The sequence below is a fragment of the Lotus japonicus genome, chromosome 4 (genome assembly GCF_012489685.1).
Source record: "Lotus japonicus ecotype B-129 chromosome 4, LjGifu_v1.2".
In the NCBI taxonomy this organism is placed as follows: domain Eukaryota; kingdom Viridiplantae; phylum Streptophyta; class Magnoliopsida; order Fabales; family Fabaceae; genus Lotus; species Lotus japonicus.
In genome coordinates, this window is record NC_080044.1 from 77,431,791 (window position 1) to 77,567,785 (window position 135,995).

The following is a 135,995-nucleotide window of genomic DNA, read 5'->3' on the forward strand; positions in this document are numbered from 1 at the left end:
GTGATCGATCATTTCACAGAAGAAGACATCTGATATTTTAACTTCAAACCAATAATAACCACATAGTCATTTCCAAATTCAAATACAATCAGCGTGAATAAGACATGCATAATTAGGAAATTTTAAAACTCTATTAAATAACTACAGTGTAAATTTTTTATAGTTATTCTATTGTATATTTTTCCAATTAATCATGTATATTAATTTATATGATCATGTATGATAAAACCAACACATTTATTTTCCAAAACAAAAAAAACACGATCCTCTCTTTTTTTTATTTTTTTTACACTTAAAATTAATTTTTATTAAGAATATTTTTGGGTACACCGGAAAATTAAAAGACAAGGAAAATAAACTACAAGGCTAACACATAGGAAAATCCAAAAGGTTATGATCTAATTTTCTTCTTATTTTTGAATAATGAGTTTGTGGCTCTAGATCATTCTCTGGAAGAGATGAGTTTGTCGTTGTTGGCTGATGTTATGGGTGTCCCCTCTGTGAGACCTTAGTTTTCATTTCTTTTCACGCAATGTACCAAAAAAAAAGTAAGGATTAATTCAAAATCATATTGATTTTCAATCCGTCCAAATTAATTTCCAGAAAATGAAAAAAATTATTATCTATTTGATTGAATTAAAAGAATAATAAATAAAATTTGTTAATTTATTTTTTGCAATTAATTAGTTTGTTTTAGATTTATAAATTAAAATTCTTAAATTTTTGTTTAAATAATTTAGAATCCATGTTCATGGTAAGTTAGAAAAAAAAGTAAGAGTAAAATACACTCACCCCCCTCAAGATTTGCAAGAATGACACTCCACCCCATTCTTTTTAAAAATCTACACTCCACCCCATTTTTTATAAAGGCAAAATTTAGTGACGAAAACAAATTCGTCACTACTAAAAACTAATTACTAATTAGTAAAATTTTAAATAAATTTAATGCATATACACTATCATACATTAATTTATGAAAATAATTTTACTGAATTAAATTTAAAAAAACATCCACTCTGTCTGTTAAGTCCACGTCCCATCTATCTCCAAATCATATTTCTCATCACAAACGGTCACCACCAAGCCTTTACTCCCTTTAACACGGCTCCACTGTCCCACAATGTGAAACCCCACGGCACCACCATGCCTCAAAGTTTTGTTGCAACCTGAACCCCAGAACGTGAATCGCACATCCCTAAAGCCACTTGTTCAACTACTTCTTGTGAATTTCACCTCTTTAAGTTGTGAGCGAACGCTCTGTTGGTCTAAGATATTGTTGGATTTTGTTAAAAACGATGCTCCACCGCCTCGTTGGGCTCTAATAACCTCATATCCACTTCATATTTTCATAATTTTGTTTCTCTATTTTCTTCACCCATTTGTGTTGCTTTTTTGGCCTACAACCCAATTTTGAAAATTGGAGGTATAAAGAGATTATTTTGATTAAAATTGAATTATTACCAAATATGAAAACACAAGCATGTTTCACTATGTTCGAGATATGGTTTGTAAATTGGGCAGGTGTGCTATTGCATAATTTTCATTGTGAATTTACGGAGGAAAAATGCGATTGAGAGAATGAGGAGGATTGTGATGTTTTCATTTTTAAATTTGTTGGATTATATTGAAATTTTTTTTTGAAATTATTGATTAACAATTTAAATAATAACTAATTATTAATGAAGAATATTTTTCGTCACTAAATTTTCCTCTATATAAAATGGGGTGGGATGTAGATTTTAGATAAGAATGGGGTGGAGTGTAATTCTAACAAACCTTAAGGGGGGTGAGTGTACTTTACTCAAAAAGTAATTATATTTTCAAAGAATAACATACTCTAAAAGAAATTTATACAAAATATTTAAAATATAACAAACGTATAATATTTTCTTCACTATATACACATTTTCAAACCTGAATGCAACATGAAGGATAAAATAATGGGTGGGATTGGTAGCTCACCAAATGAAGGGTATTGAAGGATGAAGGGTCAGAGTTCAAACCCTGGTGAAGGGACTAACTTACTAACAATTAACAACTAACATTTGCTAATAAAAAAATGAAGATATAAGAATGTGAGTGTTATCATACATTTTTTACATATGTTTGATATGTTTTATAATATAAAGCATGATAGTATAATGTATGATAGTATCAAACCTAACAATATTAGGCCTAATATAAAATTTATATTATACAATGTTTGGTCATACATTGTATAACATATCATTTTATTTAATATGTTTTTATTTCCTGTTTTGATTTCTGTTTTGTCTCAATCATAACCTCAACATATGAATATGATTGGTTGTTAACCAATTCGTTGCATTCGTGGGATAAAAATTTCGATCCATATATATTACTCTTTAAATTAATATAATCTTATATTTCATAAAATGTTGAATGATGATAGATAATATAAATATGAGAATGATGTTAAAGGGTGGTGAAGACAGAGGTGTTAGTAATAGTAATAGTGGCGGTGACGATGAATATAAAGGTGACAGTGCTGATCAATGCTGAGTGATGACAGCAGTGGAGGAGGTGGTTGTGGCGGTAGCGGTGGTGCATGGCGGCATGGTTGTGTGTCGTGGCGGTAGGTAGTAGTGGTGGTCGCGATGACGATGGCAGTGGCTGTAGAGGGTAATGGTGGTGGAGGGTGGCAGTGGTGGTGGCAGAGGTGGCGGAGGTGGAGGGTGTTGGTGACAGTGGTAGAAGCAACAATCATTGTTAGCAATAGTGATGATGGCAATAGCGGTAGTGACAGTGGTGGTGGAGGCGGCGTTAATGGTGGCGGTGGTGGTCGCGGAGGTGGAGGGTGGTGGTGGTGATGGTGGAGGATGGTGACGGTGGCGGCAGATTAAATATTTTCATGTATTCTATACATCACACTCTTATCATGTCATGTCTATCGTCTATATGGTGGATTAAATAATCTTGCAGTTTAATGAATAAACTTATATAATACAATGTTAGCACCAAACAATGGATGAGATGAAATGATTTTCTTATTGTAGGAAATGCAATAAGGACTATCAAAATGCTACTTAGGATGAGGGCAGCGTTCATGGAGGCGAGGTATATAGTGAACTATGATGAGCTTTGTGCGTGGTAATGGTGGGGATGAAGCTACAATTTTAGTGGGTACGGTTATGCTGGTTGGTGGCCGCATAAGTATGGTTATAACCAACAAGGTCCTCTAGGGTCTTTTCAGTGGCGGAGGTCCGACATATCAGTAGGACAACCACGCAAGAGGTGCTTGTGGACTCTATTGGTGATGGTGTGTAGGTGTTGTCGTTGAGTCACTGTGAAGCATCATCTTCAACGAGTGAGAGGGACGAGTTTGTGAAGGAAACAGAGGCAAATACGCATAAATATGGGGATGTTTCGTGGCCACATTCAGACAGTGAGAGGGATGAGTTTGTGATTAATGAAAGTCCAATTGTAAGGGACAAAAACCAAGCTTTAATGGTGTTTACTAATGTGGATGATTCATTTGAGGGAGAGAACAATATGCATGATATTAAGGAAACAATGACATCTCCTATTAATAAAAGGAGAGGGAGGCCTCCTAAGAAGCATGGAGGGAGTGTGTCGATGGGTGGCTCGAGGAGGGGTCGTCCCAAAGGGAGTAAAAACTAACCAACGACTTCGCGTGTTTCTGAGTTTCATTTTGATCCGATTTAAATTAAAATATCTTACATAAAATTATCATCTAAAGAATTTTTCTCAATTAACATTAACATGTTTTATTTAAAAAAATAGATTTTTTTAAAAAAATACGAATATATAATATGAAAAAAAAAACTTAAAATATATATTTCTAACAACTATTTATACATTTTTTAATTAAAATTAGAAAAAATTTCAAAAATATAATATTACATAAAATTTAAATTTTATATCACAAAAGTCACCCGTGCATTGCACGGGTTACTTCGCTAGTTTATATTAGATAATAACAATAAAAGACCCTTGGTAAGTAGGGAATGTACACAACCCATAAAAAATACAGCAAGCAACATAATGCTTATAAAAAAAAATACCAAATAGGACCAACAACACCCCTAATAAAAAAAAACCGATATCGCTACTCTCCTCTACTAACCTTAACAACTTTCCTAGGAGCCAAGCCTTCTTTGCTCTTGTGAAATACCTCTCGATTGAAGCAACATTAGAAATTTGAGAAGAAAAAAATCATCATGAGGGGTCATAACTTCTTAAGAATCACCTTCAATCATCAAAAAAAGAAAGCCCTCACTCTCACTAAAAAAACAACGAGCGAGGAGAATGACCCCTTTTATTTTTCTTAGGACGACCATGTCCCCTAGGATTTGAAGAAGCTCAAGCGAGGAAGATTCTTCAGCTTCCTTCTATTATCCTAGTTGAAAAAACATCTCTATTACAACACTTGCTTCTTCAGATTGGTCCTTGTCTTTATCTCGTCGTCTGAGGTAAGTCCCTCCCTGAAAAATTTATTGTATTTAGTCCTCGTGTTTGAAAACTTTTTGGAGCGGATCCTCCCCGGAGGGCGGAGCTCCGACGAGTGCTTAAATAACACGCTGACTGGATTAATGAAGTTGATGTGGAATTAAAAAAAATACATCAACCTCCGTGGTCGGCATGCTGGCCTCCGCCGTGGGCTCTGTAATCAGGCATGGTGGTGGGGGTGGAGGAAATGTAAGAAGGGAGAAGGGTGTTTTAGTAAAGCAATATATATTTAACAAATGAATTTTTTTATTGGTAATTGATCTGAACCATTCAAAATAAAAAAAATTAAATCTAACGGTTTAAGAGTGAACTGAATCACCGTGGGACAGTTTTTAACTGTACCACTAAAGACAACACCCTCTTTGAGTTAACTGCGATGTTTTTGGCCTTTAGTACAGATGATAAGTGATAAATGAAAATCAAACTTTTCAATGTAAATGTAAACATATATAAAGTGATCAAATTAGAAGAATGACAAGGTAGTAAGAACATTTTGACATTATCCACTCTCAATTTATTTACTTATTTTTTCATTTTCACGGTTTTCCATGGTCCTCTATCTTCATGTGCCTCCCAGACAAGTGAATTTTCCATCATGGCATAGGCACTAGAGTCCAATCAGAGAGAGTGAGTGGGCCAACCAAGCCCACATTCAACAATCAACACTTCATTTGACAACTTGTTTTCCACAATTCCTTCTTTAATTGCCCCCCACAACATAATCATAGAAATTTGTAAGACCACATAGTCAAATCTTTTTTTTTTTTTGGTTACAGGAAAAAAAGTAACTAAAAGACAGAAAAACTAGCTAATTGCATCTAGATACAAACTATCATAAACAAAAGACGGCGGTCTCGCCCAAACTTGGATCGGTGTATCACTCTTCCCCGCCTCACGAGCTAAACAATCAGCAGTATTGTTCTTCTCCCGCTGGAAATGCAAGACACTGACGCTCTAAAACCTGGCCATCATGCTCCTAATACGAGTAATGTTATCCCTCGCCCAATAAGTACTAGTGTCGCTACCAGATTGTAACATCGTCACCATGTGCAGGCAATCACTATAACACTCTAAAATGCTGATTCTTAAATCCAGGGCATGTTTCAAGCCCAACTCCAACGCTGCAATTTCTGCCAAAAAAGCACTCCCAGGCCCCGCGCTCGTAGAAATAGCGGATTGCCAGTCCCCATTACCAGCCCAAAGAACCGCCGCACATCCCATTTGATTAAGCAGAGGATCCCAGCTTCCATCCGTCGTAAGGCGTACAGTACCAGTAGTAATGCTAGGAGTGGAAGATGTAGCAGAGATGGAATGGTGAGCAGGTTGATGCAACATTACCTTCTTCCAAAGAGCAACATCTCGAAGGATGTTTCGCAGAATCTGATTTAGTGTCCAGTGGTTACCATCAAAGGCTCGATGATTCCGCCACCTCCACATCCACCAAAGCACAGCCACGCCCAATGTGCACTCACGGTGACGCAGCAGACCAAGAAACCAAGCATCAAACGAGATGTGATTATCCAGAGATGGTAAGGATCGGCGAAAGTGTAACCATAGGCTGCGTGAATCCGGGCACTGTCGGAAGATATGATCAACATCTTCCAGGTCCGCATCACACCTAGTACAACTAGCGTTAGCTCTTTGCATTCGTTCCACATAGTCAAATCTAGTAAAGTGAGTTGTCGCAAAATGTAAAAGCAATTTATTTATTACCAAAAAAATCAAACATTACAATAGAAGCTTCAGTTCAGTTCCGGTTTCAGATTTGCTGCCAAACCACCACCACCACCACCGTGAGCCTCTCTCTCTCTCTCTCTCTCTCTCTCTCTCTCTCTCTCTATCTTTCGCTACACGCTTCTCGTTGCTGATTCCAATTCCTACCAAACTTCTCTACCCTTCTTTTTCGCAATAAAAAACCATCTTGTCTTTACTTTACTCTGCAACTTCAATCCATACATCCATCACACAGTGCATACTATTCCTCTTTCTACCTGAGTCTGATTTTGAGTTTTGTTTGTGAGTGTTCTGCTTTTGCTGAAGCTCTCTTTCTTTTGATTTTTGACCAATGTTTGGGCATATAGCTAGGCATTTGTTTTGCTCCTTTCTTTGTGAGTGGTTCTGTGCTTTCTCGATTTTGATTCCTCCCTCATTTTCCTTGATTTTGCTGGCATCTGATTGAAATTTCTGGAATTTTTGTCCTCTCTCTTACTATGTTTGTCGATTGGTTGCTATTGTTTCATCTGTTCCCCATTACAACAGTGTTTTCTGCAGAGAAAGCTTATTTATGAACAGTTTATGTGAAGTTTTCTTGATTTTCATATAGTGAGTTTTTTTATTGTTTGTGAATAAATCATGTACTGTTCTTTAGCTGGGAAATGCTTTGTATGTGGATGGAATCACTCTGTTCTTCTAGAATCAAGGCCTGACACTGTTTTCATGCCATGTTATGTTATGTTATGGACTATTTTATTCTATTTTTAAAATGCATCAAACATTAAATAGACTTCATGTTCTGTCGTGTGGCCATTCTAACATGTCTAACAAAACACTCTTTCTATCTCCTTAAACTGGCTCAACTGCATCTGTATGGTTGATCATAAAGACCTCATATGACTCTAAACATGTTTTCATGGCTCTAGAAGTTTGTTTCATATTGTTTATCCTTATATGAATTTACTGTTATTATTCAATTTTCATAGCTTGATGGTTATGATGATTCTGCACAGTGGCGATGGAGATTGCTCGTATGCTAATTGATTAGCATGTACATTGTGTCAGTAGTTGATGCCAGTAGATATGGAGTTCATATTTGTGCTATTGCTGTTGGGTTGCCTATGTTCTTTTGTGTTGCCTGATGCACAAGGTACTATCCCCTTCTTGTATATCATGTGGAACTCATTCAAAAATATGTAGGCTATGTAACATTTAACGGCTAAATGTACATACATTCATATTCTAATTCTGGGTATAAAACACAGCTACTCAAACTTCCATTTCCAATTCATTTCTGCGGAATACATACAAACATGTGCTTTATATTAACAGAGTTCAATGAATGCCTCATATTTTTTCCAAGATTGCAGTTGAAATATTATGGATTTAGAGCACCCAGACTTTACGGTTTTGTAAAAGTTGCGGTGTTTTTGAACTCCTGGTCTTCGCTCTTTTAGGTGTGTAATGTGTTTTTTTTTTCATTTCAGGAGATGCTCTATATGCATTGAAGTTATCATTGAATGCTTCAGCTCAGCAGCTCACTGACTGGAATCAAAATCAAGTCAACCCTTGTACTTGGTCACAAGTTTACTGTCACCCGAACACCAACATTGTTTTTCAAGTGTAAGATGCTCTGTATTGATTGTTTCTTTTAATTATTTTATTTGCAGAAGCTGTTGACTGACAGTCATTACATTCAGTGTTTGTGGGGAATTATATATTCCCTTTCTATATTTTCCACCATTATATCATGAATTTGTGCATGCCGTGTAACTATGTAAATTGCTTCATTGCAGTTCATTAGAGACGATGGGATTCACAGGATACTTGACCCCAAGAATAGGAGCTCTCAAAGATCTTACAACTCTGTGAGTATTTATATTACGAAATATCCACATGATTTCAGCCAAATCTATAATGCTAAAAATATTTTTGGCATTCCACCTCCTGCTCTTCCGAAGACCTAGCCATGGCAATAACTTTTATAGCACCGGGTTTCCCTTTTTTATTTCACGCCCTCAACTCAGTTTGTTAGTTATTAAAATACAGTTTCTTATGTTTTTCTTGCAGTCCCTATTCCTTTTTTTTTGGGTTTATTGGTTAGTCTCATCATTCTTGGATTGTTGTGTTTTATGTGTTGTGTATACATCTCTGTTATTTTGTTTAGCTTATTTTAAGATTAAGCTTTAGAAAATTGAGTATGCTATTTTCCATGCATCTGATGAACTGTAGTTCGTAGGGTTCATTTAGTCTGTACTGAATGTTTTGATTTTGATGCTTACTGAGTCTTGGTGCTTTAGACATATTTTTATTACCATTGTTTTGGTTATCTCTGAAATTCATTTGATGCCCTTCAGTGAACGTTTTGTTTTGATTCACTTTAATCATTCTTGCTATTTTGCAAATGGTCACTTTCACTTCTATATTTGGGGAGGGGTTTGGACTTTAGATTACAGTAGTTCATGCATTGGTTTCATTACACAATTTTTGGGGATTTTGTTTTCTTGTAAATACTTCAAATTACCAAAGAAGCTAGCAATATTTTAACTTTAGCATTGATGTACGTTATAATTTTATCATGCAGTTCTTTGCAAGGGAATGGAATCACTGGCGACATACCAAAAGAGTTAGGAAACCTGACAAAATTGATCAGGTTGGATTTAGAAAACAACAGATTAAATGGTGAAATACCACCTTCCCTTGGTAATCTTAAAAAGCTCCAATTCTTGTAAGTTTGGCATTTTGTTTGGTAGGTTTTGCAGATATATAATGAGTCTTATCAGGTGTTTCTATCGTGTAATGTTTAAATGTATCTGTTTTTTGTCCTGCTATCAGGACATTGAGTCAAAACAATCTGAGTGGGACTATTCCTGAATCATTTGGCAGTCTCCCAAGCTTGATCAATGTGTATGTGAACTAATGGTTTTTCTGAAAGTTTGCAGGTTATTTCCAAGTATATTTCATTAATTAAGTATCTGATTGATTGTTCAAACTTCTCTTTTGCAGTCTGCTGGATTCAAATAATCTTATTGGCCAAATTCCAGAGCAGTTATTTCAAGTTCCAAAATACAAGTATGAGTAGTTTAGTATTCAATTGATAATTTAAAGCACTATTTAAATGTCTTTCTATCCCTGATCCCAAGGACTACGTGTACCCATGAAATGAAACACTCGTAAAGTGATCACATACAATAAACAAAATGCTTCAGTTATATGCTTTGGTGAAAACCGAGGTTTATAAGCACATTCCATGTGGGACATACATGGGGTGAGACCTTATGCTAACTATGGAGTCCTTGATAGAATATTTGGATTTAGGATGTATAAGATGTTTTCCCTGGCTTTTGACATACACTCACGTGAGCATCCCTACATTCCACTTTTTTAACTGTGCTCCTTTTTGCAGTTTCACTGGAAATAAGTTGAATTGTGGTAAAAATTATATTCAGCCTTGCGCATCTAATAATGAAGATCAAGGTAACGAGTTTGGAATTTTTTGCTCAGCTCTATTGTGTAATTTGTTTTTCTCTGTTCATTATTCCCTTTCCTTTATTATAAGCTGAATACTGACTTTGCTACACTTGGCAGGTTCATCACATAAATCGGAAACTGGCCTCATAGTTGGAATTATTATAGGGTTAGTTGCTATCCTTCTCCTTGGTGGTCTACTGCTCTTTTGGTGCAGGGGTAGACACAAGGGCTACAAGCGTGAAGTTTTTGTAGATGTTGCAGGTTTGAGTTTCTTTTTTAGTCTGCAACATTCTTGTATGAGGCTTCTGTTAAGTGAAATATGGACACTGAAGTTAATATGTTTGCTGTTGTAGCATTTAAAAATATTGATTTGAAACTCTATAAATGCATTCAGTTTCAAAATGATCCAATGCCCTAAATCATGAGATAATACAGCATTGCATTTTAGGGATTATGATCCAAATTCTAGACTGATTTACATAAATGGTATATTGCTCAGCTCATGATGCATAATCAATGCATTGAAATACCACAGTTTCTTGCTGACGGCACCCTCAGATCATCCATATTGGTCAACAACATCTGGCTGTTGTACTATGTTTCCATTCAGGGCATCTAATTACTGTGATGTTCATTTCATTTAGTCTTAGTGCTTGTAGTATCTTGTCGCTTTTATTGCCAATGTATTCTGGTCATGCTTTTCCCTCTTTCATGTCCTTGTGCCCTGTGGCCCATTGAATTGAGTGGCAAGATGTTAGGGATTTAAAACTAATCATCCGTGCCTGATGGTTCTTGAAATTACACATTGAAATCTACTCATCTCCATTTCTCTAAACCTTCTATGTCTAATGAATGGGGGGGGATATGATCAAATTTTGGGGTATTAGAAGAGAATTTACTGGTTGACCGTATTCTAGTAATATTTTTATGTGAATGCTTGTTGAAATAGTGTAATAAGAGATTGATGTGAAACTTTCACCCTTACAATTGATTACGCTAACTTTCTATTTTGTCATTATTCTTTTTTCTTGTTTCACCAGGTGAAGTTGATCGGCGAATTGCTTTTGGTCAACTAAAAAGATTTGCATGGAGAGAACTACAGATAGCTACAGACAACTTCAGTGAGAAAAATGTTTTAGGACAGGGAGGCTTTGGAAAGGTTTATAAAGGTGTTCTTGCTGATAACACAAAAGTTGCGGTCAAAAGGTTAACTGATTATGAAAGCCCTGGGGGAGATGCAGCTTTCCAGCGTGAAGTTGAGATGATAAGTGTAGCTGTGCATAGGAACCTGTTACGGCTGATTGGGTTTTGTACTACTCCAACAGAGCGCCTCCTAGTTTATCCCTTCATGCAGAACTTAAGTGTTGCTTATCGTCTCCGAGGTAGTTGTGATCCACATTGGTATCTCTAGTATGCTAAGCATTCAATTTGTCAATAGTGTTTGCTTGTTTTCTCGTGATATTTTACTTCGTTAATCCTGATGCAGAAATCAAACCTGGGGAGTCTGTTTTGGATTGGCCTACAAGAAAACGGGTGGCTCTGGGAACAGCCCGTGGCCTAGAGTATCTTCACGAGCATTGCAATCCTAAGATTATTCATCGGGATGTGAAGGCGGCTAATGTATTACTTGATGAAGATTTTGAGGCAGTTGTCGGTGACTTTGGTTTGGCAAAGTTAGTAGATATTCGAAAAACTAATGTAACAACTCAAATTCGCGGGACAATGGGCCACATAGCTCCCGAATATTTGTCCACTGGAAAATCTTCTGGAAGGACTGATGTTTTTGGTTATGGGATTATGCTTTTGGAGATTGTTACAGGTCAACGGGCAATTGACTTTTCCCGCTTGGAAGAGGAAGATGATGTGCTATTGCTTGACCATGTAAGACCTTTTTCAATATTATGGCCTTGTTTTTTGCTGTCTCTTTGGTGTTTGTTTCTTGTTTGTGTAGTATGCTTTTAACTCTTGTATGCCTCATGGGTGGTTGGGTGAATGATAATGTCAACTTTGGCATTTTGTCACATAAGAAAGGATCTATCTGCTTGTCATGGGCACTCCACAAAAATTGGGCATTCTAAAACCACTTAGGCTAACACATGGACAGGGAGTATTGGTCGTGGTTAGCCAAGAGAAGTTGATCTAGCTACAATTGTATATCTGCATTTTTATCAAGCTAGAAAAAAGCTGAAATCTGTAGCTTTTGAAATTTTAAAAAACACAATTGTTATGTTGATGGAGGTGAACGGCTGCATTTTGTAGTGTTGGCCTTTGAATTCATGGTGCTTTGTATTTATCATCTTCAAAAATCAAGATCTATGTCATTTATCAGTTTATACTGGTTGCTTACTGTTTCCTATATATTTTTATGCTCTGTAGGTTAAGAAATTAGAGCGGGAGAAAAGACTAGATGCTATTGTTGACCGCAACCTAAATAAAAATTACAACATAGAAGAGGTAGAAATGATGATACAAGTTGCATTACTCTGCACCCAATCGACACCAGAGGACCGTCCAATGATGTCTGAGGTTGTAAGAATGCTCGAAGGGGAAGGGTTGGCTGAAAGGTGGGAGGAATGGCAGCATGTGGAGGTAAATCGGAGGCAAGAATATGAGAGATTGCAAAGAAGATTTGACTGGGGAGAAGATTCGGTTTATAATCAAGATGCCATTGAGTTGTCTGGTGGGAGATGAGAAAATCTATAAATTTGAACCATTTATGTTTTATGCTGTATTTCATTATCCCTTCTTGATAGGTTAGCTTGAATGGATCTATGGAAACTTCACATGATAGTGTCATGTTGAAATTTTGTATACATATCTCTCTTCATATATATTAAATAGGTGGGGCACAATGTTTCACTTGATATTGTAGTGTGACATGAAAGGATCTTAATCCTAGCTTGAATACAGATGGAAGTTGTATTGTTTTTGAACTGTGAGCAGGGAAACAGATTGATAGTTTTAAAATTTGATACTCCATTACAGTGGTTCATTCCAATTACAAAACATAGGGTGGTGTACTGCAAGTCCTCACACAATGATCGATGTGGAAGTGGAAGTGGAACCAATGTAACATCCCCATTCCTTGCAATGGTGTATGATCAATCCTGAGTGTCTTGTTTATGGGTTCCAAATAATGCTAAATAATCTGCACAAAAGTTCCCTTCTCTTAGTGTATGACTAAGCATAACAGTCTGATGATTATTCATAAAATAATTGATACACCAACTTGCAGGAATTATTTTTTCCTATAAGTTATCCTGTGAAAATAAGAGAAAAAGGATGATGCAAACTACTCGAATTTTAATGATGTGTCATGGCTAATATTAAATAAATAAATAAAACATATTTTTCATATCCTTAAAATTTGATTGTTGACTATCTAAATTTTTTACACCGTTAATGCATGAAAATTATTTTGTAAATATAATTCTGCTGTTATTTTGATAGAAGAAGATTGGATCATAGCCACAAATCATAAATTGTGAAGAAATATACGCAAAAATAAAAATTGGATGTATGAAGATGGGTTAAACTAAACATTTGCTATGTTTGGCATGCCATTTCAGCTAGCTTATAGCTTATTTGACTAGCTTAAAACTTATTTGACTAGCTTAAAAGCTCTATAAAAATGTTTGGTGAAGGAGCTTATTTCAGTAGCTTAAAGCTTTAAGCTATAAGCTATCTGAGGTAGCTTATAGCTTATTGAATTTATTGTCATTTTTATTCTTATTATTTTATTAAAATTTCACCATATAGGTATTAATGTTAAAATAAAATAAGTAAAAATTAATATTATATTTTTAAGATGAATTTTTTTTTCCTTCGGAAAACCTATTTTTAAGATGATAAATAAATTGAGTCAAATTAAAATATTTAAAGTTATAATAATTTTAATATTAATATCCTATAGGTATTAATGTGAAAATAAAGTAATGTTAAATATAAAAATAATTATACAAGTATGTCTTTTTATGTCATTTTGCAATTTCAGCTTGTTCAACCGCTAGTTTTACCAAACACTTTTGTTACAATTACGTAGCTTTCAGCTTTGAGCTAGCTTATCAACTTTCAGCTATCAGCTAGCTTTTCAGCTTTCAGCTAGCTTATCAGCTAAACGTGTCAAATATAGCATTATCTATAAGAAGCAAAGTTAGAAAATATTTTGAATAGTGTAAAATATAAATAACGTTAAAAAACAATTTTATAATTTTAAGTTTTTAACAGTGAGTTTTTATATTCCATCTCATATTTCCCAAATTAGTTGAAGAAAAACAAGTAAAGAAAAAAGGGATGAAATCATGAAAATGATAACTTACTACACAAAAATGTAATTTGCTATTATTTTCTTTTTCCCCAAGCAATCACACAACACTATTACTATGAAACGTTGAGGTGCTATTTGGGAGCCCTAACTCTGCTGTGTCTCCGTCGACCCTCTCTCCTACCGTCCGCCACCGCCGTATCGCCGTCTAGGCATCCAGACGCTATATTCGTCGCTCCTGATTTTCAAAGCACCGTCGTAGCTCTCCAACGTACTTCTCGGTAGGCCCTTATCTCTCCACCGTGCTTCAGATTTAAGCTTGTTAGGTTTAAGAACGTTCAATTTAAGCATTCGATTCCCTAATTTTACTCTCTGTTCGATTACGGTGAAGCTCGATTTTCATTGTTTCTGAGCTCAATCGAGCTTTTAATTCGAGCTTGTATTCAATTATAATCTTCTAGGTTTTTTCACAAGAATTTTGGGTTCTTAAGGATTTCTGTTTGTAGTTTGTCAATGATTATCTTGTTTGCTTATACAATTGTAGATCATTCACTACTTTTGTTTTGGTTTGAAACTGGCTTTTGAATTTGTCCCATCTTCCTTTTTGTAGCTCAGGTATTTTGAATTTAAAGCTTGCTGGGTGGAGTATTGTAGTTAGAATTCATTTTTGGTCTTTCAATCAAGGTTTGTTCAGTGGTATAATCATGTTTCAAAATCCTAATGAAGCTCTTTCTGATTCTGATTAACAACTGAAGAAGAAATAAATTTCAAGTGTACTCTGTTTTGCTAATAGTTGATTGAGAGAAAAATAAGAGTTATTGCAGATTTAGGTTAAGAAACAAGGGAAAGAATTTGAGATAGAGAGAAATAGAAGAAACTGAAAAAAGGGGACGTTTGTGTTTAGAGAATAAGTAGTGCTATTAATGGATTGATGGTAAGCCTTTTTTTTCATTATTAATGTTGCTTGCTTTGAGCTTTTCTGGGTCTATATAAAAGTGAATTTATATTGTCATAGTCTCAAATCTCGATTGAGTAGATATGAATTGTCCATTTCCAAGGGATAGGGAATTTTATATTAGTCAAGTTTTAAAGCTAAACTCATCTTGATACATGTTTTATTTAGTGGGTTTAGCAGGGAAAGTAAGTTCTGTGAGTGATTAGAGTTGGATTATATTTTTGGGTTGCATTCTGGGGTATTTAGCAATAGTAGTTCATATGGTGTTAATAAAGCAACAAAAAAAAATCAGTACTTTTTGTGTGGATTGTAAACAAAGTTTATGTTGATACAGTATATGGAATAATGGAAGTATTAGCTAGAGTTGGATGCTGAGACATCCTTTTGTTTTGAGTACTTCAATTCAGTTCCATAAGGATTGATTGGATAAGATAAATTTAAAGAACTTAATCTACTCCTGAGCTGTTGATATACTGGGATGAGTTAGTGTGTTCTAATTGGCTTCAAGTTTTTTTCTTCGGTGGCTTTGCCAAGGTTGATGCTGCCATGACCTCCTTTATTGCACTGTTTGAGCTGATTAGGTATTTGATTCAATAAGTAATTTTAAAAAGTTGTAGTTCATCAGAGTTAATATTTTTCTGTCTATTTTCTTTTCCTGCAGGTCTTGACATGGGTTTGTTCTAAGTTGCTTACAGAGTGTGCACTCTTGATTTTTCTAGAGTGTTAGTTTTTCATGAATCTAGGATCCTGCCTCACTAGAACAAGTTAAATCTGAATTTGTTATCGCTGGTTTTAATGTTATGGTGGATGGTTTAACAGAGTGAATTGTGTGTGATAATAATGTTAAGGTTAATGGTTTAACAGAGTGTACTGTGTGTGAAAATAATGTTCAGTTAAATTGCTTAATGATAATTGTGTTAATGGTGTAACTTGTTTCAGCTATCAGAGAACATGAGCACTCAGACAAGCCAACCTGAAAAGCTGTCTTCATCGGTTGCCACTGTTGCTTCATGTCGAAAGAAGAAGAGTGAAGAAGCCACTTTCTTGGAGGATGTAAAGGATCACATTGACGAGTTTATTAATGCTTCTATGGATGAACACAAAACCTGCTTTAAGAAGACAATTCAGAAGGTTTGTGTACCTAAAATTTCTTGAGAAATTTATCCATTCTTTGTTGTCATTCCTGATATAGTGTGGTTTTGGATCAATTTCAGATGTTTGGTTTGTCCAAGGCAGTTGCAGAAAAGAACTCCAATGCTGTGAAAGAAGTTGAAAGTTCTCTGCCTCTTCAGACAACCGTACAAGATTAAATTTCTTGTTTCTGAATCACTATACGTGTCAATTCAACTGAGTCGTGCGGTAGATATTTAGCTATATTGGACTTTCTAAATAAGGTTCAATAAAACTTTCGAAATGCAGCCATAATCTTTTCATAGCAACTCATCTTATTGTTTTTTCTAACGTCATTTAAGTGGATCACAAAAAAATAGCAATCCTCGTATTTGCTGAACATTGAGAATTTGAAAGGACGTTAAATTATGTGTGAAATCCAAGTGTTCTGGTCAATAGTGGTCACAGGAGCCAAATCCATATTCATCCAAACCATCCAACGATCCTTCAACATTTCATCCCAACAATCACTTTCCTTCCTTCACCCCTTGGCTCCTTTCTTTCCCCCAAATGTCGGCTAATGCCCCTTGAATAGTGTCAGTGCCATGTGTCCAAATAGCTACTCCTTCTTGGGGAATTGAGGTTTTGCACGAGCACTTCCACACTGGCACCCCGCTTTCTCTGGTACTGCTCGCACGAGCTCACACTTATAGAAGTGAGAGTTCTTTGACACCAGCAGAAGTAGCTATGCTACTTTGCGCTCGATGATGTAGTTCATCACATTGGGTTTCAGGTGTCGATGTTGATGATGGCATGGTGAATGGCAGCGAGGATCTCGTTGGAGAGGGTGTTCATGTGTTAGTTGGAGAGGGTGTTCATGTGTTAGTTGGTGAGGAGGATGTTAGTGTAGATGGATTGGGATATGAAGTGTTGGACACTTCATTCGAGTGTTGAGTTGGCAGAGATTGTGAAGTGGAATTCGAAGGGAGTTATTTGGGTCTTCTTCACAGGGACTCTTCAGCATCATGTGCATGGTTAAGTGATTTTGATTGATTAGGGAGCTGAAATTGCAGTGATTATTGGGGTGAGAGTGAGGGAGTCTAATTAATGAGTAAATGTCATCCCCTTAAATATGTTAATGGTTTGTACAAATTTGAAAATATCATGGCACATTGCTATTTTTTTGTACGAGAGCGTGTTCGACACAAATCCTTGCACCTCATAATTGTTGTAAACAATGATTCACGACAAGTCGACAATGATGCCACGCTATAGCTACTATTGACGGAGGACTTAAAAGCTTAACTTTTCTTTTTGCAAAAAGGATTGTTGAACCATGAAATTGTTGACTAAAATAATAATCTGAAAAGGATACTTGCTAATTAATAATCTTTACAACAATTAGGCATCATTGATGTTAATTAAATCAAAATAGTTCACAGAACCTCAGTAACCCAAACACCTATTTCAATTTGCTATTAAGGTTCTATAGTACTATAGTAGAGCCATTACATCACGATTCACGCACATCATGAATCTAAATGGGCTAAAATTCAAATAAAAACAAAACTGAAGTAATGAGAATATAATAAGAGGTGAAGTATCAACATCAACTCAGGTAAGTATCAATATAGATCACCATTTTTTCCTGCAATACCCCATTAGATTCTAATCAAATTTGTAATCCTTGATAACCTGTGCCCCTACGCCAGACTTCCCAACACTCCAACATCTTATCTTCAGTGTTCTACAATCCTAAATAAAAGGTATATACCCTAAAACACATGTTTGATGTTCCTAAGCAAAGCTTGGTCACCCTAAAAATAAATAATTAAAGCACAACTTATTGCAGGATAAGAGGAGAGCACAACTTAGAGCATTGCACAACAAAACTTCCCCAAATTACTATCTTGCGCATATAGTGCATATCATAATGAACTCCAGCTCAAACACAACAGAACAAGTAACATCCAAGCACAGAAACAACCAGAAAGCATTGACCAGATAACTCTTTTGTATGTACTCACTTCCTCTGTAATAATAAACATCAATGAAAGGACCAGAACCATTTGTATCGGCAAAATCATGTGAATCTTAACATCAGAACAATCTGTATACCCAAAATCATGTGAATCTTAACATCAGATTCGGACAAAATAAACATACCTAAGCTTAAGAACCAAATGGCTCTAACCAAAAACAATCAAATTTCCTCCTTCCCATTTTCCGAATTGGATATATCAACAATCCCAATCCTCTCGTCCTCCGGCAAAATTGACCAATTCGGAGACTGCACCGCGCGCAGCCACTTGAAATCATCCACATTGGCCCAATTTCCGGTCTCAGCATCGAGACCAGCACCGCGAAGATCTTCTTCGATCCCCTGGTAGCTCAAACAATACGGCGCGAACCTCACACCATTACTATCCTCGATTATAGGCCTGCTCCTAACCCTAAGGTAGAAATCACTCCCCCTGGCACCGTGAATCCGAATCTGATGCGACGCCAACGCGAACACACAACCCTCAACCCCCTCAATGAGAACCGACCCCGTCACCGGCCCGACGTAAACCCTACAATTCTTCAACCTGTGCACGAAAAGCGCCCTCACGCAACCAATTATCCTCACCTCGCAGGAATCAAGATCTGAAACTGTGAACTCCCCAACCTCTGATCCCCTGAACTCCTCAACCAAAACCCTACCCGTTTCGTTCCTAAACCCCGGCGAATCACGCGGCACGAAGCTCGATTTCACAGAATCGCGATCCGGAGGTGGTGTTTGTTTGGGTTCTGGAACAACGGAATCCTTATCTCTCTTGGCGGTGGCGTTCTTGCTCTTGAACGAGAACTTCTTCTTCGGGATTAGCTCCGATGAGAGGCTGTCGAGGCTGCGTTTGAGATCGGAGACGGTTTTGAGGGAGGACCGGACGTCGTAAGAGGGGAGGAGATACGAGTTTTCAGCGACGAGCTTTTCCAAATCGGAGATCGAGGCGGTGATGTCGTTGAAGTGCGTTTTGAGCTGAGAAGGATCGGAGGAGATGGATTGGGACTCGGCGAGGCGAGAGTCGATGGAGGCTTTGAGATCGGAGAAGCGTGAGAGGAAGGAGGAGGTGGAGTCGAGGGAGGAACCGGAGGTGTCTGAACGCGGTTGTTGTTGGTGGCGTTTGGAGAGACGCTCGAGCATTGATAAGTGCTTTTTCTGTAACGCTGCTTCTGCTTCTCCGTCGTCGGAGACGGTTAGCTTCTCGATCCCGTCGTCGTCCATTGTTTTTGCGGCGAGTTCGGGAGGGGTGGGAAACTGGAAGTGAAAGTGGCGTCAAATGATAATTTGAGTTAACAAACGTTAAAAACTGATTTCACTTTTTCAGAATTTATTTTACTCACCTGATAAGCTAACCATTGGTGTGTTCTCTATAATTGATTTTGAGTCCATAATTCATTATGATAGAAAGCATTTTGCACCATGTTTTGGGCTTCAAAATCAATTATGAAATTGCACACTCCACTCCCAAACACACACTTAGTACTACATGTTGGGTCTTTTTTCTCTAAGGTGTTATTTGGCATGGACGACTAGGTCTCGTATGAGTGACATGATTTACCTCTGGACGAGCTGATTTGTTATGAGCGATATTGTGTAACAGAGCGATGTGGTTCTTTAGGGGGCGACATGATTAAATACTAACTTATTTTAGCATATGTTGTGGTATGAGCTTAAGTATTTTGTTTTGGTGTTTTACTTTGAATGGGTCAATATGCATGACCCCATAATCCGAGCGTGTGGTTGTGTGGTTAGGGCGTGATTACACATTTGCGTAGGGTTTTCATGCATAAAGAAGTAACTCGCCATTAGAGACCTCATGTTCACTTTGAATATAAAAGAGGTTAGGTCTTGATTTTTCTCCTAAGGTTCTTTACTTGGTCTCACACAAGTTCACTATGTGCCAGTTTAGGATTGTTTTTTGTGTTTGTATGCATTCACAATGACTCAAATCCGAGACATCTCCTTAAGTTAAAACAACCTATTATCAGTTGATCTACGCGTTTGGTGGTGATACATTTTTATATGTGTCAATGGTTATCTTTTTTTCTCCAAGAAGCTATTGTTCTTATTTTGTATAAATCAGGGTAATTTTTAAATGAAAGTGCATTTGCACCGTTTCCATGCAAAGCATGAGTCACCTAGTCTTGAACAAATTTGGCTCATTGTGAAGTTTTCTCTTCTTAATCAGAATAAAGGGATTTATAATTCTATCATTTGGTACTTTCACTGAGAGTATTACAGAAACAATTCAATTTGAAAGGGGAAAAGGGATAAAACTTCTGTTCTTAATAGAGAAATGGAAGAATGAAACTTCTCTTCTGAGAATAATATCAAAATACATCATTGAATACTAATACAAAAAATACCTATAAGTATTTAGTGCAATGCCTTGTGCCCTTCAAAAACAAAAGGACACTTGGCATTAATCTTTGATTGACAAACATGTACACTTAGTGACTCAAAAATGTTAGTCAATCGTCCGAAATATTAAAAGCAATTTCAAGAATTTAAAATTCCTAATTCCGCATAAAAAAATATTAACTCATTTAAAGGCTGTGAATTGTGATTTTGAATCTCTGATAACAATGTCTCTTACAAAATACAAGGCATAAAACCTTCATGGCAGGACGAAAGGTAGATTGCAACCAACAAGATATCATACATGATACAACATCCTCTAGGACAAGAAAATTAAGACTACATGATAATTTTGACCGCATAACTCTATAATTTGCATATTAATGTGTTAGATCATGCAGCCTTTTCAGCTTCCGCAGCTTCTGCAGCTGCTTCTTCCTCCTGAAGCTTCTTTAGAGATGGAGGTGGTCTTACAACAATGCTTCTCTTCCATTTTTTATCAAGCTTTCTGGACAACCTCTTACCAATACCCGCCTCGATCTCTCTTTCCCGCTTCACAGTAAGCATGCGAGCAATCTGCATTGATTGATATTAACAGTCATCGTTCATCCAAAAATAACATACCGACAAGGGTAGAGCATTTGTGTTAGATCCCAAATAAGGACCTCACATGTTAAAGGTAATACACTATCAAACTATAAATAAATGAGGCTGGACCATTAGCCATATTGAGAGTTTCTCCTCTTTTTCTGTTGTGTACATATCTTGTTTTCAACATAGAATCAAAAGCATCCTAAATCCTAGAGAACTTCTTTGAAAACTGAATCCTTGCACCACTTCTCGCCAATTCGATATTTTTCTTACTATAGTGAGATATGGGCTCTGATAGAATAACCACATTAGTTCTCACACAATCTCAGTTGGATGAGTGAATGTCAATGATTTAAAAAGATGGAAATGGAAAGTGGCAGGATGATTGGACTTTATTGTGGATTTAAACTTGACATTGGCACATGGTGCCCACAAAAGAAATTGAAAGCGAAAGGCAAGAGAAAGGGTGGTCTATACTCATTTCAATCAACTGCGCATAGAAAATGAAGGTTTCTTGAGGAGACAATGATTTTGATAATAAAAATAGCATTAAAATGATAGCATAAGGGGGACTTAAATACAGAAAAGAATGGAGGTATTAATCATTTACACCTCAATTGAGTCAAACATATAACACAGACAACTGAATGTAAGGACTCTGCAAGGACACCCCCGGGAGCAGGAGTCACATGAAATCATGTCCCAATTACTGAAGTCAAAGACATTGCACACTAGTTTACAATGAAAAATAAAGTATGCTAAACTGCAGTGCATCTAGCAAAACTTAAAAAACATGCAGAAGCTGTAAGAGGATCAACTGATCATGCAAATGAAGAACCTAATCCAAGTATTCCAACAAGTTGTATTTCTCTGTTTGCATGGAATTAATGAATGGGTCCAAGGTCAATTCAATTCACTAATGGTATAGATCTAAGCCTCTTGGATTGATCAATCACCAAAGCAAGAGGGAAACTACTATATGCAAGACTCGCCAACATCAATTCCCTCTCGAAGTTCGGGGACCAGATATAACAGATCAGCAGGATATAGTGGTGCATCCCTTGATATAGCAGCAGATGAATGGGTGGGCCTGAATTACTATAATTGACTCCAGGTCTTGGATTGATTAGATTAGAAAAGTATAACATAAATTGGTTGCGTTAACGGTTAGCACTTAGCAACAATTGGTTCCTAAGTAACCTCTCTCTCTCTCTCTCTCTCTCTGGAGACTAAAGAGTAAAGACATAATGCAATAAGACTATAAGAGATTCAACTTATGACCTTATGTTGGATTTAATCCACATGAATCTACTGCAACTAATTGACTAAAACAACAAATGAGTTATCAAGCAATCATGTTTTTAACCCACAAAAGGGCGAAGATAGTTTAAAATGAATGAACATATATTATAGCATGAAAAAGTTAGTCATTGAATATGATAGAAACCTTGAAAGGAATAGGGTAAAAGAGATGATTTCTATTGATTGAATGACATTTGTATATAAACAAGGAGAATGAGTTCTCCTTCAAGGATTCCCCTTCCACATATGTATTTAATTTTGTACTTTTTCTGAAAATATATGAATGTGCAGTATAAAGTACATATTTTCCCCATCATCTCTAGTATAGAAACCATCCCACTCACTAAAGCCAAGACCTCTCTTCCAATTTTATAAATGGGGTGTGGAACTATTTAGGCTTCTTTTCTTTCTTTTTTCTCTTCATGACCCTTCTAGTATAGTAAGTAGTACTCCCTCCGGTCCTATTTATAAGCATGAAAGAGAAGAAAAATCTTGGTCCTTTTTATAAGAACCAAATGAAAGTTTGAGCTATATTAATTAATTTTTTCCAATGATGCCCTTATTAATTCTAACTTGTAAAATGTGTCTCATTAATTATTCTCTCTCTTTTCCACTTTCCAACACTAATAACAAAGGGTAATTTTGGAAGTTCATTTTAATTTAAGACAAATTTAATGCATTTTATCTAGTTTAACTACATTTCTTAAACTATGTGAATTTTTTTTTTATTGCTTATAAATAGGACCGGAGGGAGTACTCAACATCAGTAAAGCTAATGCTCAAGCTAATCAATAATCATAGTACCTCAGTCATACCATTATCAATGCAGAAAATCAAACTAACCTCACTCACTAAGCCTCAGAACATTTTTAATCTATGAACTAAATCAATAGAAAAATTCCTAAAAATTAAGCAGATTTGAACAAAAAAAAAACGAGGAAATATGAGAGAAGCAAAAAGGCAAGGCAATACCCTCTTGCGCATAGTACCGAAGTCACTGGGTTTGAACTCGTTACGAGCGGATTTCTGAAGGCGAAGCATGAAAAGCTCACCCTTAAGGTCGATAACCTCTTCCTCGATTTGCTCGGTGGTCATCTCTCTGATTGCCTTCAATTCCACTTCTCTTTTTGCCATCATCACCACCGAAACGGTGCGTTTGGTGGCGGGGATGGAGCAGGTGGCAGAGTGACGGAGCTGATTGCCATTGAAGGAGGATTTGAATGGTAAAGGTTTTGGGAGAAAGGAAACGGTGGAAGAAGAAGGAGAAGCAACGGAGAGGCTCAACATTTTCGACCTCAACACCGAACTCAGAGCGTTGCAGATAAGATTACACACCACACGCCCACTTCTGATTTTATTTTACTTGCAAAATGAAATTTTACTTTTTATAAGAGTAAGAATTATATTTTAATGAATGAAAACTATATAAACTGAAATTGAATAAGTAAAGTATATAATAACTTTTTTTATATTATTTTATAAAAATATATATATTCGTGTACACTGGTTTTTCAGACGACATCAGCGACACCTGCAATATATAGTGGTTTATATATACTCTATAGCTGTCACAAACTACAAGTGTCACATGTATCTTTAAAAAATTAGTGCACACGAATCAGTGTTGTTTTCCCTAAACACACCCATGAAATGATAGGGTATAGTGTTTTTTCTGTTACATTAGATGGATTTTTTTTAAGAGAAAAATATATAGTATAGTGTGAAAAATAGAGTTATCCAATTTTTTTTTTCATAAAATAACGTATCAAACAAAAATAATGATCACTTTTACTGAAAATGAGAATATTTATATGTTCAAATTTTAATTTTTTAGGAACTAATAGAAGTGAAAATGTTTAACGAATTAAAATGTGATGATATTTAAGTTTTGGAGGATTTACTCAATATTATATAATTTTTTGAAAGAATTTAAAAGAAATGAAAGTTATGCTCGAAGTTAAGGTAATGTTGGAAGACAAGTCGGAATGGAACATAACATATATTGGTATTATTATGTATTTATTATATTTTAAAAATGTAATGGAAGAGAAACTATATTTACTCTACTGTCAAACGAAACCCTTATTATTTTCTGATGTAAAAAAATAATGAAACCCTTATTTCATATGCAGCTTCACTCTCTTTTCTCTCTCAAACGTAAAGAGAAAAGTGGGAATTTTTTCATATGCAGCTTGGACAAGTGGGAAATTTTTTCAAGCCCATGATAGACCAATCTCTAAACAACACCTCTCAATCTCTCATACTCTCATATTAAGTCACAAATGTAACACCCAATTATTACACTCTGAACCAAAATACAAGCCCAATATCTAAAAACCCAAACCTAGTACTAAGAAGGATACCCAGTTTCAGTTTCAAAAAAAAAAAAAAAAAAAGAAGGATACCCAATAACTATATATATGAGAAATATCAAAAGGAGTAAAAAAAAGAAGCTATCAATGTATGCAATGCTTCCCTAGCTTTCTTTGCCTTGGACGTCGGAAAAAGCCCTCTCTTAGAACCTCCAAGTCACTCAAGCCATCTCCAAGCTTCTAAAAAAAAAAACTCAAGCCATCTCCAACACAAACCTTTGACAAACATGCATCATTTGTAATTAATAAGGTTGAATAACAATTAAAAGAGTACTTTAATTAATTAATTATATGTGTTTGTCGTAAAGTTTTAAATAGATAAAGAGTGTAATAGATATGCATTTTTAGTGTATATTTGTCTTACACTTCTATGTCATTAAGTGATATGTAGTAGTTTTGAGTCTAGTGAAATCTCTATAAGCAGCGAAATTTTCATATCAAATATTTAACGCAGTTGTAGTTATAGGGTTTGGAACCAAAACATGCTTAACCTAGAATAATTTTGTGTTAGTTAATATACATAAGTGGGGTGGTTTTTATGTTAATGTCAGTTAAACGATTCAAATATTAATTACAGAAATAAGAAAAAAAAACTTTTAAATTGAAAAAATCATTCAAAGTCAAACAATAATCTTCTCAACCTTTTTAATGTGCTTAAAACCCAAAACAAATTTATTGAAATACAAGTGCATCATATAATTTTGGCACACACAAGTCACATATATAGATAGATCCATAGACGTACCTATCAATAATATTTTCTAACATAGCCATAAATGCAACTTATTTTGGTCCACTAATATTGTTGTGGAAAAAAAAACAAAATAAAAATGTCAAAGATGCACACAAATTAAAAAGAACCGTTATTTATTATTGATTTTTCTCAAAATTTCCGTCAACGAAACCCTTATTTCATTTCCAGCGATTACATTAGAAAACCCAGAAACCATAGAAGAAGATTCACTCTGCAACTAACCCTAACGATCCAAACAACCATTGAGCATTGAGCATTTCATGCTACGACTCGCTGAGTTGAATCGGATAACAATCTGAGTTTCTGAGTGATCGGTTGACGCACGCACGCACGCGCTCATGGGTGCTACGGGCTCCAAGCTTGAGAAGGCTCTTGGCGATCAATTCCCTGAAGGAGAACGTTACTTCGGCCTTGAGAATTTCGGCAACACTTGTTATTGCAACAGTGTTTTGCAGGTCTTCAATCCAATCCGATTCACTCTTTTCTCGTTTTTCATTTGTTTATTTTTCTGCATCCAATCAATGGGGTGGTTGTCTTTGCTTAATTCTATGGTTTGTTGATTATGGTGAATGTATTTTGTTGTTTTGGATGTTCTGTTGACTTGTTTTGCTGAATTTTGAAGTGCTTGATTATCGAATCGGTATAGGGATTTAGCATCAACGGTTTTTTGTAATAATAATGATTAGTATTAAAGTCTAGAGTTGAAATTGCTGTTCAATCTTTTCTCTGTGGCATTCAATTGTATTATCGGTGATAGGTAAATGCACGTGTCAATTCGTTGCTAGGTATGAGTCATGACCTTGATGAGAAGATGTAGTAAAAGCTATTACCCTGTGGATGATGTCAATGCATTTGACCTCTCTAGTGATAGTGTTTGAGAATGGGTGTGTTTATTATTTTCCGGCAAAATTTTAAGGGTTGGTCACTAACAAGTTATTCAATTTGCCACCTTCCGCAGGCACTATACTTCTGTGTGCCATTTCGGGAACAACTGCTGGAGTATTATGGAAATAACAAAAGCATAGGGGATCCGGAAGAAAATCTTTTGACTTGCTTAGCTGACTTATTTTCACAGGTAATTAGTCTGTACTCGGTAGTCAGGAAACTGCTTGGCATTACATTTTAGTGCCATTAAGCTTTGACATATTTGACTGGCTAAAGCATGATTCTCCATTGGAGAGTATGTATTGTCTTCGCTAACTGTGGCTACGGTGCATTACCCATGCCTCAGGAATGGCTTCAAGCTATTTTCAGTGTGGTTTTGTAAATTTTTCCATTTTGTCTATATCTAATTATCTAAGGAAATTTTGTTCAACTTATTGTTTCAAATGTCCATTTAATGGCACTTACTTGAATAACTCGTACTTATACCCAAGAAATTGGTTCAAGGTATTTGTGGTGTGTTTTATGAGAGTATTTTATGATGAATCAATTTTTCCAAATGTTGCCTTGAAACAGATGTAAGTTTGATGGCACTTACATGCCTATTTCGTTCTTGGTTATGAATTTACGTTCTATTTATTTTTTGGTATAGATAAGTTCCCAGAAGAAGAAAACAGGTGTCATTGCTCCCAAACGATTTGTACAGAGGTTGAAGAAACAGAATGAACTCTTCCGTAGCTATATGCACCAGGTATGTGCTTAAGTCTAGAATGAGCTTCTTGTACAGGTGATATTCCTAAAGTCTGAACATGTACCCTTTAAATATGATTTTTGTTAACTATTATATGCCCTTTGGGAAACATAATCTTTTAAATCAGCTTTTCCATAGGCAGCAATCCCATATCGCTTTGTCATAGTGGGCAATTACTCTATCATGTTTGCTCATACTTTGACTGTATATCTCTGGTATACAAATGGTGATTCTTCTTTTTCTGCGAGGAAATAAAAATAGTGTTTCTGATGATAGATGTTTGTTTAACAAGTGATTTTAACTTAGTTTGTACAATGACAAATTGTTACTTTCAAATGAGATTGTATATCTCAATTGTTTACTTAAAATGTTATTGGACCATGTAAGCTTATTCATTATTATGATACTATCATTGATTGTTTATTGTTGGTTAAACTTAATGTTCTTTGGGTGGACAACGTATGTCTCTTATTTTGTCTTAGTTTTTCGTTAGAAACAACATTTCTCATTATTGGTATTCTCTTTGTGATAGGATGCACATGAGTTCTTGAACTTTTTGCTGAATGAACTTGTCGACATTCTGGAGAAAGAGGCTCAGGCTGCAAAAACTGATCCAGATACATCACCACCTTCTGAAAAGGTTGCCAATGGGTTCAAGAATGGTCATGTTAATGGTGGTCAGAAAGAGCCGTTAGTTACTTGGGTACACAAAAATTTTCAGGTGACCTTGCATTGCCAATTTAATGTTTTCATTTTGCATATTGCTTGCGAAAGAATTTGGAGGGACCAACATTTTGACCTTTGTATCGGATCCAGTCAATTGATGTTCTCCTTTAAGTGCGCATGTCTTTGTAACTACCAGTTTGGGCTTATCCATTCATGTTTGCTTTTACCTGAATTATTATGGAGATCAGCACATTATCTGAGATTCTAATGTGCTTATTTTTTCTTGTTTAATTTTATATTATGAACTTTAGTATCACACTTGATAAAACTAAAGTAATAGTAATTTTGCATTGGTCAGATCTTATATATTGTTTTTTCTTTTGTGAGGAGGTGCTTGACGTTACTCTTTCTCTGTTTTGATCGCAAAAATTAAGATTTATTTCTACTTTGCGGAATTTCATTGTTGGTACTTGTGGTTAGGGAATACTCACCAACGAGACAAGATGCTTGCAATGTGAAACGGTTACAGCCAGAGATGAAACATTTTTTGACTTGAGCCTTGATATTGAGCAAAACAGTTCAATTACAAGCTGCTTGAAAAATTTCAGTTCCACTGAGACATTGAATGCTGAGGACAAATTTTTCTGTGACAAATGCTGCAGGTATATCGCTTTTAGACAATCTTATTTCTATAATTACATGAGTACTTCTTTTCTGTGTTAGCTATTACTTGGTTTCTTTAGTGCTTTGGGAAATGTAGAGACCCTGTTCAGCCATTTTGAATCACTCGTTTGGCTGAACAATGATGCTGTTTGTTGATGTAATAACAACAATCAAGCCTTATCCCTCTGGTTGAAATTGGTTAATGGATTAGTTGATGTCATTAGATTTTATTGAAAACAAATTGTCTGAACTCCATTTAGAGCAAGGTCATTTTGATATTCTCCTCAAGTTTTCTTATATCTTTCTCTTCTGGTCCTTGAAATGTTTGTTAAATTGTTTGTTGTGAAGCTAGCTCTGATATCGAATACCTTGAATATCATGTTTTGTTTACAACAAGCAAGTCATAATATGTGCATTTTTCCATTGATTGACATTGTTCATTCGTTATCTGAACAGGGATTTATGGTCATGTTAGTTTATTGTGTATAAATATATACATGCATTCTCTTCCTTCGTTTTTCATGTCTATTTACCAGCCTTGATAACCAAGATGTGAGCTTTCTTATGATATTAGTTTGCAAGAAGCTCAGAAGAGGATGAAGATAAAGAAACCACCTCACATCTTGGTCATCCATCTTAAGCGGTTTAAATACATGGAACAGCTGGGCCGGTACAAGAAGCTGTCTTACCGAGTTGTTTTCCCGCTTGAGCTGAAGTTGAGCAACACTGTTGAAGATGCAGATATTGAGTATTCTCTATTTGCAGTAGTTGTCCATGTCGGGAGTGGGCCCAACCATGGCCATTATGTCAGCCTCGTGAAGAGTCATAACCACTGGTTATTTTTTGATGACGAAAATGTTGAGATGATTGATGAGTCTGCTGTGCAAACGTTCTTTGGATCAGCACAGGAATATTCTAGCAACACAGACCATGGTTACATTTTGTTCTATGAGACCCTTGGTGACAAGAACTAGACGGAGGAGTTCTGCAAGTTTTAGGTACTTAGATCATGGACTTATCTTTTCTTCCTGGTTTCTGTATTTATTTTCCTTTCTAACATTTCCCCTTTACTCAACCTGTTGGAGTTGTTACATTCTTCAGAGGATACGGGTTGGAGATGTATACTTAGGATGTTGGCATGTACAGTGGATGGTGGTTGCACTGTCCTTTGTTCGTTTTATCCCTTTCTCACAATAAGAGCAGTATATATATTTATATGGGTGGAAATTTCGCCGATAAGAGGTGTATTCATGGTTGCAATTGTTCAACCAACATTAGAAGAACAATGAAGTGGAAATTGCTCGTTACTCATGGTAGATTATTTGTATTTTGTAGTTTGTCAAGATCTCTCAAGTCTAAACTGATTTAACACACTCTGCAAAGAATGTTTTTTAAGCAGTGTGATGTACCACATTATCTAAGTGAAGATAATGGTGCTGAAACTTTAAACTAATTGGGAACATACGATTTTGCACATTACATTATATTTGCATTAAAGCGCGTTGATTTTGCATTATAAGATTGGTTTAAAGGTTTTTTCTGTAAACCTTTAGCAAATAACCCCTAAATTTCCTATCATGCAAGAGAATATGAGTTAAGATTTTACTATAATGATTATAATAAGACAATTCATCAGTTTACTCTGCTGTTAGATGTTAAGCCATACAATGAACAACGAAACAGATGGAAACTAGCTTCTAAGTTGCAGTTGGCATGAAAATATCTTCGTCCAGCAATGCTTCAAGGTCAATGAGGTTATCAAATTCTCTTGTTTCTTCTGAATTGTTAGAAGTCCTCTCGTGCTTTACCTGCAAGAGGCATATAAAAAAGACTAAGCAACCTCTATTGTCAATCACAAAAACAATTGCTCTGGAAGCGTTTTTCAAGGATATAATTTTTCTTTCACAACAAGTAAATTTAAATAACAATGGGTAGCAAACCTGATTTTCTTGGATCTCAGTTACAACATTCAACAGCCTATGGTATTGGTCTCTAGCCTCTGGATACTGAACCATTGACTTAACCCTAGCCAAGGCTATCTGCAACCTTTGCTCTGTTTGTTTCCTTCCTTCCTTTAACAAATCATATTCATCCTCTGTGGAAGATTCACCTTGTACCATATTTCCCTCTGAAACTCCCTCCGATTTAAATCCACGCAAACCACATCCTTTTCGGCGCCAACGTAAAACAACCTTTTCAAGAATTCCAACTGACCAAATTATCTTCCCATGGTTCTTCCTAACCTGGTGACCTCTCACATGAGCCTATAAGACCAACTAAAAATTAGATCTTTAAAGTCTGATTTAATTCGAAGTATGTTAAAACATTGCTAGTAAAATTAAAGGGTACCTGAATTTTTACGATTCTTTGTCGAATCAGCAAAAATTCTTTTCTGCCTTTCCAACCGCGGAACTTGTTCTGGATTCGTGTTGCAGCAACATGAGCAGGCTCATTGCGTTGTCCAGATTTGTGTGGTTTCACATTCTTTGTGACAAGTGAAAGAGCCTGTTCATCAGATATTCCAAATCTGTCCTCACCATGTTCCTTGAGTTGTTTTCTCTGGAAGGATTGCACTCTGAAAACTTGATGAATGCGAGCAGCAGCTTGGGTGGCATTGCACACTGCAGCCAGTGAATCTTTCAATGATAGTTCATATGACAGGCCCTCATAATGATTAACTTGTGCAGTGTTTTGTTCTTGGATTCTGTGAAATACTTTTGCTGCAGAAGTTTCTCCCATATTCCTGTTCAAATCGAGAGATGAGAGCTGTGCATGCAGGAAGGATTGAGCAAGGAACCCTGCAATTCCTTTGTGTCCATTTGCCGAAGCTAGGTCAGCTGGTGTTCTACCAGAAGGGTATGCAAGGCATGGATCGGTCAGTGCTACCGGTGCTGCGCCTAGAGAGATGAGTGAAGCCACTGTTCGCTCCCTGATTAAGTAAGGTGCAATAACATAATGAAAAATGATAAGAAAATGAAGAGAAGCTTAACGCACTAACTATGATGGGTTATTTTCTAGTTAGTATATCCTATGTGTTTTTTTTTCATAACATAAACTTCTGATAAGTACCAATGGTTAGTTAGCTGAGGTAGTTTTAGACTTTTAGTTAGTTTGAGAGAATGTTATAAATAAGAGAGACTTAAAGAGAAATAGCATCTTTGGGCTCATTTTAATTGGGAATTATGTGAGGTGCTGAGACTCTCAAATTACTCAGCAACATTGTAGTTTCTATTCTTGAATAATATCAGTTTTCTTCTTCTTCTTTGGCTGTTCCTATCAACTTCCCAATAGTATATATTTGTAGTCAGTTTACCCAAGGTTAGTGTACTTTCACTGATAGTTTCTTCATTAATGACATTCATCAACCCAATATGAAGTAGATTTTGAGTATCAACTAGTAAGCATTTTGACTGCTTCTATGACCATTTCACATATTTTCTATTCCCACTGAGCTGTTCTTTCTCACACACTATCACTCTTGCAAAGTTGGAATTCCTTTAAAGTTAATCTAGTGGCAGGCATATAATTGTAGATTAATATGATAAACTATGAATTCAGTTTTGATAAAATGCATTTATGTGCTTTGAGGTGCTCACCTGCCACAAAATGCTGCCCAATGAAGAGCAGTCCATCCATGTACATCGCGAAAGTTCACATTCACGCCTGCAACTACTGTGGGTTCTAGAGCCCAGTCATAGCCAAGAGCAGCCGCAAAATGGAGCACGCCTTGACCACCCCCATCTAAGACATTAGGGCCTTTCCCATCGTCAGTAATTTTGTGAAGGAGCCATGCCAATAACTTATCTTTCAGTAGATTTTGAAGCAGCTGCTCCTGTAAAATTTCTGGAGAAAAATCTATCTCTAGAGTAAGTTTCAGCAGCTTATCCCAATCATCATCTTCCCTCCTCAGCAAAGAGCTGATTTCATTTCTCAGTTCAGATTTCTCACTTATACTCTGTGAATCTGAGCTTGAAGGTAAGGCATGCTCGAGGGACAACAGTTCTCCGAATCGTATGTTAAAAATATCAACAATGCTGCCTCTGTTCTCACCTGCAGTGTTGATTTCCGGAGAATAGTTTACCCGGAAATCAAATTCTCGTACTTCACTACATGCTAACCTATTGGAACAAGTTACATAGAAAGGAACTCTTCCAGCCTTGTGTGGGGGAGTATGACAGCAAAGAACACCATTTTCAATTATCTCTGCTGGCACTTCTTTCTCGCCAAACATGCATGACCATTTACATTGTTCTGCTTCATGTTGACTCCTTAAGAATTGCCCTGAAATGAGAACCTGTACAATTTTTTTTTTAATAAACGAAGAAATGCATAATCAGGATTGAGCTAACAAATAAACAGAAAAAAAGCAACATGTTATACAACAAGTCTGTGACAATATGATCAAAGCTGATAGCAAGCACATAATTTTTAAAAAATATACCATAGTTTCTGAGCCTTCAAATGTCCAGCTTGGGGAATAATCAATAATGCTAAAAAGCTGATCATGGGAAACAGATGGATCCAGTACATAGGTGTCCAGGGAAGGAATAGTTGTACTGTCAACTCCATTTTCACTTTCGACTGCATCCCAATAAGCATCAGAAGTTGATTGCTTATTTGATTCTTCCACATCTCCAAGTTCTTTACTCATCCATTGGTTGAAACTATCAAGCTTCTTCAGACCCTCTTGTGTTCCATCTAACAGATTTGTCTTTAGAGAGAGAGACGTGTCTTCTATTCCATCCAGGCTTCTATTGGCCTCTATATCTGAATTTAGGCTGTCTTTTTCTTTCAAAGAATTTTCTTGGGGGTCATTTTGCATAAGAAACTTGTTTTGTTTGTATGGATGTAGAAGACACTGTTCCATGGATTTTTGAAAATCAACTTCATAAACTTCCTGTGCACAGTTGCTATAAATAACCTCACATGTTGAGCCTGAATACAAACCATCTATGGGTGAATTGGACATGCTTAAAGAATTAAACTCAGAAGCCTGTTCACAAGGAAAATTAAGATGTAAGGAATTAAATGAATTTGAAAGGAAAAAGATAAAAAATTAGTAACATGTTAAAAATTACACATGCATAAAGAAAAAGTTCATTCCTTGATTGTTCATTAACTTTAAATAAACATGAAACAAAGAGTTAAGCTATCGGGAATATTTACAACATCAAACCAAAATCAGTTTGCATTAGTTTTGATTTTTGACATAGGTATACCCTGACAAAGCTACTACAGAACAAACTACAGACCTGGCTATCTGTTTTGTTTCAAATATTGTTACTGTATAAAATGAACATTGCAAAACAAACAAGTATCATATGCAGATGAAGTACCAATTTTACCTGTACCATAGTTTCTATCTAAAGTAATTAAGCAGATCAGTATCAGCAATGACAAATTTCTTTACCATATAACTCACTCAATACCTGCCAACTTCCTTCAGGTGTTATGGGACTTCCATTGCCGTGCTGTTCATCAATGCTGATGGTAAAATGTTGCCCCATTATCTCATATGCTTGAGAGGGATCCCTATTGATTCCTTTGTCATTCGATTGTGTTTCCGAAAATGAAGGCTGAAAAGGCACATGATGACTTCCACCATTATTTCCTAAGATATCTTCCCAAGATGAAAAGCCAAGGGACTTTGAGGGTTCATACGTCAATCCAACATTATGAATGTCTTTGATTTTATTGGCTTGACCAAGCGAAGTATAGTTCACTCCAGGAATGACAGGAAACTTTGCTCGGTCATCTGTTATCATTTTAATGCAATTAGTGCGACATGAAGTAATAACTTGCCTGATCAAAAGGCCAGGATCCATGGAAGATGTAAAAGAGGATTTAATTTTGATGCAGTATTTGTCTTTAAATTTTGTATAATATCATTGAATCATAAATTGCTGCGTCATTAAGAAAAGTTTGATTCTTAAAACTAGTCCTCAAAAGTGACGCTCTTTTGATGATATGGCAGTGCCTGATTGGGTGATAATGTTACAAACTCTTCACTGGAATTACATCAAAATTAAAACCATAAAACAATTTTAAATCAAGAACTTACCTTTGAGTGGCAAAGGACAATACGAATCAGCAATTTGAGCTTTACTGTTCTCAACAACAGGGTGTTGAAGCTCAAGGAAAGAGTAGAACTCAGAATTAGCATGGTTATTGAATGCTGCGAACATTAGATCAATTTACAAATTAAAATAGACACAAGAAAAAGTGATACTGAAGGATATATTCTAAATATTCTCTTTATATGAACGTTTATCATTTTAAATTACCAACAGAATGAGGGGATATACACAAGGCAAATACCTGATTCAGCTTCTTCATATTCTGATGTTTGAGCACTGTTCATGCTTGTATCTACAGTTTGTGAAGGAACCTGGTAACCGCGTGGATGAAGAGTGGATGATATAGAAGTCTTCACCTCTGTCTCTGTGTTGGGCATAATTTTGTAAGTTTGTTGAGATGGTAGAGATTCTTCATTTTCTTTAGCCCATCTATAATTTGCTTTGGTTCCCTGATTGTTTCGAGCAAGAGAACGCATATTAAGAATATAACCATTTAAAAGTTGAAAAGGAAAAAACACTCTTACATGAGAATGTTAGCCTGTTTTATTATTAAGAACTAGAGTACAAAGTCAATATCCAAAAGAGGGGAAAAAGATATGCTACCAAGTAACTTTTAGGCAAAAAAGTAAATGCAAGTGTAACATGTTACCTTCACATCCCGATAGTGGACAAAAACAATGTGTGAGAGTTCCCTGTAAAAATTTTGAATAAAGAAAAGTGAGAAGAGGTAGTCCTTCCAGAGATAAGAATCATGTTAAACAAATTAGAAAATTTCTTGGAGCAAGTATAATTAATTTAAAGAAATAAAATGTGATCAACGATTACTGGCTCTGTCTCATTAGTAGAAGGTTAAAGCACACCATCCTCAATCAAGAACAATCATATGAAAGAAAATATAGGTTTCTTCATTCCCTCAGTCTGGACATTACTGTGTGTGCGAGACATAGAGTGATGAAAGGAAGAAAGTATGGACAAGAAGGAGTGAAGAAGACAAGGCCCAGATTGGATTAGTTTCTTCTAGCTGATGAGAGCTTGCGTTTAATTTCTAACTAAGAAAAAGTTCTTATAAGCTTATAGGTGTCTAAGGAAATGTTAGACAAGGGAGCTTCTGAAAAAAATTGAGGGGTAGAAGAAAATTTCATCTTATGTAGAAGTTATTATCTAAAAGACTCATAGTGCAAGATCATTTGAATTTTGCTTTTCCCACAAGTGTTTGTTGAGAAGTTTATTGAAACTGGCTCAAAGAGCAGAATCAAGAAAAAGAAGGTGGAACATTGAATTCAACGGAGAACTTTTATAGTGAGATTTGAAAATATTAAACAAGATAACTTACTCTTCAAGCATCCAGTAAGTGCGTCTTTGAAAATTTTCATGTCCTTCTCCATGGGCATAGTAGCAGTGCAGTACATCCACACTTCCTGCCTGAGAGTATCATCCTTATTCAATGCAATAGTTTATAGAGTAAAAGAAGAAAGATACTCTCAATACATTTTACTTCCGAAAGCAGAACTAATTTCAAAAGAAGAAAGATACTCTCAAAACATTTTTCTTCTTCATTTTAGTGCCAATTCAGATACAGTTGTTACAGCATTTGAGATTGCATAACCTTAATACAATACATACATACCTTAAGTCTCTCATGAGCTTCCCTGACTGTTTTCCCATCTTTTTTCTTCCTCCAGTTATGACCATCCTTTCTAAAGTATCGCATCACCTTCCGATCAAATAGGAAAAGTGAACCACCTGATGTCAAGTAGAAGAACAGAAACAACAAAAGAAACTAATTTTTTATATCCTTTTTCCAAATGAAGGAAAAGGAAGCCATATTCAGAACTTAACCACTGTCAACCAAAAATCATACTTGGTGGCATATATGCAGGCTCTGAAGCAATTCGAAAGTTCCTGTAATTACTGAGAATTTCACAAATTTCTGCTGGACGTAGCCATCGATGCTGTGCTTCCAAAATAATTTGTTCAATATCTGTGTCCATAGCAGTATAGCGATTAGATATTTAAACAGAAAGGTTTAAGAGTTAACATACAATTTTATCTTTGAAAGTATAACAAATAACATTGATCTTTAGTATAAAAATAAAATAAAAATAACATTGATCTTTAAAATCAACGAATTTATAACAAGGTAATCATTCCTTAAATGCTGATATGACAAATCAAGCACACATGAATAAACCTTGTTTACTAGATCGCCTCCATGGAACCTCTTATAGCATGTTTGAATAAGCTTCTCTTTCACCAAAATCAATTCTGGCATCCAGAAGCTACTCACAGAAGCTTCTTCCCAGAATTGATTTTGACTTCAGAATCAATTTTACAAGGATTTCCAAACATGCACTAAGTTAGGCTTAAATAATGCATATGAGACACCCTATGAGGATAATTTAAGACTATTGCTATGTTTCCTTTCACCTTTGTTGCTTTTGCTTTGGGCGCACCAACAATAAACCAAACACACTATATAGTCAACAATGGTCAAAAACAAAAAAAGTACAGTACCACTACTCTAACCTAGGCAAATGAAGAAGGGAGAAATGGGTGAAAAAAACGAGATTTCTCTCAACCGAAGCATATTAACATCTTTGGCTTGAAACATAGTAATGTAAAGTCTAACATGCAGTCACTAACAATCTAACATGCAGTGATCAGCAACATCTCAAAACTTAACACACAAGCCTCTCAAGTCTCATCTGAACTCAGAAGTGAAAATCTAACTATGAAGTGATGAAATTGAAGAATATAGTATTATTTTTAATAAGAAAGAAATCTTTTATTTTAATTTTTGTAATTGCAAAAAATCAAAATAGAAGACTTTGCTGCAGAGTTAGAATTTTGGGGTGTGAATATGATTCTATGGCTTCATGGAAATCAAAGCATGAAAAATAAAATCCAAACATGGAAAACTAAAAAAGAAGTGAATGAAAGCTCACCTAATTGGTTTGGAGGAACATAGCGCGTGGTTTCAGCCATGGAAGAAGTGAGAAGCTCCTCAACTCAAGTGAATGTTTTCAGAGAAATTTGATTTGCTAATAGTGAAGTTGAGACACAGTTTCTGTTTCTAAATCGAAACAAAAAAAATAATAAAGTGAAAGAAAGAGAGAGATAGATTGAGATAATGTAATGTAATATAGCACGTAAGAAAGAAAGTTCAAATGAAATGTGAGTTTACGCGGAGAGAGAGTGTGTTGTTAATGTTGAGGTGAGGAAGAAACAGAGAAAAGTTTTGTACGCGGGAAGGAAGGTCTTGTGTTGTGTTGTGTTGTGTTGTGTTGTGTGTCATGATGGGTGGATACTACTCTATTCTATTCTATTCAATGAATATTGAATTAATTAAACACTTACTACTATACATCAAAGTCAAAGACACTTTGTGATTCCAGTTTGACTACTTGGCATTTTTCCTTTTTCCTCGTAGCTTCTCCAAAATATTTTGGCTTTAAGCTCCATAATATGATGTCATATTATCACTCTTTTGTGTCCTTTACTTCTAATTCCAGCTCACTAGTCACTATCCAATTTGGAATCTCTCTTCTATCTTTAATTTTTTTTTTTTTGATATTACAATGGTTAAATTTTATATTCAATGATAAAAAAACATTTGAAGTATGAGGTAAAATTTGGACGATATGTAAATTTGGCTAACAGCTCAATCCAACTCGGTGTTATCGGCTTGGGTTAGTCAAAACTCAAAACCCACCTCTTGTAAACTGTCAAGCAAATTCACACCGGGTTGAGCTCTGACAAGTCTATTAGCCAAACATCTAGAATGTTTCAGTAATGTTATAACCTTGAAGAGTTGAATTTGCTGGATGCACTGTTTAAATTTTAATTATAACTAGTTTTTTTATCTTAACTAAAGCTGTTTCAAAAAAAAAATCTTAATTAAAGAATCTTCATAAGTGAAAATCATAAAACCAATCACAACAGGTCACACGCAGGTTGATGTGGGCTGGCTCAACTTACTATGACTTGCTATCCAAGATTTAAGTACTTCCACTCAAAATATACCATTTTTTTTTTGACAAAAAAAAAATATATATACCATTTTATGTACTAGATGTCACCATTTTCATGCTCCAACCTAATGACCAAATGCTACAGTGTACTGCATACAAGTCTCAGATATTCCCACGACAGCAACTAAAAAACTAATTCATTCAAGGCTTAGATATCACACAACCCAGAGATCGAACCATAGACTAAATACTCGACCTTCTTGCATGCCTCAACTTTGGATCATAATTGGCACACTTCAGTTTAAGTTATGCAAATTATATAAACAATACATTTTTTCAAATTATATAAACAAAACAATAGATTAGGCGAAATCATGGTGAATTTTTTTAGTATTTTTTTCAAGAGTAGGACAAGAAAGAAGACAAAATCCGAGAAACATATCAGGCCAAACGGTCACGCTTTTTTTCTTTCTTCATATTATTATTAAGTAAACCGTATGAAGTCAGTAACAGATCCAACTGAAAACATCACAAATTATTCGTGTGAGACATCCTTGATTCCCTCCTACATCTAACAACATTCAGTGCCCAAAAATGATGGGTGACAAAGACGAAATGAGAAGAGAATTCTCATCTTCAAAGATCAAACTATGTCTGGCGTTTGAATTTGCTGGAATAATCATCTAAGCTGATTCTACTTTGAGGACTATCTTCATGAACTCGTATACAAAGTAACTAATAGCTGCTGATGGTAACACCTGAAAATCACAATTAAAAACACAATATTTCATGAATCAAATGATAAATGATTACTAGTGCCTAATTACTTGTCATAGATGGACTAATATCAAAACTAATTCTCAAATTGGTGGAACAAAAAGTATAGAAAAATTGTACAGATTCATCCCTTGGAGTGTGGGATGCTTTGGAAAAAATCAACAAATCCTCTCTCAGACACAGATAAGACACAATCATTCATCCATGCTCTCTTATCTTGCCTAGAATGAACTCTGTTTTTTGGATGTCACTTGCGGTCCACGACTGTAATTAGGGCCTTAATATTAAGGTTTAAAAGGTCTCTACTCTCTACAACCAAATCACAGCTGAAATTGTGACCGCATTAGCCGCATTTGATCGCTATTGCCCTCAACATCAAGAATTCTGATGTTATCGCAACCAGAACCGCGTAATCACAACAAAGGAAAGCGCTTATTTCCTAAAAATGGTTAGTAGCTATTGTACTGTGCTGCTATTTGCACATCTACATCTGTAAACCAGCTTAGACATATGACAGTATCAGAGTTTACTCATCTCTGAAAGACTGAAACTATTAGGACATTTACAGCTTCTACAAATGACAGGTATATAGTATATACAGCTTCATAAGAACTCTGTTTAATTTAGAAACCCTAATTAGAAAAGAAACAACGAAAATTTTGTAAGTGCTAACCTTTTTGTTTAATGTGTATTAAAAAAAAGATCTAGCTGACTGGGGCATCTGCTCATATTGTATGAAATAAAAGCTCACTTTATTTCACACTCATTTAACCTGTTTACTGAAATTTAATGTACAACTTTCAAAAATTAAAGTATATATTCCAGAACAGTAGTCATACCTGCAATAAGCTGGGAATTAATCCTGCATAGAAAGCAGGAACACCTCCTTGCTCAACAATCTTGACACATGTTGCCAGGGTATTCAACCTTGTTGCCCGAACTTGCATTTGAAGCTGTCTTCTTACAACTTCAAAGGGATATGTAGCAGCTTCAGCACAACAACCAGCAATAGCACCATATAATAAAGTTCTAACAGGACCCAATTCCAGTTGGTCAAAAGCATTTAGCTCTTCAGTCTCTTCCTTCATATGTTGGATTCTCTTCATTCCCTCAGGTGAATGCAGATATGCTGACTTTAAAATATCATAAACACCATAGAAGACAGCACCTGAAGGTGCCATGCTGACAATGGAGGGTACTAAACCCTTGTAAAGAGAAAAGAAGCCCTCAGTTTTGATCATGTGGCGGAAGGCACCAATTACACCTCCTAAGGCTTCACCACCAGGGGCTACCATTACTGTCCTGATCTGAAAGAAATCACTCTTAGAATGCATCTACAACACGATATTGAAATAGTTTGGTTGAGTGGGCAACATGAGTCCTTGAGAAGGACATTTTGTGCTCCAGAATTTGAAAAACAGGACACAAATGACATAGACTATGAATATAGCCTGTGGTATTCAAATAAAATCTTAAGAATACACTATTTTTTTCATATGATCCAACTTTCAGTTATTGTTGTTTAACAATGATTATAATCAGGAAGGATCCTGGAAAAATATATATTTTAAAGGTAAAATTGCAACACTGATGACCAAACACATTCTTACAACTTCCAAGAGTCTATCAGGAAAATATGAAGCACTGTAAACAACCATAAATGATCACCACCAGATAAGAGTGGGACTAACCAACTAGTGAACTAATTTGAGAGATGCGTATCTAAGAAGAGCAGCTAGCAATCTTCTATAGTTTCGATAACTGAATTAGGATAAAATATAAACAAAATATAATTTCCCCTATTAAGTCGTTGCTGGCAATACAAACACCGCAAAAGAGCATTAATTCATGATCATATATTCTCAGATCATCACAACCCAAAGAACATGTATCTATAATTGAATAGAAGCAATAAAGCTATATACCCATCATATCATAGTGCTCTTCAGAGCATCACAATCCAAATAAACTTAAACACAAAGCAAGAAAAGAAAGTTATCTGAGAGAAAAGATAAGCCTAACAGGGTCATGAATTTCCACTCACAGTATCCATGGGCAAGCAGAGCAAGGTAGCTGTAATCCCCGCAGCAGCACCCGCAACAAACCTCTCCAAATTCGTAGACTCTTCGTTCCCTAACATCCTCGACAATTTATTTCTATACGTGTCATAGGCATAAAAATTGATAGCCTTAAAGGGTGCCGTCCGAAGAATATTTACAAAATTCCCCTTCCAAAAGCCTTTCAACCCTTGAGAAGCTGCAATTGTCTGGATAAGCTCAACAAGGTTCTTCTGCTCACCACGAACTATGTACTCCAGCTTAAGTCTCTCAAGAGGAGCAACAAAAGTCCTGACACCCCAACCAGAACATGCCAAATAAGAAACTATGTACAATCTACCAATAAAATTCTAGTGCACAAGCAAGAAAACAACATGCTTCCCTGGAAATATAGCTTTCAAATTTGTGACCAAACATAACCAAGGGTGTATACAGAAAAATAGTGGGTAGTGAAAATTGTGCAGATCAACTGTTTGTTGTAATGCGTATGAGAACTAGTATGTCTATAGAGATTAAGGAGTGTAGACCTTGAAACCATGGCAGCAACAGCTCCAGCCCAGAGATGTTTGGTCATGTTCATAGCACCCGATCCCTTGACCCGAACATTCTCCTTCACTTGACACACACCTTCTTCTACCTTTTTCTCATGTTGCCCCAGAACTTCTCTCTGATCGGAATCGCTTCCGTTTATGGACAAGCTCAGCGAGGAGAACATGGGTGTTCCTTCTACCCGTAGAACATCGCAACCGACCCTTTTCTTGGGAGTCCATGAAAAACACGGAACCGTGCCAGAATTGGAGGAAGAAGGAGAAGGAAGGAAGGAAATGAAGGAGGTGGGAACTGTGTCAGCGTGAAGGAAGAGACCACCTGGGAAAAACAAATCAGAGGGCTCGGGTTGTTTGATCAAGAAATGGGGCATTGTGAAAAGGATCTGGTTCGTTTTCTTCAGTGTTTCTGTTTCTCACGTTTTACTCATGAGAATGAGAGAGTGTTGAGAATTGAGAAGAGTGAAAGTTACTATGTGAGTGATTTGATTTGAATCAGTGATGATGCATCGGTTCCACCGTCGTAGCTACATCACATTGTTGCGGTGTTGAGGTTGGTGGTGAACTTGGTGGTATCGGGCTTCTTCTTTATTTTATCAAACACGAACTAACCCTATTCTCTTCATTTTTGAATGGAGAAAAACGTTTCTGTTTTACATTCCACTACCCACTTTATACATTCCTTTTTGGTACTTTTTTTAATAAAATTGGGTTATAGTCCAACTTTCCTTTACTATTTGGTAGGGGAGATTTTGTATTTTTCCCATAGAGAGAAATTTTGATTTTGGTTATTATTATTATTGTTATAGCTTTTACTATGGCATATACTTTTGATATTGTGTGGTCTTATCAAAGTTAATTCACACATGTCTCTTCAAATTTCTATTGTGAAAAATGTTAGGCCTTTCTTTTTTGAAAGGAATGTTAGATTAAAGTTAGAGAATAATCTTAATGGCACTTTGCATAGTCATGAGGGATACTTAAACTTTATTTAATGAAAAATTACCCTCATGTTTAATTGGGAATTTCACCCCTCAAGTATAGTTAACCAAAATGAATTAAAATCCTCTCATGGTATATATGACAATGTCAAATAGTAAAGCATTGTGCGTTATTTTTATTTATAGATATTCGAAGTGTCTCATATTAATTACATTTGAATAGGCACAGAATTTAACATAGGAGAATATGAAGAAATATTTGTCCATGAGATATTCTAATCCTTACCTGAACACATAGAATCATGATCTGTACTGTTGGCATTGAAGAGAACAAATTTCAAGTCAAATTTTGTTTTGTTGTTTAACTTAAGCCCTTTTTAAGAGGATCTATCATAGACAATAAATTCTTTTAATTTCTTTAGCAACACCACATTCCTATTTCCTAACCAAGAAGTTTGATATATCCGTCTTTTTCCATTTTAGAAATTTATAGTATACACTTTAATATATTAGACAAGTTACAAAAATTATCGCATGAGTTCTTGGTTGTTTCGATACACTAAACAAGTTCATGATATTGACAATTTTTTTATTGTTTTGATATCGAACAAATCCTATTTCAATTTAAAACAAGTTAAATTTTATCTGTAAACAGCTTTTGGTTTTATTAAATTGCACCCATGTCTCTTTGACTTGTTTAGAAAACACTTTTTTTTTTTGTAAAATGAGACAAAAACCTCTTGTTGACATGAAAATTTCACCCGATACATACTCAATACAATTTCATATCGACAAAAGGTTAAGATAGGACGAATTGTAGTTGAGAAGAATGTTATGAAATTTCACGGTCACCCTACATAGAAAGCAATTCTACTTAAAGATAGGACCATGGGTGCCCCAAAAGTAAGAGGCAGAGTTGAGAGCTATATATATTGCTAGCCTTGTCCGTTCATATGCATTTTTTCAAGGATAACATACACCTAAGACAAACAATTTAGAACGCAGGCTTGTTATTACCTGTATTCTTACATGAAGGGACTAACTGTATAACAAATAAAAAATAACTATCAATTTTTATGCAGTACATCAACAAAACCATCACTGCAATTTGTCCCCCTCCCCAAAAATAAAATAAAGGATCATTGATATGAAAGCGCGCTTCCTCCAGCTTCATCTTTCCATTTAAACAGTCATTTAGTATTATACTCAGTAAACAGAGATCTATTGGCTCTTTCAATATAATCTTCTCTAGCATGAGCAACCTCCTCCTTGCTGCTCTGTCTGGGATGAATTCACCGTCGGTTTTAAATTTACGTCGACCATGTCTTCCTGTTTTGTAGAAGAAAGTGTTTCCATTCCAGGCAACGCAGCAGCAATTTTACGAAACAAAGGCTGCAATTTTACATTGATAGAAATCATTCAGGACGTAAGAACCAGCATGTGAAAGAAGATAGACTTGAGAATATGATAATGAATATGAAGTTTTCTAGAAGGGATATATTCTATGTAAAAGCAAGGAAATTACGCCAGGACTTTTGCATATTTGATATGATCGATCACAGCCATAATAATTCAGGAACATGCTCGAATAAACCACAAAAATTCATTAATTTTCACCTTGATATTGAAGCCTGCTTTTGCACTGGTTTCTATGAACATGATTCCAAACTCACGAGACTTGGCATCTCCTTCCTCTATAGAAACTTGCCTGTTTAAGTATCAAATAGGCCATGTAAATAAAATTCAGATGGCAACATCATAATTCACAATACTCAAATGGCAATTGGCAAACAAGTACAAGCTACCTGGCGTATAGATGGATAACTATGACTTGTACTATTTGTAACCACTAACACAACAATTTCACGCCCTAAAATGATTTTTCTTTTACCATCCTAAAACTACACTTAATCTACCGGACTTCTGCGTTTCTCTCCCAAAATAGAAACTCCAATTGAAGTAGATATAAACTTCACGGAAAATATGGCTTTTGATATGATAATAACAAGAACTAAAGCACCATTTCCATCCCTAAAATATTTGGAGCCAATTACTTTAATCACTAAAGATGAAAATCATAAAAAGTCCCTCAAATGTAACTTTTGCTGGTCTTTTCTTCAGGGACTAGATTGATATTAAGGAAGGACTATAATGACCATAGAATTTCATCTTTTTAGGGACTTTTTCTGTTATCTCTATACTCAAACTAAAGTGACTGACCGCAAACCTTTTAGGGATAAAAATGGTGTTTTACTCAAATAACAGGTTATCAAATTGCAATCAGAATCATGAAACGCTAGGTTACTTTTTGAATTATGATTATGAATCATAAATCATATTCAATCATAACATTCAAAGACAATGAAAAACAGAAAGAAATATATCATATAAATGATGTATAATGCTTAATAAATTATTTTAAATAAGGATTAGGAATTGACACTTGACCATAAGTCTCACGAAACAAAACCATATTAATCAATCAATTAGACTGTTAAGTACTCAATGGCTAGACACCTACTCTACGATAGAAAACATTAAGAACAGATAAATTAGCACTTATTTGTATGTCAAAAATTTGAGTAACTAAACAAGATTCATTGAAACATAATGTGGGAACCCAATGATAATAGACAAAAACTAAGGCATATCCGGTCAGCAAAAAACAGTTACGAGTATAAAACTTTCATGAAAAAAAGACTATATAGACCAAAGTTGGTAAATCAGCACTCACCTTTTATCAACAAGATCAGTTTTGTTTCCAACCAAGACAATAATAACGTCACTGCCGCGCTCTGTACGTACCTCCTCAACCCACTTGTTAGTGTTCAGAAATGATTGCCTGTCTACATTAGAAATTTTGAACAGCGTACTTAGATTAAGAAGTTATAAATTCCAGTTGTATATATTGTTACTAATATGAAAAGTTAACACTATAGCACTTCCAGATCCATATGCAGACATAGTTAAGATATACAGAGTGCAAAAGAGAACAGGAACGCGCACGGAAGTGAGCACACATATTCAGGGACGGAGAGAGTTCGTATTTTTTTAGAGAACTAAGACTCACTCAAACACCTATTACCTTATACAATAAGAATCCATTCACATGCAACACATTTTCCTTTGAATAATATGATCAAATATCTTACATGTAAGCATCCAAAAAATCCTATTACTTAGATAACGAAGGTGATATTAGACAAAACTATAAACAACTTACTAGCTACATCATATACAATAACTGCAACAGAAGAATCTCTTATGTAGCTTGGAATGAGACTTCTAAATCTTTCTTGCCCTGCAGTATCCCTGTGATGTTAAAATATACTAAGCTCAGAAATAGTAAAAAGGACAGATAGAGTAAAAATGTCTACATGGCTATAACAGTACATTACTCTAATTCAACTTATAAACAAATATAAATAGAATGAGCTTGTATATATAGATGATTTGAAGAGGAACCCATCCTACCAAAGCTGCAAGCGAACAGTTCTATCTTCAAGGTACATTGTCTTTGACAAAAAGTCAATACCAATAGTAGCCTGAAATTTTGGTGAAAAAAAGACAAATTGTCAGCAACCTGGCTGGAGATAAGAAAAAAGGTAAACACTAAATCAACATGAACACGCCGTTTATAGAGGCTTGTACAATCGAGAGGCATTATAGGTTTATCATACGTCGGAAACTTCAAATGAACACGCCTTTTAAAAATCAACGCAATTATATCGAGACCTTGAAAAAGATTTCTCAATGACTAGAGCATGCTTTTCTTCCAATTCTAGCATTTCACTTACTAAAGTTGTGGATCCTGATCCTTGAATGGTTAACATGACAACAGGAGTTTCAAACAACTAGTCTAATTCCTAGCTGCCACAATGGTTTTCCCTAAAAATTTGTGAGTGAAAATTGAGGGACGAGTTTCAACAGAAAATTTACAAGAAAAACTCGTCCATCAAACTTTCACCCCCAATTTCATATCTCTCAAAGCACATTGCAACGAATGCAATATCTCCTCATTCATCCTCCTAGACCCTAATCACGTTCGATCATCGACCTTACTAAACATAAATCGCAGCGAAATTCATTCCAATGCTTATACATGTTAACGCAAGTCGTAAATGCTTAATCTAAGATACAAAACAAGAGATCAACGACAGATCAACAACAATACATTGAAGTTTGACTTAATCAGCGTAGAATAGAAACCGAAAACGAAATTGCGAATGAATGAAGGAATGAAAGGAAGGAGGGAGAGAAAACCTGATAGGTTGTGTCGAATTTGTCGTACATGAAGCGGGTGATGATGCTGGTTTTGCCAACCGATTGATCGCCGAGGAAAACGAGCTTGTATTTGGCGAGAGGGGACACCGTCGCCATTGTTTCTCAGAAAATCGTTTTTCTTCTCTCTCGAATGGGGTTTCAGATCTGAATCTGAGAAGAACGAGTTCTCTTCGAGAGAGAGAGAGAGAACGAAGAAAGAGACGAAATTCACGGTGACCAAATGCAGCCCAATTTCGAGCGAAGGGCGTTTATATATATATATTGGAGAAGAATGAAACCGCCAACCACGACGACGACCGCGTCACGCCAATTCTTATTTACCTGTTTCGTCCCTCTTCTTTCTATTTATTGTCACTTGTGTCCTCCTTCCCTTCACATAGAAGTGGACCTCATTTTCTCCATTTTTTATTTGTCCTTGTTGCTTTTTTTAATGTTAGAAAGCCTTCCTTTTTGCTTGACCTAACATTAAATACATCCCTTTGTATTTGGGAAAGGTACTGCGCATGAATTTATACTTGTAAGGAAAAATATTTGATGTACATCCATTTTGGGTGTAGAAAGTAGAAACTCATATCATATTAGGAATTGAGAAAAAATAATATAAGTAATGAAATTGATATTTGTTGGGTTGGCAAACTATTTGCAGATTCTGAATTTAACTTTCACCTATTTATAAGTTGAGGATTCGAATTCTCCTGCATTTAATAAAATCTCAGTTTGTGAGCAACCTACTTGAGGAAGAACTCTTGAGCCTTGGCGTTCCAACATAAGAGTGGGTCGCAACTGGTCTCTCTAGCATGTCATTGACGTCCTACCCAATACTCTGGAGATGTATCCATACAGTTTAGACTCTAATGTCTAGAAAAGCATAATGAACATGTAATAGAATAACAAAGTTAATAGTGAACATAGAAAAAGTTTTGGCTAAAAAAATTGTAGATTTAAATGGTAAATGAGAAGATTTTGGCATGTAGAAAAAACATGTAGATTCATATTCACATACATAAAGGTTGGTTGGCCTCATGTTTCAGGTTTAACTTCATCTTTCCATAGGTTGAGAGTTCAAATATGACTATACCCACTAAAATCTCAGTTGATGGGCAATTCTTCTCAAAGTGATTGCTCAGTGTTCCTACCCAAAAGTGAGTCTCTGCTGGTCTCCCCAACATGACACTAATGCCATATCTGGTAGTCTGGAGGTACCCGCCTCAAACAGGAAAGAGTCCAACAAAAGGAATGTTACCACCTTAGCATTTTTCATTTGAAATTTTGTATCAATTTTCAATGTAGTTTTCTTGAGATATCTAAAACTTCTTCTTTCTATATCCTTATAACAACGAGAATCTGTTTAGAAGCTTTCATATCTCCCATGTTAAATGGCTGGCTCAAGTGCTTCTTCAACAAGTCAAATTTCGAATTTTTCTTCACAATTTTTCGCATGTTTTCATTGAGAATAGCTTATGAGTAGCATTTTTATTGATGCCCTACTCCTATTGTCCAGGTAATGATACACCCAATTGCCCAAACATGTGTTGTTCCATTTAGCCTCACTATACGACTTTGGCATAGCGTGAATATCTTTAATCTCATTTGAAATAAATGACTCACTTTAGAAGGTAATATAAGTCATCACACCATTAATTAAACTATTTTTATTGAATTTTCAAATTAAGTAATCATTATTATTGGTATGACGACTTAATTAGAGAAATCAAATCCCCAACCCCAACGAAAATTATCTCGTGACATCGGTGTCTATTTTTTTGTTTGTGAAAGTCATTTCGTTTTATATGTATGACCATGTAGGTTTCTATCACGTTGGTGTCCATTGCAGTCTTTTATTTTCAAGCGAAGTGCTTTAATTTTTACTAACTAAATAATGAAGAGAAATTGTGGTATCACAAAAAAGAAATGGTGGATCAACTATAAATAGCAGGAGAATCAAATAAAACAAAACTATTTAATTGGTTGGAGTGAAAATAGATTGTGACCCATATGAACTTCTACTTATAATTTCAGTCCAAATCTTGGACTTGCCACTCTAGAGAAAGTTATACCTAACCACCACTCTGCCCCATGGTCATTTCACATCAATGCATGTGGGGGCAAGTAAAAACATAAAACAAAGCCAACTCCAACCAATAAAACCATCTAGCATGTGTGTATACTTGTTGGCCTTACACATTTGCATAATTATAGTTTCTTTATGGAACAGAATTTTAATGAAGTTGATAGCCAAGAAGGAAAGAAACAACCAACCAACCCTCTTAACTACAGCCCTTCACTCACCACAGAATAATTCTTCGACATTAATGTTGACAACTCCTCAGGCCTCTTTATAACATTTAGACTAATCATGAAAAAATGGAGTATGTGTCCTAAATCCTAAGCTTACTGCATTTAGCTAAAGAACACAATGAACTCCCTTCAATTGGTCCAGACACCAGACCCTGGGAGCCAGACTGACAGAAATGATCAAGTTTCAGACAAAAGCATTGTAGTTCCTAAGAAACTTGTCACTGTAGCTGATAGCTTCAAAGGAGAACTTTCATGGTACTGCTAGAAATAGGATCTTTTATATTCTAGGAAGCTAAAAAGTAACTAGCAGTCTATATTTTTGCATGTCTAACCAAGTATGGTTCTCCCCCACCCCTCTTATATTCTCCTCACTTGCCGTACTTTTAACATGTTTGGAAATCTTTCTACAATTGATTCTAAAACTAAAATCAATTCTGGAGAGAATCTTCTGAAAGTGGCTTATGGGTGCCAGAATTGGTTTAGAGAAAAAATAAGCTGATCCAAACATATTAAAATGTCTAACCTCTACCACTTCTTTGTATATGGGTCTGTTTTTTTCTCTTTTATTTTCTGATTTGAGATTGTGCAGGTTCATTGCTCCGCAAATCCCAACAGACTCTTCAATTCAAGTCCAGGAAATCATTTATAATGTACACAAGGTACATATAACATCATAGACATACCTTATTAATGTTGAGAATCATTGACCTTCCCTCGTGATATTGGTTGTCATCAGCAGTCAATATACTAGACATGAAAATGATATCATCATATCCCTTTCTAAGTGTCTAGTAGTAAAATCCCTCATCACACTGTCATCTCAATTAGTGACAAACTGGTGAAGAGAACAATTCTATGATAGGTTGCATAAGATACATTGATTCCTTTTCTTCCTAGAGTGTATATTTGACTATTTGTGTGTGCTGTGCATGTCATGTATCTCATTTCCCCTTTTCAGATATTAAAAAATGAAAAAAAAAAAGTTTCTCAAGAGATAAACAGAACATCAGAGACAGATTAGGAATCCTCTTAAAACAAATAGGAGATAATAACAGGATTTTTTTAATTACATTTTAGTTGATATTTTTCAGTGATAAAAACCTACTATTTTTATTTTGTTTCATGTTTTCAAGATTTGGTGGACAGAGGATCTTGGTCATTGGTGGAATATATATGTATATGTATATATATATATATATATATATATATATATTCACAGTTTCCTTAACAAAATCTTGAAAACAACAAATGGCATAAAAACATGGTCAGCTTGTTGTAATGAAAATACATCAAGTGAATATAAAGATAACAAAGAAACCAAACACCTCACTGAGCAACTTATCTTAAACATTTCATATGTTGGCTATTTTTTCTGTAACAGTACCCCTTGATATCAAAATGTGGCTACATAGGACGACTGGAGGTTCAGCCATTGATATCAAGTTCTAGCAAAGTGCTTAAGCTTGAAAACTTTCCAGGAGGACCTGAAACATTTGAAACAATTCTAAAATTCTGTTATGGTCTCCATGTAGACTTCAAACCAGATAACATAGCTGCAATAAGATGTGCATCAGAATTCCTAGAGATGACTGAGGATCTAGAAGAAGGAAATCTCATTTCCAAGACAGAAGCTTTTCTCACTTTTGTTGTGCTCTCTTCATGGAAAGACACTGTCACTGTTCTAAAATCTTGTGAAAATCTATCTCCATGGGCTGAAAACCTCCAAATTGTAAGAAGATGTTGTGATTCCATTGCTTGGAAGGCTTCTAAAGATGCTCCTACAATTGAGGATGCAGCATCTAATCAAGAAAACTGGTGGTTCAATGATGTTGCCGCCTTCCGCATCGACCATTTTATGCGTATTATTTCAGCAATAAGGGCAAAAGAAACCAAACCAGAGATCATTGGTAAATGTATCATGCAATACGCAAAGAGATGGCTACCGGGAATGGATGAGGAGCTGGAAGGGCTAAGAGGATATGGACATGGAAAAAGTAACCTACACTTCACTGTTTTTAGTGGGAAGGAAAAAGAAAGCAGTGCACACAGCAAGCAGCAAAAGACAATTATTGAAAGCCTAGTAAGCATACTTCCTCCTCAACAAGAAGCTGTCCCATGTAAGTTCTTGTTGCAGATGTTAAAGATGGCCATGATGTATTCTGTATCACCAGCTCTCACTTCGGACCTCGAAAAAAGAGTTGGTGTGGTGTTGGAAGATGCTGAGGTGAATGATCTTTTAATTCCAAGATATCAAAATGGAGATCAAGGAAAAACTGTCAAGTGAGTATCTAACCATTCTTTCATTAATGCAAAAAAATGACTGATGATACTTGCTGAAAAATCCCACATTGATTAGAGACATGGTCAAATAAGTGTTATAAAGGGTAGAGCAATCACCCCATAGCTAGCTTTTGGGGTAGGCAGTAGAGTTAGGCCTAAATTGAAATCTAATAATACTAAATGCAATCCTTTTATTTTCCTATTCATGTGCAGCATGAATAATTCATCTGAAGAGTGCACTATGGAAGACATAGATGTGGTGCAACGAATTGTTGAATACTTCCTGATGCATGAACAACAGCAGATGCAACTGCAACAGAAGACTGCGAAATTCAATATTAGTAGGCTCTTGGACAATTACCTAGCTGAAATTGCAAGAGATCCAAATCTTTCAATCACCAAGTTCCAAGTTCTAGCTGAATTGCTACCAGAAAACACTCGATCGTTTGATGATGGTCTATATAGAGCCATTGACACCTACCTCAAGGTCATCCTTTTAACTCTTATTTTCTTGTGTTTCAGTTTCCTGTTTTGAGTGTTGTAAAAAGGATTTCAAAACAAAGTTTTGATACACTGATATTAACATCTCTCCAGACCCATCCTTCACTGACCGAGCATGATCGTAGAAGACTGTGCAAAACAATGAACTGTGAGAAACTCTCACTTGATGCATGTATGCATGCTGCACAAAACGACCGATTGCCTTTAAGAGCTGTTGTCCAGGTAAAGTTTCAGGCTCTCTGGAACCTAATTTAAAACTAATTTCAGCTTCATACATGATAAATTAGAAGTGGCGAGTTAAGATTTCAAGTTCTTCAGAAAAAAATGATGAAATCATCATGAAACGCAATTCAGATTAGTAGCATCCGTTAACTGAGAAACACAGTAACCCAAGTGAAAACAATGTGGTATCTTTGTAATTAAAATTGACAACAGAAAATGGAAATAGAAAATGAAAACCAAACATGCCCCTAAGTCCAATTTCAATAAGAAATTTAAAATTATGCAAATAGCACTGAGGATCTGGTTCACAAATATAGATCCCATCTAAGAAAGTGTGGGTAGCAAAACAAAAGCAAGAGAAGGAGCCAAATGGTACTTTTAGACCTAATATGACCAAATGGTGATTCAGCTTAAAAGTTGTCACCTGAATGAGAAAGTATACTAGTGCAGGTTTTATTTCAGGAGCAAGTAAAGTTGAGGGCGGCAATGCAAGAGAAGGAGCCAGCACAAAGTGGAATCCAGACTGAACAGGACGAAAATCAGATATCTGCAACTATCGACATAAAAACACTCAAAGCAGAACTTGAGAATGTAAAGTCTAAGATGGTAGAACTGCAGAGTGACTATTTTGAGTTGCAACAAGAGTATGAAAAGTTAAGCAACAACAAGCCAAAGAATTCATCAGCGTGGAGTTTTAATTGGCGGAAGATTAAGAACTCCTTTCATACAAAACCAGCAGGAGTTGAAACTGGAGATGGACAGGATAAGCCCAAGACACCAAACCAGACTCGAAGTAAAGAAACCCCTAGAAGAAGGCAATCCATGTCTTAAAATACTGCAACAGGCTAAATCCTGCAGCAAAGCCATTTTTTATATGAAGCATAACGTCTCAATTTTATATCTACAGATATTGTTGACTCCAAAGAAAGAAAAACGTTCCTTGTTGGCTGTAGCTTCCATATTTCCAAATGCTGCAATTGAAGTAATACATATAAAAACAAGAAAATGGAATTACTTTGTTAATTGACTAGATTAGTGATACATGCTCATGAACTCCAAGAACATACAGTCGATAGAACATCAACTTATAATGCAGATGAAGGGAAAACAAAAACACTCCAGTTTTGCAGAAAAATGAAACCTCAAGCAATAAGAATTAAAATACAGGAAATATGCTGCAAGACTAAAGAATCCACAATCAGATTTTGCCTCCACTGATTTAGCAATTAAAAGTTCCCTCTATTGGCTTAGCATTCAGACATTTCATAGATATAGAACCTTGGAATAATAGTCATAATGTTATTTTCCCTAACATCAAACCATAGAAATTTATTTTCACTAGATTCTTGATGTTTATGATAACCAACAAAGTGAACAAACTGCACATAGCGTTCTAACTTCCACACTCAAATTCCCAGGTCTTACATTAATTTATCATTTTAAATAACAATACTTAATCAAACAGAAAAAATACCAAACATTGGAATAGCTTATAGACAATATATTTGGAGGTAGAGGGCTGTTGACACAATGCATAGCAAGCAATATATAAATGAAGTGCAGGTAAACTTGCTTCTTAGAACAAGCAGCTGTCAGTCAATTTTGCTAAAACAGCATGCCTATGAGCATTTCTAAATAGTAGTAAGAATAGAATTGCTTCACTGCTCTACTGAGATAGGTGATTATGTTGCAATTGGTGCTAACTGCTAAGCAACATCTCAAAAGTACAAATCATATTCATAAAACATATATCAGTAGATTCCAACACATCATTGGATTTTTTCATGCCCAAATGAAACTAAAAGAAAAAGATAAAAACAGAAAAAAGTGAACATTACAGCAGAAAGATCAAACTAACATGTTCGCCAAAAGTCAAAACTAGCTAGCACTGGCTGCCACCATCTTTTTATCGTCCTTGGCGGCATTGGTAGTACGTAAAGGGAAAATGTCCTGGGTGAGGGAAATGGGTTTCTTGAGGGTGACATAGGCCTTCTTGTAATCAGGTTTGGCATACAAAAAGCCAGAACTGTGCTTCTTTTTGCCCTTCATGTTCAATGTTCGCACCTTTTTGACCTCCAAGTCGTAGTAGGATTCAATGACATGCTTGATTTCGAGCTTGGAAGCTGAAGGGAGTGTCTTGAAGGAGATTTCTTTGATGTCGGAGGAAGTCTTGGGCATGATCGGAATCATGGGTAGGTATGCTATGTGTGTCATCCTTGCTTCGTTACAATCAATCTCCCTTGTCTTTCCCTCGTCGCGCCTCCTTAAACCTTTTCCACTACCACCTTGGACCAAGCTATGCCATACCATAAAACATTTGTTTTCATTAAACTAATTTAAAATATTATTTTTTTTAAAAAAAATTTGCTTTATTATTTTCAAATTTTTTAGCTTTCAAAATGGTATATATGTTGAGCAATTCTTTTCATTTGTTTTGTTAACCATAAAATATATTTTTTATTGATGGAATCTTATTCAATCCCAGTGAGAGCTATATCATAACCATGAGTTTGAAACTAGAAAAAAACCAAAATCATATTCAATTGGGACGTGCTAAAGGTCAAAAGTTTCTCCAAGAGTGAGTCTCGCAGGGACGGATCCAAGTACAATGGTACGAGGGCAAATGCCCTCACTTAATTTTAGAAAAAACATTAGAAAAAAAAATTGAGGGTAAAAGTATGTGGTTTTTGTATGGCTCCTTTGATAAAAAAATGTCATCACTTATGTTTCACATTGCTAAATGTCCTCACTTGTGTCCCACATTGCTAAATGCCCTCACTTGAGTAGTAAAAGTATGTGGTTTCTGATGGCCCTTTAGTAAAAAAATGCTCTCACTTGTGTCCCCTTTGATAAAAAATGTCTCACTTCTAATAGTATATGTTAATCTTTTTGTTATGAATTTATGTATATATTTTGCCCTCACTAAATCAAATTTCTGGATCCGTCATTCGTCACTGCTCCTAAGGATCAAATACTCCACTCAAGGATTCAAACAATCACTTTTAACAATTATGACAAACATTCATTGGGTATCATAAAAGGAAAGGAATAACCCGCACAAGGTACACACTCTAAAATCCTTCATTCCATTCTATTGTTTAGGCCACCACTAACTGGAGCATTGGAGTGTTTTTTTGCAAGATCTCCCAACCCCACCCAACAAAATAATCCTGGAGCAACCACAAAACTCATCGGCGCCATTGCTCAAATCCCAAACTTCACCAACCATGCAACGTGTAGAAGCCGTATCTCAATCCATAAACACTCTCCTGAGTGGTAATAATCATAGGAGAATCACAACCAATTTATGTTTTGTGTCATTTGAGTGAATGTGTTTAAGCCAACTTAATGTAAATTTAAACACACTTAAATTTCAATTTTAATTTTTAAGTGTATAGTTAACTTTTTTAAATTAGAACTATCATATCTTAATCAGACAACTAAAGAACCCTAACTACGATGAATCCAGGAAGTCCCGACGAGCAAAGTCATTCCTATCAGCAAAGTCATTCCTATCACTCAACCTCTCCTCGTTGAATTGCAGTAATAGTACCAAAAACTAATGCATTCAGATGCTCTCATGGTCTTGAATAGCATATGGTCTTCTTAGATAGAAATTCTTTTTCAAATGCAATAAGTGGGTATTTGCAGAATTAAGTTTGTCTCTTTTTTATCTCCAACTGGACATATCCTATTACTCAAGAACAAATGGTAATTCAAATCTATAATGTTCGGGTTCATTTGAGAAGAAGTATTAAATAAAATAAATGTTACTGTGCTTAAATTTAATTGTCATCAAAGGTAACAGTCATTATGCTCTACAACATAAATTTCAAATTGAGCCATCTTTGTCTTGTTATCCACACCATGAGGAGACCAAAATAAATGCCTCATTCAAAAGTTCCAGAACATATAAAGAGAAAAGAATGAAAGCTCCGTGTAATATTCTAATTCTATTGAGAACAAGAAGACACTGGAAAGAATGCTTGCCTTCTATAATTTACAAGATGCTTATATATTCTGGATAAAATACAATGCAGTATCATTGGGGAACTAATGAAATAATTTTCCCATACTATAGTGGTCAAATTTCATGATTCCTTCTTCTTAACTCGGTAAGGGTATTTCTGGTATACTGAAATGCTACTGACCACTAATGGAAGAGCCGCAAGGCAGTACAACGAAGGTGGTTTTCCTTCAAAAATGAACTGTAGCAAAGCTGTAACGAGTAAAGCAGAAACAATGACAAAACCCTGCAACCACGTCGAATGAATGCCACCGTAAGTATTAGAAAAAATGAAGAATGTTAAAACCACAAAATTCCCCATAAAATGATTTTGAAAGTTCATCATGTCCGGTGACAATATTGTATAGTCCAGTAGCAAATTTGCAATTACTTGATTAAGCACTAAGTCTGTGAAGTTAGTGCCCCTACAGCTCCACCAATAAAATGCTAAGATAATTTTTACTGATAAACAGCAATTATGCAGAATTTAGATTAACACCCCCCCAAATGAGATGATAAAACACTAAAACTACATCTATTAAAAGCATCAAATGTATAAAATATCTTTCCTCCAAGCAACTATTTCATATATGATGTAGGAACATCACGAACTAACAATCAGGACCAACTACAAACTGATCACCATCACCTAAGAATAGTGCATACAACTAATGCAGTTCATAATAGTGCATACAACTAATGTAGTTCACAAAGTTACACTTACCTTTCGAACACCACCAGCATAGCTGGTAACTAAACCAACAAGAATTCCACCAAGGGCATTGGAAATTACTGGGACCTGAAATGAATGCAAACATAACTTTCTTCAACTGATGTACATCAATACCTATTAAAGGCATGGTCACTCTTGATATGAATAAAAATGGCAAGGATAAGTCACTAAAAAGCCCATATTATCCATCTTAAGTTGAAATACTGGACCAATCCTTGCACTAAATGGTATATTACAGCTCACGGTTTATTGCAGTTGAACTGTGTTCGAACTGATTATACATATATACATACTACAGACAAATGATAAGCATGAAAACAACTAACAGTCCTAAGAATATCTCACAAAAGTCAAATATAAGTAAGAACATTACCAAAGTTAGAGGAGTCCAACCATAAAAAAATCCACGTAGCCTCATAGCTTCCCCATCTGGAGATTTCAAAGTACTGGCCAGCAAACATAGACTTCCAACGATAGACATTTCTATAGTCATCAAGTATGATGAGTGTTTCTTAACCTGATAGAAGGAACCGACAGGACAAATATAAATTAAATAAATCTAGGAAAATTAAGTATGAAGAGAAAATTAAAAGTTCTGGAAACCTGAGAGGCCCATTGACACAGGGAAGAAGCCAGTCCAGAAAGCACCGAAGCAACTAATACAGGAACAATTCCATAGAATAAAATTTGATCAGCATTACTACCCGGAGAACCTTTGCTAGAGCCTTCACCAACACTTAGAAGGACTGCTGCAGCTATTAACAAGAACAAGGCCCCAATTTGCTGAATTGATTGTTTTTGCCTGCATGAACTACTATCAGATGCCTTGTAGTGTATAGTATAGAACATAGAATTTAGGTCTAGGGTTAGGGAAGAAGGAAAAGAGATAAAGATGGCTAACAATTTATGAAATATGACTGTTATACGTAATGTGTTACAAAACCAAACCCAATACTCCTATTTATACGAATAATTAGGTAGAATTCTAGGCTTCTAGAATTACTAGAGTACTAGGCTTTAGCTTGTTATAAGTGGCAGAACCGTACACCTAAAACAAATCATGCATCCAGTTTTAACAGAAGGCTATTACCAATAAGAGAAAAGAATGAAACCATTTACGTAAATAACAGTTTGGCCTCTCTATTTATACATATTTGAAAAAAAAAGGATTCGACAGAAATCGCAGATATTAAAAACTGTAACTGCAGGTGTACCTTAATAGGACATATGTAAAGAATGCAGTGAAAAATATCTTTGTCTGATTCAGCATCGAGAATGTGAGTGAATCGAGATTCCTGTAAGAAATTTGCAACAAACTATTTTGCAGTGCATATATAGCAGCAGGAAGTCCTGATGCCGTCAACGCACCAATCAAAGTCCATTCTTTATACACTCTCCTCAGACTGCCATCTTTTGCCATGATAAACAATGCAAAGATAACCTAAAAGGCAGATTAAAAAGATCCATGAATTTTCAAAATAAATTATAAGAGAAGCAAGTTACAGTACAAGTTTTCTACACATAAAAGTCCAAGAGTTACCTTTGCAATCTCACATGTCAAAACTGATGAAGTCACAATAACATCACGGCTGCGGGAAGAAGAGAAAATGAGTTAACAAGACATGTTGTGAATCTAACTAGAAAACGAAACAACCACATGCAAATTTCTAAAAAGATGAAATCATTGCTTATTTTGATCAACTTCCAAATCTCCCTAGTGATATTTTTTCTTCTATTTATACTTGATCAACTAGATTTCTTCTAGAGTTGACTAGGTCCCGAAAATAGAAAAATCTGTAGTCTTTTCCCCTTTTTCTTATAGGATTGCATATTTGCATATCCTCCATAGTGGCACCATTGCTCTTGGAGAATCGGTATAGTTCAACAACTTAACATAGCTTGTTGAATTATGTCAATCTAGGTAGCATCAGGGTTGTAAAATTGAATTTGAGAAGGGAGAAGAAAGCGAAACCTGATGAAGCGTTTGGCGATCAAAGGTTGAGCACCGTATTGGAAAGCGAGGAGAATGGAGAAGAATAGAATCTTGGAATCGTTCCCCTGAGTGGCCCCTTTGGGTTTAGGGGGTGCCATTCTCCTCGCTTTGCTTTCTGCTTCTTCCAATTTCGATTCTCTGGAAACGACGCTACTGTTATATTTTACTGGTGTTCAACGACGTCGTTGTGCAGGACATTGCGGTTTGGGGTGACAACCCAAATCCGAATCGGTGTTTATTTTATAGGCTTAATCCTCAAATTAGTCCCTGTCTTTGTCTCGCCGTCTGATCTAAGTCCCTCACCGGAAAAATTTGTGGAATACGTCCCCATTTTTGCAAAACGTCTGGAGCTAGTACTCGCCGGAGCCCAGAGCTCCGGCGAGTGATGATTTGGCATGCTGACTGGACTAATAACACTTACGTGGATTTAAAAAAAATAAAAAAATTAACACATCAGAAAATTAAATTAAATTAACAAAAATAAAATAAATTAACAAAATTAACCCTAATCTAATTAACAAACCCCCATTTCAATTTTTTTTTTAACAAACCCAAAATCCTTCATCATCCACCAGTCTATCTTCATCATTCTAACCCAGAAAAATCAAGTCCAGAACCGTCCACTCAAATCCTTTCTTCTTCCCCTCTTTATCATCAACCCATTCATCTTCCTCTTCCCCTTTGTCAAAGTGATAAATCTCAATCAAAATTCAAAACCATTATACCCACCGTCCCAGGAAAATTAAAAACCCAACTTTTTTTTATCAAACCTTTAATCAATAACATGAGTTCATAGAAAGTCCTAGATCCAATTTGTGAAAGCAAACACCAAAATTCAACACACGCCAAACACCAGAAAGCAAGGAATCTACAAGATTGTTCTTGTTAGTTCAAGAACTTGTGAACTTCTTGGTCCCCTCGGAGACGGCAGGCTTGGCCAACTCTCCGGCAGAAAAACCCAACATTTTTGAAATAAAAGAAACAGGTAGAGAAGAGAAAAGAGGGGAAGAAGAAAGGGTTTGAGATTCAAAAAACCTAGAAACAAAAGAGAAAGAGAAAAGATCCAAATCTGAATCATTGAACCCGGCCAGATCCAGATTCATTGAACCTTTGACCCACATGACCGAGATCCAGATCGGAATCATTATCAACCCATTCATCTCCCACTCCCCCCTCCATCAAAGGAACAAATCGAAAACCTAGATCAAAATCATCATCAACCCATTCATCTACAGCGATAGTGCGACGCGAAGATGGAGGTTTGAACTGGTTTGGCGGTGGTGCTGGTTTGCGGGAGATCGTGTGGTGGCTGGGTGCTCCGTGATGGTGGCTCCATGAAGACTCAGAGGTTGATGATGGATGATGTGTGCGGAGGAAGGAAGGAAAGGGAGAAGCAACAACGTTAATTGTTGTTGATGTATCTGAGTTGATGCAATTTGGAATTGGGAATTAGGGTAATTTGGGGGGAATTAGGATAAGTTTGTGGGAGAATTAAGTTTGGTTAATTAAGTTTGGGTTAGATTAAGAAATAAGTTTATTTATGTTAATTAAAACTTAATTATATGATGTGTAAAATATTTTTTATTTTTTTTAAATCTACGTAAGCGTTATTAGTCCAGTCATCATGTCATTTCATCACTCGCCGGAGCTCCGGGCTCCGGCGAGGACTGGCTCCATACGCTTTTCATTCATGAGGACCTTTTCCATAAATTTTTCCGGTCAGGGACCTACCTCAGACGACGACACAAAGACAGGGACTAATATGAGGTTTAAGCCTATTTTATATACAGGTCAATTATGAAATATAAAAATTAATTTAGGTCAGAGAGGGAGGAACTCTAACTATTAGAAAAATATTTAGATAGCATTTTAAGTAGCGTTTATATAATTAAGCAATCAAACATGTATTTATAGAGCACGATGAGACTTATGTGCTCTTTAGATGTTTACCAATTGAGTCAGTTTTATTTCGCCAAACTAACTCTTGGACAAGATAAATATTTACTTGATTGTGAGTTTTTTAGGTTGTTCGGGACGATATTCAGTCGATAGTGGACAACATTATTTCACCTCTCTATCAAGTGATAATGAATTGAAATGCATGCATTTTGATCACTTATTTAAAATTTTAAGAACACTTAAAATGATTCAGTCACGAGAGCATGTTCTAAAGTAATACTCATATCATAGCTGATTTAAATAGTTTAAGCTATAATCATTGTCCTTTTTTATGTCGACAAATTCTTTGTCAAATGGGGCACATTAGAGAATTCTGATCTTGGTAGGGTAGAACAGAGGATCTTACGCATGCATTTGTTGATGAAACTATGTTTCAAAGTGACTGTGAATCCACTACTGCGGCATGCCAATGCATTATGCTTATCCTCTTTATCCCGCTGTCATATCTGGGGAAAATTTTTCAACACTACCTACTCTCCTATAAAGCATCTACTAATTAGGGCCATAATTTTATTTTACCCTTTAAAAAAAATAAATATAAAAGTTAACCTTGTCCTTGTGAGATCAAGTGTCATGATATTAACAGAGAATATATACAACAACACACTGATTTTTATCCTCTCATATTTGGCTTTGGCAATTGTAGGTTTTGGAAGAATTCTGAAATATTTTTCCTTTTTAATATAGCAGTGGGGAATTGCAACACTTAACCCAACAAAAGTTAAGTTAAAGGTGAGAGTTGTTCTATTCTTTATGAGGACTATCTTGGTCATATTTTTAAAACAGTGTGAGATTTTCTTCTTACACACCTCATCACACCAAGACTTGACATCAAAAGTGTGAAATTTGCAGGATTAGAGACATCAAGAGGTGACCCATATGTTAAAAGTGTCCAATAGACAGATCTATGATAAGTTTTGATATTATCTTTGAATTTGTGTTAGACATAACTCTGCCTTAAAAACTTAGAGGTGAGAATTGCTATACCCTTTATAAGAATTATATTAAACATATCACTAGTTAATGTGAGATATCCTTCTAATAGTCTTATAATCACATTTTTTTCTAAACAAACACAAAACATGCCCTAAATGTATTTTCGCATGTTTGGATACAGGTGGAAAATCATAGTGGATAACCGCAAAAGTTGAGGGAAGTTATTTATGTCCATGGTGTATCCGAAGATACACTTCATAAGATATACTTCGTGAGGCTAGCTTTTTATTGTCTGACTTGTTGACATACTTAAACCTTGCAAAAAGCATGTTTGGATCAGTTATATACATTCATTCAAAATCAATTCCCTTAAGTAGAAGGTATACAAACACATAAATTTGCTCCAACTTGTATTCTGTGCAAAATTGGCGATTTTGTAAAGGGTATTAATAAACTGTGTATATACAACCTTGTAAATATTTACAAGCATGTTACATAGTGATAATATGAGTGGATTACATAAAATCTCTGCATCATATTATCAACTGAGCATCCCTCACTAGCAGAAATTCTCAAGCTTATGATTCGGCAAACTTCAAGGCACTTTGACTAACATCTGAAACATGTTTAGAGATATTTACCAGTGACAGAGCCCAAGTGCTTCCTCTTTTCTGCTTAATGCCATTATTTCCTCATACTTTGAAGGATATACAAAGCCCCATAACTGCATGGAACAAAGAGCATTTGCTATTTAACTTTTCCTTTTTAATTCTAAGTCAATGTCCTTTCAATTAATAGATTTAGTGGGAAACTAATCAGCTCCAACAAATAGAGAAAAGAGGATAAAACATTGGGGGAGCTTTATGTGTACCTCTACTTCCTTCACTTCAAACTCTTGAGAGTGTGCAAGGCAAGGATTCCCATACGTTTCTGAGACTGAACTTGATCCATTCAATCTTTGAGTAAATATGTCAAGAAATTGAAACCCAAAAGAAGAAAACACACCCAGGTGAATGATATCATAGAAGGCAGGCTTATGAGTTCAAGGAGAGAAAAAAAAGAGGGGGGGGGGGGGGATAGCATTATGGAAGTAGAGTACTTACAGGTCACCATCCAAATAAAGTGCAAAATGACTACCCCCACCTATCGCTATGAAGTCGGACGTGCAAAGTGTGAAGTAGCGGTTTACTCCTGCAATATTGTAGTTAGTTCAGAGAAGAGAAGCAGAATTTGGAATCCTAAGTCAGATAATCACATTCTGACATCATATGGATCAAATTCTAAGATGTAAGATGAGAGCCACATGTGTGTAATTTTAATTTATGACATTTTGAAACTTGAGTAAAGCCTCTTACTGACGCTGAAACTCACAAAATTAAATCAACAGCTTGAATTTTTATTTTTGGTTGATCAAATGCTTGAAGATTGAATTCAGGCTTCAGTTTTTCAATATTCTGTTTGATGAAACCATAAACATCCCAGGAAATTCATGACTTTTAACAAGACATTCAGATGGAATAGCGCTGAGTTAAAATTCAATCTTGCTGACAAAAAAATATTACATCTGGCAAATGCAAAAAGAAACAATGAGCCTTCCTCAATGGGATTTGGTTCTATATGTTGAAAGATGCAATTCCTCTAGCAGGATGTCATATAGTCTCATGATTATTCACAAACTAAGCCTTTTACAGTCAGATTTGGTGCTCATTTAGTCTCATGTTGGAAATTTCATGGCATATTTCTAAAATGAGCACCACATAATCCACGGGGGACCCATATGTCATTAAATCAATACCAAATAACTTCTCTCTTCACTCCACCAAGCTTTGAGATGGAAAAATTAATTCATTTAATGATAGTCATTCACACTATACAAGTAATGGACAAATAGAACAAGTGAATCACTGACTTCAATAAAAGCAAAAAAGGATAAAGAAAGCACATTCAAACAAAAAAAAGATACCTGTTGGGCGATATATAACAGGACAACCAGAGGTATTTGTGAAAACAAATGAATTGTTTGTTCCCTGTACAAAATTTAATGACAAAATATAGGATAAAAATTTAGCAGTGTTGCAGAATGAAGCAGCCAACAGTAGCAATAGCATAATAGAAAGGACAGAAAGGTGACCTGGTACTTTCTCTTGTTAGACGCTATAAGAGGTGCTTCAACCACGGCACCAAATACTGCTCCTTTACGGTCTCCAACAACCTGGTATTGGAACAGGATAGCTAACATTGAGAACCAATCCATGAATGTAAAGTATAGAAATATGTCTTGCACTCTTGCTGATTAAAGGACACAATAATGCACATAGCTTTGTTAATCCAGAGAAGAATGAGCCAAACCACTAAGTATCAGAATTCTAATATGCACCTTTAGAGCTGGACAGCACAAACTTGTTTAACCAGTAAGCTCACAAAAACACATAATCACCTTAAAGGATTAACCTAGTGCATGCTACTACTTATCACGATGTCAAAACTTCCTATCTGATATACAAACTACCCCATGATCATCAACGAAACTGATTAACTAGAACAGTTGGGATCATCTTCGAATTACGACATGTTTAAAATATATACCTCATGTCTTTCGGCTTAAAATAATCGTTAAACTAACTCAAACTAATTATGACCCGGAACCTATTTGCAATTCAAAGTGCTGCTCAAACTATCAATCAAATAAAGACCAAGGAAACATCAATTTGTCGATTCAAAGGAAAAAATAAAATGTTTGATAGTTAACCTCTATAAAAAAAACTCTAATACAGAAGAGAGAGATAATTCATAAATACATACATAAGATTGGTATGTATGTTCAAGGACAAAGAAACTTTACCAGCAAACTCAGTCCAGGCCAAACCATGCTTCTCCGGTAAAGAGTTGCAAGTGATATACCATGCTTCCAAGTACTGCATAAAATGCAAAGAGACCACAGCAGAATAAACATTTTTCAACAAAATTCTGGAACTTCATCAAAGAATGACAGAATCCACTGCAAGCCAATGAACCTTCACCATTAGGTACCTGTATAGCATTAGCCATTTCCTCCCATGAATAATAGCCGGAAGCGAATCATACACAGCATTTCTTACACTGTCTGAAATAAGCTTCGAAGGTTCAGAAACTTCCGGCGGATGATCATCCACAGGCACAACAGGAATAGGCACTTTGACAGGCTGAAAATGCCTCATCTCAACACCACACCCATCATCAAACTCAGCCTCCGACTCATCCCTGCGATCTTTCGAGCGAAACCCGCCCATTCTGACAGCTTGGTGAATGGCCAGACCAAGTGTCCTGGAAAACAAGCTTCTCTTCACACGAAAATCTTCCTTCATGACAGAATCCAATAAAATACCACCACCAGCAGCAGCTGCAGTTACATCACAGTTTCCCCCAGAATCAGAGGAAGACAAAAAAGAATAGAGGAATGCAGTGAAGGATGAAGTATCAGGCCCATCAACTAAATCATGGGCACCCTCTAATTCACTTTCTTTTGACTCCCCCACTTCTTCTTCCTGAACAAACAAACAATCAAATAAACTTCAGCAGAAAATAACAAATACCCTTTTATCAAAAAACAATCTTTTCATCATTTCAATGAACCCCATCATCTAGTTTACATAGGATTAATTCAATCCAGGAATAATAACACAGTCAAATAATGAAGGGTACCCAATAATCAATTATTTCAGGAACATTAAGAGAAAGAGATAACAACTTACAGAGGAAGGAGGAGAGGGTTTGTTGTTGTTGTTGTTGTTTTTGTTATCAGAGATAGGGTTGAGAAGAAGAGTGGTGAGATCTGAAACAAAGTGGGAAGCTTTACTCCGCAAAGATTGCTTTTCCCCCATTTTCAAATTGCTATTTTAAGGCATTGATGCTATGAATGTTGAATTTCCACCGTCCATGAAAAAAGGGAAAAGGATTAACAATTGGGATTCCTATATTTTCAGCCTCAACATGTGCTATGCTTTGTTCACCGTACGTGAGAATCTCAGTTCCTTTTTTCCCTCCTGCAACTGCAAGCAAGAAGCTCGATTGTTATGGCAAAGAAGAAACAAAGCGGTGGTGAATGTGAGAACTGAGAATGGTTGTTGTTGTTGTTGTTGATGGTGCAGAAGCGCTTTCCGGTGGTTGAGGCACCAAACTTGTTCTATGTGCTGAGGCTTTCACGAGTTGGCGGCGAAAGCAGACAAGGGGACAAGCGTAGCTTTACCTTGAAAGTAAAGTCAAATTGTTAATTCTGGATTTTAACAGTAAATTGACTTCATGGCCCAATGGATAAGGCGCTGGTCTACGGAACCAGAGATTCTGGGTTCGATCCCCAGTGAAGTCGTTTTGGCACTTAGTATTGTTGTGCTCGTTGCTTTTTTTTTGGAATTTTATATTTATTTATGTGCTTAGTATTTTTTTGATAATATATGTGCTTAGTATTGTTCAAATAAACTTAACATGTGTTCGCACCAAAAAAAAAAAAATTAACATGTGTTCATATATTTATTATACTTGTTCGTTCTCTATATGTTGTGGCTTATTACTTCCATCCCCTTTTACGACCAACCTTGGTTAGTGCTTGGGTTTTCCTATTTTTCATGGGCGACCTTGAAAGAAGGATTTATCTTTTATTGTTGATAGATTTGCCAATAGACTTCTTGAAAAGGTAATTTGCTTAATAAATTAGTCTTCATGTGGGAAACATCGGAAGGAAGATTTATCTTTTATTGTTGATAGAGTTGCCAAGAGATTTGCTTCTTGGAAATGTAATTTGTGCCAATATGTGTCACTCTTGCTCGTTCTATCATTATTGTTATCTCGTTATAAAACTTAATTGGGTGCTGACCAGGGGAAGCGACCAAGAACACCCAGGAGTGGGTAGAAGGAGATTGGGAGCGGTGGAACGCCAAACTGAGAAGAGGGGGTGGTGCCAGGAGTTGGAAAGGGGTAGAGGAGTTGAGCCCGGGAGGGGTCATGCAAAGGCACTCTGATGCCTAAGTTAGTTCACGAATTAGCTGAGAAAATCTCTAAGTGTGGGAGAATGAATAACTTGGCTTCTAGTGAATTAAGGAACCCTATCTTACCTTGGTTCCCCGCCGTTGGATCTCTCTGGGGCTTCAACTGTCCTAAGAGATCTGATGGCTAGGGGTTCCTAGTAACCATGGGCTAAGCCTCGAGTCTCGTTCCTAGCCCTCTGCAACCGATGTCTTGGGTCATCGATGAGATGGGTGAGGTGATCCAGATCTTATCCACAGCCGGCGTTTGTCGAGTATGTCGCAATCGGCTGGTGGAGCGATCGGTCTCGAGCCCGATCCTCCCGGGCCAATAATCTGGTCGGGTGGAGAGGGTGGTCGGTCTTCTCGACTCACATAACAATAGTCTCTTAGCTCTGGTCTACAAGGATTGTGGGGCTTGAGCTACAGTAGTAATCGATATTTCCGATCCCCAGAACAGGTGCCTTAATCTATATGTGACCAAATCGATTATATTGCTAAACGGTTCATTTGGAGCAACGACGCTGATTTGGTTCTGTATGGCTCTCGTGTCTTGGAAAAAAATGACAAGGCCGAAGAGGCGTGGTGGACTTAGTCTTCAGAGGGTTATATTGAAACAATGTGGCACTTATTAGGAAGCAACTCTGGAGATTGTTGCATGATGGTGGAAAATTCCACGTTTGGATTATGGGTGTAAGATATAATGCAGGAAGTCATGTCTTGATTGTTTGTCATATTGTGGGATCCCCCTTTTGCCGTTATGTGACACATATTTTTGGTATGTGAATTGATCTGACCTTGGCCCTCTGTGTGAGTTGGTTCATGTTGTTTATGTTCATGATAAAAAACTCACTTTGAAGGACTTATTTTCAATGGTGGTTTTGATCATTTCTCGTTATTCACAGTCCACCCTCATACTATTATCCAATCCGTACCCCCAAATGCGGTTTTTTTTTTATGTTCGATGACAACACCATTGATTGTTCTGCTTGGCATCCTAGGCTAGATGGGATTTACACTACTAGAGAAGGTTATCGTTGTTATTTACTGGATGCGGGTGCTTTTTTTTACGAAGTGTTTGTTGGGGTTTTGGGCTCCCTTCCTATGTGGAGAAAGGCTCAAATATGTAAGCCCACTTTGTCTCACTTAAACAAGTGGAGATGGGCCAGCTAGGGTTGAGAGAGAGGTCTAATTTGGCAAGAGAAGCAAAGAGAAAAGTGAGAGAGAAGAGAAGAAAAAGGATTTTCGCACAAAGTCTGAGCAGCATTTTTAGATCTGTCGCACGCCTTCGTTCACCGTCCGATCGGGCTGAAATTTGGACAGCAGGTTCGTGACTCGTGGTTCTTCAATCTGAACGGTGTGATCGGTGAGATGATTCTTGTGTTGGGAGAAAACTGCGTCGGACAGTAGCTGCAAAATCTGGTTTTTCTGGTTTTCTTGGTTCTCTATTTCATACTTGTTGCTTAGTTGTTTGGCCATTGATGTGCACGAATTGTGCTACGTATTAAGACTCTCTTGTAACCTGATTTGATTATAGTGGATCTCTATTACCGGCTTGGTCCCGTGGATGTTTTCCTTCTCACATTGAGAAGGTTTTTACCACGTTAAAATCTTGGTGACTCTTTGTTTGTGATTTTTTAGTTGCTGCATTATTTGTTGTTGCTCCTCACAAATTCAGCAAGTTGGGAAAATTATTATCCGTTGTGCATTGCTTGTTAGAGTTGTTATTGTTATTTGTGTTGAATTTCCCATCAGTGTTGGGCTTGAGTTTGGTCGTTGTCGATCCCGAAAAAAAATCACTTTTTGTGTGGCAAGTCCTCCACGATGTTGTGCCTACTAGCTCTCTTATATGCCATTGCAAGATCATAGCTTAGGATTTGTGTCCAGCGTGCCACGTTGTTGTAGAGATCTTTTTCCATTATATGTGAATGCAGTTGTGCATATCAGGTTTCGCGGGCTGTTGATATTGTGCATCCACTAGTTTTTCTCAATGCAACATGTCAAGGAATGGTTGCGGTTGTTTGATGGCTTTGCGTTATCGATGGTGCTTGTGTTGTCGTGGTCTATTTGGAAGCACCAATGCTATTTTATTTTTACAGATGAGGGTATGAAGACAACAAGCATTTTACAGGATGCATGGGGCTTACTTTATGTGGTTGCGAAAGTATAACTTGTTGGCAGCTCAATGCAAGTTCAACGATGGGTTACTTGGCAACCACCTCGTTCCAATTTTGTGGCGCTTAATGTTGACCGAAGCTCCTTCAACAACCCGAGACAAGCTAGGTGTGATGGCACGCTTTGCTCTGGACAATACGTGGCTGTTTGGGTTTACTTGTCACATTGGTGTTTCATATTGTCTCCAGGCAGAGTTACTTGCGATGTTTCTTGGTCTGAAACTTTGCTGGCAATTTGAGTTTCGCAAAGTTGATCTCTTCTCAGATTCAGGGTTTGCGTTGGGGCTTGTAAATATGATTCATCTTATTTACCATAATTATTTGGCTGTCATTAGTAGGATTAAAGAATTTTTTCAGCGAGATTGGGAGGTTCACCGTCATCATTTGCTTTGTGAAGGTAAAGCTTCTGCATTGTTGTTGGTGTGGCACTCTCCGTCGGAGGGCATTTCTCCATTGTTGTTGGTTGACTCATCGAGCATGACTTTCCCTAAGTTGTAGTTTTAATTGGTGTTGGCTTCGGTGGTACACTTAAAAACTGTACCACCGTGGTTCAGTTTATTCACAACCATTGGATATATCAATTTTAAATTGACAGGTTGAGATTAAAGTTAGTAGAAATTTAAATTTACTAAAATATCATTGTCATCAACAAACCCTCCTCTCTCTTTTGGGCTCTCTCTCCTTGCGCGTCTCTTTCTCTCTCTTATGTGTTGATCTTCTCACTCAGCCTTAGTAACACTCAATCTGGAAATTTGCCTAAAAAACACTCAAACTGAATGCCAAACTAAAACAAAAAATTGAAACTTTTGCTCAGTTCAGTGCTTTTTTTGGATCTGATTCTTGGGACTCATGGAAGAGGATCTGGGCAGGGGAGGTTTGGGGTGCTTGAAGATGTGGAGAATCAATATATTCAAAGGGTATGCAACTATTTTCTTATCTTTCTTGAAATATGGAGTCAAATTGACATACCCATTTTTTCAAATCCCCTTCTTTTGCTTTATTCATGTTAAAAATCCAATCTTTTTTTCCTTTTTCTCTCATGAAACAGGGTGACCAAGCTTCAATCATTGGGGTGCAATAGATTTTATGAAGGAGTTGGAGCAGTTGGTTCAATCCCTTGAATCACGGAAAATGATGAGAAAAAATAAAGAAGGTTGTTCTTCTTCATCTATGTTTTCTAAGCCACCATCAGATTCATCTCCATCACCTGGTTTTGGAATGAGCTCATCATCATCCACATAAGTTAGAAGGATAAGCTGTTGAGAAAAAGAAACAGATTTTCTCAAATTTGCTAGCACAGTGCAGAGAACCAGTGAAGAAGATGAGGATAATATTGTCCAAGGAGTAAATAAATTGAGGGTATTATTGTCACTACATCTAAAATTTTATGTGTAGCACCGTGAGTCAGTTTTTAACTGACCCACCAAAGACGTCATCGTTTTAATTTATTTCCTTTGCATCGTGTAAAAAGAAGTGAAAAAGAGGAAGAAGGTGTGTCAACTCATAATTAACATAACCTAAACCTTAAAGTTAAAAAGCTACCTAATTAAAAAAATGGTTTTGCAAAGCTAGCTATTGAACAAAGTAAAATTATGAAATGACTATGTGGACCACTCCCACAATACAGCACACTATCCTCTACTGCCATTGGATTAATCATACGGTCCATGTTTGTTCTGCACAGAAGCTTTAGAGAAATGCAGCAGGAGGGTATCCAAATCCAAGAAACTTCTAATCTTAAATGTTCCCTCAGCATCAGCAGTCTTCCTTTAAGTCATGAGTATGATGTATCCATATATGATATATCCATCTAACCATCTTGAATATTAACTTCATTCCACTACAAATGTACCTTCGCTCCCAGAAGCTGTTTAAAATCTAGTGGGTTAATTGAAAAAAAAAAGGTCTAGCGGCAATGAACCGCATTAAATGATCTGTTTTTTTATACCAAGTGACCAAGATATTAATACTAGGCTAAAAAGCATTTTTTGCCCCTGATGTTTTAAGTTTGTACAAATTCTGCCCCTACTCTATTTTTGTCGACGTTTCTACCCCTCATGTTTTCAAACAGTGCACCGTCTACCCCTCTGTCAGTTAGGCTTTCTCAGGAGAAATTCCCGAGTGGATTGGAGAGATGAAGAGGAGTATATGAAGTTGATGATGATCAAGAAAATGATATAAATTAAATTTGTTTGATGTATATATCAATTATGTATGTAACTGAACTGGGTAAATGCATATTTTGTTACTTACAGGTCTTGAGTTTGAATCTCTCATGCCCCTTTTTTTCAATTTCACTTGTAATTTCCACGTGGCATGTCAGAAAAATATTTATAAAAAAAAGTCAAATCAGGTCATATCGTTAGTTTTTTAATGTTTAACTAACGGAGGGGTAGACGGTGCACTGTTTGAAAACATGAGGGGTAGAAACATCGACAAAAATAGAGTTGGGGTAGAATTTGCACAAACTTGAAACATCATGGGCCAAAAGTGCTTTTTAACCTTAATAATACTAATAGATATACATTGTCCTCCTCGTGACCCTGATGTTTGATAGAGTCAAATACAAAGTCTACAGTACTATGAATATTATATCTTCACACCTCATTTTTTCATGTAGACAAGTGGAAGAAAAAACACATAGAAAATAAATATGTAATAGTTAATTTGATTAATAAAGAAAAGAGAAATAAATAAAAAATAAATTAAAGGTGGAAAAATGATGGAAATATATATATATATATCATAACTTTTTTTTTAAATGCAGATCGAGTCTTTTAGGGATGGCAATGGGTCTCGGACCCATAGGGTACCCGCAAAAAATACTCACTATGGGTAGGGTAAAAACCCGCTAGATGGGTATGGAGTTGGGTATGGGTAATTACCCGCAAAAAGTAATGGGTATGGGTGCGGGTATGGGTACTATAGTACCCAACCCGCCCCATACCCGCACACACATATTATTATTATTATTATTATTATTATTATTATTATTATTATTATTATTATTATTATATGAACAAATTAACTTTAGCTTTCAAACTTAATTATTTTAGAAAATAGGTGACTATTTAAAGTATTCATAATCATTGCTAATTTACTCCCACTTATTTTAAAATTAGTAAGTTAATAACCTACAACTTGCTTATTCGTTCTAAAAAAATATATTCTTATTTGAATGATTTTATTTGTTACGTAGATAATCTTTTGTATTTATATTAGTGTTTTTTATTTAAAAAGTTAGTTGTATTTTTTGTTTTCTATTAACAAAAATTAGTGAAAAATATATTTTGGTTAGCTAAATTACGGGTAATGGACACGGGTACGGGCATATAGGTACCCAGAGGGTACGGGATGGGTATTCAAGTTGCTACCCACACGGGTATGGGCACGGGTACGGGTAATTTTTTAAAACGTGGGTATGGGGATGAGTATTATAGTACCCTACCCAAACCCTACCCATTGCCATCCCTAGAGTCTTTATTCTTCTTTAAATGTTGTTGCAACTTAGAGCCTATTGTCTTATTGGAATTTAAATTAACTAATTAATTCTACAGATTAGATTGAAATCTAAAAGAAACTGTCTAATCTTATTCTTAGTTGTTCCTTTAGCACGTTTAGTCTTTCTTCAAATTTAATCATTTTCTCTTTTTTCCTTTTCTTCATCTTTCCTCTCCCACCATTAAACTAGGAGTAATGATATGTACATACCTCATTTTTTAAACACTTCATTTCCACCTATTTTTATTTCTATCTCTCTCCTCTTATCATCTATCACATCTCATACTTTCTTTCTCTTACTTTTTCTTTTCTTCCTATCTTTCTCCTCATTCCACCTCTTTCCACCTCTCTAAGAGGTGTGAAAGAATCATTATTGTTAAACTAGTGGTGTACCCATTGTGGGGGCTCTTGTCCTATTTTAAGCTTGACTTCTAAAGGCCTATAGTGAAAACTGTGGGAGGGAAAGGCATAATTGAGACTTGAGACTTGAGAGTAGGGTAGATAAATTTTGCAAGTTTGTAATTAATGGCTTTGGAACACATTAAAGTGCTTGCTCGGTCTTCGTCTATCAAGAGTTCCATTCACACCCCTTAAATGAGGTGAAAAGAGGTAAAGGAAGAGAGAGATAAGAATAAACGAGAGAGAAAGTAAAGAAAAGAGAGAATAAAGATGTGATGAATGATTTGATTGATAGAGAAAAGAGAAATAGATAAAAATAAATGTGAAAAAGATGTGAGAGGTGTGAATGAATGATAATTTCTTTTTTACTTATTACATCACCTATCACATCTTTTATTTATATTTTTTTTCTTCACTTCTCTTAAGGTGGAGATGAGATATGTGTAAATCAAACTTTGTCGGTGCATAAACGCGGAAGGAGGAGATAGCCAGGATGTAAACTATTCCATAAACCGTACTGGTCAACATCAGCAACCTTGTTCTTCTCCCTTGGAACATGTTGGGCAACCACAATCCCCACTCCCTCCTAAGCAAACAACTTGAGAGAATGACACAGTAATGAAGATGAGTGGAGCTGTCAAGAGCTAAACGTATGAGTGAATGATGTATCCATATCCATCTTGAATATTAATTTCCTTGAATTAGAAAAGTAGCTTCGCTCACAGAAGAAAGTCTAGTGGGCAATGAACAACAATAAATGATCTGATTTTGATGCCAAGTGGCCAAGATATTAGGTAAACAATGTCTTTCTAGTTACCCTGCTGTTTGATTGAGTCAAAGAAGGTGCACTCTCGTTAAATGTAGAGCCTTTAATGTTCTTCTTCAAGTGTTACAACTTAGAGCCCATATATTGGTTCTAGGTGGCATTTCCCTTTTTTTTTTTTATAAGCAATATTGAATTATATTGAATGAAGTACAAGGGGTACTTCAACCCAATACAAATGAGATAAGAGGAGGAAAGAAATTAAGAGTAGTAGCAATACAATTAACATCAAAAGCGAGGACCTCCTACTACTAAAAAACCCACCACCCAGCACCTCCTTAGAGACAGATTAGAGAACACATGCCTTGTTAAAACCTTACCCGGAAAAACCCCCTTGGGAAAACCTGGTGAAGGAAAAAGAGTACATGGATTCAATAATCAAAATGAAGTCTCCAAGAAGGACAATATAGAATATCATAGGGACTAATACAGCACAATTCCTGCATTCTAAACAATAGCCTTCAAAAGTATGAGGCAGGCAGAAAATTCCTTCAAGTTCCTTCAAAATCCTTCTCCAAAACATAAGCCAAGACTACTTAATCCTTCATCATGAGAATATCCACGAGTAGCGTGCAACCATATAAGTCAAGTTTGTCATAAGAACCAAATTAGATTCAACCCTCCAATTGCCATACAGACCAGAGATATAACCTCCACAAACAATGCTTCTTACTTTGATCCAACGCTGTTGTTCCTTTTTTTATGTTGTCTGCATTTTAGCTAATGTATGTGTGTGCCAAGATGTGGGACCAGATGTTGTAACATCGTGCTGTGACATTTGTCCCTGCGGATCTGCTGTGTGTTTGGCTGATTTTTCTAGAAGCTTTGGATGGATTTCGTGATAATCAAGTTAGGGTTATTGAAGAAGCTTCTCTATGCTATCTGGAATATATTATAGTGGAATCAAATCTGTTGAAGAGGATTTGATTTGGTTTAAATTGTGAAAGTTGTTATCTTTTGTTCAAATCTTATTTGATAAGATTTGTTACTGGTTTAAAAGATTTGTTCCAGATCTGTTTTATGGACTCTATTTTCGTGCAAGCCCATTGAAGATCAAGACCAGAAGAACGGCTATTTAAGGAGGCTTAACCCTAGTTGCAAATTGTGCCTTGGGCACCCAAGGATTGGGTTTTTAGGGTTTTGTTTTGTGAGTCCTTGTTCTGTTATTTTGTACACCTCTCTACTGCCTCCATTGATAATCATATGGCTTAGAGTTGGTTTGTTTAGTTGAGTTGTAATCTCTTCAAATTGTTGTTTGATCATGAGATCTATCTTTCAATCTCTTGTAAGGGATCGGTCACTGTGGCAGTGATCATTAGGAGTTAGGGGAAGTTTCCTCATAGCTTAGAGGAGAAGGGCTAAGCTAGATTCACTTATGTAATAGTGGTAGACATTGAAGAGGCTCTATACTAAGGGGGAGTACTTAGGTATAGGAGGGACTTTCATGTGACCTGAGAGCTATTATTTGATAGTGAATTGACTCCTGGATTGGTATCCTCAAGATGTAGGTGATGTTGCACCGAACTGGGTTAACAATTCCCTGTGTTTTTTTCGTTGATTTAATTTATGTACTGTTGTGCAATTGTCGAACCGATTGTCCCAACATCGCGTTCGACATCTGTCCTGTGCACGAACCAGAATTTCAAACGCCATACACTCTGAATTATAAGCCTCTGTACAAATATTCCCACCAACCAACGATGATTTTCAGTGGTCTCAGTTTGCAGTAGGAAACAAAGCCTCCAATGCCACCCACATATATCTGCAATAAAAGAACCCATCCATCAAGGTAGACAAAGCAAAGGATCATTACACCACTCAAAAAAAGAGTATTGAAATTCATGCTGCCTAGCCCTGAGCCAATTCCATGATTTTAATTTTATCCTTTCACTCAAGTCATTAGTATCCACTGTCTCCTCCCTAAAGATGACTGAATTTCTTCCATTCCATAACATCCCCACTGAAGCCAACCACACAGCTGATAATGCATTTCTTTTCAATAAAGAACAGCTTTCCACGAATTGGGCAAAGTGATAGCTCGGTTCATCAGGGAGCACCAGCACCAAATTAAGCCAGCGAAGCAGCAGAGTCCATACCTTCCACGCAAAGCCACACGTGAATAACAGATGAGAAGTAGATTCTGTTTCTGAACCACACCAAGGGCAGGAAAGATTGCCAATTGGGATATTTCTTCGGGCTAAATTTTCCTTTGTCTGTAATCTATTTAAGAGAACACGCCAGCCCAATGCCACCGCATTCGAAGGTGCACACGCCTTCCATAATTTACTGAATATTGTTACACCAGCTGTAGTATCCAAGCCAGAGATAAGATCATAAGCAGACTTTACAGAGTAATGGCCATCGCCTTCCAAAGTCCACACCCATGTATCTTTTTTCCCTTTGATCAGCGAGTAAGAAGAGATTATCTGCTTCATAACACCAAGTTTCAAAGTATCTTCACCAGAAATTCTTTCTTTCCATTTAAGGTCCCAAACCCACCTATTTTCCACCCAATAACCCATCTCCATGATTTTACACTCTTGTTGGTCAGACAACAAATATAAGCTAGCAAAAGTTTCTTTGAACAAACCTTTGCCATGTCAATTATCAGTCCAGAAGCATGTATCATCTCCCTCTCCAATTCGGTGGCTCACAGTATTATCAAACCAAGAGCCCTCCACATCTGTACAAGAAGCTAGCAGGTCCTTCCACCATGTTGAGTGTTTAGAGCACGAACCTGCACCATATTTAGCTGATAAAATACGGTGCCATAACTTATCACGTTCGTGTAGAAGACGCCATCGCCATTTCCCAAGTAGGGCTAGATTAAAGCTCTCCAAGTCTCTTACTCCAAGCCCACCTTCCGCCTTCGGTTTGCAAACCAGATCCCAAGACACCCACGCAATCTTTCGGACTTCATCAGATCCGCCCCACGAGAAACGCAACATGATCTGCTTACAGCGATTGATGATTCCCTTCGGCATCCTAAAAAAGGAGATAAAATATAAAGGCAAAGAAGTTAGTACACTTTTAATTAAACAAATTCGCCCTCCAAAGGATAAGTTTTTGCCTTTCCAACTCGAAAGCCTTTTTTCCAATTTAGTTATTACAGGTGACCATGTAGCCAGTTTCCTCGGATTAGCTCCAATTGGAAGTCCTAAGTAAGTGAAAGGGACCTCCATTGTTTTACAGTTTAGCATCGCTGCGAATCTGTTTGTGGTAGATACAGGAATAGAAACACCCGCAATTTTACTTTTGTGAAAATTGACCTTCATCCCTGAAACTAATTCAAATCCTCTCAACACACTTTTCAAAGTTACCACATTTTCAGCACATGCGTCACCAAAGAATAACGCATCGTCTGCAAACTGCAGCAAATCAACATCCACACCAATCCCCTTACCTACCTTCAAAGGTCGATAATTATTAGTTGCTACCACTTGTTTTAATAGACCATTCAACCCTTCAGCCACCACTAGGAAGAGAAATGGAGCAAGTGGGTCTCCTTGCCTAATTCCCTTCTCCATCTTAAACTCATCAGTTGGGCTGCCGTTAACCAATACGGAAACAGAGGTTGATTGTAAGCATCCATGGATCCATCTCACCCATTTTTCTCCAAAGTTTAGTCTCCTCAACATATATAGCAAGAAATTCCATCTGATCGAATCATAGGCCTTTTCGAAGTCTACTTTGAAAATAAAAGAAGGCAGCTTCGAAGATTTGGCCTCATGGTAAACCTCATTTGCAATTATCACACTATCTAGCATCCCTCTCCTGCCAAGAAATGCAAATTGATTATCATCGATTACCTTAGGTAGAACTTGCTTGATCCTTGCTGCCAATACTTTAGCCACAATTTTGTATCCACAACCCACCAATGAAATTGGCCTAAAATCATTCAGACATTGCGGTGAATCACATTTTGGTATTAAGGTAATAAACGAGCAATTAGTACCTCTAGGCCACATCCCATTTGAGTGAAAATCATCTAGAAGTAACTTAACATCATCTTGCATTATATCCCAAAATTTCTTCAAAAATCTGAAGTTATATCCATCTGGGCCGGGACTTTTATTCCCCTCACACTCCCAAACAGCTGACTTGATTTCCTCCATGCTAAATTCCGCTGTCAACATCTCCACATCCCTCTCCAATAATTGTTTGAAAGGGACACCATCCAAATTTGGAACCTCTCTCTGGTCCTCATGGAATTTAAGAGCAAAGAACTGCCTCACCTCTTCCTTTACCAACACAGGATCTTCCTCCCAGCGGTCATTTATAGTCAGCCCATTTATGGAATTAGTTCGTTGTCGCCATTTAACCATGCCGTGAAAAAACCGTGAGTTGCTATCTCCTTCCTGTAGCCATCTAATTCTGGATTTTTGACAGAGTAGAGATTCAAGAGAATTAGATACACGCCAAAAATCCCCCCATAATTCCTTCCTTTCGAGTACTTCTTCAGATGATAACACATGTTCCTCTGCTTTGCTGTCCAGATTGTTCATTTTCTCAATTACAGACCTCTTTTTTACATTTAGATCACCAAAATCCTCCACATTCCACTGCTTTAATTTAGACTTCAACAGTTTCAACTTCTCCTTAAAAATATATGTTCCTCTACCAAGAACTTCAGCGCTTTTCCAACAATCCTCAACAACGTTTTTCAGTCTATGATCGGTTAGCCAACAGTTAAGGACCCTAAATGGCTTGGGTCCCCAATTCTGGTCCATATGATGCAGCAGCACAGGACAGTGATCGGAGAACTCACGCTCCATAATTCGCTGAACGCTCTTCGGCCATATCTCCAACCATTCCATTGATACCAAAAAGCGATCTAATCTGCTCATAGACGAACCATTAGGCCTTATCCAGGAATATTTTTTACTTGTTACCGGAACATCTACCAATTCAAGTGTCTCAATAAACTCATTAAACACTTCTGAATCCCGTCTAGCTTGACTTGACCCAGCACTACATCCTCTCCTCTCCTCAACCTTTCTGACCGAATTAAAATCTCCCAACATACACCAAAAGCTCCCATCATGCCTCCTCTTCCATTCTACTATTTCCTCCCACAAATAACGTCTGCCATCTGGGCTGCACGGTGCGTAGACATTCATTATCAGACAGTCTGCATCATTTCCCTTCCATTTTCCTTTCACACACACCCATCTTTCCTTGCACCAAATTTCAGTGACAGTAAATGAATCTTTGCGCCACAAGCACAAAAGACCCCCTCCATGGTTAAAAGCTGGTGACTGAGCCCACCCTATCTCCTCATTCCCCCACAACGACTGACACACCTCCTGGGTCACCTCTTCCAATTTAGTTTCCTGAAAGCAGGCAATATCAATTTTTTCCTTCTGTATCAAGCTTCTAATCGACCTTTGCTTCACTCCACTTCCCAGCCCTCTTATATTGTAGCTTAACAGCTTCATGGGTCCACCTGATTAATAGCCCCACCCATCTGTATCAGATTAACTCCAGCTCCAATTTCGTCTCTCTTTTCCATATCAACCAGTCTTTGTATAATTTTCTCCTCATCTCCTTCAAAACATATACCCAATTGCTTCCCTAATTCCCAAAGCATCTTGGCTTCCCTTACTATGTGTCTGATCCAGAATAAACCATTGCAATTCACCAAACCAGAATCTTGAATTGAGTCTCCTGTGGAAGATGTAAATTGATGCACCTCATCTCGTGCTGCTGAACTTCTCTTGCTAACCTTTGAATCTGCAGAAGAGCTCTGACAAGAGTCCCGAGAAATTATCCTTGAGAACGGGCGCCCAGGAGGACCCCTAATTGCCACAGCTAAGCCCTCAGAATTGATTGCAGACATCACCCCCAACTTGCTCTACAGCCATCGCATGAGAGTCCACTGAAGAACCAGAAATTTCTTTTCCTGAGATACTCATTCCATCTCCCAGCGTCGTCGATGGTAATATATGATCTGAAGTACTAGAAAGTTTTCCATCGACAAAGCTTTCCTCAGATTGGAATGAATTAATTTCCCCTTCTTCCAAAGAATTTTCATCCACATCTGATAGCCTTATCGGGTCACCCATGAAGCAAAGCTTAACCGGCTGATGTTGGGTTAATGGGCCACCGGGATTGGTTGGGCCCAACTCTAATGGGTCATTCGCTGGAATAGACAGGTCAACTTCATTTGAAAAAGTATTCCCGTGGGCATTATTTGCATCAGTACCCATATCATTACTACCCATTAATACTCCACATACATTCTCCTCGTGACCACCTTCTATCATCATTGCGGAATAAATGCTAACATCATTTCCCACACATCTATCTTAAAGGGGATTTCGGCTGGGAAAGTGTTTCTCTCACTACCTCTCTCTCCTCCCCATGAAGCCCCGGCTCATCCACTTCCCTCATTCCGCCACCGCTGCTATGGCCTGACGGGCTCGCCGGCGGAGACCCAACCCCAAACATTGACCAGCTGGATGATTCATTGTCCTCTGAAGAGCATGATTGATCCTTTTTACATCCATCACAAGATCCATACGTTGGAAACTCCTCCACCAACCTGACATTAAATACATTTTCCTTGATCTTTACCTTGTAGTGTAAGAAGATTGGTTCCATAGAAGGTGTGCGAATGCAGAGGCGAGCTGCATCAACCTTCTCAAAATTAATAGTATCTCCGTCAACTGCTACGATCTCTCCTACCTCATTAACCAGCTCCTGGAAGAACTTGACCTTCCAAAGGTGCAGAGGGATTCCTTCACATCGGAGCCAAATGATCCTCTGTTCTGGTGTTAAATTGGGACTCCAAGGATACATTTCTTCAAACATATCATTGAGCCAGCCATCTGCCTGCTTCCATATTTCCTTAATCTTCGACCCTTCCACCCCAGTGATCAGCACAAGGTTATCACCCATATACTTTACACGTACACAGTTGATTCCTTCAAGAATAAATAATTCTGGGATTGAATTTAGTAAATCCACCCTTTTTAGCCTTCCTATCCAGCTGTTCTTCAGCCACGGTGCCACTTCCTCTTCAATCTCAATTACTCTCTCTACTTCCTTTGGCTCCACAGGAACCTCCACATACCCTTTCACATTCTCCAAGACCTCCTTATATGATCTACCAGGTCTCTTTTGAGCTTGACATTCCATCTTTTCCCTATCCATTGCTGGCATCTTCTTCTGAATAATCTTTCCACGATCAGCCTTGGTTGCTTGAACATCCATTCGCCCACTCTCCCGATTCGTCTCCTCTTTCTTGAAACGTGGTAGGTTCACATATAACTTATTACAACCAATAATGATATTATCAAGCTTTCTCTCCATCTGTTTTGGATCCATCACATCCCAGAATCTGGCAAAGCCAAATCGTAGGCCCTCCTTATTTCTCTTTGCCGGAATAACCACCTCATCCACATCACCATAAAGTTTGAATACTTCCCACATGGCCTTTGCATCAAAATTCTCTGGAAAATGTGAAAAGAAATAGGAAGTGAGACTTCTCCTTCTCCGACCTTTAACCACCTGCCATTCCCCTTCTTCGATATGTTTCCCTCCTACGCCAGTACCTTTCATTCGTGAGGTGACTCCTCCTCTCCTATCTCCCTCTCTCTCTCTCTCTAGGTTCTCTCTCATCTCATAGGTGGCATTTCCCTTGTAGTACAATGGCACCTTCAAGAGTGATTTCCCTTCTCTGTCTCCTTGGCATGCTCATGGTCTACACCAACGCCCAACCCCAAGTTTTCTGCATGAATAATAATGGCAATTACAAAGAAAACATGTACAGGACCAACCGCGAAATCGTCTTGTCAACTTTAACATCTTTCGGCAAACGAATTAGTGATGGCTTCTACAAATTCGCTAAGGGCCACGACTGCGAGAAAGTTCATGCAATTGGGATGTGTAGAGGAGATGTTAAGACAGACGCATGCCACAGTTGCCTCAAAGACAGACGCATGCCATAAAGGTACCTAGCTACCTATCATGCATGAGCTATTTATATCATGTTTGAAAACACTTAAGTACTCCTTCTATTCTTCTATGCAAGTTATTTTTACTTAATTCTGTTAGATTAAGGACATTAATGTTTAAAACAAAATATCAATTCTCATTTTTTAGAGAAGCTACTGTAAATAACTTCAATAGTATTGATTGTGATGAGAACTCACTTAATACTACTAGGCCTATAATTACCCAGGACAGGAGGGGTAAAACGGGGAATAATCTTTTCCCCACTAGCACCAACTGCCTAGCTGATGTGGTAGTAGTTTAGAATAGATTATTTTTATATGTGTAGTGTAGTTTATACAAATAATTATCAAAATAGTGCAATTAGAGGTGTTTATGGACGGGTTGGGGTGAGTCTAACATGACTTTCACCCAACCCTAAATATTGGTTGGGTTAGTTTTCTAATCTGAAAATCTAATCAATCTATCCTTAGACTTGAAAAAACCCGGTGAGTTGCGGGTAACATAGACCAAGCCATAAAAGAACGAATCTGGGTTGGCAAGAAGGACAAATTTGATTGTCAATTTCGAATTTTACCAAAGAAGTATAAATATGTATCATTGTGTGAAAAAGTAATTTATAGTCATATTAATATATATATATATATATATATATATATATATATATTATGAAAGAAACTAAATAGAACTGAATTTTTTCATAAAAAAAATACTAAACTAGAAAAAAGAATATAAATTGTATTCACTTGAAACTTGATTATTAATGAAAAAACAAAACCATGTTTTGAAGTTAAATATTGGTCGGGTTGGGACTTGACTTCTACCATGCCCTAAATATTAATCGGCTCCAGATTTTTAGAACTCATCCCTAAACCGAAGAAACCCAATGAAAAACAGATTTAAGAGACATGGATCAGGGGATCGGAAGTCAATGGACAGAGTCAGGTCCTCATGTACCCTCCTAGGCCAAAAAGAAGAATGGATTGGGGGAGATTGATTAATAGTGGTGTGGGGGTGTACGTGGTTGCAGTCAGGGGCGGAACTTAGTGGTGACATATGGGAGCCATGGCTCCCTCAAAATTTGAGAAAAATCCTATATAATGAATGGCAATTACGAAATGTTATATATAAATTTCAGTGCACTATACTTAAAAATTTAAACCTCGTTCCAGCGGTCCGTGTCTTTTGATATTTGCATGAGGTAAGGGGTTCAACTCCCACTTACCCATTTTTTGAGTTATATTTCACATAATTATATTTCTTAACTAATTGATATAATCAATGGTAAAAGAATTCTTTTTTTCCAAATGAGAGAATTATAAACAACTACCATCCCATTTTTAATAAGTAACCGAAGTAAAAATAAAAAAATGCTACCTATAAGTAAAAAATATCAAGAATCCAAAAATTGAACAAAATAAAAAGACATATTTCCAAGATTATTATATAACTCAATTAATTTTTATTGTTTTGTAATATATATGTATGTATTTCTATTAAAATATATTTTAATTTATGTATTGAAATATTATATTGGCTCCCTCAATTTTTTCCTTCAAGTTCCGCCACTGGTTGCAGTTGACCAATAAAGAAATTTGTGGAGGAAAAAGTTTCTCTTTTTTATTATTTTAATTCAATAAAATTATTCAACCATGATTTATTTTGGAAGCGAATATTCTATAAGCATATTTAAGAGCAAAGTTTGTTTTAAAAAAAAAAAGAGCACGATAAACTCCGATAAGAAAAAGTGGGAATGAAGTGTATAATTTAAGTAAAAATGAGGTTAAGTGCAACTCTAACAAATTTGAAGAGGTTAGTTAAATTACCAGTTGCGACACCTTTTTACTTTACTTTTTTTTTGTTGCTAATGTTATTTTTCTTTCTTTGATGGAAACAAATCATCATATAATCCTAGCATCTAATATAAAAGGAAGTAGTGACGGAACATGGGGAGAGAAGTATATTCCGCTGCAAATATGGCGATGGAATATTCTTTGCGATAAAGTTTAACTTGTCACAAAATCCTAGTGAATAATATAAAATGAATTAGAAATGAAATCCTGAGAGGAATTTTTTCCTTCGAAAAAAGTTAGCGACGAGATACTGTCTGTGACGAAAAATGTAAGCCACTAACGTAAACAACTATATACTAGTAATAAATAACAGTAAAAAAAAACTGCCCTAAAGACCTGGTCAAACAACTAACAAAATAGTGAAAATACTATAGCTGAACATGTAATTTGCATTAGAAAGTTCTAACCTTTTCCTACATTTCCTTCAAGCTTAACTGAGAATTACCTCAGTTCAAGCAGCCCAGTTCATACTATAGCAATACAATTATCTTTTTTTTCCCCTTCTTTGTTATTCTGGTATACCTACGAATTGTTAGAGAATAAGAAGGTGACTCAAAAATGGTATTAAATTTATCCCTGCACCAAACCAGTGACCACATCTATTTTGGCTAGTGGCTGCATTCAAAATGTTCTCTTTGTGGCTTGTTTTCTTTCCCATCAATCCAAAATGTTCTGGGGTTTCAATTCTTCTATCCATTATAGTTGACATTAAATATTTGAGTGAGTATTTAACATGGTGCTGAGGTTTTTGCAGGAAAGAGCAACTCAACGCGAATTGCTGTTGCAGTAGTAGTGCCAATCGTAGCTATACTGATCATCACTACGTACATCCTCTTAAGACAAAGGAACAAAAGGAGACGTATTGATGATACTATTGATGATACTATTACTGATAGTAAGACAAAGCACTATTTTTTGATTTGCTGTTGTTAATCTTAAATCACCTTTGGAAAACTAAAATTGATTAAGTTCCATTCTGATGTGTAGCTAATAATGACAATGAAATTGAACCTTCTGATACAATGCAATTCAACTTTGAGACCATAAGAAATGCTACAAATAACTTTTCCGACTCAAATATGCTAGGAGAAGGAGGATTTGGACCTGTTTACAAGGTAATAATATGCGCTTAATTACATTTTAGATAAATATTAATCTTTGGATTGAGGTGTTCACTAACTATATATGGACTAGAAGTTGCATTTACATCAAACTGAAATATTTTCAGGGTATACTTTCGAATGGAGTAGAAGTTGCTGTCAAAAGATTGTCAATAAATTCAGGACAAGGAGATACAGAATTCAAGAACGAGGTGCAGTTGGTGGCCAAGCTACAGCACAGAAATTTAGTCAGGCTACTTGGTTTCAGTTTGCACAGAGAAGAGAAGTTACTGGTTTATGAGTTTGTTCCCAATAAAAGCCTTGACTACTTTATTTTTGGTAAGAACTTTTTCTTAATATGATGGCAGTGGCACCTCCACTGATAATTGAGTTCTACTGAATGGTAAGTGCATAATTTCTACAGAGTGGTCTAAAATGTTATATCTTGACATGGGTTTGCAGATCCAATTAAGCGTGCAAGTTTAGATTGGGAAAGGCGGTATAAAATCATAGGAGGCATTGCCAAAGGCCTTCTTTACCTTCATGAGGATTCAAGACTGCGTATTGTTCATCGTGATCTCAAAGCAGGTAACATTCTCTTAGGTGCAGAGATGAATCCTAAGATAGCAGATTTTGGAATGGCACGCTTGTTTGCTGTGGATGAATGTCAAGGAAACACAAGTAGAATTGTTGGAACTTAGTAAGTACCATGATATGCAGGCGTTATTTAATTGCTTTACATAATCCAAAAAACCAAACTACATGCAATAAAATATTGTGCTGATTGAGCTTGATCATGTTGACATGCAGTGGTTACATGGCACCTGAGTATGTAATGGAAGGACTATTCTCACTGAAGTCTGATGTTTTTAGCTTTGGTATACTGGTTCTGGAGATTGTAAGTGGCCAGAAAAATGGTGGCTACCAAAACAGAGAGTATCTAATAAGTCTGGTAAGTCTCTTATCTCCTTTTCAAAGGCTTCATCGTTAGTCTCATTTGCCTCTTGATGTTATGTATAAGTAAAACTGGTCCAGGTTAAATGCCAGAAGTTGAAAATATGTGAACTAACCTTTTACTGCGATTGTGCAAATCCTTTCAGGCCTGGAAAAACTGGAAGGAGGGAACACCAATGAAAATCATGGACCCTGCATTGAATGAAGGCTCTAGAAATGAAATAATGAGATGCATCCACGTTGCTTTACTCTGTGTTCAGGGAAACTTAGCTGACAGACCAACCATGGCTTCTATTGTGATGATGCTCAGCAGTAACTATATCACCCTCCCAGTACCTGCAGAGCCATCATTCTTAGTTAGTACTAAAGGTTCTCAAGATACGCTGTCATGGGAAAGTGGTTCATGGAGTGTAAAACCCAGATAGTTTATGCGATTAATTAAGTAGTTATGTGTTTGTTCAAGCACAATAAACGTTGTTAAGTATAAGTTAATGTGTTTATTGTATTTTGTGTGTTTTATGTAAGAATACTAGATAGTGACCCGTGCGATGCACGGTTGCTATTTTTTAATTACAATCAGTAATTTGTTATGAATATAAATTAAATACTATTTAATACTCCCTCCGTTCCTATATATAAGTCACAAATAACTAATTCTCTTAGATTAAGAAAAGTAGTTATTAGTAATAAATTTGTAAAAAAAATGATTTACTTTCCTAGATTACCCTTATTTACTTTCCTATGATTTTCTCTCTCCAAGTTAATACTTCTAAAGTTTATCATCTCTTTCATATTAAATATGAGGGTGAACTTGGAAAAAATTATTTAATGCTTCCTAGATATTAGAAAGTGACTTATATTTTGTAACAAAATTTTTTCAAAAAATGTGACTTATAATAGGGAACGGAGGGAGTAGTTATATTAAACTATTTTGAAATCTAGTGTATGAAAACATATTTTCCTCAACAATATCTATTTCAAATTTAATTTTCCACAATACATGTGTGTCATAATTGTTTGTTATTTAAAATATGTGATTACAAATTTAGAACTATGTTTTTTAAAAATAAATTCCACTGCTTAATAATGTCTTTACTTTTGTTTGAGTATAATATGAAAATACTATATATGTTTTGTTGTTCAGGATAAAATGGTTAACAATAACGTTTTAAATTGGATTTAGAAAGATGTGATAGCTGGTATTGTATATGGAGTACGTCAACCTCATTGATTCTTATTATAAATACATCAAACTAAATCTGCTACTCCACTATTTCTTAATATGAGTTAAAAAAATAATTTTTAAATATACCATTAATAATTGTCTTAGCTGTTAAACATAATCATTTTATCTCACAAGAAACACAATCATTTCTCTTCTCATCTATGAGTTAGAGATAATGTCAAAACTCCTTTGTTAGTTTGATGAACGAATTCGTCGCACATCATTCTCAATGAAAATGTGGTGATATTGAAAATTTTAAGAATGTTACCAAATTCTTTGTTTCTCTATAATGTCAACTACAATACTAAGTAGAAAGAGCAAACATGAAGCACCAGATATTTATCTCTTCTTCCATATCAATATATCTATAGTCAAAATACTCGAAAGCGTAACAAAAAGAACAACACAACAGATGGGGGAAGGGCTAAATCAGTCCAGCAATATCTGTTATATACTTATATTATAAGGGCTCCATAAACATAAAGATTAACTACCACACGTCTAATAAAACTCATGGCTTTGTGATTCTATATTGCAGACCAAACTTCATAGCCAACAATTCAGTGCACGTAATAAGTCATTCCAATTTACTAACCCCAAAATGACAAGTAGCCTATCTGGAGTCCTATTCATTTGTATGGACTTGGAAAAAGAAATTACAACTTTGCTTTCATTTGTGCAAAGGAAGAAAACCAGTGCACTAAAGTTTTCAAGCTTTCCCATGCAATAGGATTTCTAAATCATTTAGTAATGAAGGAAATGATTTTCAAAGTAATAAAGACAACAATTGGCCAATTAGACAGACATAAGGAGAAGCATCATTAAGATACATCAGTACTTCTTGAAAGAGTATCTCAAAATTCACCAGGGCAAAATGGTAGCACGTCAACCTGCAATACAGAAAGATGAGGCTGAAGTAAAAATTATAGTTTTATGCATGATAAATAAGATTATTTAAGTAGCACTATAGTGGTTGGATATATGCCTGCAACTTGTATGAAAAATTACATTCCTCTGAATCAAATATAATGAATGAAGTCAATGAATCAAATAAACAGAGCATAGAATATAAGAGATAAATTTGAAAGATGTTGTTGAAAAGACTAAGCTTCAAATTGATTTTATAGTTTTATACATATGCAACTATATAAAATGTGTTCAGGAAAGAGGTAAGAGGCAAACCTGATATAAAATGTGCATCCAATTAGCACCTCGAGGACTGACAACATGTTCCAAAACTTTAGCACATTTTTCGAACTTCATTAAAACTAAATTAGTATCACATGGAAAAAAACTGCACATGAAAACCATTTTCAGTACCATGCATATATGAGTACTAACTTTTCTAATATATTTAGCTTATTGACTCCACTTTGACATCTCAAACACAGCTATAAAAAGTTCAAAAGAGTATAGACCATGTCAAAGATGTCCAACAAAACAACATAAATGACATAAATTTATAGTCACATACTCACATAGGCAAACAACAAATAAGCTTGAAACCAATGAGTATATGTGCATTAAAATGCATTTAATTCCTTAAAGTCCTAAATCCAATTAACTTAACTGCTTTCTTAAATTCTTCAGTTCCTTGGTCAGAGTTTTTGACAACCTTGGCCGCAATTTCTTGTTTTTATGCTAATCTGTATTGGTCTAGCCATAATCACTGCCATTAGTCTGGGCATGTTATGTGTGCTTTGTGATTTTGAATTATGATGGCAGCTATAAAAACAACTTGCCCTATGAACAACATATAATTTAAAGACCAAAACTGTTCAATTTCACTCAGATCTCGAGCATCTCTCCAGCTAGAAGACTTTAATGATGTTATTTGAAGAAAATATTAAGTTTTATGACTGTCAAATTACATTAAACATATACTTGGGTTTTTAAGAGATAGGCATACAGAAAGAAAAAGGACTAAAAAACTGTAACATAAAACTGATAAGATTAAAATTATTGTTCACATAGCTTCTTCATAGTTTGTCAGTTGTTAGCTACAGAGTATCGACAATATGGAAAATAACTTAGCAACCACACAATTAAAAAGTTGACTAAACTTGATCAAAGAGACTAAAGTTGAAATTCTGGAATAAAGCTTATGTGATAACATGAGATTATACTGATAATTCGCCTAAACCTTTGAAGTCTATATAATCATTTCACCTCATTGTCATCATTCCATTCTATGCCTATTAATAATTTGCTTTCAGAATGCTCTGGGCTCTAACTCTTTCTTCCTTAGAATATAAATCCAGCCAAGATTCAAAGTTGCTCATTTGCTATCAGTTGGCACTTCCATTGGTAAAATCATACATCTGACTTCTAGTAAAAACTCTATATACCAAAATTGGTTCAATAGTTTATTGGTGTTACTCTTGCACAAATAAGGAAAGGAATAATACCAAGTAAGCATCAAGATGTGGAGGATAGTTGTTGTGTCAAACCAACTCAATACCATATTGAGATAAACTAAAATCTTGAATGTAGCATGTCATAACCCCATAGATAAATGATACAAATTGTGCAAGAGTAAGAATGCCTAGAGAGTTTTTCATGTACCGGTTATCATTACATGCTCCTAAGAAGCACTCACAGAGGCCTGTCATAAAAAAAATCTAAATCTGAGAAGAAAAAAACACCTTTTCTTTAGACAAACATTAAGGAGCATTATGGACTATCATGGTTATTTGCAAACCTGAAGCCAAAGAATAAGGTTTAATAAAATGCAAATATAAGTTGTGTGGCTTTTAAGGATCTCCAAGTTGGCTTTTTTATGGACTATGATGGATATTCCCTAAGATTTTGAAAAAATTTGGTTCAACTTCCAAGTCAGGTGGGCTTCTTTGTTTATTGAATGAACCCCCTGTTCATGCATCTAGAATCAATTCCACATATCACACACATAAATATTAGAACATTGCAAAATTTATAGACAAAAGAACCAAACAAAAACTAAACTAAACAAAAAAGATGGACATAAAGAACCTTCATTCCTATCAACAGGACTGCTTGATCGCCAGTCCATCTTCACCGGTTTAATCCCATTATCCAAGCTGTTATTTTTCCTACACGAAACTGCATTGGCTGGTTCGATTCAGAATCCTGCAACCTTTTCTCTGCCTCCTCAAGCTGCACATCATTCACAATCTTATATTAACCACCCAATAAAATCTACACCTTTAGTAGCTATAAGTATAACACACAACAAAGCTTCACTTGAGAACAAACAAATCTATGATAACAGTGATAAAAAACAACATTCCTGTATACACCACAAGAAAAACCAAGCATGATATTGAAAGGGAAGTAGTAATAGTAGTTGTAGTAGTGAAAAGAGTGACCTGAGATTGGTAATAAGCGATGCGTTTGTGGATGTTTTCGACTTCATGGGTGCGGTGTTCGATTAGAGCGACTACTTCCTCTTCTTGTTCCTCCCTGCCGGTGGTGCTTTCGTATTGTGCCACAAAAAATCTGAATTGGAGGGCCTTATATATGGAGCAATTGGCCAGAAAAGTGATGTAAAGTATACTCCTAACTTGAATTGGTGCAGAAAAGTGAAATTAGATGTCGAAAAGTTTTCACTTACGGGTCTGTGTTCAGAAAAGTAGAAAAAAAGAAGATAAAGGAGGAAAGGGTTTTTAACCTGTCAAAAAACTGGGATTTGCGGCTGTTGAAAAGGGTGTTTGCCGGTTCTCCGGCGAGGTGGGGCGGCGGCTGTTGAAAGGGATGCACGATAGAGAGTGAAGAATAGAGGCAGATTTGGGTTGTATGTGATGGTGGTGCTCGCGGCAGTTGCCAGGTTGAGGATTCCGATGATGGGGGGAGAGAAACGTAGAGGATGTTCAGAAGAGAGGAGAGAGGCTGAGTAACCTACCTTTTTTATTTACTTTATACATAAATAAAAAAGTAATAAATTTGGTGCAATTGTAATCGGAAAAGCAACAAAAAGGAACCAGCTTATAAAAAAAGAACAAAAAGTAGCCTTACCGTGGACCTTGACACACTGAATAAACTCTCAAAGTGAACAGTAGATTTTAGCTACTTCCTTTGTAGTGTTTATAGATATCTTCAGGAACAACTTCACACGTGTTTGGATAAGCGTGATGTTGGATAAAACTGGTTTTTGTAAAAAATTTACTATGTGAAAAGTAAGTTAAAGTAGGTTGAAAATAAATGGATTTATGTTTTGATTCATTTATGAAAAAAATATTTATGCAAGGTAATGTTGTCAAATTTCCAGAGATTCTATGTTTGATCTTAATGAAGTCAAATTTTCATAATGTTGGTTTTCAAGAGTAAGTTGACTTCATGCCCCAATGGATAAGTCGCATCTGCTCTACGAAGTAGAACCAAATTCTTGGTTCAGTCCCGAGGAAACATATTGGTTTACTTTGTAGTGTTCGGAGAAACTTAGCTGACATCCCAACCATGGCTTTTTTTTTACTCATGCTTAATAGTGCATTATCAATAAACAACAGATGTTTGTCAGATATTATGTCATAGGAATGATTTAGCCACAACTTAGTACATGATTGATTTTGAATAAAATTTAATTATATTAAAAGTGAGTTGAGGTGAGTTGAAAATAAAGTGATTTATGTTTTGACATATTTATGAAAAAAATATTTATGCAATGTAATGATGTCAAAATTCTACTCATGCTTAACAACTACTCGATCTCTCACCCTCCTAGTACCTGCAGAACATGCATTATTAATAAACAACAGAGGTTTGTCGGTTATTCTGTCATGGAAATGATTCAACGACAACTTAGCACATAATTGATTTTGAAAAAAATTGATTTTGGTAAATTTAATTATGTTGAAAGTAAAGTGATTTATGTTTTGACATATTTATGAAAAAAATTTATACAAATGTAATGATGTCAAATTTCTACTCATGCTTAACAACTACTCTCTCTCACCCTGCCAGTACCTGCACAACATGCATTATCAATAAACAACCTTTGGAGAAGTTGTTTCTAAAGTATCTAAGCATATGATTTGGACTTAGTCTGCAGAACTCGTGGCAATGAACAACAATAAGTAATTGGTACCTAAGTGATTTGATTTTTTATACCAAGGGCTTATTGACTTTTAGCTTACCCTGCTGTTTGATTGTGGCAAAGAATGTGTACGCAAAGTAGCAATCTCTTAATCTTCTTTAAATGTCACAACTAATTTCCCTTCTAGGTGAAATTCCCTTCTAGTACAATGGCACCTTCCGGAGTGATTTCCCTTAATTCTTTGTCAACTTGTCACGCTCATGTCCTACACTAACGCCCAACAAAATTTCTGCATGAATGATAAAGGCAACTAAACTGCAAACAGCATCTACCAGACCAAGTTGAATACTCTATTGTAAAGTTTTTCCTCCAACACAAATTATATTGATTATGTCTTCGTGGTCACCCTTGGGTGGTGTTGTACTTGAATTATGATTTCTTCACACCTCATTTTGAGGTGGAAGGAGGTGGAGGAGGAGAGATATAGGAAGAAAAGAAAAAGTATGAGAGAGAAAATATGAGATATGATAGATGATAAGAGGAGAGAGGTAGAAAGAAAAATAGGTGGAAATGAAGTGTTTAAAAGATGAGGTGTGTATATATCATTACTCGTTGTACTTTGTGGAATCTTTTTTGGACGTTGAGTGATTCATCAATATAATACCTTCTTGGACACTAGTTTTAATGACATCCAACTATAAATAGGGGCAATAGTAGTTAGTGTAAACCTCAATTTCTTTAAGGTTTTTCTTTCTTTTCCTATCTACTAATGGCTATATGAGATTGGAATGGATCAATTGACACAAATGTGTCAAACTTATTTGAGAAATGTTAGAATTCACTTTATCTTTAACGAACACACTCGAACATCCTCATTGATTGATTATTTTTTTAAAAGTTCACACATTTCTTAATAAGTGAGATAAATGTGTTAACTTTTCACATAATAAATCAATTGAAATGAGAGTGTTGAAATGTATAATTTAAGAATTATGCTGCTGTACTCCTCAACTCTAAGACCAAAATCAACCCTTTTATTAATTTTAACCTACTAACAAGCTGAGAATGTTTCATTCATGTGCCCCTGAGATGGTAATTTATAATATTATGAAATTTTGAAACATGATAAATCAATCAAACACGTAGATCAAGTTTACCAACTCTTTACCGATGGTTTTCTACTGTTGGCAAATGACAATTTTCTTGAGAGTCGTTTCAGTTCCAACAAGAACAATTTGTTAAATACAATTCAGAAGTCCCAACAAAATGTTGAGTTACTAGTGAAAGGAGAATATAAAGATATAGATATAGTAATAAGTTGTTATTAAAATATTTTTTATTATTCATAATAATTTATAAATGAATATTGGAAAATACTAACAATTGACTCTGTGGCCCAATGGATAAGGCGCTGGTCTACGGAACCAGAGATTCTGGGTTCGATCCCCAGCAGAGTCGTTTTTCTTTTTTGTCGTCCTTGTAAATAGCTTTCACTCTTTTACATTTTAATAATATAAACTTTCAAGTTTATCTCAACATAGGACTCTGTGGCCCAATGGATAAGGCGCTGGTCTACGGAACCAGAGATTCTGGGTTCGATCCCCAGCAGAGTCGATTAAATTTTTTTTGTAATTTATTTCTTCAAATATTTTTTGTAAGAATTAAACGAAACGTTTTTCATGCACATATAATTCATTCTCTAATATACATTAGTATGCTGATATACACTCTAACAACAGATTTTATTGACTATGTTGTTGTCCCTGAATCATCTTCCTCCCATGACTGAATATCTGACAAGCCTCTGCTGTTCATGAAAAATGCAGGCTCTGCAGGTACTGGGAGAGTGAGTGAGTAGCTGTTAAGCATGAGCACAACAACAGCCATGGTTGGTCTGTCAGCTAAGTTTCCTTGAACACATAGTAAACCAATGTGGATGCATCTCATTATTTCATTTCTTGAGCCATTAACCAATGTAGGATCCACAAGATTTGATGCTGTTCCCTCCTTCCAGCTTTTCCAGGCCTGAAAGGATGCAATTGCAATAAAAGGTTAGTTCACATATCAACTTCTCTCATTTTATCTGGACTAGTTAATAGTTATACATAAAATCTAGGGTGCATTTGGCTTTTGGAGAAGTGTTTTTTAGCCTATGTCATATATAAGCGCTTAAGCTAGCATTTGGCTTATAAAAAATAACTTGCATGTTTGGTTTAGCGTTGGTAGAAATAGTTTTGGATAGAATTGATTTTGAGCAAATTGATTAGGGTAAAAGTGAGTTGAAAGTGATGTGAACCAGTGTTGTCAATGGCGGATAGCGTCGCGTAGCGGCAAGGCCAAAAAACGCTATAGCGCTATAGCGTGTAGCGCTATGGCCGCTACGCTGAAGAAGGAGGAGGAAGGAGGAGGAGGAGGAAGGAGGAAGAAGGAGGCTGAAATCACAGGTTTCATCGTGAAAAAAAAAGGGAGAAGATTGCAGAGGCTGAAGGTAGAAGAAAGACAAAACGATGTGTTTCATTAGTGCTGCAAAAACCCCAAAATGCCCTTGAAATTTCAAAGGATTGTTTAGATCTGGGGGCAATTTGGTGTTTTCCTTCGCAGGGTTTTTATTGTACAGAGTGAAACACAGTGTTTCATTAAAGATAGGAAAACTCCAAAATGCCCTTAAATTTTTTAACCTAATGTTTAAAACTGGGGGCAATTTCGGGTTTTCGCCATGAAATTAGGGTTTTCCATCAATCTTTCTTCCTCACGCCACATCGCGCGATTTTCGGCCGCGATCGCGCCCGCTACCACCGCGACGCGATTTCTACACCTCTACAGCCTCCTGCGTCGCGCCCAACCTCTGCGCCGCCACGCAGCGGCGCTATTGCGCCGCTATCGCGCGCTATTGACAACCCTGATGTGAACTATATTTGTACAAGTTTACTATAAAAGTGATTTCTATAGAAAGAATAGTAGAAATGTCTTGTGAGAAGAGATGAAATCACTTTCATGTTAACTCAAAAGCTCTGTCTTTTTGCTTTGGCCTCAACTTGATTTTGTCAGCCTGAAATGCTTCTAAGAATTTCACCCAAACATGGTATGACGATGAAAATTGAAAAACCACATTAGAGAAGATTAGAAGTGTTTCTGTAGATGAGGAAACTTGAAGCCAAACATATACTTACTATTTACTTATAGGCTTTATTGTCTTGAGCTTTATAAATTAGCTTGCTTACTATTGTTAGTGTTTAATCGAACAGTTACCGAAATGCACCCCTAATCATATACTTCAAAAGGCAAATAAGACTAACTATGAAACCTTTGAATAAGAGATAGGAGACTTACAAAGCTTATTAGATCCTCTACATACTCTCCATTATAGAAGCTACTATTTTTCTGGCCACTTACAATCTCTAGAACAAGTACGCCAAAGCTAAACACATCTGACTTCACTGAGAACAGTCCTTCCCTTACATACTCAGGTGCCATATATCCACTGCATGTCAATATGATCAAGCTCAATTAGCACAACATGTTACTCCATTTTAGTTTGATATTTTGGACTGTGTAAAAGAATTAAATGATGCTTTCATATCATGGTACTTACTACGTTCCAACAACTCTACTTGTGTTTCCTTGAGTTTGATCCACAGCAAACAATCTTGCCATGCCAAAATCTGCTATCTTAGGATTCATCTCTTCATCTAAGAGAATGTTACTTGCTTTGAGATCACGGTGAATAATTCGCAGTCTCGAATCCTCATGAAGGTAAAGAAGGCCTTTGGCAATGCCTCCTATGATTTTATACCGCCTTTCCCAATCCATATGTGCACGCTTAACTGGATCTGCAAACCCAAATCACGATATAAATTTTTAAACCATATCTACAGCAATTATGCAGAATAGAATTTTCAGTGAAGTTCTTACCAAAAATAAAGTAATCAAGGCTTTTATTGGGAACAAACTCATAAACTAGTAACTTTTCTTCTCTTTCCAAACTGAAGCCAAGTAGCCTGACTAAATTTCTGTGTTGTAGCTTGGCCACCAACTGTACCTCGTTCTTGAACTCTGTATCTCCTTGTCCTGAATTTATTGACAACCTTTTCACAGCAACTTCTAGTCCATTTGAAAGCTTACCCTGAAAATGTTTCAGTTTGAGGTAAATATAAATAGGGGCCAATAGTGAAAACCTCAATCTGTAGATTAATGTATATCTAAAGTGTAGCCACATATTTTACCTTGTAAACAGGCCCAAATCCTCCTCGACCTAGCAAATTTGTGTCGGAAAAGTTATTTGTAGCCTTTCTTATGGTCTCAAAGTTGAACTGCATTGTATCAGCAGGTTCAATTTCACTGTCAGCTTCAGCTACACATGGGAACATAATTTAATCAATTTTAGTCCTTGAAAGGTGAGAAAATCAGTAAAAGCATGATAGTTAACAATAAATTTGCCTTTCTTTCTCTGAGTGATTCAATACCTTCTGTTATAGTCACAGAAAGTACTTCATAATTTATCATTTCTATTATGATTAATTATAGGAAAATTTTATCATGTCAATGCTGAAAATTTAGTAAACATAGTCTAATTGTCAATACGAAATCACATGAAAACAGTGCTTTGTCTTACTATCAGTATCATCAATATGTCTCCTTTGCTTCCTTGCTCTTAAGAAGATGCACACAGATATGACCAGTACAGTGATGACTACAATTGGCACAACTACCGCAATGACAATTCGTGTTGTGTTGTTATTTCCTGCAAAAACCACAATTCCATGTTGAACACTAACTCAGATATTTGATGTCAATAGTGATGTATAGAAGAACTGAAACCCCAAATACCCATCTTATAGGTTGAACTTTAGCAAAACAGTTATATGTTCAGTTTAATTGATGGGAAAGGAAACAAGCCACACAAAAAAACATTGAGTGCAGACACTGACCAACATAGATATGGCTTGAAGCAGGATAAATTTAGTAGTCTTGATCACCTTCATTTTCTCTCAGAAATCAGAATCAATATTTAGGTATAGACACTATTTACTTGAGCTTCTCTCCTAGAATTTATTTTGGCTTTAAGCATGGTTAAACGTGTTTCTAAACATACTGTAATTGGTTGTTTGGAAATCCTGCCAGAATCAATTCTTGGGAGAAACTCTTGTAAGTAGCTTCTGAGTTCTAGAATTGATTCTGAGGAAAGAAAAATTGATCTAAGCATGCTATAAGTATTGCGTAACAGGTACCTTTTGTGGAAGTATTATTTGCGCCTGGAGGAGGTACTTGTGATTGTGATGGAGGAGAGGCATCAGTTGTAGTAGAGTCATAGAAGGGTGAAGTATCAAATCTAAGATTGCAGCTTGGTTTTCCAATCCTCCCACTTGTCTTGCCAGCACAACAACTTGAGATATCTGAGATAGCCTCCACCAAGCAATCATTGCACTCTTGCTCTGACAAATCAGGAGTGCATTGCAGAAGAGCAAATATAGTTTGAAAGCTTGGCCCTGCTGCATTTCCTGCAGCATACTTCTTAAGAGAATCACCAGATGCAGCTTCACTTCTCAAACTTCCCACCAAGTCCTGAAGCACTTGATTGAACTGATCCACATCACTTGCATTGCTCTGTGTCCACAAATAGTATGTAGGTTGAGGTTCCATGACAGAAAATATTGAACGGTTTGAGTACCGCAACATGCAGTTATCATACCAGCCAATAGCCTCTTTCTGGTTTGGACAACGCTGCGTGAGAAGGACTCTTGAATCATTGAGGCAACTGCGGCATGTTTCTGGCTGAACATCTCCTCTACACATCCCAATTGCGTTAACTTTGTCAGAGTTTTGGCCTTCAGAGAAATTGTAGAAGCCATAATCAATTTGTGTGTTGGAAGAAAGAGATGATAAGAGGGTGTTGAGGTTGGTCTTGTAGGTGCTGTTTTCAGTGTAGTTGCCTTTATCATTCATGCAGAAATGGTACAAGAAGCTTGGCTGGGCATTGGTGTGAGATGTAAGTATGACAAGGAGACAAAGAAGGGAAAAAACTCTTGAAGGTGTCATTGTACTAGAAGGGAATGTCCCTATGATCAGCTAGGTTCCAAGTTGTAACATTTATGTAGATCAAGAGATTGTAACTTTTTGTGGACACATTTTTTTGACACAATCAAATAGCAGGATTAGCAAAAGGTCAATATATATCTTGTTTATTTGGTATGAAAAGTCAAAGCACTTTATGCTGTTGATTGCCAAGAGATTTTATTCAAACCCAGACCATTTCATATGATTAGAATCATATACATTAGAAACAGCTTCTACCACACTCAACAGTTTGCTTGTGTATTTTTTCTTGTAAAAACTACTCTAGGCTTTCAAAGTAAATTGTATATTCTGCAATAGCAGCTCCAAAATATCTTTAAGCACTCTTTGAACTTTCCATTTTGACTGTTTCTTTTTTTTAGTGATATCTAATTGTATTTTTTTAGGTGAAACAGAGGATATATGATCTGCTTAAAATCCCAATACAACCTAGTCAACCCATGCAAAACACATGGAACTTTTCTCCCCCTCTTCTCAAATCTTCCAAACTGCATTTGTCATTGACTACGTATATATACACATTCAAGAAGCTTACCAGCTCCCAACATTGTATTTTCTATGTTGTTCAAAGAAGCAAATTAAAACATGAAATGTTGCGGAGTTTTCTATCCTTTCCCTCTTAGTTAGCACCCTTGAAAAGACGCCAAACTCCCATTGACTTGTTCTTTTTGTTTTTTTGGAGTCTCTTGAATGAGTTTTATATTCAAGATGGATACATCATTTTATACCTACTCTTCCTTGTACCAAACCTTCACATAATCACAATTGAACGCGGATCAAAATTTTAAAATTGAGAGAAGAAAAGAAAAAGATGGTTGATTAAACATGAGTGGTAGATGACAACGTTGAAATCAATCCCTCCACTGACTTGTTCATTGTCAATTTTAATGGGCTTGACATTGCCCAATGCGCAGAATTTTCTTTCTTATAAGATTTGCATTTCATTTTATATTAACAGATACTTTATACACTGCATGATATTTTAAAACTATAAAAAAAAATCAAAATGAGAGAATTACTTCAAAATTATATATGTAAGGTCATATTATATCCATTAGCCATGGTGTAGAAGTTTACCATGAAAAAACTATGACCAACATAAGGTCATATTATAGAGGATTTTGTCCCAATTTACAGATGTATTCTGTTTATATACCAACTACAAATGAAAAATCACAAAAATTCCAAGTGATCCACCAAAGTTATAGATCATGTTATCGAGGCACAAATATACTCACGGACATTTCATTAGTTGATAATGCAGAACCAGAACTTGATTCCCCTGCTACCATATTGCGAATAGGAATGATCGGTTCTCCAGGAAGTGGCAACTCAGCTAAAGGGCTACTGAGATACAAAACAATTTTTTCCATAGTAGGTCTATTCTCTGGCTTCTCTTGCACACATAGTAAACCAATTTGGATGCACTTAATGATTTCACTATGGTTGAAAGGCTCTTTTATATCTTTGTCCAATATATTCAACGGTGTTTGATCCCTCCATTGCCTCCAAGCCTGGAATTGTTTCACAAATTAGATACCTGGATTCTTGCCTTTTTTGTTTCATTTTGTATCAATTAAACAATATAGTAGCTAATTAGAAGTAGATACTCACATAACTCAAGAGGTCGTCATCATCATTAGCTAGAAGAGAACGAGTGTTCTTTTTCGCGCTAATTGTCTCCAAAACTATGACACCAAAACTAAACACATCTGACTTTTCTGAAAATTGTCCATGCATTGCATATTCCGGAGACATATAACCACTGTTAAAAAACACGGATATTTAGGATAAGCGTGTGCTTTGAAACATGTTTATCAATAATAGAAGATGAAAGAATTGAAAATTTAAACTACAACTAGATTTTAAACATTTTAATGTGAATGGAAGGAGATGAAGATGTGAAAACAATATGGATTTAGATATACTTACTATGTACCCACAATTCTATTTGTATTTCCGCGATCTTGATCTATAGAAACCATCCTTGCCAAACCAAAATCAGAGATCTTTGGATTCATATTTTGGTCTATTAATATATTGCTAGGTTTAAGATCACGATGTATAACTTTTAATCGTGAATGGTCATGTAAATAAAGAATTCCTCTAGCGATTCCTTCGATAATTTTATAACGTTCAAACCAATTCAATACACGGCCGCTCTTGTGGGGACCTACAAATATCAAAGTACAATCAAGTTAAAAAAAAATCTAGCATAGTTAAATTTAAAAATCAATAATAATTAAAGGTTAAAAAATGGTAAAGTTAAGAAGATAACATTTACCAAATAGAAAGTAATCAAGGCTCTTGTTAGGCACAAATTCATAAATAAGCATCTTCTCTCGATCTTCCAAGCAAAATCCTAGCAACGTCACTAGATTTCTATGTTGAAGTTTGGCTATGAGTGTAATCTCGTTCTTAAATTCTATAGCTCCTTGTCCTGACAACTGTGAGAGTTTTTTAACGGCTATTTGTTGTCCATCTAAAAGGATACCCTGAAAGTATAACGGTATAACCAACCAGTTCATTATAAGAATTAAGAAACAAGTGAAACTAAATATACTTCTAAATATACTTTGTTACCTTGTAAACCTCTCCAAATCCACCTTCTCCGATTTTGTTTTCAATTGAAAAATTCCTTGTGGCATCCTGAATTGTAGCCAAATTGAATTGTAATGACCCCAAATTCGAGCTTTCATCCCCAACTGTAGCCATATCAAATAAAGCAATGAAAACTTAATCCTTCAACCTTTTAAAGAAATGAGAATATATATATATGGCTTTACTTTAAAAATTACTTACAGTTTCTCCTAAGAAGGGACCTATGTTTCTTCCTTGATTTTCTCATTAGGAAATAACAGAGACAGCACAGGGAAATTATCAAACTGATGATAACTACAAGTAAGGCAATTTTCCATGACTCTGATTTCTTATCACCTGCATAAACAATTTCAGAAAAAAAATCCAAGCTTTAGTAATTAGAAATGAAAACAGACTAATAGTACTTTATCCACTTTCATATATTTGTATTTGGATTTAATGTATATGCACGGAAAGTATAAAGAGATTTACATAAAAATCCAGTCATATATTGTCATGTCATTTTTTTGTATTACTTTCTTATTTTGGTCATGGAACAGCTGGAAGAATGGTTGAGGATATTTGGGAGATTGGTGTGAGGTTTGAGGGAGGGGTGTTCAGCAAAGATGGATTGGTGAAAAGCTTGAATCTGATTCTGGTGAAGAAAGAGGGAAATTTGTGGAGAAGAGGGGGAGAAGCAGTGGCGAAACTTCAACAAAATTTATGGGGGAGCTCAAATAAATTTAAATATATAAATTTTGAAATATTTTACTAACACCAAAAAAATATTTCATAGAGAATCAAAAGTCATTAGTCTAAGTACATAAATATTTTAATTCATATATTGATATCATATACTAAAATCAAAATAACATAAAGTGTTGCTAACAATAATGAAATAACTAAATTTCCTTACATAAAATATTAGTATTATATTTATTTTTATAAGCTTGTTTTGTTGGGTAAGTCCCTACTCTTTCTAATTTTTCTAGTACTGTGACTTTTTTAAAAAAAAAAATTGGTATTGTGACGCTGATATAAGTTTTATTAGTTTTATATTTTTTTTTACTAAATTGCTCTCACAATTTAAATCCTTGTGTGATAAAGGTTAAATATATTTTCAGAAATGAGGCTCCTGAGGATCAAACACTCAACATATAATTTAAACAACAACTTTTTATCATTGCAATTAACACTTGTTAGGTAATATATATGATTTTTACAGTATAATATATCCTATATAATAAAAGTTTTTTGGCCAAATCTCTGAGGGAGCTACAGCTCCCCTATGTCCACCAAAAGGTCCGTCACCGGGAGAAGGAAGGAGAAGTGAAATGAGATGCATTATAAAGTTAAAACTAGTTAAAGGGGTAAATTTGTTAAATGTGGGTGATGCAACCATACACAACTTGCAAGATGCACCCTAGCTGAAACAAAAGTTAATGAGAGTTTATCTCACCATTGCACATACACAAGTGATCCATGGTGGCTGTTGAAAGTTGTTGCAGCAGGCAACTCTAAAAATAAAATTTTAACACAAATATCAGTATTAACTATGCTTAATTTTTCTTCAAAAGAAAAAAACTACTTAATTTGAGAAACTAGATTGTGAGGTCCACTTAAATATTTTAATACATTTGTTGGAGTTGTTTTTTTAGGTTGTTGGAGTTGTTGGGATGAAGTAAAAAAATAAAAAGAGTTGGCTAGTCCGATTGGGCCGCATTTTTTGTGCGATGGGCTGAATATTTTTAACTTAATAATCCACTTTAAGTCTATTTCCCAATCCACTAAATTCATGGCCAAGGCAGGTCGGATCATATATTAAAAATTATTAAAATTAATTTTTATTTATTGAGATTATGGCTATCTTTGGCATGTTTAGCTGATAAGCTAGCTGAAAGCTGAAAAGCTAGCTGAAAGCTTATAAGCTAGCTGATAGCTGAAAGCTGATAAGCTAGCTGATAAGCTAGCTGAAAGCTGAAAAGCTACGTGATTGAAACAAAAGTGTTTGGTAAAACTAGCTATTAAACAAGCTGAAATTGTAAAATGACATAAAATGACATACTTGTATAATTATTTTTATATTTAACATTACTTTATTTTCACATTAATACCTATATAATATTAATATTAAAATTATTATCACTTTAAATATTTTTATTAACTTAATTTATTTATCATCTTAAAAATATAATATTAATTTTTACTTGTTTTTATTAATGTAATATTTTTAATACTTGTGGTGCGTAGTGGTGTGACGGAAATGGTGACGGGAACTGCATACGTAAGTGTGAGGAGAAAATATGTTTAATGTTTTTATAAATATATAAGGGTAATGGTGAAATTTTAATAAAATAATAAGGATAAAAATGAGAAAAAATTTAATAAGATATAAGCTTTAAGTTATAAGCTACCTGAGATAGCTATTTATAGCTTAAAGCTTTAAGCTACTGAAATAAGTTCATTCACCAAACACTTTTGAAGAGCTTTAAAGCTAGTCAAATAAGCTTTAAGCTAGTCAAATAAGCTATAAGCTAGCTGAAATGACATGTCAAACATAGCCTATAACTAATGGTTAATGATCCAATAACATAATTTGATTTTAGTCTCTATGAGTAAAAATGGTATTTAGTGGCAGTAAAAAACCACTAGTAATTATAAAAATGACCGTCACTAAACGTCATTTTTCCTCGGATGACTAAAATCAAACTCTGGGACTAATTTGACAATTAATCATATAAATAGCAATAAAATTAGGGGTGGTAATATGAGTTTTATATGATGCATCCATATCGCAAAACAAACACTAGTTGTTGAGATGAGAAAATTACCTGAGGGAGGAGAAGTAGTCACACTTGTTGAATTGTAAAACAAGTACAATTGGTGCCTAACATTACACCGCGCAAGCATAACCCTCGCACCCCTTCTTCCTCCGCAACAGGCCGGAAGAATTCCAATCGCATTCTGCAAACACTCCTCACACTGACCACGCGTCATATCCCCCGCGCACTCCACCAGCGCATACACCCGCCGCGATGACCCGCCAAACCCCTCATCGCCGCTCGCAAATCTCTTCGCCGAACCAGGATCCGCAGCTTCCTCCCCCAACCGATTCAACAAACCGAACAACGTTCTGTTGTAACTGTCAATATCCGAATCAGAAATGTCACCGTTGTTGCCGTTGCCGTCGCCGTCATCGTTCGGCAACGCTGCTCTCTGGTCGGTTCCGGTGGGGGAGTAGTAGCGGTAGGTGTAGGTGATGGTGCACTCGTCGTACCAGACAATGGACGCTGTTTTGTTAGGGCAGCGGCGCGTGATTTCCGCCGCTGCGGCGGCGGCGCAGTCATGGCAGGTGGTGGGGGAGATGTCGCCGCGGCAGAGGAGATCGCCCTCGGTGACGTCTGGGGTTCCTCTGCCCATGGCGGAAGCGTAGTAGCCGTCAGTTTGGGAGGCGTTGGAGATGAGTGAGGAGAGGAGGACGTTGAGATTGGATTGGAATCTGGCGGTGGAATTGGAGGTTTGGTTGCAGTAATTGGCGATGTAATTGGGAGCTGCGGCGGAGGAGCATAGTAGTAATCCGATTGCAAAGAGCAAAAAAAGTGTTACACGGTTGGTCACCATGTTGCATCAAGATGTTGCTCTGCGCAAGAAATGAAATGTGATAAGCTTTTTTATGTTGAGAACTTGGTCAATGGTGACGGGTGTGATTGGAATGAATAAAATTGAAAACTAGAAAACGGAAGTTTGAAACGCCAATGTTGACATTTTGCTTGTGATTATCATGTAAAATGCCAAATCCGGAAGGGGGAGAATGATACATACATTTGATTTTTCCATTGACTTCACCTTCCACTTAGCCACCAAAGCCTATATCCACTAGTAGCTGGCACTCACACTAATTGAACATGAGAAATATATTATTTATTTTTTTTGTCAATGACATGAGGGATAGTAATATTATTCAGACAAATTCCTGCAAATGACGGGAATGGGAAGCAACTCAACAAAAAACTCAACTAAATTGAGAGAGCCCAAAACTACCCCAGAACAAAAATTTAAAGCCCACCAAACAGCCTCATAGCCACAAGTCTAAAAAAAACAAAGGCTTAATTGCAGTTTTCGTCCCTGATGTTTACCTCTTGTGCAATTTTGGCCCCCTTTGTTCTGATTGCGCGATTTAGATCATCTATGTTTCAAATTGTTAAAATTGGACTCCTCCGTCACATTGCCGTCCAATTTTTAACGGGACTACTATTCTCACCCCTATTTTTACTAATTACACCATCCACACATAATTAAAAAATTATAAAAAATAAAAAGAAATCAGAAGGTCCATCTTCTTCTCTTCTCCTCAACCTTCATCATCTTCTTCTTTTCTCCTCCTCACCCAACCACCACCATCATTCTCCTCACCACCCAACCACCACCACCACCACTCTTCTTCTCCTCCCCACCGACAACCCCCCAACCCAACCCACAAATTGCAAACCCAAAACCCCAACATCTTTGATCTTCATCCCCATCTACAAGCAAACAACAACAACAATATATCCAGAACAAATCAATAAATCAAACAAAGAAAACCCATAAAACCCCAATCCAGAAAACCTAGATTAGAACCCAAAAAATCCAGATTGAGAAAACCCATGACCACCAAGATTTCAGAGGAACGAAGAAGAGAAGGTCTGATTTAGATTCAATCTCTGAAGATGGGAGATGATGTTGCAACGAAGATGAAGAGGTGGGAGGGTTGAATTGATCTCTGGGTTGAAAGAAGGTGAAAAGGTGGGTGAGAAGAGTGAGTGGGTTGGGGGCGGTGGGTAGAGTGGGTTGGGTTGGAGAAGATGAAGGTGGGTGGCGGCGGCTGGTGGCTGTGGGTGGCGGGGTGGATTGGGGAAGATGAAGGTGGGGTGGCTGCTGGTAGCTGTGGGGTGCGTTGGGGAAGATGAAGGGGGGGTGGGGGGCCGTGGTGGTGGGGTGGGTGGTGGCGGTGAGTGGGGGTGGTGGCTGGTAGAAGGTGGGGGAGGTGAAGTTGAAGAAGGGGTTGTGGGTGGGGTTGGTGGTGGGTGGTTGGTGGAGTTTTGAGTGTGAGAGAGAGGGGGAAGAAGATGAAGGGGTGAGGGTAAAATAAAAAATTTATGATTTACATTTAATGATAAAATAGAAATAATAATTTTTTATTTTTTTTATCTCTGAAGGAGGGGTGCAAATAGTAAATGAAGGAGATGAAAATAGCATTGTCGTTAGCAATTAGACGGTTGACTAACGGAGGGCCCAATTTTAACTATTTGAAACATAGATGATCTAAATCGCGCAATCAGAACAAAGGGGGCCAAAATTGCACAAGAGGTAAACATCAGGGACGAAAACTGCAATTAAGCCAAAATAAATTATACAAACTGCGTCAAAATGAGGCTCCCAAAAGCCGGTAAAAGTACCCAGATCGGCACTATTACGAAGAGAACATTCTCCAAAATTCTTCCTCCAACCCACGAATAACTTCTAGGACATTGTCAGGGTATAGAAGACTCAATACTTTCTAGAGAAGTCGCGACTTTTAAGATAAATAGAACGTCTTGCAGACTATTCCCTTACGTCAATATGCATCATTTTTAGGTGGTGTAATTTTATTACCACCTATTTTGACTGTGTATAGTAGGTCAGCATATTATTTTTTTAAAGAAAAAATATCATTAAATATTTATCATATATTAAATTTTTTTAAAAAAAAATGTGTTGACCTGTTATAGCAAGTTAAAAAAAGTTATCTAAAATTAGACCACTTTAAAAGTAGTCCACATTAGGGTTCACCTCAAACAATATTATTATTAGTAGAGGATACCACATAGTGCAAAATTCTTTGACACAACATGGTCCTTCTTCTTGAAGATAGCCTCATTGGAAGATGATGATGCCCAAACATCCGTCAAGACCAGCGATCCCGCCCTACCAAAGGTTGAAACAAACAGAGACACAGGGCACAGAGACTTATATATGCCAATATTTGAATGGAAGGTTAAGTTTCTTAAGTATGGAAAAAGTTAAAATTATGTAAAAGAGACAAAAATGATTTGTTTTTTTAATAAGGCTTATTAGCACTTTTGGTCCCCCAGGTTTCAAAATTGTGCAAATGGAGTCCCTCACGTTTAAAAATAGCATTTTGGTACCCTGACGTTAGTCTTCGTTAACAGTTTTGGTCCCCCAGCTGATTTCCGTCGAAAAGTTAACGTTTTTTTGCTGACGTGGAATTTTTTAAAGTGAGATGGCATGACATTAGGAGAGAGAAGACTTCATTAGACTCACCCATGTGAGTTGCACATGCTTCCATCTCTTCACCATTACCCATTACCCAGAAACATTATGATCTTCATCTTCTTCCTCTACATCTTCACCATCTTAACCCAGAAAATAAAACTCATTAACAGGAATTTTTTTTTCAGATTATGGAGACAAAGCACAAGTTATATATATATATATATATATATGGGGAAAGATTTCCATAGTTGGTCCAAAGAAATCCCACCAAGAGTGAAACCAATTTGGAAAAGAATATTTGTTGGACCATTTAAAATAAATGAGCCAAGAATGTTTGAAATTTTGATTTTGTAGACCAAGGATTGTATTTTCCCAAGCTTTAATATAGTCCCAATAGTTGAAGCCTACAGGGTCAAAGTTCTGAGAGAATTTTTTGTAGCTATTTGGGTTAGGTCCAAAGTCAGTAGGACGAAGGACACGAAGGATTTGGAGTGTAGAATGAGTGATTAGGGAGTTATTAGATTTATCCCTAAAATGCTTGATTTCTACACTGTTTGTATCTATAAGGATAAACTCAGAATATTTGGGATTTGTTTGGGTAGATAGGATCAAGATGATTTGGAAAGAGTTTGATGCCAATTTATATATATATATATATATATATATATATATATATATATATATCCAAAATAAACACGTTGAATTGAAAAAAAATAGTTCAGAATGTCTGTACAAAAAAGGTTGATTCCATGGAACGAATTATATATTGTATTGTCACTAATTCAGAGCTTGATTCCATGAAACAATCACAAAGCCGCCACAGAGTGAAGGAAAGAGCGTTAGAGCCACGAGATTGGGATAAGAGGCGAGATGACCTTTCTTTTGGAAGAGGAGAAAACCACACAGCCGCCTCAACCATGGAACGCTTCACCATTTCTTCATCTTCGCAAAACACTCATCCGCCATCACCTCTTTTCTCAGCCCCAAACACGAATCACGACCGCCGCCTCTATCCTTTACTTATCTTGATTCGAAAAATCTAGAGAGAGAAAGTAGAGATTCAAAAACAGAGAGGGAAGCAGCGATTCAGAAATAGAGAGGGGTTTCTGGGTCCATCGCACCTCCAATGCGTCCCAGATATCCATCTCAACAACAAGCAAACCCTCCCCTCCGTCGTGCCCAGGACTCGCCGCTGTGCCATTTCACCTATGCCAGTCGCGTCGTGCTACCGTTTTCCCCTCGATCTCGTCCCTCAGATCACTCTCCGAACCAAGATCTAACATTTTTCATCCCTCACCGTCTCAATCTATTTTCCCCTTTCATCCCTCACTTGATCTCTTTCTCTTAATGGGAGACTGGGAGGTTGGGGTTAGGGTTTTGATGGGGTTGGGGCTGAAGAAGAAATGGACAAGATGATGCAGAAAGAGAGAAACGATGAAGATGAGAAGATATGATGAAGAAGATGTTTTTTTATAATTAATTTTAACTATTAAATTTTATTTACTTTCAAAAAAATAATTATTAAAAATTCCACGTTAGCAAAAAAACGTTAACTTTTGGACAGAAATCAGCTGAGGGACCAAAATTGTTAACGGAGACTAACGTCAGAGTACCAAAATGCTATTTTTAAACGTGAGGGACTTCATTTGCACATTTTTGAAACCTGGGGGACCAAAAGTGCTAATAAGCCTTTTAATAATTGAACATGAGGTATATTATTCAGACAATTTTCTGCAAATACTTATTTAATACTATCTTTTTCTCTTCATATCTGCCTCTTCAACAACCTCATTTTAAGTTCTATCTTTACATCTCTTCGTTTTTCAAGGAAACAAACAAAATTTCTCATTAAAAAAAAAAGGAATTGTTTTTTTTATTTTTCACGTGGCGAAACCAGGTCGTACTATGTTCTGTATAAATGATTAAGCTCCCATTACCACATTGCTATCATTTGTCAACGTCACCTTCTTCTTCTTCTTCTTCTTCTTAACTGAGATCTTGATCACACAATGGCGACCTTGAAGGTTCCTTCTCAAGTTCCTTCTCCTGCTGAAGACAGCGAGCAATTACGCAAAGCATTTCAAGGTATCCCTCACTCACTCACTCACTCACTCACTTCTTTTCATTTCGTTGACTTTTGATTTTTGTTAATCATATAATGGATCATCGATTGCTTTACATTTTCTAGATCTATGCATTTAATTCTATAGGTATGTTTATCTGATCGAGATCATGGAATAATTTGTTGTAGCGCTTCTGATCATGTTTTACATATATGCATTACAGGTCTGTGTTACCATAATGTGATGCTATGTGTTTGGTTTATACAGTTATGGTTACTGTTAGTAATTTCATCTTGATGAATGCAGATGATTATTCAGATTTGATTTCATCTTTTTTTTTAATCTAATTTCATTCTCATTTGCTTTTCTTGCTGATCTTATTAACTACTTTGTTTGCATTCTGTAAAGAACTAAGTGTTTGTTTTTCCATTGGGAGTTCTTTTGGAGAATTGATTTCAAATCTAAAATCAATTCTGGTAAAACTAGAGAGAGTAACTTTTCTGTTGAAGAAAATCAATTCTAACATTTTACAACTTAAATTTCACAACATTACCCATCATTTTTTCATAAATGTATTCAAATATAAATCACTTTGTTTCAACTCAGTTTTACCATAATCAATTTTATCGAAATCAGTTTTACCAAAATCAATTGTGACATACGTTAATCCAAACACGAACTAAATAGAACGGTAAAGTAATTCAGCACGTAAATAAACTAAGCGCTACCTTCATAATTGGTAGGATTTTTATTTTTATTTATGTTGTCCAAGTTTGTTCAAACTCAATGATATGAAGTGCAGAATGATGCCAGAAAAAATTAACATATAGCAAAATTGAAAGTTTGAGTGATTGAGTTGTGTTCACTGTTTAGATAAGCGAATTTACGTTCTTCCTTTGTTTAATTTCTCTTGGCATGAGGTCTTTTCTATTCTCTGGTTACATAATTTTTGACTCAATTATTCTCACTTTGATATAACTTTGCAGGATGGGGAACGAACGAAGACTTGATAATATCAATCCTCGCTCATAGAAATGCAGCTCAGCGTAAGTTGATTCACGAAACTTACTCTCAAACCTATGGCGAAGATCTTCTCACTGATTTAGACAAAGAACTTTCAAGTGACTTTGAGGTCAGTTTGAATCTTTTGATAGCTAGCTTCTGTATGTGAAATTGTGAATCAATCTCCAGTTGACGCCTATTTTATTTGTAGTTCAATTTTGATATCAGTTATAGACTTTTCAATTTCCTTAGTACTCGATTTCAGTGTTCTTTATGGTAACAATGACTAAAGGAAACAGATAGGTGCAGTTTATGAGAATTTTTTCCTGTCTAATGTTTTGAATATAACAGCGGGCTGTGGTGTTGTGGACATTGGGTCCTGCTGAGCGCGATGCTTTTTTAGTTAATGAAGCCACTAAGAGGTTGACTAAAAACAACTGGATCCTAATGGAAATTGCTTCCACTAGATCTTCACTTGACCTCTTTAAGGCAAAGCAAGCATACCAAGCTCGTTTCAAGAGGTCCATTGAAGAAGACGTTGCCTATCATACTTCTGGGGACATCCGCAAGGTAGCCTTAACTTCTAATATAATTGTTGATATCTTGATCGAGAAACTTGCATTCCTTCCATAATTGTTGATATCTTGATTTCATTTGATATCTTTCAAATTTTATGGAGTATAAGACTTTTCAACTTAAAGGAGAACCTTTAACTTGTAGAAATGTACCTCAGATATATGTCAAAAGAACAGATATGTTCTAAAAATATATGCATCTTAAGAGGGTGGATAAATTCATTATAGTCAATCATTAGGTTTAGAAGGTAATAGTCTATTTTTGTCATTCTTATGTTGTGGCTGAATTGTTATTTTTCAACATTTTTTTTACATGATGAAACTTTATTTCTGATATTTCAATATCAGCTTTTGGTTCCTCTTGTGGGGACATTCCGTTATGATGGGGATGAGGTGAACATGATACTGGCAAAATCTGAGGCTAAATTGCTTCATGAGAAGATTGCAGAGAAGGCCTACAATCATGAGGACCTGCTCCGGGTTATAACAACAAGGAGTAAAGCACAGCTAAATGCAACTCTAAATCACTACAACAATGAATTTGGGAATGAAATAGACAAGGTATAAATGTTTTGGCCATTCATGACACATTGCTTTGTTTTCAACTTAATGCTTACTTTTTGCTTTAGTACCTACAACTACAAGAACACTTAGGCAGAGTGCAAATTTTCTTTGACAACTATCTCAGGAAATTGGCAGATCTAATACAATGCGGAGCTTGTGTTGTCAAATGTCAACAATGTTCGGCTGTGTTTGGTTTTCAGTTCGGAAGTCCGTTTGGGGCATTGGAATTCGAGATTACACATTCCAATGCCCCAAACGTGAAAGAGGCTTTGGACCTCTGTTGGGTGAAAGCACTTTCAAACTGAACCAAACAGACATGTTAATGTTCATTTCAAGAAACAAGATTTCCAGTGATAATAATTGTGTGGATGAATTAATTACTACTTTTTGAGGGATTGTATTCAGGTTTACACTGTTAGTTAAAAAAAAGGAGACATGATAGAATTTATCATCAAACAATTGTAAGATTAAATCATTCACTTGTAGTCAAACTGACCATAGGTTTTTCATTTTTGGTCGCAGGATCTGGAAACTGATTCAGATGATGAATATCTGAATTTATTGAGGGCAACAATTAAGAGCTTGACCTATCCTGAGAAATATTTTGAGGAGCTCTTAAGGCTGGCTATAAACAAGACGGGAACTGATGAATGGGCTCTTACTAGAGTGGTAACAACTAGAGCTGAAGTTGATTTACAGAAAATTGCAGAGGAGTATCAAAAAAGAAATAGTGTTCCGCTGGACCGTGCAATCGCCAATGACACTTCTGGAGACTATCAGAAAATTCTTCTTGCTCTGATGGGACATGATGATTAAGTGTTCTTACTCTGCTCTGTTGTCATGAGATTACTGTCTGTTTTTCCTTTTTATCATCAATGTAACTTTGTTGTGGGTCTTTGGACACCATGTTTGTGAGAGATGTGTGAAATAATATGTTTCGAGTATGGCAAGAAGTTCAAGACGCTTTGCCTCCTTAAATAAAGAGAAAGATTTGCTATTGTTTGTTATTGAGGAATCAGGATCAATTATTCCTACAGTTGACCAACAACTCATGAAACTCCTGCCTATAGAATGTACCTTGTTAGTAAGGTCGTGTTATGTTCGAAATTGTGGCTGTGCTTCCAATTAGCACAGGGTGTTCAAAAAATCCGGTTTCAATAACCAATCCATAACCAAACCATAACCATATCCAGAAAATCCGGTTTCATATAAAACCGGTTTTAATTTATCCAGTTTTTAAAGTGGATACAAATATGGATATCCAGTTTTTAAATTTGGTTAAAAAACCGAATTACCATATCCAAAACCAAATTCAATATTTTTAAAAATTCAATATTTCATTATTCATATACCTAATTCATAACCGGTTTTACTTCCAATTTCCAAAACCCAAATTCAATTCCATGTTTCAACCATGAAAGAACCCTAATTCCCAATTCCAATCCAACTCGCCGCCGCCCAAAAATCTCGCCGCCGCCGCCCAAAAATCCAACCGGTTTTTCTTTATTTTTATGTTCATCCTAATTTCATTTGGTGTATGTTCATCCTATTCTTCGTGTTACGGGAAACTCATAAAAGTTATATTCACGTTTTTTAGTCCATCATCTAAGACAAATTTGATCGTATATCATATTAGAAAAATGAAATGACCAATTATATTTTCAAAATCCAGTTTTAAAATCCGGTTTGAACCAAATCCAATTTTAAAATCCGGTTTTCAACCAAATCCAGTTTTAAAAACTGATTTCTGAACTAAATCCGGATTTTAAAACTGGTTTAAAACCGGTTTTAAACATAACCGGTTTTAAACTGGTTAAATCCGGATCCAGATTAAAAACCGGTTTTATAACCGGTTTGAGATATCAAAACTGGATCGGTTAAAAAATCCAAATTGTAAAACCGGTTTTAAAGTGGATATGGTTTGGTTTTAACCATATCCAGTTTTTGAACACCCCTGCACAGCTGTTGAGGTGTTATTAAGGATAACCGTGCTGCTTCTTATTGCATGGTTATGGTCATCTGTTGCTGGTTTGTTTTTGTTCTTCTCAAAATCATCCTTTGGAATCTGAAATTCTAAAAACATTTCTCGTGTTTGTATAAGTCTTGCTCACTAAAGTTTTATATCTACTTGTTCATCTTTATAGTTGGTGGAAACAATCAAGAAATAGACAAAGCATAAACAGAGCAAAACGTGAATATATCAAATAATTTAGTATTCCAAGAAAAGAAAAAACAATTTTCTTATGATTTTGTATATCAAAATAAATAAACCATTTGCACTCATTGTAGCAACACAAACTAGTTATACTGCATCGGAGGTTTTGCCATGAATATACAATGCTGATAAGTGATAATCCATTTCACTGCTCCTTCCATTTCCAGTCAAAAGGAGGGAAATCCAGTTCAGGAAACTTACAGAACAAGGAAATTAAAGGGGACGAATTTAAATTTAAACATCAAGTCAGGGAAATGCTGCTTCCTCCACCAGGGGGTTTACGGGCACCTAGTATCTTGTCTCTGTTTTCTGCCTTACCATCAGCAAATATGTCACTCCCTCCACCATGGTGTCTGCGGCCACCTAGTATTTTGTCTCTGTTTTCTGCTATTCCATCACCAAATATGTCACTCCCAGCCATTTCTCTAAGTTTTGCGCTGCTCCGAAGCTTTTCCACTGTTCCTAGAGGAGCGTCATCCTTGAAAATATTATTGCCCGTCAGGTCCGTTAACTTCTGGTCATGTATTTTCTTTGATGTGTTCTGAGCTGGTTCATCACCAAACACGATACTACTTTGGCCACCAGCAGGCTTTAAAAAAAAGGTCAAAATATGAACATAAGGAGGAGGAAAAATCACATTAGTTAAAGGGGCAAACAAATCCAAAAGAAATTGAAGAATATATATCTTATTTCAGAAAAATGATAGTGTCAGCATAGTCGAACTAAGAGAAACACATCCCTTGTATTAACCACAAAAAGAACAAATTTCAAAGTGCAAGAAAAAATGAAACCTAATATAGAAACTACAAAACCATGTAGACAAACCGATGGACCTGTTCAATACAATTACAATGCCTGTGCTGTTCGGCTCTAACAGGATCACATTTTGGTGAGGGAACAAATATTATTATGATAGAAATTAGAACATCTTAATAATCCCCCAATAGGGTATTTCCCAACACTTTCAATTACAACTCTTGGGTTATATCTTCATATAATAAGACAAATTCATCTGCATTTAAAATAGGCTTTCAGGGAAGCATAAGAGGACAGTGGTGAACCATCAAAGGTCAAATTCAAAACTACAAATAGTCATGTAGGTGCCATAGGAAGGGATGTATAAAAATTTCTTTAGCCATTCATTCAATGTAAATGACAAATAAGATGACAAGATGGATTCTCATGCCCAGAAGACACTTACATTAGAAACTCTCACAGATGTGTGCACATTTCGTGGAAGATATTCTTCCATGTCAATGCGATCTCTTGAGTCTGTAAAGCCCGCAGCAGCCACTGAACGAGGCACAATTTCTGGAGGAGGGCCAAATATATCACTTCCGCTGAGCTCCTTGGTTTTGGCACTTGTTGTTTGCTTCTGAGTCTTTGCGTCTGGTTCTTCGCTATGGAACGTTCCACTCAGCTCACGCTGCTTTGCTACCTCAGGTATAGAGGCTGGTTTCTTAGGAGAAACGCTTTCTTCAGTGTAGAATGATATCTGGCTTTTTCCATAATTCGTTGCTTGCTGAGATGCAATTGCGTGGAATAAAACAAGAAAACTGTTATTACAATAGAGTTAATATTTGAGAAATCTCACATTCATACGACCAAATCTCAAATTGCCCTCAGGAACAAGGTAATCATCTTTTATACCTGATTTACGCGTATACTTGCTTTGTTTTTTGAAATTTCAGAATCGGCTTCTGGTGTGGTATCTTCAGCACTGGTAGAAAATATACCACTTCCAGTTACATCTTTCATCTTATACTCCGAGCAAGGCTTCCTGAGCGACATACAAGAAGGATATGTTTGACAACGATATTAGGTAATTAACACGAACCTTTGAACTAAGCTAGTAGCCAACATGCTGTAGTTTCTAAATACATGATTTGCACACAAAAATTAAAATCATATCAGATATTCATGCTGCAGTATACATGCACTCTAATATACACCAAGGGGAAAGGGAAGGGAAGGTAAAGACGATTATGAGAAGTCCTCCTCTTATTCGGAAGTTTTTTAAGAAAGGGGGAACAATTTGGGAAATTTCTGAAAAACACACCAACCCTAAGTTGTTTTGTTGAGCTTCTCCGAATCGCGGGTTCCCTCCCTTCCCTTCCCTAATTCGTTCCCTTCCCTTCCGCTAAAACCCCCCAAACAAAGTCTAAAAGACACAATTTATGTCAGAAATATATAGGTTAACAATCAACAGATGTAATCAATGAATATTACTCACATCAAGTCATGCTTTAAACCTAAAAAAGGTAATGTTGAGAAAGAATTTCATGACAATTGCTCAGCATAACACAATTCGAAGTTCAACAAGGGAACACAGGATGCCAATTATGAACTTCTTCTTAACATGTTCATATCAGCAAGCAATGAATTATTAGAATTGTTTACAAGATTTCAAAACATTGTACAGCAAATCAAGAAATGGTGAAGCCAAACCACATACGCAACCAAAAGAAGAACGAATCGGATCAAAGGCATAAGCAATCGAAAAGGAAAATTCATCAAAAACACAAAAAAAAGGGGGCAGAAATGGATTTAAATGCACATTGAAAATTGAAAGGGAAAAGACTTTACGTATTAGTTAGAGTCTGTGCTTCTTCGTCGGTGAGCTGGTCGCGGCGGAGAACATCGCTCATTTGATCGGAAGGCTGTGAACGCGACGAAGAGCGATGTTAATTTCGAGGTCAGAAACGCGGAAAATGAAATAATGAAAAGAATTGAAAGAACCTGGTGAGAGCGGTGGGTGGTGGCGGTGGGAACGGAGGCGGCGGAGACCGGCGGAGGGAGTTCCGGCCATGTGAGGAGATCGGAGGTGCAGGTTTGGGAGTTTCTGCGAGGCGAGTTTCTGTGCATCATCTGTTAATTCGTGTTTGTTTGTTAGTTTGGAGTGAGAGGAAATGGTGCGTTTTGATTGTGTGAGTGAATGTGAATTTGTGATGTGAGGTGTGGTGTTCGTGTTATTCACCAGATTTGAAAATGTGTTTCAACAATAAGGGACTATATAAACAAAAACAAACAAACGTTATCTTTTTCTTTGAATTTTTTTTCAAATGCAATGAAATAGAAACTGCTACCCAACAACAACAACTCACAAATGAGCAAAACTCCGCTGTGGATTTCTGTTTTGGGTGGAATGGGATGATTCTCGCTCTTTTTGCTCTGGCATTCTAATTCTAATCCTTTATTATAACTACCTAATTATAGTGTACTACGCTACTTGACTCTTTTTCTTTTTTATGTTTGAACTTTTAAGAATTAAAAACAGAAAACATGGTTGAAAAGTAAAGTTAGCTATGATTAAAGACCAAAAAACTATGATTAAAAATTTTAAAAATTGTTGGGATTATCAAAGAATTGTACCATCCGCTGAAGGATTAAAAATTTAAATTTTGACTTTTTTCAATTGTATTTCGATTTTGATTGATAAGTCAAATGCATTGTTTAAATGATGCTAGAAAAAATTTGATTAAATCATTTAGTTCTAGATGTTCTAAGAGCATCTCCAATGGTGGGATCTTATTTTGGGACTTAACTCACTTTTTGTGGGCCCAGACTGCCACATAGGATTTAAGACATTCTTAAGGTCTCCATGCACATTTTGCTCCAGTGGTTGGGATCTTATTTTACTTTTAGTTGGACCCACACTACCCAATATATTTATATTATTTATATCCACGTAATATTAAATTAAATTATAAATTCAATACAATTTAAATTATATAAAAAAAACGGAATTTAAAAAAAAAGGCCCAAACGGGCAGAAAAAAAGGCCCAAACCTTCTAGTATGAACCTTCACCCTCTGATGCTCCTAACACAAACCTTATTTCCGCCGCCTCTCAGTTTTCTTCCTCTCACTTCCTTTCTCTCTTCTTCCTCCGCCCCTCACCTTATTTTCGCCGCCGCCCTACTCCTCCTAAACCGCCCCTCAGTTTTCTTCCTCTCCCTTCCTTTCTCTCTTCCTCTTTCCACCGCGACCTCACCTCATCTCCTCTCCTCCACCAACCTACATCCACCTCCATGTGAGAAGTCTGATTGTGGGTTTTTTATTTTTAGCAAGGTGAAGGAGCTGATTGTGGAAGCCACAGTGAGGACACGCCAACCACAGTGAGAAGTCTGATTGTGGGTTTTTTATTTTTAGGAAATTTAGGGTTTTCTTTCTATTTTCCCAATTTTTTGTAATCTGATCTTTGATCTTTGATCTTTGTAACATTATGTTTGTAATTTATATATTATTATCATTCTTTATCAATGAAATTGGATCAGATTCAGTTTCAGTTTCTTTCCCTCTATTTTTCACTTTGGATCTGGTACTGAATGAGAGAGAAAAAATAATATTTTAATTAAGATCCCAGATTTGAGAGTGTCTGAGCTAAGGCACGGATCTTAGCAAAAACTAAGATCTCATGTCATGTAGGATACCCCCAATGGTGAGATTTAATAAGATCTGGATCTTATTTTAAGGTCCCAAAATAAGGACTCCATTGGAGATGCTCTAATGAGATTTAACATTAGTGATAAAATATAAAAATAATATTTTACTTATCTTAAGTATCATTGGTGCACCTATGACTAGATTTAATTCAAAGTTTGCACAATAAAATGTTGACGTAGGGTTAAGCAAATTAGACTTCTAAGACTTTCAAAAAAAAAAATTAGAACGGTAAGAATGACAACACAAGCTCAAATACGATTATTGAATGAGAAATATAATTGTTTTCCAAACAGATAGTGACATCTATCAAAGAAAAATATTTTTTCTTTCTCATTCATGAATTTATTTCAAATGATTGAGCCTAGAAAAAAATGCCTAGAAAAAAATGGAGGAGCTGCAACCGTTTTTTTGGTAAAGCATGTCATGAGAAAGGATTGTTTTAGTCAAATTTTTTAATAATGTAACATTAATTTTTTTAATTGCTCTCGTAATTTCGACCCAGATACGGTGAATATCAAATATATTCTCCAATAGTGCAGTTCATAGGAATTGAACTCTTAACCTATAGTAAATTTTTACTATTGCTATCGAGACCCGTTGGGTTATGTAAGATCATATAATTTAAGTTTAAAAAAAGAACATTATATAATTCAACTGATATGATACAAATATTTGAACAAAAAAAAAGTGTGTTTTGGTTAGCAACTGATATCACCGGTACTTAGTACATAAACATTTATTTGTAAGATTATTTGAAAAGTTGATTGAAGTCATATGAATGAAAAAGTGTTGATGATTTCTCTTTAGCTAGGTAAAATGTCACTTCTAGTCTTCTACAGACCGATAATCTTAAAAGGAAATATGTTTATTGAAGAGAAATTAGCGCTAGGACTGTGCAAAATAAATTTCTAAGACTAACTGTTTCCGTCACAACATTAGAAGTTAGAGAACACCTTTATGAGTTGGAGAAAAACTAGTAATCTTCTCATTCTGCTGATAACTTGAGCATCAACGATTAATAATTATTGAGTTTATGCCTAAATGAGTAGCTTAGACGTTCCACTCCTAGAGTGATAGAGCTAGGTAACACTCAATTTTTACTTACATTACATATCGCCTTAAGTTTTGTTTATAAACGTAGCTAACAATTATGTGTCCCGTGCTTCTTAATTTCCTCCTTATATCAAATTTTTTGGTTACAAAGGAAGATAACTAGCAAAAATATAATCTTTTCGGGTAAGTAAAAACTACAAATAAAAAAAGTAATAAAGGTTGACAAAGTCCTACTAGGATGGAAGAGGGAGCACAAAATCATAAATTATGGGAGGGTAACACAAGTGGATTGGAAGATTCTACACAAGTGCCCAAAAATGATGTGTTGGGTTTGTACCCTGCAAAAATTTCTCTAATTGTAAATTATGGGAACCCAACTTAAACATTCTTGTGATTTTACGAGCAAGCATGGCAATCCCACACAAATTCACCAAAATAGCATTCAGCATAAGAAAGATCAAGCATGAAGAGGGGGGGTAGGTACGTAAAATCATCCTATCATTCGATTTGGACCGCAATTTTATCAACCTTACTAACATTAAAAGTTTGAACACCCTTATGATTGCAATTTAGTGCTTCAATTTTGAGTAGCTTTTTATTTCATCTTGAGGGAAGTTATATTCAAGAGTCAAGAGTCAAGACAAGAATCAAGCAACTTTAAGATGACATTTAGACAACCCCAACATACATTTGAGATGGCTTTGAGGGGCACTTTAATCCGTGTTTGATGAACCGCGGTGGCAGGAACAATGGTCGGAGCTCGTGATATCCTTGGTGTCCTGAGTGCAATAATGTCAAGCAAGCAAAATTGTGAATGGCTTTAAAGACTCAGATCCGTCTCCACAAAGGCAAAAGTTTTATTCATAATTAATAACTTAGGTGCCCACTAGGGTGGACAATTTATTTTTTTGTCCACCCATGGACCATGGGTGTTAAAGTAATTTACTATAGATAATTGTAAAAAAAAGTTAAACCCTAAAATTCATCCCTCCAGAGATCTAACCCAGATCTAGAACCTTCTCCACCATATCAGATCCCTTCCTTAGCCACCTCTTGCACCAGCAAGATCCCCAAACCTATCCACCTCCACGCAGGAACCTCCACTTTCCTCAAACCTGAACCACCCCAAAGTGCTACCCTCACTCACCCAACTCTTCACCGACCTTAACATCACCCACACCTTCTCCCTCTGGATATTTCCGACACCGACGTTCACGTGTTTCAGGCTCTCCTGAGGATGGATGAGATGCACGAGGACTATGCCAAGAAGCTGAGGCTGCGTACGGGTCGTGCGTGACGGCGCAATCGGTGAAAGGAGGGGATGATTAGATTGAGGAGGTGAACGAAGAGGTTGTTAGAGTGTTGAGGAAAGCAGAGAGTGAGGATTCTCAATGAGGCTTTTGGGAAGATCCATGGCTTGGTATTCTCAGATCTACCCAGACGGTGAGAAGCTCAAATCTGCAATGAAGACGAACCTGGATCTCATCATCTAGAGTTGATTGTTCTTGTTTTGATGATGAGCATATTAAATTTGAATTTGTCATCTAGAGTTTTCAAGTTTGAAGCTTTGAATAATCTTCTCTTCTAGGTATTTCACAATCTAGCATTTTTTTTTATTTTACTGATTCAAGCTGGGGAAGTGGCAAGATCAATCAATATTTTGATGTTTCTTGATTAAAGGTGGCCATATTAACATTTTGATTTTGTTCTTCAATTTTGAGATTGAAGGAATTGCTTGATGCGTGTCAAGGGTTGAGTCACTTACTTGTATTTACTGGGGTTTAGTCTTTCAGAATGTTAATTTTCTTAATTTCATTGTGCTCATGTGCCGGAAATCATCATTGATACTGAGAAACTCTAGAGTCTAAATTGATTTGTGAATCTCTTTTGAAATGTAAAATTCATTGGTTTGTAATGAGTATGATTTTCAGAGGTTTTTTGTTTTATCTTTTAATTAATAAAAGAAATAATCTTACATTTTTACCTTCTTATCGTCCTTTCAATCCTAGTCATTCATTTAAGGAATATTCTTAGGTTCTAAGATCTAACGGTAATTAAACAGTGGACCACCGGTGGACCATATTTTAAAGAGTCCACCCTAGTAGGCACCAATAACTTAGAGCATCTCCAATGGAGTCCTTATTTTGGGACCTTAAAATAAGATCCGGATCTTATTAGATCTCACTATTGAAGCTATCATACATGGCATGAGATCTTAGCAAAAGCTAAGATCCGTGCCTTAGCTCAGGTACTCTCAAATGTGGGATCTTAAATAAAATAATATTTTTTTCTCTCTCCTTCAATACCATAATCAAAGTGAAAATTAAAGAGGGAAATAAATAATATAAATATATTGGGTATTGTGAGTCCAGTCAAAAGTAAAATAAAATTTCAACCACTAGAGTGAAATGTGCATGAAGACCTTATGGGTGTCTTATATCCTATGTGGCAATTTGGGTCCACAAAAATTGAGTTAAGTCTCAAAATAAGTTCCTACCATTGGAGATGCTCTTATAGAAGAAAAAGAGAAAAAGTTTCTTTATACATGCATAGGAATAGGATCTGACAGGGGAAATGAAAAAGTAAACAGAGCAAGTGAAGTGATGCAGCAATAGATGCGGGGCCGGTGAAACAGTGTAGGTAGCTAAATGCCGAAAATTTTACAGGGTCCCGCTACTGTGGAGCCTTATTTTCCAGGCTCCAATTTTAGACCCCTTCTTTTGACCTGCCATCACCCTTCACTTTTTTTATATATATAAAAAAAAGATTTAATTATAAAATTGTAATAACGGTTTAAGTTAATAAAAACCTCATAAACTGTTCAAAAAAAAAAAACTCATCTTCTTCCTTTTCCACCTTCATCTTCTTCCCCCACAACTCAAACTCAGAATTCATCCATTCATTCCCATAAATCTCTAGATCATAAAACCTGAGAAGGTGAAAGATAAATCTGACACAAGAAAATTTAAGAGAAAAAGAGAAGATGAATCAGATCTAAAATATGCACGCCATCTTTCTTGAATTAAATTGATTTTTCGGTACTTGATTACATGAGTTAGGTAGCAGATAAAAACACCATGAGTTAGAAAGTTGAATATATTTCATCAGAGGAAAAGATACAGACATAGCTAAGAGGCTAGAAAGTTCAAGAAGCCTCAAGCAAAGAAGAACAACGCAGCAACAAAGAAGAACAGCAAAAGCAAAAACTAACAGCACTCTCCTACATAAAGCTAAAACATAACAAATGAAAAACGAAAAAGGGAACAAGTGAACAGAGCAGTAGCAGCAAAGCACGCACAGGCCAGGTCCACAGCACCCATAAAAGAGACACAACAGTGAGTAATTCTCCATGGCAATCTGTCGAAGAAGCTACCCACTGATGTCCCTGCGCTTCCCTTCTCCGCACTCGCTGCAGCCTTCGTCGAGATGGTGCGGTGCGGTGCGATTGGGGTTTCGGAGGGTTGCTATAGCAGATCCGGCGGTACGAGTGCAGATCCCGTACAAATCATGTATAGATCCGGATTTGGAACAGAAGCACTTCAGACTCTTTTGCCGCAACCAATTTATGCAGATCCAGAGAGAGGAACGAGGAGGCCAAAAAGATTGAAACTTTGTGTGTGTTATTGTGTTTGCAGCGGGTCAAAGAAGAATCTCAGTGAAAGGAATGGGTTTCTGTGTTAAAGAGGGAGGGTGGTTATGGCTGATCCAGAAAGCGGCAGTGGCGGCTTTGTGTGGTTGAAGGGTTGGGAGGAGGTGGTGGCAGATCCAGTGTGGAGGATTGTTGAGGGGAGTGGTGGTGATGGAAGTAGATGAAGGTACTCAGCAGGCTATTGGTTGGATTAATTAGCTTCAATTGAAATTTATTGATTAATTAAACCTTAATGTAAATTACAGAATTTGGAATAAAAAATTCAAAAATAAAAATAACTGTTGGTCACAGGTAAAAAACAGGGCTCCAAAATTGGAGCATGATTCTCGGGCTCCATGTTAGCGGAACCCTATTAAAACAAAGTCTCACTATTTGCCATGTGAATATGTGATAGGCCACCGTGATAAGCCCCCTTATCACCCGTTCCCACATAGGCAGTACACATTTCAACTCGGGTAATGATATATACACACATCTTTTTTTATACACTTTATTTCCACCTATTTTTATTTCTATCTCTCTTCTCTTATAATCTATTACATCTTATACTTTCTAACTCTTACTACTTGCACCTTAGTCAAGACCCTCAAGGTCAACACCCTCATTTTCCTTCTCTTTCACAAATCAAATATAATTAAATATCGCCAAGCTGTATTTATGCACCATTACTCTCTACCCTGTAGATCTTGAAGGAAGCCATTGCCAATGGCTCACCCCTTCTACTTCTCCTGCTACACAAAAGTACTTGTGTTCTCTCTTCTTCTCTTCCTTTTTCTTTCTCTTTGCTCCACTTCCTACTCCAAACCCCAACTTGAGAGCACTAGCAGAAGCACTAGAGTTAGTAGTAGAAGAATATTAGAGGTTGAAAAAGAGGAGCAGGATGAGAAGCCCCTCAAGAAGAAAACCACCACAACCCAAACCAAGCTAATCAAATCCAATACTACTACTCCTTCCAAAAACCAAACCAAAACCACCAAACCTAGTAACTTATCCTCCAAAAATCAAACCAAAACCATCGAATCCAACAACACCATTTCCATAAAAAACCAAACCAAATCTAATGCCACTCCCACCAAAACCATCAAATCCAATAACCTTTACTTCAAAGATCAAACCAAACAGCTCAAGGTTAGCACAAAGGAATCTCCCAAAACCACACCCACCGACACTGCAGTCAAGAAGAAGCTCAATTCCACCACCACCCCCAAGAGCAAGAAGCTGAACTCCACATCCAAAGCAACAACCCCTGTTTCCACTTCAAGCAAGAAACCACTGGATCTCGTGAAAGCAAGTAACAAAACTACAAAAGCCACTGCCACCGACAAGCAAACCAAATCCAAAACAAGTCAATCTCACGATACAAAACAGCAGAGTAAGAAACCTGCAAAACAAGCACCACCGGGTTGGTTCATTGATGATGAAGACGACGACGATTTGGTTTCAATTTCAGAGTTCAGAGATCTACCAAACAAGTTCCAACGCACACTGATCCCAGATTTGGAGCGAATCACAACCACCTCCAAAGCCTACCTAACAAAAGCCAACGACGAAATCACAAAAGGATTCAAACCTTACGTCGGCAACAAATACGCACCCACCGTCGCCGCCGTAGCCTCCTGCGCTTTCATCTTGATCCCTCTGCTCCTAGTCTCACTCCTCTGTACCAGAATCAAAGCCTTCTTCTCCCTCCAGAAGATCCTGATCTTCATCCAAGTGTACCTCTCGATCTACTTCACCATTCTCTGTGTCTCTTAATTGGTCACCGGAATCGAACCGTTGAAGTTTCTGTACTCCGTTGCGCACTCTACCTACGTTTTCCTTCAGGTGCTTCAGACACTGGCTTATGTGTTCTACCTTCTGCTGCTTCTCATGTTCCTCGTACTCGTGTTCTCCACGGAGGGTGGGCTGGGCTTGAAGTTTCTGGGCCTGGCCCAGGTGGTCGTGGGCTTTGCTGTTGGGCTTCACTACTATGTGACGGTGTTTCATAGGGTGGTGCTCCGGCAAACACCTAAGACGAGTTGGAAGATAAACGGGATTTACGCCTCGTGTTTTCTCCTCCTTTGTGTTCTTGGCAGTGTTTCAAATCGCGTGATGCGGCTGCACCGCGACGGTGACATGCCGCAATTGTCGTGTGATTCTGATTCACACAAATTGCCGCTTCTTAAACGCAATAAGAATAAGATCCGTATGAGGGCAAAAACGGCACCGCAACTGCCTGGCACCAGTTGAAGTGTACCCCAGAACTTGGTAAAGCCCTCATAGATCTGTTCTATGCTTCATCATCTTTCTTCGATCTGCTGCTGTGAGCTGTTACTGAATCTGCTTCATCATCATCGGGTTGAAGTTGAACTCTCTGTTTTGCACTATTGGGTCGGTGGGGGTGAAAGTATTGAAATGAGGAGTGGAAAACATTAGAAAATGATTTTGGGAGGGACCTTTTCTTTACGGTAATTTTGGATGGGTCTTTGGGATACTACTAACTACCGTGTCTCTGTTTTTTTATCCTTTGATTTCACAATTGTGCCCTTTGTAAGGGCAATTTCTTGGATACCCATTTAAAAGGAAGAGTTCATACCTTTTAGTTATGTTTTCTTCATAATAACTTTTTTAAAATTTACACATTAGTCATTAGTCATTCATATGCTAAAAAATGAACTAAAGGTACTATACCTCTTAACGCCTAATTGTGAGACATCAATTTGGGTGGGACTTTGAGTGAGAATTTTTTTTTTTAAATATCTTTGAGTGAGAATTAGAAATTAGAATAATTTGTTTAGTGAACATGTTGTGAATTGTGATAGTGAGAGGGGTAAGCCGTGAATGATATGTACTAGTATATGGCCCGTGCCTTGCAAGGGGTAGTTAAAAATTATATGTAAGTTTAAAATTTTATAAATAAAACTAGTATTTTTGCTTGATTTTTTAAAAATATGTATTATTTTTGTTATGTTTACTAAAAGATAATTTATGAATTAAAAGATCAAATTAATTTAGATATGGAAAACAGAAAATTGAATATTTTTTTCAAGATGAATGTGTTTTTTTATTATTTTGTGGACGTGCAAAATGAACTTCATGTAAAGAATAATTTTATTTTATAGCTTTTGTATAATAGTAAAGCCCATGTAAATGGAATTGTAGAAGTAGAAGTGTTTTTGTCCCATGGATGAAATACTTTATTTTTTTTTTGTCATCATTAGACACTTTGAAGTGGATTGATATTTGGTCTTTAAGGTTTTAACTTTTTTTTACTTTTATGTAACTCTAAATGACATTAATTTATACTTAAAAAAAACCATGATATGTAACCACTATATTTATTTTACATTTTAAATTTTAAATAAGTTAATTAAGATATATAACTCATGCATCTTTAAAATATATTTCAAAATAATAATAATAATTAGTAACTCTATAGATCAAAAGTAATTAATTGCGTCCTGTCAAATTCTCTAACTCACATAAAATAAATACATATAAACACATTTAAAATAATTTTAAATTAATTAGTTTTTTTTACAATTAAAAGTCAGCTCAAAGGTTAAAACATATTTTACCTATCATTCCATGGCAATCCATATTCTAAATTCATAAGAGCAGTGAATAATGTCCTTGACTTAACACCTTAAAGTGAAATGATCGTGTATTTACTTAATGCAACCATTATTATGAAGGTAGTTCCTCTAAGTTTGGTTTTTGTTTATAAAGAATTAATCATTTTTTTTGGGTGAGGTTTTAATTGTCTTTGAAATTAAATCTTAAGAAGTTGGTCTAGTGGAGCATGAGAGGATCTCGTACCCAAACATCCTAAATTTCTGTAACAAAAAACAAAAATTGCATGTTCCTAATAGAATTTATAACACTCAATTGAATGAATGGTTCGAGAGATGAAATGATGGAGAACTAAAATATTATATAAATGGAGTTTTGGTTGTTTATGTTTCAGCCATTACACTTCAATGATGCGCTTTTTTACAGTTTCTTTATCTTATCAGGGTTTTCTTTTACTGCTACAAAATAAAAAAGTGAGTGGGCTGAGAATATAGAAACTAGAAAGTAAAGGCGAATGACAATTTCACTATCTAGGGGAGTTACAATATGCACATTGTCTTTAAAAACATTTTTCTTGTTGAGTTTGCTGGAGGTTTTTCAATTGAGAGAAAAGCTCTGTAAGTAAATAAAAATACTTATAAAGGTATCATGTACATATCATAAGTCATAATTTTAAATTTGAAGGTGATATAAGATGAAGTTCTTTTTATCTATAAAGCATATTTATGTCTCCGCCTCAAAGTTTATCAATCAAGGATCTAATCACACCCATGAAATCATATCATGATTTAGCTAGCTATACTGTATGTTCTACTGTGTACACCCATAAAATACACTTTTAAAAAGAAGGAAAGTGAAAAGGAAAAATGATCATATTGAAAACGTTCCTAACCCACCAACCCTTTCCTTCATAGAGTCGTGTATTGTAATCCGTACCTGCTCGGAGCGAGTCTCTCATAGAGGCAAGTAAAGTTGGTGAGCTGTATGATGAGCGATCTTATTCTTTAATATGAGTAAAGAACTTCTGCTCTAACTCTGAGGAAAAAGTCTTGCATCTCGCCCAATTCCTAGAAAGCCAGCCCCCGACCTAATGGTGTAAAAACACTCTAGTCACAACTGGCAAATTCTCCGCTCCATTCTGTGCGCCACGCACCACGAAGCCAGTTCAGCTGAACGTGACACACCCGAAACCTCATAGATACCGTGACACACCCGAAACCTCATAGATAGTACTCCAGATGCAAATCACTCCCAACAACTCTCACATACCTACGATAATTGAAGATTTACACTAAACCAACAATCATAATACATGTATAATTAGAGGGAGAGTCGTGCTAATGGACCTCATGACATTTATCACTTCTCATTACAAGAGATGCTAACATATTTTACAATAAAAAAAGTGTTTAAGCTCGTTGAATCCTTCCCTTTCTGAAGTTAAAAAGGATACTTTGCAGCCAAACTACTAGGCATTGAAGTGCTCTAGTTACAAAAACAGCATTATTTTGCTGCTATAATTATGATTAACTTTATGTTCTAAATTGAATCAAAATGAAAATGAGAATCGTAAAAATACATGTAACAATTGTATTTAGTTCTTCTTGCCTTCTTCTCCATCATTTTCCACATAAGCCTTTTTCCTTCTATTATCAGCCCCAGCAAGAACACAAATGAGGAGAAAACACGTAGCATAAATCCCGTGTACCTTCCAACTCGTCTTAGGTGGTTGCCGCAGCACCACCCTATGAAACACCGTCACATAGTAATGAAGCCCAACAGCAAAGCCCACAAACACCTGGGCCAGGCCCAGAAACTTCAAGCCCAGCCCACACTCCGTGGAGAATACGAGTACGAGGAACATGAGAAGCAGCAACAGGTAGAACACATAAGCCAGTGTCTGAAGCACCTGGAGACAGAGATAGGTAGAATGCGAAACGGAGTACAGAAACTTCAACGGTTCGATTCCGGTGACCAACGAAGACACGCAGAGAATGGTGAAGTAGATCGAGAGGTACACTTGGATGAAGATCAGGATCTTCTGGAGGGAGAAGAAGGCTTTGATTCTGGTACAGAGGAGTGAGACTAAGAGCAGAGGGATCAAGATGAAAGCGCAGGAGGCTACGGCGGCGACGGTGGGTGCATATTTGTTGCCGACGTAGGGTTTGAATCCTTTTGTGATTTCGTCGTTGGCTTTTGTTAGGTAGGCTTTGGAGGTGGTGGTGATTCGCTCCAAATCTGGGATTAAAGTGCGTTGGAACTTGTTTGGAAGATCTCTGAACTCTGAAATTGAAACCATATCGTCATCTTCTTCTTCATCAATGAACCAACCCGGTGGTGCTTGTTTTGCAGGTTTCTTGCTCTGTTGTTTTGTGGCGTCGTGAGGTTGAGTTGTTGTTTTGGATTTGGTTTGCTTGTCGGTGGCGGTGGCGGTGGCGGTGGCCTTTGTAGTTTTGTTACTTGCTTTCACGAGATCCAGTGATTTCTTGCTTGAAGTGGAAACAGGAGTTGTTGCTTTGGATGTGGAGTTCAGCTTCTTGCTCTTGGGGGTAGAGGCGGAGGTGGTGGAATTGAGCTTCTTCTTGAGTCCAGTGTCGGTGGGTGTGGTTTTGGGAGATTCCTTTGAGCTAACCTTGAGTTGTTTGGTTTGATTTTTGGGTGAAAGGTTGTTGGATTTGATGGTTTTGGTGGAAGTGGCATTGGATTTGGTTTGGTTTTTTAAGGAAATGGTGTTGTTGGATTTGATGGTTTTGGTTTGATTTTTGGTGGAGAGGTTACTAGATTTGGTGATTTTGGTTTGGTTTTTGGAAGAAGGAGTAGTATTGGGTTTGATTAGCTTGGTTTGGTTTTTGGTGGATTGGGTTGTGGTGGTTTTCTTCTTGAGGGGCTTCTCATCCTGCTGCTCTTCTTCTTCAACCTCTAATATTCTTCTACTACTAACTCTAGTACTTGTTCTAGTGCTCACAAGTTGAGGTTTGGAGTAGGAAGTGGAGCAAAGAGAAAGAAAAAGGAAGAGAAGAAGAGAGAACACAAGTACCTTGGTGTAGCAGGAGAAGTAGAAGGGGTGAGCCATTGACAGTGGCTTCCTTCAAGATCTAGAGGGTTGAGAGTAGAGTGTCTTCCGAAGATCTAGTGAGCCATATAGTAATGGTGCATAAATACAGCTTGGCCCGCACTCACCTGCGACATTTATTTTTATACGATTTGTGAAAGAGAAAGAAAAGTAGTGTACTAGTGTAGTAAAGAATTTTAATTTTAATTTGATAGTATAATAATTTGCGCTATGGGATAAGAGAGGAGAGGTGAAAGAAATGGAGTTAGAGTTGAACTGTTGAAGTGTGTGCTGCCAATGTGAGAAGGGACAAGGGGGGGCAAATAGAGAGACTTTATTTTCGGCATTTAGCTACCGACGTGGTTTCACTGATTCTGCATTTATTGTTGTTTACTTATTTTTCCCCTGTCAGATCCTATTCCTATGCATGCCATAAAGAAACTTTTGGGTAAGTTAATAATAAGGTGGTCTGTAAATGACCTATGTGAATTACTAAGTACTCATTCACAATTTAATTTAATGACTATTCTCATCTTAGACCATCCACAATGGATGGTTGAAAGTGTTGTTGAATTGTGTTGAATTGTGTTTAATAGGTTTAATGGTTTGTTGAAGTTGGTTGAAAGAGGAGAGAGAGGGAGAAAATGTTGAAGATTTTCAACAAAAAAAAGGAGCCTGCGGTGTGCCACGTGGCGCAAGGCCAGTGGCCACCGCAGGCGCGTGGCCTGCACGCCCAGACAAGGCGCGTGACGCGCCTTGTCTGCAGGGGAGAGAGAGAAAAATTGTCATGCCCTGCCACGTGGCTGCTTCTGGTTGGTCCGTCCGGATTTCGTTTTTCCTTATCTTTTGAACTCAATTATTTCATAAAAAAAAATATTTTCTGAAAAAAAAAATTATACCAAAATTCATGATTTTTTTTTCTCTATAAATAGAGACTTGGTTCGTTTGATTTGGACACAGAAAAAAAAACCAAGTTTTTTCACTCTCTTATTATCTCTCTCACCATCTTATTTATCTATCTATTAGCATTTGTATTGAAATGGATCCCAACAATCCCCATTTCAACACCCAGAATTCTTCAAACAACCCATTTTACAACCAAAACCACAACAACTATGAAGATCCAAATCAAATTTCTTACCAACATCCTCAAAATCCCACCAATTATCAAGTCCCACATCAATTGTTCAACCAACGTCCTCAAAATCCAAACTATTATCAAGTCCCCCATCAATTCTCCAACCAACGTCCTCGAAATCCAAACTATTATCCAGATCCGAATCAATATTCGTACCAACCTCCTCAAAACATACAAAATTTTAACCAGTCATCAATTGTTCCAAACTCTCATCCATCTTATGGATCTGTGAGATATTCATCTCAAACACCTCAGTCTAGTGGTTATATGCCAGTGGTTCCTGAAAATGTTCCGAGTGTTGATGTAGCGGAATTTCCGGAATTTTCAACACAAGTCAATCTTGGTGGCGGGTCAGCTGATAATGAAGTCAATGAAATCACTCCTAAGAGCAAAAAAGCCCATTTACCCGCATGGAACACTCCACAAAATCTAGTGCTAATTAGTGGGTGGATTAATTGCGGAACAAACAGTGTTGTCGGAAGAAACCAGAAAGGAGAAACATTTTGGAGAGATATCGCTGAGTATTGTAATGAGCATTGCTCATTCGATCCTCCGCGCGATTGGGTTGCCTGCCGAAACCGTTGGAATTATATGAACACAAGACTGGGTAAATGGATTGACGCTTATGATAGCGCTAAGCGTGAGCATCGAAGCGGTTGGTCGGAGGATGATGTTATCGCAAGAGCGCAGGAATTATACGCAAGTGGGAAGATTGGTCAATTTACTTTGATGGAAGAATGGCGCGTTCTCCGTGATCAACCACGTTTTTGTAGTCAGGTAGGAGGAAATAGTGGCTCGAGAAGTAGTGGATCTAAGAGATCACACGACAGTGATGCAAGTGGCTCAAACTCTATAGGATCAATTCCTCGTCCAATGGGTAGGGAGGCAGCTAAAAAAAAGAGTAAAAAGAAAATTAGAGAAGATGCTGACGAGGTGGTGGACAAAGAGTGGGATTCTTATATCCATTTCAAGGAGAAAGAGCTTGAAAAATTGGAAAAGATAGCATTGGTGCAAGCAGAGACTAACGAATTGATGAAAGAGAAGACTAATGCGATGAAAGAGAAGACTAATGCTAAGAAAGTTAGTATGTATCTAAAGCTAACTTCGGAAGAGCATCTCAGTGACCGTAAGAAAGAGTTGTTAGAGCAGTTGTCCAAAGAGCTATTTGGAAATTAATTTCAAGCGAGTCTTTGTCTGTAATCGGTCAAACTTGTCAGTGGTGTGAAGTCTGTAGTGTTTGCTTTAATGTTTGCTTTAATGTTTGCTTTAATAATTTTCAAGTGGTGACAGCTATGTAATGTTTGCTTTAATGTATGGGTAACTGTGTTTGAATATGTGCCACTCAATTCGAATCTTGTCCTTTTCCGATAATTAACTCTGGTTGATAACTTATTTCAAATCCACCAGTGGTGTCAAGTCTGTAGTGTTTGCTTTAATAATTTGCCCGTGGTGTTAGGTCAGTAGTGTTTGGCTTTTATGATTCTCGGGTAACTGTGTTTGAATATGTGCCACTCAATTCGAATCTTGTCCTTTTCCGATAATTAACTCTGGTTGATAACTTATTTCAAATCCACCAGTGGTGTCAAGTCTGTAGTGTTTGCTTTAATAATTTGCCCGTGGTGTTAGGTCAGTAGTGTTTGGCTTTTATGATTCTCGGGTAACTGTGTTTGAATATGTGCCACTCAATTCGAATCTTGTCCTTTTCCGATAATTAACTCTGGTTGATAACTTATTTCAAATCCGGCACTCAACCACCATTCAATGTACCTACTTATATGGACTCATAGCTCCATTGATGTATCAATATCCCAAATCTCTTCCAATCTACTTCAAATTTCACAAAAAATGGATCCATCTGAGTGTCCTTTTGATCTTGCAGCATACATTCAAAATAGTCAAATTGAAGAAGCTTATGTACTCAACCGATTTAGAGAGCGTCGAAGAAAAATTCGAGAAGATGCTGCACCTCGTAGTAGAAAATATCTCGGTAGAGATCATACAGCGGCAAACCAGATGCTAATTGGCGACTACTTTGCCAATGAGCCTACATATGACGATGCAATGTTTCGTCGTCGGTACCGGATGCAAAAGCATCTTTTCCTTCGAATCGTTGATGACCTTTCAAGTAGTGATAACTACTTCACCCAACGCGTTGATGCAGCCAATAAACAAGGTATATCACCCTTAGCAAAATGTACCACAGCAATGCGAATGTTAGCATATGGTGTGGCAGCAGATGCGGTCGATGAGTACATCAAAATTGGAGGTACTACAGCATTGGAGTGTTTACGTAGATTCTGTAAAGGAATCATACGATTGTATGAGCAACAGTACCTGAGAGCACCAACCCAAGAAGACCTGCAAAGGATATTACATGCTAATGACATGCGGGGGTTCCCAGGCATGATCGGGAGTATTGACTGCATGCACTGGGAGTGGAAAAATTGTCCTAAAGCATGGGAAGGTCAATTTACTAGAGGGGATAAGGGAACCACAACAGTTATTCTTGAAGCAGTTGCAACTTATGACCTATGGATCTGGCATGCCTTTTTTGGATGTCCTGGAACGTTGAACGACATAAACGTTCTAGATCGGTCACCAGTGTTTGATGACGTGGAACAGGGAAAGACTCCAGCTGTGAATTTCGTTGTGAATCAACGTCCCTATAATATGGCATACTATCTAGCCGATGGTATCTATCCTTCTTATCCAACTTTCATCAAAACGATTAGACTTCCTCAAAGTGAACCCGATAAGTTATTTGCAAAAGTTCAGGAGGGATGTCGGAAGGACATCGAACGTGCATTTGGAGTTCTTCAAGCTCGTTTTCAAATCATCCGTGAACCAGCTCGCTTGTGGGACATAGATGACTTGAGTATCATTATGAGGTCATGCATCATATTACATAATATGATTGTCGAGGATGAACGAGATACATATGCTCAACGTTGGACCGATTTTGAGCAATCTGGGGAAGGTGGATCTAGTACACAGCAACCATACTCGACCGAGGTTTTACCCGCTTTTGCAAATCATGTGCGTGCTAGATCCGAGTTGCGTGATTCAAATGTTCATCATGAACTGCAAGCAGATCTAGTGAAGCACATCTGGGCAAAGTTTGGAATGTCTCAGGATTGAAGATGATTTGTATCGTACTATTTACGTTATTTGTGTGTTGTGTGCTTAGTTTTTCCTTGTCTTGCATTTTAAGATATTGTGTGCTTAGTTTGTTGTCTTGCATTTTATTTTAAGAAAATAAAATAAATTCTTGTATGCTTAGTTTGTTGTCTTGCGTTTTAAGTTAAGAAAAAAAAAATTATAGTCTATATTTTAAAAAAAAAGTCTATATTTAAAAAAAATAAAATCGTTAAGTGTTTATTGTTTTAATTTAATTTAAATCGATAATTGTAATTTTATGTAATTATAAAAACAAAAATATAAAATTAAATAAAAATGTGAAATAAAAAAGTGGTGGGGTAGGGTGAGTGGTGAGTGGTGGGGTAGGGTGTTGAGAGTTAAACAAAACCATTGGAGTGGGTAATTGTTGAAAGTTTGTTGAATTGGAGAGAGAAGATGATGTGGAGTGTTGGGAAGAGAAAAAGTGGGGTAGAAAAGGGTTAAACAAAACATTTTTTGTTTAACCATTGTGGATGGTCTTATCTTTAAAGGCTATGGTAGCGTTTGGTGACGAAACAGAACAGAACGGAACGGGACAGAACAGAACAATAATGTTCTATGTGTTGTGTTTGGTAACTCCAAGTCAATAAAACAGAACCATGATTTTAATTACATATATAACCCTACATGTTTAATATTTAATTGAGAAAAACAAATTAAACTCAATTGAACATTTTGCATAGAAACCGTTTGTTATTGCTTACTTCATGAAATAATCACTTATTTATTTCTTTAAAATAATCACTTATATATTGTTTAAGTTGTTTCACTATGCTATTGAAAAAAGCAGAAACCTAATTATCTATTTAAGCTATTTTAAGTGCGTTTATTTAGATTAAAAATATTGATTTTTAATTATAATTTTTTTAAGAGATTTTGAAAAAAGCATGAGTTGATTCGTGTTCGACTACTCTAATTAAAATCACTTTTTTTTTTATCTCCCCTCATCTATCATCATGAATTTTCATTATAAGCTAAAGTAACTGTTTCAAATAATTTGTTTTCAGCTTCAGCTGAAATAAACATCAAAAGTGATTTTTCCAAAATAAGTTGAATTAAACGCATTCTAATTGGCTCGTTTATCATTGCTTACAAAAACAGATTTTACTTTTGAAAAAATAATTGATTTTATTTTAATTAAGTTGATTCATGTTTGATTACTCTAATTAAAATCACTTTTTTATCTCCTCTCATCTATTATCATAGGTTTTCATGATAAGCTAAAGTAACTGTTTCAAATAATTTGTTTTCAGCTTCAGTTGAAACAAACACAAAAAATGATATTTGATTAAAAAAGTGATTTTTTTTAATTTTAAAAGTGATTTTTTGATTAAAAAAGTGATTTTTTGATTTTAAAAGTGATTTTTTAATTAAAAAGTGATTTTTCCAAAATAAGTTGAATCAAACGCACTCTAATTGGCTCGTTTATCATTGCTTACAAAAAGTGATTTTACTTTTGAAAAAAATAATTGATTTTATTTTAAGTGATTTTTTTGAAAAAATTGATTTTTATTTAACTTTGACTACAAATATAATAAGTGCTTTCAGTTTTATAAGTGATTTTAAACTGGTTCGATACATAAAATTTCAAATATAAATTAGGGGTATTTTTGAACTTGCAATATTTTAAAGAGAGTGTTCTGTTCCGTTCCCTTCCGTTCCACCCTTTTCCAGGGAATCAAAGTGTCCCGTTCCTGGAGCCTTTTGTCCCGTTCCGTTCCATCTTAAAAACACGACAAACACTGAACGGAACCCATGTGTCCTGTTCCGTTCCCTTCTCACCTGTCTACCAAACGCTACCTATGAGTTCAACAAGAAAGTCTCACTAATAATAATATCAAACATATTTATCATTGAGTTACTACTAAAAACTTTAAATGTAACCTCAATAACAACTATCAAGTGTAAATGTCGATAATCTTCACCAAATTATTAGTAAATGTCATTTTCTTTGCTACGCACTCACATAATCTTCTCAACATCACTAGATGTGTTATACAATCATCACCAAAAGTTTATAGTCAATAATAAACCAACAGTTACAAACGATAATGTCATGTAAACATGAAAAATTTAGATAAAATATAAATTGCAAATAAAGGTGGAAAAATATGGGTTGATGAGCTAACCCGACCTACCCCTTTGGTTCTCGTAAGTAGGGTGACAATGTGGGTTGGCGGGGCGAGTCAAACTCAACTCGTCATTGGCTCGTTAAAATGCGGATTGATTTGTGCTAGCACATTTTTTAAATTTCAATTCAAAAGTTTTAATTCTACCCACAAAGAAAAATTGGACAAACATGCTGGCCCAACAGTTGAAGCCCATTTTGCCACTCCAACCCATAACAATTAAACGGTGAGATTACTATTTATTGATTTATTCCCTCCCCCATCCTAATTTATTTTGAATGGTCTATTTTAAGAAAATTAGATTTCCTCGCAGACATAAAAATCAAAATCAAAATCAAATGAATAATGAATTATTACCGAAAATGAATTATTGAGTTTCAGACAGTTTACTGAAGCAGTAAAGTCAGTCTAGTAAACACTGTTTCCACTCTCCATTATGCCGTTGTCTTCCCCCACTACCTTTTGTCTCCTTCTCTCCCTTTCTCTCTCCCTGTCTGAGATTTTAACCTAGATC

The 135,995-nt window shown here is 36.3% G+C and overlaps 23 protein-coding genes and 3 non-coding genes across 35 annotated transcripts in view; 12 read left to right on the forward strand and 14 right to left on the reverse strand.

The window, feature by feature from the left end:
• Positions 1-5,445: 5,445 nt before the first annotated feature.
• On the reverse strand, positions 5,446-6,138 carry LOC130713397 (uncharacterized). The gene has a single exon (XM_057563169.1). It carries the CDS (start codon positions 6,136-6,138, stop codon positions 5,446-5,448), a length of 693 nt encoding a protein of 230 aa, XP_057419152.1.
• A 5-nt stretch (positions 6,139-6,143) lies between these two features.
• LOC130711555 (probable LRR receptor-like serine/threonine-protein kinase At5g10290) lies at positions 6,144-12,608 on the forward strand. Of its 4 annotated transcripts, none has more exons than XM_057561229.1 (12): positions 6,144-6,284; positions 7,218-7,354; positions 7,692-7,827; positions 8,001-8,072; positions 8,789-8,932; positions 9,040-9,111; positions 9,211-9,276; positions 9,611-9,681; positions 9,793-9,936; positions 10,716-11,057; positions 11,162-11,556; positions 12,052-12,608. In XM_057561229.1, exons 2-12 carry the CDS (start codon positions 7,276-7,278, stop codon positions 12,364-12,366), a joined length of 1,836 nt encoding a protein of 611 aa, XP_057417212.1. In that variant the 5' UTR covers positions 6,144-6,284; positions 7,218-7,275; the 3' UTR covers positions 12,367-12,608. The 4 variants fall into 4 exon arrangements, with proteins under 4 accessions (XP_057417212.1, XP_057417214.1, XP_057417213.1 ...); XM_057561231.1 differs by having other exon boundaries at positions 6,210-6,281; XM_057561230.1 differs by lacking the exon at positions 6,144-6,284 and adding an exon at positions 6,314-6,507.
• Positions 12,609-14,027: 1,419 nt separating this feature from the next.
• LOC130711177 (uncharacterized) lies at positions 14,028-16,333 on the forward strand. 2 transcript variants are annotated; one of them, XM_057560679.1, is made up of 3 exons: positions 14,028-14,220; positions 15,834-16,025; positions 16,109-16,333. In XM_057560679.1, exons 2-3 carry the CDS (start codon positions 15,846-15,848, stop codon positions 16,202-16,204), a joined length of 276 nt encoding a protein of 91 aa, XP_057416662.1. In that variant the 5' UTR covers positions 14,028-14,220; positions 15,834-15,845; the 3' UTR covers positions 16,205-16,333. The 2 variants fall into 2 exon arrangements, with proteins under 2 accessions (XP_057416662.1, XP_057416663.1); XM_057560680.1 differs by lacking the exon at positions 14,028-14,220 and adding an exon at positions 14,599-14,623.
• Positions 16,334-17,386: 1,053 nt separating this feature from the next.
• Positions 17,387-19,468, reverse strand: LOC130711176 (tubulin-folding cofactor C). The gene has a single exon (XM_057560678.1). It carries the CDS (start codon positions 19,267-19,269, stop codon positions 18,208-18,210), a length of 1,062 nt encoding a protein of 353 aa, XP_057416661.1. The 5' UTR covers positions 19,270-19,468; the 3' UTR covers positions 17,387-18,207.
• A 1,117-nt stretch (positions 19,469-20,585) lies between these two features.
• LOC130713984 (50S ribosomal protein L29, chloroplastic) lies at positions 20,586-23,655 on the reverse strand. The gene is made up of 2 exons (XM_057563839.1): positions 23,272-23,655; positions 20,586-20,982 (listed from the first exon to the last, which is right to left on the reverse strand). The coding sequence occupies exons 1-2, from the start codon at positions 23,584-23,586 to the stop codon at positions 20,800-20,802; spliced, it is 498 nt and encodes a 165-aa protein (XP_057419822.1). The 5' UTR covers positions 23,587-23,655; the 3' UTR covers positions 20,586-20,799.
• Positions 23,656-25,539: 1,884 nt separating this feature from the next.
• On the forward strand, positions 25,540-29,694 carry LOC130715043 (ubiquitin carboxyl-terminal hydrolase 4-like). Of its 2 annotated transcripts, none has more exons than XM_057565037.1 (7): positions 25,540-25,880; positions 26,384-26,500; positions 26,960-27,058; positions 27,591-27,779; positions 28,205-28,386; positions 28,962-29,385; positions 29,473-29,694. In XM_057565037.1, exons 1-6 carry the CDS (start codon positions 25,764-25,766, stop codon positions 29,359-29,361), a joined length of 1,104 nt encoding a protein of 367 aa, XP_057421020.1. In that variant the 5' UTR covers positions 25,540-25,763; the 3' UTR covers positions 29,362-29,385; positions 29,473-29,694. The 2 variants fall into 2 exon arrangements, with proteins under 2 accessions (XP_057421020.1, XP_057421019.1); XM_057565036.1 differs by having other exon boundaries at positions 29,489-29,694.
• A 283-nt stretch (positions 29,695-29,977) lies between these two features.
• Positions 29,978-37,667, reverse strand: LOC130715042 (calmodulin-binding transcription activator 1). 2 transcript variants are annotated; one of them, XM_057565035.1, is made up of 14 exons: positions 37,649-37,667; positions 37,410-37,537; positions 36,326-36,445; positions 36,092-36,207; positions 35,798-35,886; positions 35,114-35,156; positions 34,706-34,913; positions 34,449-34,562; positions 33,817-34,142; positions 32,829-33,380; positions 31,984-32,681; positions 30,737-31,316; positions 30,328-30,651; positions 29,978-30,195 (listed from the first exon to the last, which is right to left on the reverse strand). In XM_057565035.1, the coding sequence occupies exons 2-14, from the start codon at positions 37,447-37,449 to the stop codon at positions 30,085-30,087; spliced, it is 3,321 nt and encodes a 1,106-aa protein (XP_057421018.1). In that variant the 5' UTR covers positions 37,450-37,537; positions 37,649-37,667; the 3' UTR covers positions 29,978-30,084. The 2 variants fall into 2 exon arrangements, with proteins under 2 accessions (XP_057421018.1, XP_057421017.1); XM_057565034.1 differs by lacking the exon at positions 37,649-37,667 and having other exon boundaries at positions 37,410-37,602.
• A 1,207-nt stretch (positions 37,668-38,874) lies between these two features.
• On the reverse strand, positions 38,875-42,461 carry LOC130713976 (probable mitochondrial adenine nucleotide transporter BTL3). The gene is made up of 4 exons (XM_057563800.1): positions 41,797-42,461; positions 41,257-41,560; positions 40,052-40,519; positions 38,875-39,193 (listed from the first exon to the last, which is right to left on the reverse strand). Exons 1-4 carry the CDS (start codon positions 42,186-42,188, stop codon positions 39,119-39,121), a joined length of 1,239 nt encoding a protein of 412 aa, XP_057419783.1. The 5' UTR covers positions 42,189-42,461; the 3' UTR covers positions 38,875-39,118.
• Positions 42,462-43,543: 1,082 nt separating this feature from the next.
• Positions 43,544-47,282, reverse strand: LOC130714052 (ras-related protein RABH1e). Its single transcript, XM_057563907.1, has 6 exons — positions 47,019-47,282; positions 46,230-46,300; positions 45,979-46,067; positions 45,490-45,601; positions 44,373-44,463; positions 43,544-44,147 (listed from the first exon to the last, which is right to left on the reverse strand). The coding sequence occupies exons 1-6, from the start codon at positions 47,133-47,135 to the stop codon at positions 44,004-44,006; spliced, it is 624 nt and encodes a 207-aa protein (XP_057419890.1). The 5' UTR covers positions 47,136-47,282; the 3' UTR covers positions 43,544-44,003.
• A 2,103-nt stretch (positions 47,283-49,385) lies between these two features.
• On the forward strand, positions 49,386-53,478 carry LOC130715295 (BTB/POZ domain-containing protein DOT3). 2 transcript variants are annotated; one of them, XM_057565374.1, is made up of 6 exons: positions 49,386-49,592; positions 49,927-49,996; positions 50,719-51,617; positions 51,831-52,104; positions 52,212-52,340; positions 52,803-53,478. In XM_057565374.1, exons 1-6 carry the CDS (start codon positions 49,456-49,458, stop codon positions 53,169-53,171), a joined length of 1,878 nt encoding a protein of 625 aa, XP_057421357.1. In that variant the 5' UTR covers positions 49,386-49,455; the 3' UTR covers positions 53,172-53,478. The 2 variants fall into 2 exon arrangements, with proteins under 2 accessions (XP_057421357.1, XP_057421356.1); XM_057565373.1 differs by having other exon boundaries at positions 52,791-53,472.
• A 2,616-nt stretch (positions 53,479-56,094) lies between these two features.
• On the reverse strand, positions 56,095-60,557 carry LOC130712099 (UDP-N-acetylglucosamine transporter ROCK1). The gene is made up of 7 exons (XM_057561937.1): positions 59,052-60,557; positions 58,620-58,668; positions 58,294-58,520; positions 57,683-57,881; positions 57,453-57,596; positions 57,071-57,145; positions 56,095-56,593 (listed from the first exon to the last, which is right to left on the reverse strand). The coding sequence occupies exons 1-7, from the start codon at positions 59,168-59,170 to the stop codon at positions 56,432-56,434; spliced, it is 975 nt and encodes a 324-aa protein (XP_057417920.1). The 5' UTR covers positions 59,171-60,557; the 3' UTR covers positions 56,095-56,431.
• A 1,740-nt stretch (positions 60,558-62,297) lies between these two features.
• On the reverse strand, positions 62,298-66,178 carry LOC130714530 (uncharacterized). The gene is made up of 8 exons (XM_057564439.1): positions 65,699-66,178; positions 64,998-65,491; positions 64,810-64,882; positions 64,099-64,179; positions 63,931-63,994; positions 63,071-63,158; positions 62,839-62,923; positions 62,298-62,691 (listed from the first exon to the last, which is right to left on the reverse strand). Exons 1-8 carry the CDS (start codon positions 65,825-65,827, stop codon positions 62,605-62,607), a joined length of 1,101 nt encoding a protein of 366 aa, XP_057420422.1. The 5' UTR covers positions 65,828-66,178; the 3' UTR covers positions 62,298-62,604.
• Positions 66,179-66,239: 61 nt separating this feature from the next.
• TRNAR-ACG (transfer RNA arginine (anticodon ACG)) lies at positions 66,240-66,312 on the forward strand. The gene has a single exon. It is a non-coding gene; the product is annotated as a tRNA-Arg (tRNA).
• Positions 66,313-75,645: 9,333 nt separating this feature from the next.
• Positions 75,646-76,389, reverse strand: LOC130713398 (uncharacterized). The gene has a single exon (XM_057563170.1). The coding sequence runs from the start codon at positions 76,387-76,389 to the stop codon at positions 75,646-75,648; it is 744 nt and encodes a 247-aa protein (XP_057419153.1).
• Positions 76,390-80,164: 3,775 nt separating this feature from the next.
• Positions 80,165-81,424, reverse strand: LOC130713399 (uncharacterized). Its single transcript, XM_057563171.1, has one exon. The coding sequence runs from the start codon at positions 81,422-81,424 to the stop codon at positions 80,165-80,167; it is 1,260 nt and encodes a 419-aa protein (XP_057419154.1).
• Positions 81,425-81,513: 89 nt separating this feature from the next.
• Positions 81,514-86,149, forward strand: LOC130713400 (cysteine-rich receptor-like protein kinase 44). Its single transcript, XM_057563172.1, has 7 exons — positions 81,514-81,784; positions 84,425-84,565; positions 84,658-84,785; positions 84,899-85,109; positions 85,233-85,470; positions 85,581-85,722; positions 85,871-86,149. Exons 1-7 carry the CDS (start codon positions 81,514-81,516, stop codon positions 86,147-86,149), a joined length of 1,410 nt encoding a protein of 469 aa, XP_057419155.1.
• Positions 86,150-93,345: 7,196 nt separating this feature from the next.
• Positions 93,346-93,418, forward strand: TRNAR-ACG (transfer RNA arginine (anticodon ACG)). Its single transcript has one exon. It is a non-coding gene; the product is annotated as a tRNA-Arg (tRNA).
• Positions 93,419-93,501: 83 nt separating this feature from the next.
• TRNAR-ACG (transfer RNA arginine (anticodon ACG)) lies at positions 93,502-93,574 on the forward strand. The gene has a single exon. It is a non-coding gene; the product is annotated as a tRNA-Arg (tRNA).
• Positions 93,575-93,611: 37 nt separating this feature from the next.
• LOC130715782 (cysteine-rich receptor-like protein kinase 26) lies at positions 93,612-98,743 on the reverse strand. Its single transcript, XM_057565901.1, has 7 exons — positions 97,189-98,743; positions 96,573-96,701; positions 96,184-96,311; positions 95,873-96,083; positions 95,553-95,790; positions 95,291-95,441; positions 93,612-93,985 (listed from the first exon to the last, which is right to left on the reverse strand). The coding sequence occupies exons 1-7, from the start codon at positions 97,994-97,996 to the stop codon at positions 93,710-93,712; spliced, it is 1,941 nt and encodes a 646-aa protein (XP_057421884.1). The 5' UTR covers positions 97,997-98,743; the 3' UTR covers positions 93,612-93,709.
• Positions 98,744-99,039: 296 nt separating this feature from the next.
• Positions 99,040-104,452, reverse strand: LOC130714109 (cysteine-rich receptor-like protein kinase 10). Of its 2 annotated transcripts, XM_057563997.1 has the most exons (8): positions 104,435-104,452; positions 103,444-104,252; positions 100,835-100,969; positions 100,616-100,737; positions 100,317-100,527; positions 99,965-100,205; positions 99,647-99,797; positions 99,040-99,546 (listed from the first exon to the last, which is right to left on the reverse strand). In XM_057563997.1, exons 2-8 carry the CDS (start codon positions 104,231-104,233, stop codon positions 99,247-99,249), a joined length of 1,950 nt encoding a protein of 649 aa, XP_057419980.1. In that variant the 5' UTR covers positions 104,234-104,252; positions 104,435-104,452; the 3' UTR covers positions 99,040-99,246. The 2 variants fall into 2 exon arrangements, with proteins under 2 accessions (XP_057419980.1, XP_057419979.1); XM_057563996.1 differs by lacking the exon at positions 104,435-104,452 and having other exon boundaries at positions 103,444-104,396.
• Positions 104,453-108,788: 4,336 nt separating this feature from the next.
• Positions 108,789-112,078, forward strand: LOC130714642 (annexin D2). Its single transcript, XM_057564563.1, has 5 exons — positions 108,789-108,952; positions 109,917-110,062; positions 110,284-110,502; positions 110,856-111,068; positions 111,594-112,078. Exons 1-5 carry the CDS (start codon positions 108,877-108,879, stop codon positions 111,885-111,887), a joined length of 948 nt encoding a protein of 315 aa, XP_057420546.1. The 5' UTR covers positions 108,789-108,876; the 3' UTR covers positions 111,888-112,078.
• A 1,219-nt stretch (positions 112,079-113,297) lies between these two features.
• On the reverse strand, positions 113,298-116,518 carry LOC130714318 (uncharacterized). 2 transcript variants are annotated; one of them, XM_057564221.1, is made up of 6 exons: positions 116,391-116,518; positions 116,026-116,154; positions 115,873-115,946; positions 114,937-115,066; positions 114,488-114,808; positions 113,298-113,875 (listed from the first exon to the last, which is right to left on the reverse strand). In XM_057564221.1, the coding sequence occupies exons 2-6, from the start codon at positions 116,152-116,154 to the stop codon at positions 113,528-113,530; spliced, it is 1,002 nt and encodes a 333-aa protein (XP_057420204.1). In that variant the 5' UTR covers positions 116,391-116,518; the 3' UTR covers positions 113,298-113,527. The 2 variants fall into 2 exon arrangements, with proteins under 2 accessions (XP_057420204.1, XP_057420203.1); XM_057564220.1 differs by lacking the exon at positions 116,391-116,518 and having other exon boundaries at positions 116,026-116,288.
• A 6,414-nt stretch (positions 116,519-122,932) lies between these two features.
• On the forward strand, positions 122,933-125,018 carry LOC130711112 (cell wall protein DAN4-like). Its single transcript, XM_057560601.1, has one exon. It carries the CDS (start codon positions 123,139-123,141, stop codon positions 124,186-124,188), a length of 1,050 nt encoding a protein of 349 aa, XP_057416584.1. The 5' UTR covers positions 122,933-123,138; the 3' UTR covers positions 124,189-125,018.
• A 2,299-nt stretch (positions 125,019-127,317) lies between these two features.
• LOC130714033 (uncharacterized) lies at positions 127,318-129,189 on the reverse strand. Its single transcript, XM_057563884.1, has one exon. It carries the CDS (start codon positions 129,056-129,058, stop codon positions 127,580-127,582), a length of 1,479 nt encoding a protein of 492 aa, XP_057419867.1. The 5' UTR covers positions 129,059-129,189; the 3' UTR covers positions 127,318-127,579.
• Positions 129,190-132,101: 2,912 nt separating this feature from the next.
• Positions 132,102-133,450, forward strand: LOC130709989 (uncharacterized). The gene has a single exon (XM_057559142.1). The coding sequence runs from the start codon at positions 132,189-132,191 to the stop codon at positions 133,311-133,313; it is 1,125 nt and encodes a 374-aa protein (XP_057415125.1). The 5' UTR covers positions 132,102-132,188; the 3' UTR covers positions 133,314-133,450.
• Positions 133,451-135,890: 2,440 nt separating this feature from the next.
• The window catches only part of LOC130711403 (uncharacterized), a 4,861-nt gene continuing 4,756 nt past the window's right edge, over positions 135,891-135,995 (forward strand). The window contains exon 1 of the mRNA XM_057560996.1: positions 135,891-135,995. This exon is cut by the window's right edge and continues 271 nt beyond it. The gene's annotated coding sequence lies outside the window, so the exon portion shown is untranslated.

Excerpts from the sequence above, each read along its gene's own strand:
- LOC130713976 (XM_057563800.1), bottom strand. The coding sequence starts at position 42,188 with ATGCCCCATTTCTTGATCAAACAACCCGAGCCCTCTGATTTGTTTTTC. Across the intron at positions 41,561-41,796 it reads GTTGCTGCCATGGTTTCAAG|GACTTTTGTTGCTCCTCTTG; the intron begins GTCTACACTCCT and ends TTGGGGTGTCAG. Across the intron at positions 39,194-40,051 it reads TAATTCCCAGCTTATTGCAG|GTGTTACCATCAGCAGCTAT; the intron begins GTATGACTACTG and ends TGTGATTTTCAG.
- LOC130714052 (XM_057563907.1), bottom strand. The coding sequence starts at position 47,135 with ATGGCGACGGTGTCCCCTCTCGCCAAATACAAGCTCGTTTTCCTCGGC. Across the intron at positions 46,301-47,018 it reads AATTCGACACAACCTATCAG|GCTACTATTGGTATTGACTT; the intron begins GTTTTCTCTCCC and ends CCAAAATTTCAG. Across the intron at positions 44,464-45,489 it reads ACTGATCTTGTTGATAAAAG|GCAAGTTTCTATAGAGGAAG; the intron begins GTGAGTGCTGAT and ends ATACTTAAACAG.
- LOC130713397 (XM_057563169.1), bottom strand. The coding sequence starts at position 6,138 with ATGCAAAGAGCTAACGCTAGTTGTACTAGGTGTGATGCGGACCTGGAA.
- LOC130715782 (XM_057565901.1), bottom strand. The coding sequence starts at position 97,996 with ATGACACCTTCAAGAGTTTTTTCCCTTCTTTGTCTCCTTGTCATACTT. Across the intron at positions 96,702-97,188 it reads AAATAATACTTCCACAAAAG|GAAATAACAACACAACACGA; the intron begins GTACCTGTTACG and ends TGGTTTTTGCAG. Across the intron at positions 93,986-95,290 it reads TAGAGGATCTAATAAGCTTT|GCCTGGAAAAGCTGGAAGGA; the intron begins GTAAGTCTCCTA and ends GCATCCTTTCAG.
- LOC130711112 (XM_057560601.1), top strand. The coding sequence starts at position 123,139 with ATGGCTCACCCCTTCTACTTCTCCTGCTACACAAAAGTACTTGTGTTC.
- LOC130714318 (XM_057564221.1), bottom strand. The coding sequence starts at position 116,154 with ATGATGCACAGAAACTCGCCTCGCAGAAACTCCCAAACCTGCACCTCC. Across the intron at positions 115,947-116,025 it reads CCACCCACCGCTCTCACCAG|CCTTCCGATCAAATGAGCGA; the intron begins GTTCTTTCAATT and ends TCGCGTTCACAG. Across the intron at positions 115,067-115,872 it reads GCACAGACTCTAACTAATAC|GAAGCCTTGCTCGGAGTATA; the intron begins GTAAAGTCTTTT and ends TATGTCGCTCAG.
- LOC130714642 (XM_057564563.1), top strand. The coding sequence starts at position 108,877 with ATGGCGACCTTGAAGGTTCCTTCTCAAGTTCCTTCTCCTGCTGAAGAC. Across the intron at positions 108,953-109,916 it reads ATTACGCAAAGCATTTCAAG|GATGGGGAACGAACGAAGAC; the intron begins GTATCCCTCACT and ends ATAACTTTGCAG. Across the intron at positions 110,063-110,283 it reads AACTTTCAAGTGACTTTGAG|CGGGCTGTGGTGTTGTGGAC; the intron begins GTCAGTTTGAAT and ends TGAATATAACAG.
- LOC130712099 (XM_057561937.1), bottom strand. The coding sequence starts at position 59,170 with ATGGCACCCCCTAAACCCAAAGGGGCCACTCAGGGGAACGATTCCAAG. Across the intron at positions 57,597-57,682 it reads TGTGTCAATGGGCCTCTCAG|GTTAAGAAACACTCATCATA; the intron begins GTTTCCAGAACT and ends TCCTTCTATCAG. Across the intron at positions 56,594-57,070 it reads ATGCTGGTGGTGTTCGAAAG|GGTTTTGTCATTGTTTCTGC; the intron begins GTAAGTGTAACT and ends ACGTGGTTGCAG.
- LOC130714530 (XM_057564439.1), bottom strand. The coding sequence starts at position 65,827 with ATGGGGGAAAAGCAATCTTTGCGGAGTAAAGCTTCCCACTTTGTTTCA. Across the intron at positions 65,492-65,698 it reads AACCCTCTCCTCCTTCCTCT|GAAGAAGAAGTGGGGGAGTC; the intron begins GTAAGTTGTTAT and ends TTGTTTGTTCAG. Across the intron at positions 63,995-64,098 it reads CTAACAAGAGAAAGTACCAG|GGAACAAACAATTCATTTGT; the intron begins GTCACCTTTCTG and ends AATTTTGTACAG.
- LOC130714109 (XM_057563997.1), bottom strand. The coding sequence starts at position 104,233 with ATGGTGACCAACCGTGTAACACTTTTTTTGCTCTTTGCAATCGGATTA. Across the intron at positions 100,738-100,834 it reads GTCCCTTCTTAGGAGAAACT|TTGGGGATGAAAGCTCGAAT; the intron begins GTAAGTAATTTT and ends ATATGGCTACAG. Across the intron at positions 99,547-99,646 it reads ATGACGACCTCTTGAGTTAT|GCTTGGAGGCAATGGAGGGA; the intron begins GTGAGTATCTAC and ends AAACAATTCCAG.
- LOC130713984 (XM_057563839.1), bottom strand. The coding sequence starts at position 23,586 with ATGTTGAGCCTCTCCGTTGCTTCTCCTTCTTCTTCCACCGTTTCCTTT. Across the intron at positions 20,983-23,271 it reads TCGGTACTATGCGCAAGAGG|ATTGCTCGCATGCTTACTGT; the intron begins GTATTGCCTTGC and ends CAATCAATGCAG.
- LOC130709989 (XM_057559142.1), top strand. The coding sequence starts at position 132,189 with ATGCTAATTGGCGACTACTTTGCCAATGAGCCTACATATGACGATGCA.
- LOC130714033 (XM_057563884.1), bottom strand. The coding sequence starts at position 129,058 with ATGGCTCACCCCTTCTACTTCTCCTGCTACACCAAGGTACTTGTGTTC.
- LOC130711176 (XM_057560678.1), bottom strand. The coding sequence starts at position 19,269 with ATGGACGACGACGGGATCGAGAAGCTAACCGTCTCCGACGACGGAGAA.
- LOC130715043 (XM_057565037.1), top strand. The coding sequence starts at position 25,764 with ATGGGTGCTACGGGCTCCAAGCTTGAGAAGGCTCTTGGCGATCAATTC. Across the intron at positions 27,059-27,590 it reads TCCGTAGCTATATGCACCAG|GATGCACATGAGTTCTTGAA; the intron begins GTATGTGCTTAA and ends TCTTTGTGATAG. Across the intron at positions 27,780-28,204 it reads GGGTACACAAAAATTTTCAG|GGAATACTCACCAACGAGAC; the intron begins GTGACCTTGCAT and ends ACTTGTGGTTAG.
- LOC130715042 (XM_057565035.1), bottom strand. The coding sequence starts at position 37,449 with ATGGCTGAAACCACGCGCTATGTTCCTCCAAACCAATTAG. Across the intron at positions 34,143-34,448 it reads TTGTCCTTTGCCACTCAAAG|ATGACCGAGCAAAGTTTCCT; the intron begins GTAAGTTCTTGA and ends AAATGATAACAG. Across the intron at positions 30,196-30,327 it reads CTGAGATCCAAGAAAATCAG|GTAAAGCACGAGAGGACTTC; the intron begins GTTTGCTACCCA and ends TGCCTCTTGCAG.
- LOC130713398 (XM_057563170.1), bottom strand. The coding sequence starts at position 76,389 with ATGGAGATGGGTTATTGGGTGGAAAATAGGTGGGTTTGGGACCTTAAA.
- LOC130711177 (XM_057560679.1), top strand. The coding sequence starts at position 15,846 with ATGAGCACTCAGACAAGCCAACCTGAAAAGCTGTCTTCATCGGTTGCC. Across the intron at positions 16,026-16,108 it reads TTAAGAAGACAATTCAGAAG|ATGTTTGGTTTGTCCAAGGC; the intron begins GTTTGTGTACCT and ends GATCAATTTCAG.
- LOC130713400 (XM_057563172.1), top strand. The coding sequence starts at position 81,514 with ATGGCACCTTCAAGAGTGATTTCCCTTCTCTGTCTCCTTGGCATGCTC. Across the intron at positions 84,786-84,898 it reads GATTTGGACCTGTTTACAAG|GGTATACTTTCGAATGGAGT; the intron begins GTAATAATATGC and ends AAATATTTTCAG. Across the intron at positions 85,471-85,580 it reads AGTAGAATTGTTGGAACTTA|TGGTTACATGGCACCTGAGT; the intron begins GTAAGTACCATG and ends GTTGACATGCAG.
- LOC130715295 (XM_057565373.1), top strand. The coding sequence starts at position 49,456 with ATGAACTCCCTTCAATTGGTCCAGACACCAGACCCTGGGAGCCAGACT. Across the intron at positions 49,593-49,926 it reads TTCAAAGGAGAACTTTCATG|GTTCATTGCTCCGCAAATCC; the intron begins GTACTGCTAGAA and ends GAGATTGTGCAG. Across the intron at positions 51,618-51,830 it reads GATCAAGGAAAAACTGTCAA|CATGAATAATTCATCTGAAG; the intron begins GTGAGTATCTAA and ends ATTCATGTGCAG.
- LOC130713399 (XM_057563171.1), bottom strand. The coding sequence starts at position 81,424 with ATGAAAGGTACTGGCGTAGGAGGGAAACATATCGAAGAAGGGGAATGG.
- LOC130711555 (XM_057561229.1), top strand. The coding sequence starts at position 7,276 with ATGCCAGTAGATATGGAGTTCATATTTGTGCTATTGCTGTTGGGTTGC. Across the intron at positions 7,355-7,691 it reads TGTGTTGCCTGATGCACAAG|GAGATGCTCTATATGCATTG; the intron begins GTACTATCCCCT and ends TTTTCATTTCAG. Across the intron at positions 9,277-9,610 it reads TTTCAAGTTCCAAAATACAA|TTTCACTGGAAATAAGTTGA; the intron begins GTATGAGTAGTT and ends TCCTTTTTGCAG.